Source organism: Osmerus eperlanus, chromosome 3 (genome assembly GCF_963692335.1).
Source record: "Osmerus eperlanus chromosome 3, fOsmEpe2.1, whole genome shotgun sequence".
NCBI classification, from domain to species: domain Eukaryota; kingdom Metazoa; phylum Chordata; class Actinopteri; order Osmeriformes; family Osmeridae; genus Osmerus; species Osmerus eperlanus.
Genome location: NC_085020.1, coordinates 14920903 through 15065081, shown reverse-complemented (window position 1 = coordinate 15065081; position 144179 = coordinate 14920903). Strand labels below are relative to the sequence as shown.

The window sequence follows — 144179 nt, the reverse complement described above, 5'->3', positions numbered from 1 at the left end:
GTTATAATTTCAAATGATATCCAGTCAATCTGTTGAAAACAGTGTTGTGTAGACACAATAGATTTATTTGCGCGTTTTTATTTCAAGTCTCCACCTTCGGTGTTTCAGTGAGTGCTGTTGGCCGTGTTGCGTTTATGCTCCCCAGCTTCACTCGTTGAAAACCAACCAATCAGCGCGCAGCTCATCTAAATATTAATGAGCATACCATAAAAGGAGAAAAGCTAGTGTTTTTTCCCTGGGAAAATTTCAGAGGATCTATCAGGGGGCATAGAACAGCACCCGGGCCATTTTTAACCCAACCAATGTTACATACCCTATTCGTAGACCTTAAGGAACAGTGTGAAATACCCAAAAAACCCAGTCAATCGTCCCTTTAACATAATTATCTTCAGTGTTTTAATGCAAATTAAAAGTAGTAGTTTCTTAAATCTCTCTCGTGGTACTTCTGTGTCCTGGGAATTCTAAAATTTAAGGAGGGGCCATACGGCTGACACCTAATTTTTCCTGGCGTAGTTTCGGCAGGATGCCCAGTGACATAGAAGACCACTCGGGCTCGCCCGATAGATTAAACATTCCAATGATGCCATGGTTTTACAGTGCTCCCTGGCTTCCAAAATTAAACGGGGAGCGGCGGTTATTCGGGGAATGGCGTGCTCAGGTGCAGGCTATGCTGCATGCACAACCACTCTCTGACGAACAGCAAGCCGGCTTCATCTTCAGCGCCTTGGAAGGAGAGGCCCGACGCAAAGTGGCATTGTTGGATGCAGCACAACGCAACACCGGCAAGCACATTCTTTCTGCACTAAAGGAACTTTATGGGGAAACCCTCAATGCAGCGCAGGCAAGAGCAGCCTTTTTCAAGTGCCAGCAAAGCCCTGATGAGAAGGTGGGGGACTTCATTCTCCGGCTGAGGGAATGTCACGCAAAGTGGCGACAGCTTGACTGACAGGCTGCGGGGGAGGAAGACGAGGCCCCACTGGACCAGTTTGTGCTTGGCATGAAGACGGGTCCTGTGAGAACTGAGTTACAGCTCTACCTGCGTCGACAGTCTCTTCAAGGTTTCAAGGCAGTGACTGCAGAAGCCCGGGCCCTAGAAGAGGAGCTGGGAAGTGGCACTGACGAAGCCCAGGCAAGTGCAGTAAGAGCCACTCCTGCCCGTGCATCAACCATGATGGAAAGGAGGGAAGAACCAGCTGGACCGACCCATAAGCAGATGGACGACTGGAAGGAAGAACTGCGCGGTGAGTTGCAACCAGAACTGTCAGAGCAGGTGAAGGCCCTTGGCACGCAGTTAGTAGAGCAGCTGCGGGGACATGCTGCCTCCAACGGCCGACCAGGGGACAGCCCCCGGGAGCGACCACGAGAGCATTTAATACCCCCTCCAAACCAGGCAGGCCATAGCCATACGACGAGTTATCAGTGGGACCCACAAGGCCGACCCATCTGCTTGGATTGTAGGGAGGCTGGTCATGTGTGGAGGAATTGCCCCAAGCGGCAGCGACCCGCAAGGGGTTTTCAGAATCCCCCACCGCAGCGGGCCGACCGGTGGGGGTGGTGAAGGACATTTCAACTCCCTCCCTGCGGCCTGCTCTAGTAGGTGAGTGTCCAGGGGTGGAGGTTAATGGCCAAATAATACTTTGTTTGCTTGATACCGGTTCACAGGTGACCCTGATGAGCCAGACCCTTTTTAGACAGCGCTTGGGAAATGTTGGGTTGGAAGGGGGAGAGGAGTCGCGCTGGTTGACACTGAAAGCTGCAAATGGCCTGCAAATCCCATACATACAGTTAGGTCCATAAATATTTGGACATTGACACAATTTTCATCATTTTGGCTCTGTATACCACCACAATGGATTTGAAATGAAACAATCAAGATGTGCTTTAAGTGCAGACTTTCAGCTTTAATTTCAGGGTATTTACATCCAAATCAGGTGAACGGTGTAGGAATTACAACACATTTTATATGTGGCCCCCCCCCCCTTTTTAATGGACCAAAAATAATTGGACAAACTAACATAATCATAAATCTAATTGTCACTTTTAATACTTGGTTGCAAATCCTTTGCAGTCAATGACAGCCTGAAGTCTGAAACCCATAGACATCACCAGACGCTGGGTTTCGTCCCTGGTGATGCTCTGCCAGGCCTCTACTGCAACTGTCTTCAGTTCCTGCTTGTTCTTGGGGCATTTTCCCTTCAGTTTTGTCTTTAGCAAGTGAAATGCATGCTCAATTGGATTTAGGTCAGGTGATTGACTTGGCCATTGCAGAACATTCCACTTCTTTGCCTTAAAAAACTCTTTGGTTGCTTTCGCAGTATGCTTCGGGTCATTGTCCATTGAGTTCTGAAGCATTTGGCTGAATCTGAGCAGATAATATTGCCCGAAACACTTCAGAATTCATCCTACTGCTTTTGTCAGCAGTCACATCATCGATAAATACAAGGGAACCAGTTCCATTGGCAGCCATACATGCCCACGCCATAACACTACCTCCACCATGCTTCACTGATGAGGTGGTATGCTTTGGATCATGAGCAGTTCCTTCCCTTCTCCATACTCTTCTCTTCCCATCATTCTGGTACAAGTTGATCTTGGTCTCATCTGTCCATAGGATGTTGTTCCAGAACTGTACAGGCTCTTTTAGATGTTTTTTGGCAAACTCTAATCTGGTCTTCCTGTTTTTGAGACTCACCAATGGTTTACATCTTGTGGTGAACCCTCTGTATTTACTCTGGTGAAGTCTTCTCTTAATTTTTGACTTTGACACAGATATGCCTACCTCCCGGAGAGTGTTCTTGATCTGGCCAACTGTTGTGAAGGGGTTTTTCTTCACCAGGGAAAGAATTCTTCTGTCATCCACCACAGTTGTTTTCCGTGGTCTTCCGGGTCTTTTGGTGTTGCTGAGCTCACCAGTGCGTTCTTTCTTTTTAAGAATGTACCAAACAGTTGATTTGGCCACACCTAATGTTTTTGCTATCTCTCTGATAGGTTGGTTTTGATTTTTCAGCCTAACGATGGCTTGCTTCACTGATGGTGACAGCTCTTTGGACTTCATATTGAGAGTTGACAGCAACAGATTCCAAACACAAATACCATACTTGAAATGAACTCTAGACCTTTTATCTGCTCCTTGTCAATGAAATAACAAACTCCCATGAGGGAATAACATACACCTGGCCATAGAACAGCTGAGCAGCCAATTGTCCAATTACTTTTGGTCCCTTAAAAAGGGGGGGGCCACATTTCAAATGTGTTGTAATTCCTACATCGTTCACCAGATTTGGATGTAAATACCCTGAAATTAAAGCTGAAAGTCTGCACTTAAAGCACATCTTGATTGTTTCATTTCAAATCCATTGTGGTGGTATACAGAGCCAAAATGATGAAAATTGTGTCAATGTCCAAATATATATGGACCTAACTGTATGCCTTACTGGACTTTAAGGTTGGTGGTGTTCAGCTACAGGATAAAGGAGTTTTTATTGTGAATGATGACTGTTTAGGTGCAGAACGGGCCATCTTAGGAATGAACATTATAGCAGACTGCTGGCAAGAACTTATGCACGGCTGTCATCCTGGAGAGACAGCTTTCCGGTCCCAGCTTCCACCTCGAGCAGAGCGGGAGTGGGGAAAAGCATTTGCTGTCTGCCAGCAAGCCAGACCCCACCCTGCCCTTCCAAGGGCATGTAAGACTCCCAAAGTCAGAGACTATTGTGGTTCCTGCAGAATCCGAACTCTTAGTGTGGGAGTGGACGAGCGAAGATTCGTCTTCCTCAGGACGTACCCTATTGGTTGAGCCATTACCCCAGCATGATGCAGAATGGCGAGTGGGGAGGGCCTTAGTCACCACAAGGGGGGGTTATGTGCCAATCTGCCTGTGTAATCCCCATCCTTATGTTGTCGAGATTTCCCCCAGGACAGTCCTTGCAGAACTCCACGGGGTGTCGGCAGAAGATGTCCAAGCACAACGGGTGCTCCGCCTGCACGGTGAAGAGACCGGGACTGTCGAGGTCGCCATCCATCGCATTGATGCCCTCCAGGTCAATGACTCCGCAGCGACCCCAGTGATGGGTGAAGGTTTGACTGCAGGACAGCAACAGAGAGTGAAAGGCCAGATGGACCAGTGGAGGGCGGTTTTCACACAGCACGAGGAAGACTTTGGGCGGACCGGGGCCGTTCAACATCAGATTCCGACCGGCACCGCACCACCCAGCCAGGAACGATACCGGCCGGTGCCGCCCAGCCTCTATCCCGAGCTCCGCAGTCTTCTGAAAGGGTGGATTAAGCGTGGATTATCGGAAACTCAATGCGGTAACACACAAAGATGCTTACCCATTAACACGCATCGAAGAGTCACTGACCTGCTTAAAGAAGGCTGTCTGGTACTCCACTCTGGACTTAGCCGCTGGCTACTGGCAAGTCGAAGTTGATCCGAAAGACAGGGAAAAGACCACCTTCACGACCCCTATGGGGCTATATGAATTCGACCGGATGCCTTTCGGTTTGTACAATGCGCCGGCGACTTTCCAGCGGCTAATGCAGCGGTGCCTGGGGGGAATGATTCACGAATCCTTGTTAATTTACTTAGATGACGTGATCGTCTACTCCCCAGATTTCGACAGCCATTTGCGAGACCTAGAGACGGTGTTCCGACGCCTGCAGGAGATGGGGCTCAAACTACAACCCAAGAAATGCCGGTTCTTCCAACAAAAGGTAACTTACCTCGGCCATGTAGTTAGCCAGGAGGGGGTAGCTACAGATCCGACGAAGACCGCAGTAGTGGAGCAGTGGGAGGCACCAAGCACTGTCCAGCAGCTGCGGTCCTTCCTCGGCTTCGTCGGCTACTATCGTCGCTTTGTCAAGGACTTTGTCAAAATCGCAGCCCCATTGAACCGCCTCCTGCAAGGGGGTAGGACAACGAGCAAGATTACCCCAGTGGTGTGGAGCACCACCTGTGAGTAAGCCTTTCGTCAATTGAAGAGCGCTCTGGTGAGTTCCCCGATTCTGGCATATGCCGATTTCAGCCTCCCGTTCCGCCTGTACACTGATGCGAGCCTGGATGGGCTAGGGGCAGTTCTATCTCAGGTACAGGACGACAAGGAGAGGGTAATAGCATATGCTAGTCATAGCTTACACCCTACTGAAAGAAACAACCAGAATGGAGAACAAGGAAGGAGTGTTGTGGAGGAAGAGGGTGCAGCAGGGGACCGGGGAGCCTTGTCAACAAGTCTTGGTACCACAAAAGAGAGGACAGACCTTATGGGAAGAATACCATCGACAAGCTGGGCATGCCAACCCAGACAAGACTGCCGCCCTCCTACGTCAACGGTACTTCTGGCCTGGAATGGCTAAGGACGGTGCCACCTGGGGCCAAGAATGTATTTATTTAATTTATTTTCGAAGTATGCAGTAGCTGTCCCTACCACGGACCAGTCAGCCACGACTACCGCCCGTGCTGTCTGGACTCACCTGTTCCACGTCTTCGGCTGCCCAGAACAGATCCATTAGGACCGGGGGGCGCCTTTGAATCGGCCCTCTTCACGGAGTTGTGCCAACTATACGGATGCCGAAAGAGTCGAACGACACCGTACCACCCGCAAGGGAACGGAGCATGTGAACGCTTCAATCAGACCCTTTTGGGCCTGTTGGGGACTCTACTGGAAGAGGAAAAGTCGCAGTGGCAAGCTAAGCTCCCAGCCTTGCTTCAGGTATATAACAACACCATTCATAGAACTACCAACATTTCATGGTCTTTGGACGCCACGCACGCTTGCCAATAGACTGGATCCATGGAGTAACAATGCAGGGAGATACCCACGCTACCAATGGCTGGGTCCAACACCAACACCAGCTCCTAGGGAAGGTCTACCGCTTGGCCCAGAAGCACTCCCGGCAACAGCAAGGACGGGACAAGGCGAACGTGGTTTATAATCCAACGCTCATGAGATACAAAATAAAGGAAAGTAACCCTGCTATTCAAATCCTACTACGTTGTACATTGGGCTGACTAGGTGGTGATCGCTCTTTCTGTTTTGGGTGCATGTGGCTGCCGGTTCCGGAAGATGGGGCCGACGTCATTGGAAAGAGAGGGAATCCCATCTGCCTGAGGGGGGCGTTGTCCGCGACGTCATTCAACTAGCTCTTGGGATCGTGCTCCTGGATTGCAATCATTGGACCCTAGTTTCGGTGGCAGCTCGTACTAGACTTTCACCATGGATGTTAATTGATTCGAAAACTGCTGTTTTTTAAACATAATTATCTTCAGTGTTTAATGCAAATTAAAAGTAGTAGTTTCTTAAATCTCTCTCGTGGTACTTCTGTGTCCTGGGCATTCTAAAATTTAAGGAGGGGCCATACGGCTGACATATGTTTCAAGTAATCTATGTGACCATGTTCATTCAACAATTATTTATGAATATTGTAGGAGTGAAATGTATTACTGTTCTCTGCAGTGACAGGAAATACAGTGGTGTTGCTGCCACCACCCACTGTCGTCCCACTGTGCCATACAGAGGTAACAGTGAAACTAATAGTCATACGCCAGTAAGTATGCCATATGTGGTTGCTGAATATTGATCAAATATGCCATTTACTTTCTCAAGTGGAGGTCCTAGATTGAAGAAAGCAGATTTCCCTGACCGGGAAGCGAACCCGGGCCACGGCTGTGAAAGCTCCGCAGCCTAGCCACTAGACCACCAGGGAAAGACTTGTTCCTCGCGCTGTCTCGACCTTGTTCTTAGACACTGCATCGTCTGCGTTGTCTATCACGCCACCCTTGCACTGTCTCTGGTTCCTTGTGACCCACAGCCATCTTCTGACAACTTTTCATAATACAAAAATAAAGTGAAACATTTTATTTCCACGTTGTGGGTCACAACGACCCCGAGACAGCGCGAGGGTGGCATAATAGGCAACGCTGTGGGTCACAACGACCCGGAGATAGCGTGAAGGATAAAATAAATACAGTTCAAGCTACATAGACTGATGAACAACAAGGCTATGTAGGCCTGAACAGTTCTGACTTCGAAGCTGCGTCAGCTGAAACAATGTAACACGACGTGAAACCCTGCAAGGCAATGTAGGCAATGGTGTCACCACGTCACATTAAAGACTGTCACAAATTAACGGAAACTTAAAACACCCTCCCCAAACAAGTCCAATGACTTCAGAACTTTTATGTAGGCCCATACTATAGCAGTTTCAGACATAAAACAGATGAGAATTAGATATAATGGTAGTGGAGGGTGTTGCACTTTTCTGCTTCTCTTTTTCGCCACTCCTATGAAACATTTCTGGGGCGCCACTGCTTTTGCCTGTTAGTGCCTGCAATGCTGGGAAGAAAACTATATGATAAAAATGTTTAATGTAACTGGCCTTTCTAACGCTGGCTACACCAACCGCAGAAATTCTGCCGTGCGGAAATAGAACGTTCAGCTACACTGGACGCGTTGAAGATAAATCCGTTATCTGTTTTGCTGTCTTTGTTTATTTCTTTTATAAACGCTTCCAACTATCTTACTTACTAGTTAACACTTGAATCTTGAATCTATCTACTTACTATCACTGTCGTATCTTCAAATAGAAAAGCAACATTAGAATCATTAGAAACGTTAAATCTCCATGGAAACAGCTCTCGAGGGTTTGGGAAATAATCGGATTTATTGTTTCCTTCATTATTTACAGCAAAATATATAATAATTTTCATTACATTTCATAGATTTATTACCAGACTATGTAAAAAGGGCCACGCAAACAGAAATTGTCGGCGCGTACATTTCGTTTCCGCGTCTGGTGGAGCCACTCTCATTGCTTACAATGGATTAAAATTCTGCTGAGTCCACACCACGTCCGCAACGCAGAATTTCTGCGCTTGGTGTAGCCATGATGTCAGAGAAAAACTGGCCCCAGCTTGGCCCCCCATAGTCTAGAACCTCCCTGAGCTGCATTGCAAATCAAGACAAGAGCATTTTCATTAGACCAGAGGCTGTCTGAGGCCGTCAAATGTCAGCACTCATGGAATGAATGCCTCTTGTCCAATGAAAGTAGACCTACTTGATTGCAACTAATTGTTGTGTAAACATTTATATTCAAATTATAAACAAACAACAAGAAAAATTGTATGTGGACAAAGCCGCCCTCCTAATTGCATTCATTCTTATTTCCATAGCTATTGTGGTCTCAAAGTAGCTGACTGTGATGGAAAAATTCTAACGGCACTGTGTAGATTTGAATAGTCAAGAGATGGCGGTTACAATAAATTTATTTTGCTTATACAGATCATGATTTAACAAAGTACTTTGTGATCAGTCATAACGAAGGAGGTGCTAGCCACAGGTCGTTCGCCAGAGTGATACCGAACAACCCTAAAACCCTGCCTTATATAAACTTTAGATCAAATGATTCCTCTGAACTCTGTTGATTGGTCAGCACTGCTCAGTGACAGTTTGACTTCATATCAAGTTCCCACAGTTCTTTAATGTGGCCTCTCTCCCCAAACCAGTAGATAGTAAAACCACAGGAGTTCACCAGTCAAATGGTCAACTGTCCTTTGTGTGGGCCACTTCAAACAAGTATTTTAATCAACACTACCCATGCTACAGGAAGGGTCAGAGCAGCTTGATCAGTTAACAATACAATTGAATCCACATTGTCTCCAGACCAGCTGTCTCTTCCCCCCCAGGTGTCATAAACTGCAAATGGCATCTCTACCAAATGGAGTTGACTCTTCTTAATCAACTTTAGACTTCCGTTCCTCATATATGAAACACACACATTATAACTGTATTCCAAAATGTCCACGACAATTCCACTCTTTTTTTTTTTTACAATAGCATAAACCCAAACAATTAATCAAGAAAAATAAAATTCAAACATTAAACAAGTGTGACCCATTATCATTACATAACCTCAAAGAAAAGTCCCATCAAAAATAATCTAAATTAACAAAAGCTTGATCACTGAGCCCCTGAGAAGTCTAAAACTTCTTCCCATCAACAATCATTAAACAGTATCACTTCTCCAAAAATTGAACTCTACAAAATCCATCTATCAATACCCAAATAGTTTCTCTAACCTTAACTGTGAAGCTTATCGTGTTTAAATTCCTTTTCTCATAATACTTGTCCCACATATGAAATACTAACAAAATTACTATGCATCCATTACAAATCCTCTTGTATGCTAAATTAATGCATTCTTCTTGATATCACACAAACTGTAGAGGCATGATCTTTCCATGTGTTAACTTAGCAAAATCTCAAGATAAATGTTTTATGCAGACCATACAACCTCCATTTTTATTCTCATATCCTTCCTTTTTCCAAAACGCATTTTCTTGTGGATTAGTCCAAGTTCGAATCTCCATTCCACCATTCCTTTCTCCATCTGTCCGCTATATTCTGTAATTCTTATCAAATATACTCAAACAAAATTCTCACTCTGGGTTAAATACAGTCCAATATTTTCAACTCAGCAATATCATATCAAACCCACACAATCCTATCACAAATCCAAACTACTGAAGCTAAATTCATAAAACCATAAAACCCCCATAGTCACTCTCTGTTTGGATCAGTCAGTCATCAGTCAGTCATAAATTCCTAAACGTCATCTCTTCCTCTCTAAGAAGCCTGCGCTTCCCTTAAAGAATCTATAACAAATGTTGTATCAAGGTCACACAACAATTTTCCTCAAAAGACTCCTGTAAGCCCAAATTTGTCAAGTTAGGCTCATCCGGACATAGCAACATCATCTCATCACTTCCTGTAAACATATCAACATCAAAAACATATTCTAGTTAGTTCATCAATCCATTCGGGAAATCTAGAAACTGCTCCAGCTAGTATCAGCACTAGCATTTTCCCTGTGGAATAATCATAATTGTTAGAGTGAATTCCACATTTGCATACAGCAAGTTGTTCTATAAGTGAAAATAAGAAACTTCCTGTTTCCATACCTTTCCCCAAATCATATGTAACACCAATGATGTATTTAACTATCAGTAAATATTTTAACTCTTTTCCCTTTCATGAATTAACAAGCTTACACTGAAGCAAACAACTTTTGAACCAATTTGTATAAAATAAAACTATTTTAGAAAACAACCAAATTACCCCATCTTTTAGTCTCATATTATCTTTTCTTATAAAAACCTTTAGGAACAGTTCAAATGAATACCTTTACATTTCAGATTCCCTTTAAAAAAAATTCTGGATTTAAATTCACCAAATCAACTCTCTCTTCTTCCAAGACATGTAGAAAACCAGCATCACTACCCTAAACCAGAATTTAATCTGTATGATTCCAAAATAAAACATAGACCATAAAATGTTCTTAATGTAACCATTAACCAAACTTATACCCCATCTATATTTCTATATAGGTTAGATAGGTAGAACTTCATAACTTGCTTTGGCTGCAGTCCAGAACAAGCTACTTCGTTCCAACCATCACACCACAATTTATCAGACATAATGAGTCTTCCCAAATTATTTCAAAACCAAAGTTATAATAACCCTCTTTATGAACCAATAGCATAATAAAACAACCTCATCACAGCCTAACTGTTTATCCCAAAACATTGTACCATGCCCTTAAGACAAAAGAAAATATAAACTCTCCCTTTTTCTTTTAAACCTTTAAATTCACAATTTAACATAAACCCGTAAAACAAAACCTTATTCTTTAACTCCTCAAAAGTTTTATCAAAGCATGTAATGTATACACCTTTGAATATTCCTATATTTACCAGCTATCTCATTTACTCTTTGTTAGTGAATCAACTCAAATAAACCATCGCGCATTTCAAAACTCGAATCAAACAAACAGCGCCCTCTGGAACAAAGCAAAAAAAAAAAAAAAACTCTCAACCTTTTTTCTCTTTTTTTCTTTTAAACAACACAGATGGTTGGCGTTTACCATCTATTCACTTAATTTTGCTAAAGTATAACTTTTCCAATCCAATTAGAACTAATTTATGAACCAGGGTCTAATTTCTGCATTTTACTGAGTACCATCACAGATTTTCCGCTCGTAAATACAAGTTCTGGTCTGAAAGGCTTCCACCTCCCTGTTTGGCTAGGATTTAGAACAAATGTTAAATCATACATTTGTAAACCACCAAACTTCGAATTCATCTAAACGGACACATCTTTCACCATTAATACTCACATAATTATGCAGAATTATACCCTCTGGGATCACCTTTGTAAAACTCAACGTAACGGGACTCTTTTTTTTTTTTTTTTGCCCCCACCTTTCCTCGGAATTTCTGAAACTCATTTAAAATGTCCTCAAACAAACAAAAACCTTGTTAGCAAATGTCTCAAAAATACTCATCACCCAACATATTTCAAAAATACCCAAATTAATATGTAAAATTCGCTCCAAATGTATCTATTTCTCTAAATTTGCGTCTTTGTAAATTTCTCAACTTCCGTCTGCGCATGCGTCATGCGGTTACTCCTGGATCTCAAATGTCAAGCTGCAATTCCTTTACTAGCCTGTACCCGCCTGTCGGTCTGTTAGTTTGTTAGCCAATGTCGTTGCCATAGTTGCAAATTCAACTTCCTGGACTCTCCTTTGTCTCAGGACAGAACAAAATGCACTTCCTCCACGTTTTCACCATTAGCCATTAACCAACAGTCACAGCCTGGATTTTCTTTACAAGTCTATCAACCATTAGTACTATTTCAATTTCCACATAAAAATTAGGCTCCGAAATCTACATATGCACCTAATATCACTCGTCAGAGAATGACAGTTTACCCATGTATTAGCATTCTGGTTGGACAAAGCTTCAACTTCAAGTCCATTTAAATAGGTAAATATGAATACCACCAAACCCAACACATTTCAACAAATCATCTCAGCAGCAATAAACACACATATGTAGCACCTTTGCCCTTGACAACAATCGCAATTCAGTCTCTCGAACTAGTTCCCCTTGTATACACTTCAGTCCCTCGGACTGGCTCAATCTTTCTAATCACTTCTTCATAACCCTTTACATATTTCTTTAAACAACAGTAACATCTGTGAGCTCCCACAAAATTAAAAATTAAAACCATCGAACATTTCCAGACATAAACAAAAATATTCCTTAAACAACATGACATTTCCGTTTGAACACATAACTTTCTATAAAAGTTTCAATAACCCCGGGATTGTAATTCTTCAAATGAATATCGCTTTTGTTGCCAAAACTGGCCTTTTACCAATTATCCTACCCAAAAACTAAATTTCCAGCGCGTTATTCAATAACGAATCAAGCTCACAATATAGAAAATCGGTCTGTACATAATTTCCAAATCAAGTTTTCAAATTTTCTTAAGTTTGACAAAGAAACAGAAACACACATCTGTTTTCCAACCAATATATTTCTCAATTCAACGTCAAATTCTCTATAAAATGAGAGAATGAGCTTCACTGAAAGAATCAACTTCCGCTAGGCTCAAGCGCATGCGCCTCTTTTCAAGTGGAGAATTCAGTCAAAGAATTAACGTTAGCATTTTCAAAACAGAATGTCTCCGTCTTCAAAAACAAATGCCTTCTGGCGGTAATCAGACCGATGTAAAGTCTAACATCAAATATATAACGGTTAACAGAGTTGTAAAACAATATAACAAGTCAATCGTCTCTCCTCTACCAACAGTGTCATAACCGATAAACATTGTACGCCACCATTTCGGAACTCAACTTCCGGTCACGAACCCCTCTGATTTTGCGAGAGTTCGCTCACAATTTCCAGAAAACTTTCAAGTGATGACACATCTCCGGACATTCACGTACATTTTGCTCAAATTCCCACAATTAAAGCACGCATTTTGGATTGACCTAGCAATTCGTGTTGGCCTACATGTTTTTCAACAGCATGTCAACACGCTCTGCATCAGCTTTGACCATAGCCCACAACACCACTTATTCCAAACACAACAGGGACTCAAACCCTTTGTTCCGGAGAGGACTTTAACCTCTCCTTCTTTGAAACACAATGGCAATTGCAAGTCAAGGCACAAGCTTCAATCTTTGCGGGAATCCAAAGCAAATTTATAAAGATGGCAGATGTCAGAAGATATCTGACCTATCTCCATCCAATCAGAAAAAGCTCTCCAATCAGGCTAAAATCTATTCTTTTCTCCACACAAAAAACGTGTATCTATTTCTCTCCACGAACCTATTTCGCAATACAATAAGGTCCTTAAAAAAAAACGACCCCACAATCGAAAATCCACATTTATCAATCCATATTTGCATTTGCAATAAACTATCGTTACCATACTTTTGTTTCATGTAATCGATGTTTGGACAGGTCAATTCTGCCTCCAGACCATTCATTTTTAGAATTACAATCCATAAACGATAACCAACAACGGAAAATAAAGACACAATTACTCCTTTTCTTTTCTAAAAACAATTAAATTCCGACTTCACAACTTTCAATGAAAATAACTGCACAATAATAAATTACAAATATTCAAACCGAAAAATAATTAAAATTTTGAAAAATAATTAAAATTTTGAAAAATAATTAAAATTTTGAAAAATAATTAAAATTTTGAAAAATAATTAAAATTTTGAAAAATAATTACAATTTTGATTTTTGTAATTTGTATATAGGTTGAATAATAGACACCATTAGTTACTCATACTTCTTTTAACCTCAAAAAAACATAACTTGCAATTAAAACAAAAAAATGAACACGCGTGTTGCAAACTTAAAACCTCTACTTCCTAACTTTTATTTTTTTCTTAAACACTCAGCTGACTAGTATACTTTTCTCTCGGGACTTAGAATCACGTTTAGGCCGTAAATAAATAAGAACTGTTATGACCACCAAAGCCAATACAATTTCTCAAACTATCACTAACCCAACATATTCTAATCCTAGGGTCTCAAAAGACACATAACACGATATAACATGTGAATTTATCACCCTTTTGTGCGCTCGTCAGCACACTTTCCCTGCATGCTTTTTTACGACTTTCACGTAAAGGATAAGTTCTCCGGCCTTACCCGATTAATTTGTACGACTTGCACGTACAGGACAAAAGCTCTCCTCCGGTCTCTGCCCTATTAATTTTGTACGACTTGCACGTACAGGACAAAGCTCTCCTCCGGTCTCTGCCCTATTACTAACTAAACCGAATTATTGACCATAGTCTAAACAACACACATTTAGACAACTCAAATTACACAGAAGCCAAAAAAGAATATTTACCGGTTCTTTCAGGATCCCGCGTCAGCAAAAGCGCAACCAGTCAAGCACCCCCTCGAATCGGTCCCGCTTTCTCTGAAAATTTTGGATAGAGGTAAAGGCGGCTATGCCGGATTGATCAAATCACCTTTTCTAAGGGAGTACTTGTCGGAGATACGCTGAGCAGACGAGGATCTCCCCACAGGCCACCAAGTGTGATGGAAAAATTCTAACGGCACTGTGTAGATTTGAATAGTCAAGAGATGGCGGTTACAATAAATTTATTTTGCTTATACAGATCATGATTTAACAAAGTACTTTGTGATCAGTCATAACGAAGGAGGTGCTAGCCACAGGTCGTTCGCCAGAGTGATACCGAACAACCCTAAAACCCTGCCTTATATAAACTTTAGATCAAATGATTCCTCTGAACTCTGTTGATTGGTCAGCACTGCTCAGTGACAGTTTGACTTCATATCAAGTTCCCACAGTTCTTTAATGTGGCCTCTCTCCCCAAACCAGTAGATAGTAAAACCACAGGAGTTCACCAGTCAAATGGTCAACTGTCCTTTGTGTGGGCCACTTCAAACAAGTATTTTAATCAACACTACCCATGCTACAGGAAGGGTCAGAGCAGCTTGATCAGTTAACAATACAATTGAATCCACATTGTCTCCAGACCAGCTGTCTCTTCCCCCCAGGTGTCATAAACTGCAAATGGCATCTCTACCAAATGGAGTTGACTCTTCTTAATCAACTTTAGACTTCCGTTCCTCATATACGAAACACACACATTATAACTGTATTTCCACGACACTGACGTGGAAAAATTCTAGTGGCACTGTGTAGATTTGAATAGTCAAGAGATGGCGGTTTCAATAAATGTATTTAGCTTGTACAAATTAAGAATTAACAGAGTACTCTGGACCGGTCATAGCAAAAGACATGCAGATGTAACCTACAGGTCGTCAGAGAGAGTGGTGAAGAACAACCCTAAAACCCTGCCTTATATAAACTTAGAACAAATGGTTCTTCTGATGGTCAATCCATCAATATCGCGGTCTCTGTGATTGGCCAGCACTACTCAGTGACAGTTTGACTCCACATCAAGTGTCCAACAGTTCTTTGATGCCCCAGCTCCCTCTCTAAAGAAGGAGATGGTTAATGATACACAAACAGGACACAGGACACAATCTCCTTGGCCAAAAGGTTAGGTCAGCTCGCTCAACTGAGATAACAATCTCCCCCAACCCCCAGACCTAACTAAGACCCTCTGGCTCTGGTATCATAAAACAACACCATAAATACCTTAAGACAATCTGAGTGTCCATTCTACAGAGTAAACCACACCACAGAGCCTCAGTTTCTTACATTAGTCTGTCTATAACAAAGGAACTTACTTTTTACCGCTTAAAGAAACATAGATATTGTAACTATGTCAAAACCTGCCATAACAGTAGCATAACTACATATGTGTCCTACACATACATATATAATTTTAAGTCTATTGGAGTCATGGTTCATAGGAGATATCTGTAAGTTTTTCAAAATGTTCACCGTACATGGAGGACTGTATGGGTAACCAATGGCTGTTCTGTTTACCATAAGAAATAAGGCATGTTTTAGACATTTTAGACTGATGGGGTGGAAATGTCATCACTTTGAAAATAGACAAGTGGGGCGTGGCCTCTAGCGCCACCTATGGGCAATGGTGGGACATTTGTGGTGTGGTAGTTACTCATGGCCTATACTATCAATGTTTAAGGATTTGGATAACCTTTTATCATTGCATACAAAATCGGAAATTCAATAACATCAAGATCCACAAGGGCCAGGGGCAGTTTTAGGCACGGGCGGACCGGGCAGCCGCCCGGGGCGGCATTTTTTCTTGTCACGTGGGGGGCGCACAAGCATAAAATAAATAAATAAAAATCTCTGCGCCGCGAAGCGGTTTTCTCTTTTCTATCATTTCACTGTGTGGGGAATTGGCAAATTGGCGCCCCCTTCAGGCAGCTGCAGGCACCCCTGCTTGCTGAGAAGGTGCCGTGCACAGAAGCTGTGTGAAAAAAGGGGAGGGGGACAGACAGCTCACCTGACTGGGTCTCCCAAATGGAACGGACAAGGGGGGGGATCCACTGTATAGTGCAATACTCTAAATTAGTGGGCTAAAGTCAGTTGCACCTCGACTTGTGCACTGGGTCACTCTGACCACGCCATGGTCCACCTGATTCCTGCATACAGGCAGAAGCTAAAGCGCTGTAAGCCTGCTGTGAGGACATCAAAACAGTGGACCAGTGAAGCTATGGAGGATCTGCGGGCGTGCTTGGACTGCACTGACTGGGACATGTTCACGACTGCTACCAATAGTCTGGATGAGCTCACAGAGGCTGTGACATCATACATCAGCTTCTGTGAGGACTGCTGTATACCAACACGCACCAGGGTAAGCTACAACAACGACAAAGAGCCAACAGGTCTGTGGACGATGCAGTTAACATGGCCCTCCACTTCACCCTACAGCACCTGGACTCCCCAGCATCCTATGCCAGGATCCTGTTTGTGGACTTCAGCTCTGCCTTCAATACCATCATCCCCGCCCTGCTTCAGGACAAGCTCTCCCAGCTGAACGTGCCTGATTCCACCTGCAGGTGGATCACAGACTTCCTGTCTGACAGGAAGCAGTGCGTTAAGCTGGGAACACAAGTCTCTGACTCCCGGTCCATCAGCACCGGATCACCTCAGGGCTGCGTCCTTTCTCCTCTGCTCTTCTCCCTGTACACCAACAGTTGCACCTCCAGTCATCCGTCCGTCAAACTCCTGAAGTTTGCGGACGACACCACCCTTATTGGGCTCATCTCTGGTGGAGACAAGTCTGATTATAGGTGGGAAGCGGCCAACCTGGTGACCTGGTGCAGCCAGAACAACTTAGAGCTCAATGCTCTTAAGACAGTGGAGATGGTTGTGGACTTCAGGAGGAACACAGCCCCACTCACCCCCATCACCCTGTGTGACTCCCCAGTCAACACTGTGGAGTCCTTCCGCTCCCTGGGCACTATCCTCTCCCAGGACCTCAAGTGGGAACTGAACATCAGCTCCCTCATCAAGAAAGCACAACAGAGGATGTACTTCCTTCGGCAGCTGAATAAGTTCAACCTGCCAAAGACAATGATGGTGCACTTCTACTCAGCCATCATTGAGTCCATCCTCACCTCCTCCATCACCGTCTGGTACGCTGCTGCCACTGCCAAGGACAAGAGCAGACTGCAGCGTATCATCCGCACTGCTGAGAAGGTGATTGGCTGCAATCTGCCTACCCTCGAGGACCTGCACACCTCGAGGACCCTGAGGCGAGCGAGGAAGATTGTGGCGACTCCTCCCACCCTGGACACTCCCTGTTTCAGTCACTCCCCTCCGGCAGAAGGCTGCGGTCCATCAGGACCAATACCTCACGCCACAAAAACAGTTTCTTCCCTTCCGCTGTTGGCCTCTTCAACAAGGCCAAGGGACCACACTGACTCTAATGACTTCTTGCTTAAAACACACTGCTTTTTGCACTGCATTACAAAATGGTATCTTGTACATTTGTATTTTTTGTAATATTTGTATTTTTATATTGTAATTTACGGGAACTTATATTTTATTTTATTGTATATTTAATTCTATTCTAATCCCACTTAGTACTGCTAGTTTATGTACCCTTAGTATAGATAGTCCACATATTTAAATTTTAGGTATATGTTTATTGTATGCACCTTCCTGCCAAAGCAAATTCCTTGTCTGTGCAAACTTTCATGGCGAATAAATCCCATTCTGATTCTGACTTTCTTCCAAATAACGCACATTTCATTCATAATATTATAAATATAGGCCTAAAGTTCCTGCACATTTTTGTTTTTTTTATTTGTGTGAAATGGCTAATAAAAATATGTAACACAAAACGATTGTGGTCACCAAGGTGAATTGGTTTAGTCTTGATTTCTGGTCGTGAGTGACAGTGTTGGGGGGATTGGAAATATGTTGACTGTTGAGTGCCAAAGAAGATGGACAGGAAAAGGTCAAGTAAGCCATCAAGTGCCCAATTTCGAAAAAAAAGAAAAGAAGAATAGGAGAAACAAGAAAAACATAAAGGTATGCAAATATGTCTCAGTATGATTATTACGGTATCCATGTCATGAATGAAGGGCTAATGTTAATTGGTGGGTATAGGCTAACTCTTACGTTTGTTAGCCTTTTTGCTATGATGCTTGCTATGCAACAACAATATTTCGGTTTTAACTCAACAAACACGAGATAACATTTCACCATAATAGTGTGCTTAGCAACAAAACTGTTACAAGTTCAGTTATTATTTATTTTCATTATTTAGGTTAGGCCCTGTAATTAGCCAACGGAATTTTCAAATCTGTAGGTAGTTTCAAAGACGAACATTTGCTATTTGCTACAACTATATTTTGTGACAAAGTATAGTTTAACGTCATAACTAAAAGTGTTGTTTGTTTGGGCATGCTTATGTAACCCTCCTATTATGTTTGGTGTCAATTTGACCCCAGGCTGTTTTAGCTCTATAGAACATAATCGGTCTTACCATAACAGCCTTTTGATTTCAAGGGGGCGCGAAGGGCGTCTCGCCCTGGGTGTAATTCAATGTAGAACCGCCACTGAGAACATTAATATATCTATCTGCCTATAAGTACGATTACAATATGATCCAGTGCGAAACTGGCGGCAAATTATTTTTTGGAAATGTCGAAATGCTTACTTAAACAATGTCAAATGCGGCACTGCACTCCATAAAAATACGAATTTTACAGAGTGCCTGGTTCTCAAGATAATCGTGCCACTTTGGGGGGGGGGCGCGAAGGGCGTCTCGCCCTGGGTGTAATTCAATGTAGAACCGCCACTGACAAGGGCTTTTGCTAAAAGCCAAGGAGTGAGGGTGGGGGCTTGGTCAGCCCACCCTTTTCAAAAAACCTTGTATGTGTGTCTCCCTAAGCTTGCGTGTGTGTCAGGGGCTAGGATGGGTCTGTGAGAATTTGAATCGTGCGCGCTGTGGAGCAAGAGAGACAGTTCATTGAAAGAAGCCCTAGCAATTAGCCAAGCATGCATATTTCAAATATTCACAATAAATGTACTTTTTATCTTACACTGAACTATTTCTCAGATTTGTGTACTAAACATTGTCAAGAGTCTTCCACTGAACTTGGGATTGAATAGTGGATGTGTAAAGCAATATTTTAGCGTTAACAAAAAAGTATATTTCCCTTTTATTCAATAATTTTGGAGATATGAAGTGGCCTTTGCACGTGGTAACATTTTGTAGTGTCTTCCTCGTGTGTGGAACAGATCAAGTCCCTAGGTCAATGTGGCACTTACTTATGGGCACATGAAATATGTGCCACAGGTGCAACTTCACCCTTATGTTAATAATTTGGCCATTTTGAAATATATTACTCATTGCTTATCACCCTATACAAAGACATAAGTCTTACAAATCAGTTTCGTTTTTCAAGTCAATCGGAGCTACGGTTCATGAGGAGAAGAATCTTTTTGGACAAATCTTTATTGGGTGTGCTTTGCCTTCGGCAAGGGCACAACCTTTGTTCTCTCACATATATATTATTATTGGGTGTGCTTTGCCTTCGGCAAGGGCACAACCTTTGTTCTCTCACATATATATTATTATTATTATTTTTATTATTCTTTTTGCCCCCCTAAAACTCAGTCAATATTTGGCCTACATAGACAACCTAGGTGTCAAAAGTTTCGTCTTGGTAGCGATTGAGTTGCTTCTATTGGGATTTACGTTCTGTTGCATGGTTTAAGTGGAAATTAAGTTTTTGTGGCGAAAAGTGAAGCTAACGGTGGCTAACTTGCTAGCCACAGTCAATGACGCTACTTACGTCACTAACATCACGAAAACTCGCGTGACTACCTCTAGCAGAACATTAGTTTAGCAGCTCGTTAACTTCTGGGAGATAGCTAAGCTAACTGCTTTACTGCAAGGCAGCTGCAGAAACGCCACAAGCAAAGAGACCAGGGTGATAACTATTTACTAATTTTACTTTGTGATATGACACACAATTGTGACGTGTAATGTACAATATAAGCAGATTTTATTTTATTTATTATCTACTTTCGGAAACAGTAGTCTACTATGTCACTGACGCATTAGCATCATGACATTAGCCTCTGTTGCCCGGGCAACACATACTACAGTGGTCTATGATGCATCTGTTTTCAATCGTTAAAATAAACATTCCTCACAAATACATTTTCGTTGTAGGATTTATTATGACATTACATTACAAGTAAACGATTTGTGGGTGAAATTATCATTACCTGTGGTTTCAAACCAGTGTTGCTCACTGAAACGCTGTAGCCTACGCGAGACACTACAAAAACATCTACACAGCTGTACAGTAGGTAGTCAATCGGCGACAGAACATGTTCGGCACTCCCCTTACTTAAATCAAAAGTCTTTCAATAGGTGAAACTATCTGACTATTAACCTGAACTTCATTGCCACAGCCTAAACTTTGTCAATCTGTTCATGAAAATAATTAATTTCAGCCTAAACCGTACAACGGAACGTTAAATCGAATTCAACCAACGCAATCGCTACCAAGACGAACACAGCAGTAGTCTAGTACTGTACTGTAGTAGTACAATTTACCGGGGCAGCTTCTCCACACAGGGCTATATCGCACTTGGCGTTGTTACTGACAATGATCGCTACCAGTGAGCTTTTTATGAAAGCGATTTTCCACTAAATAAATGTCAAGCTTATTTACGTTTTTGGGGGCATATTTTCAGTTAGCAGATGGTACTGTTTGAATCGCGATTCCATCTTATACTGCCGGTAACGTCGTAGAATAATCTTCAAAGGGGGTTCTTTATTCATGAATGAATGCAATCTGAGTAGGCTAAATTCCTTAAAATATCACGAGAAGGGAAAAACTTAAAAGGACGTTTAAGTCATAGAGATTAGGTCAATTTTTACACCGGTCTGACAAATTTATTCGTTTTGATTAAACGATGAGGCTGCCTCTTGCAGGTGAAATAAGACATCTATTTTATTCTACACGTCACTCGTATTTTCAGTTGTAAATGAGCAGCAAAAAAAAATGCTTTTAAATCTATAATCTTTATAAATAATAAGTATGCATTTTTATATAAAGTATACAGAAATATCAGTTGTGTTTGGTATTACATATGATCTCCAATAAATCAATTCAAATGGTGTTATGCACCTGGTATAGGACTGGGAAAGACTTCAGTTCACATAGTAAACATACTGTATCTATAATTACCAGGCAGTATTTTCCCTTCAGTTTTCTTATTGTTGAGCAAACACATGTAACAGCATCTAAAAAACGAGCCCCCATATTCAACTCCTATTAGTCATGCCTAGAAATGACAATCTGTTTCTTTGTTCCCTTCTTTAGAAAATCAACTGTTAGTCTAATTTCTTTCACTCCAAAAAACCTTTTCTGTCTTTTAAAACAGTTAAGTTTAAGACCAATATTGTTTTAGATTCTCTATTTTACCAAATCACACCTCTTTTTATCAAAGATATGATAAAAGCAATTTTCATTATGCCAAACCAGAATCTGTATGCTTCTTAAATGAAATATAGACCAAATAATGTTCTTAATGCAGCTATTAACCAAACATTTTTCCCAAATATATTTTCTATAAAGGTCAGATAGGTAGAACTTCATAACTCGTTTTGCTGCAGTTCAAAACGAGCCAATTAGCTCAAACCATCATAACCACAATTTATCAGACTTGATGAGTGTTCCCAAATTATTTCAGAACTGAATGTTATAATAATCCTCTTCATGCACTAATACCATTTATTAATACAACATTATCACAGCCTAACTGTTTATCCCAAACAGTATGCCAGGCTCTGATAAAACTCTCAAATAAAACTTAAAACCAAATTACAATTAAACTCCAAATAAAAGTACATTTAGTTATGTTCTCTTTCTCATTTTTAACCAAATTATATCTAATACCTTTATCAAAACTCTTAAAAACCCTAGATTTTACTATTTTGACTTAAAATGTTATCCCATATACCATCAAAGTATATTCATAGTTTCCTCTTCAAAACATCAGTGTTTAAACCAATCATCTCTTCACATCCACAAAACGTTCTTGTTTTATTTCATAACCTTCCATGATCCTCTCTAAACCAATCCTTTATGTAACTTTCCAATTGCTTCCTCATAATTTTTCACATACATTTCCTCAAAACATTCTTTGACCAACACAGCTGGTTTGCTCTAGTATAACTCTTCCAATTGTATTATAACCAATTTATAAACCAGGGGTATATCCTCTGGGATAACCTTTGTAAGATCTCAACGTAACAGACTCTTTTAGCCCCCACCTTTCTCCATCTCTCCTCGGGATTTCTTTAACTTCTTGGTCAAAGGAAAAAACACCACACTCCTCTCTATTTTTATTCAACTCAATCTGACTCAACACAAATAGACAGTGTTCAGGGACTCTAACCCTTAGAGAGGACTCTAACCTCCCTCTAGACAAAGACAACGAGTTCAGGGACTCTAACCCCTGGAGAGGACTCTAACCTTCCCTTGTACAAAGACAACGAGTTTAGGGACTCTAACCCCTGGAGAGGACTCTAACCTCCCCTTGAAAAAGACAATGAGTTTAGGGACTCTAACCCCTGGAGAGGACTCTAACCTCCCCTTGGACAAAGACAACGAGTTTAGGGACTCTAACCCCTGGAGAGGACTCTAACCTCCCCTTGGACAAGGACAACGAGTTTAGGGACTCTAACCCCTGGAGAGGACTCTAACCTCCCCTTGGACAAGGACAACGAGTTTAGGGACTCTAACCCCTGGAGAGGACTCTAACCTCCCCTTGGACAAGGAAAACGAGTTTAGGGACTCTAACCCCTGGAGAGGACTCTAACCTCCCCTTGGACAAGGACAACGAGTTTAGGGACTCTAACCCCTGGAGAGGACTCTAACCTCCCCTTGGACAAGGACAACGAGTTTAGGGACTCTAACCCCTGGAGAGGACTCTAACCTCCCCTTGGACAAAGACAACGAGTTTAGGGACTCTAACCCCTGGAGAGGACTCTAACCTCCCCTTGGACAAAGACGAGTTTAGGGACTCTAACCCCTGGAGAGGACTCTAACCTCCCCTTGGACAAGGACAATGAGTTTAGGGACTCTAACCCCTGGAGAGGACTCTAACCTCCCCTTGGACAAAGACAACGAGTTTAGGGACTCTAACCCCTGGAGAGGACTCTAACCTCCCCTTGGACAAGGACAACGAGTTTAGGGACTCTAACCCCTGGAGAGGACTCTAACCTCCCCTTGGACAAGGACAACGAGTTTAGGGACTCTAACCCCTGGAGAGGACTCTAACCTCCCCTTGGACAAGGACAATACACAAAAACGGTTGATTTCCCACCACTGTTGGTTTGACTAGGTACGATGAAACATATTAATCGTCTAAATTTGGTTCTCAGTTCCGAATAGCAGTACTTTGAATTAACAGGTGTCTGCTTACCTTTTTTTAATGTTGAGGCGCCTCTGACGATTACGTCTGCCTCCTCGTACCGGTGTATGGGTCTCTCTCCCGATCTGTCGGTCGGCCTCTGGACTCCCTCTTTTCAGCGTCGGGGGGTCACCATTTGAAGGATTCTTATTCTTTGTGTCTATTCCAATATGTAATGATGGTATCCAATGACACAAATCTGTGTTCTAGAAAGAGTGGTCTGGAGTCGCAGAGGTCCGATAATATCAGCTTTAATGCAGCAGTTGGAAATCAACAAGTACAGAGCTCTGGAGTTGTCTAAGTTTCCCTACCCGCAACAGAGTTTGGGCTGGTTCACGAAGTCCAACTGGCTATCTGTCCCTCCCCAGCATATATTTATACAGTGCAATTGAAACACACAAGTATTTAAAAAGGGTTGAGCTTGTTCTCTCGTGCATCAGGGAGTTGTTCTTGCCTACGCGTCCCACCTGCTCGGGTGCCGTCTCCACCCGGTTTCAAGGTTGTTTCTGAAAATGAAGAGATAGAAACACAAAGAACAGCCTGCTTCCCACACCCAGTGTGAGACCCAATGTTTAAGCCTGAGCACACTTTTAAGTTCATAACTTTAATAAGCACAATGCATAACTTTAATAAGCACAACATATTCTTTACTACCACACCACAAATGACCCACCATTACCCATAGGAGGCGCTACGGCCACGCCCCAATTGTCCATTTTCAAAGTGATGGCATTTCCACCCCATCATTCTAAAATGCCGGAAACTATACATGCCTTATTTATCATGGGAAACTATACAGTGGTGACCCATACAGTCCACCATGTATGGTGAACATTTTGAAAATGTACAAATATCTTCGTATGAACCATGACTCCAATTGACTACAAATGTGGTTTGATGTGTAGGCCACATGTAGTTATGCTTGTTTGAGACCACGATAGCTATGGGAATAAGAGTGAGTGCAATAAGGAGGATGTGAAACTCAATGCTCTGAGTTGGTGCATGTCAGTCTAGGCAGAGGTAGCCTTTTAAACCTCTACAGCCACGCCCCAATTTGCCCATTTTCAAAGTGATGCCAGTTGCATCCCATTTGTCCCAAAATTCATTAGATATGCCTTATTTCTCATGAGGAACAAAAAAGCCTCAAGAACCTATAACGGCCGCCATATTGGATTTTTCTGTATAATAAAGAACCCTTTGATGCGTACGATCACACCTGTGTGATCAGTTCTGGCTGGGCCCAGGAGCGTACAATCACAGAGGTGTGATTAGAACACGTCCGTAGAACGTCCAGTTTTGCTTATAAACGTCACAATAAAGCCTTCAGCAGTAGCCTACGTGTATTATGAACATAAGACTCAATTTACTGTATATTTTGAGAAAGTTTACGTTTATTATCTATATGAAAACGTTCAGACAATGTAGTTTAGCTAATGTTAGCTAACAGCTAACCAAAAATAACTCACGCTTTTACTCACGCCACCTAGTAAACCATAATATTATCCGTATTCCTTGACTTGGCTATCACTTTCAACATATTTTACTATTGTACAACCAACCATAGATCGAAAATAATAGATATACATTCACAAGTATGCATCTAAAACATCCGACATTCGTCTGTCTTTCGTCTCTATTTACTTGCGGCCATCTTACATTTACATTTAGTCATTTAGCAGACGCTCTTATCCAGAGCGACTTACAGTAAGTACAGGGACATTCCCCCGGAAGCAAGTAGGGTGAAGTGCCTTGCCCAAGGACACAATGTCATTTGGCACGGCTGGGAATCGAACTGGCAACCTTCAGATTACTAGCCCGACTCCCTCACCGCTCAGCCATCTGACTCCCTACCTATCTTGGATTTTTTTGTGTTCCGGCAACAAAGATGAACTTTGATGTACCACTTGACCCCGTACACCTCATTATTTTCTCGTGAGAAGAGTAGGTTATCTCGTTGACCCTTTGACACCCACAATGCATTGAGTACTGATCAAAACAAAAAACATGGCAGCCTACATTATCGGTAATAGCCAAGTTAGCTTGTCGACAGCTACAAACGATCCTATACCATATCCGATCACAGTGGATTCACTTATATGAATATTTCAAATTCGAAACAGTAATGACAGTAAAGTTATACCCCTAATTCGCAACAACCTCTTCGCAACAAAGTCTTTTATTGTCAGGTGCACAGAACACCACAAGGTCAGACTGGGCACTGAAATTCTTAGGACAAGACAACGCAAGACAACCTGGCATAACATATAAGTACACAGAACATAGATTACATCTATGATAAGCTAAAATATAGGGAACCTCCTAAATATACAGATAATATACAATATGTGAATGTAAACATAATATACTAATACCATATGTGAACATCAGTTATTGAGGTAGCATCCATATGCAAAAATATTGATGATGTACAGGTGCATGTGGGGTGCATGGGTTTGTCCACAATGCGTGTGGCTTTGCGGATGCAGCGTTAGGTATGTTTGTGAGGGAGGGAAGAGACCCCAACTATCTTCTTGGCTGTCCTCACTATCCTCTGCAGAGTTGCGGTTCGAAGCGGTGCAGTTCCCAAACCAGGCCGTGATGCAGCTCCTCGGGATGCTCTCTATAGTCCCTCTATGCAATGTGGTGAAGATGTGGGATGGGAGATGGGCTTTTAGCCACTGCTGGTACACCAAGGAATTAGGTGCTCAACGGTTTAGTTGATGTTCAGCAGGGATGGGTTGCTTTGTGCCTTGTAACTTACTTGCTGGGCACACCTGAGAGATGGCAATGTAGTACTATACATGGACAATTTGTACAGCAGTGCAACCCTCTTTCAACATTTTCTGTCTCTTGGAACGGGGCCTGTGCGGGCCAACATTCACATTCACCTGTAAAATTAGAAAGGGAGATGTTCAATATATAGAAAACGGTCAACAGCAGGCAGTCAAGTGGTATGACAAGAGGTGTGTTCATAACCCTATGAAACATTACAGTCATACATTACTGTCTTGTCATTTCAATAAGTTGTTATTTTGAATAAGCATAAAGTCTGGTTTATTCTATGTCTTAGTAGCTCTAGCCTAGATTTTCCAAACTAATTACACTTGCCTCATTTTTGCAAGACTTGAACTGTGGCCTGACAATAAATGAGGAATAATAAATGTTCCATCAACACGGAAATGAATGGCAGTAGATGGTAGCAAGAGATCACAAAACATAGCCATCTATTTAGAATGGATGTCTGCATTATTGTGTTTGCTCTAATTAGACTAAACATAGCAAGTTACGAGCTAGCTAGCAAAAACATCAGATCGTGGAAATCAACAACAGGTCATGTTTTCATCTCAATATCATGCCACAGGTATGTGTATAATTTGTATAAATAATCTACTCACCAAAAAGGTTTTCCCAGAAAAGTAGAAGCCAACCAAAAAGGTTTGGAAGTATCCAAGCAGCATGAGCTTACTTGATCGCCTTTGGTCGAGGGGTCTGGGAGTCATTTTCCAGTCTCGCCTTTATGGCTCAACTTGGTTGACATTGTTGATAATTTACTAGGCTATGTTGTTTGTGTGGTCAGATTAAAACGAGTACAAAAATAATGCAGGTGCATCCAGACAGATAACATGCTAGGATTGTAATGCATCGTTTTATTTTCCTTACTTATTTTGTGAACACGGGCTGTGTTGCCAACTCAGTAGGTTTACGAGATAGATGCCAGGTAGAGAAAACAAAATGATGCATAGCAATCAAATTAGACTGACTGTATGTATCTGAATTATTGTGTATTCGTGATAATCCGACCACACAAACAACGTAACATAGCCTAGTAAATTAGCATCAGCTAACTTGTTGATTTGACTCTTTACTACACTACGAGCTAGCTAGTTTGGCAAAAACATCACCTCGTGAAATACAACAGTTCATGCTTTCATACCAGTATCGTGCTAAATATATATATATATATATATAATGTCCCTATATATATATAGGGAGTCAGGTGGCTGAGCGGTTAGGTAATCGGGCTAGTAATCAGAAGGTTGCTGGTTCGATCCCCGGCTCTGCCAAATGACGTTGTGTCCTTGGGCAAGGCACTTCAACCTACTTGCCTCGGGAAGAATGTCCCTGTACTTACTGTAAGTCGCTCTGGATAAGAGCGTCTGCTAAATGACAAAATGTAAATATATATGGGTGGTATAATTTGAGTTGTACAAATACTTCGGTCACCAGAATCATAGCCAAAATATCTACTTTGAAGGTTTCCGCCAGTCCCCTGAAGCGGAAGAAATACGTAAAGAGAAGGCGGGAGAAACAAAACAACCAATGAATGGACTAGTTGTCACTAATACGGGGTGCAAACTAGGTCAATGGAAAATGCTAACCGAGAAATGCTGAAATTGTATAGCAATTCCATTTTAATGTGTCATAATCAATTTCTGGAACGTTGAGATTGATCCAAACTCACGCGCCAAAAAAACTCACGCTGGGGGGACCATAGATATATATATCTATACAGTCAAGAAATGTAGAACCTACGTGTGAAAGGGTTAAGAAAACAAGTTTTTTTGCTACTCCTCATTCAATTCTGGTCCAAACTTCCCCAGAATTGGCCCACATCATCGTCAGAGCAACCCTCACTCGTGTATTCAACAGATTTTTGATTTTCACAACCGTTTGTCTGGTACAGCCAATCAAATTTGGCAACAAAGCAACCAAACAGGAAGTTGGGTCAAATCTCAGCAAATCTTTAAGATATCAACACCAAACTTGGTATGTCACGTGGAAGACACTACAACATGTTACCATGAGCAAAGGCATCTTCATATCTCCAAAAATTATTGATATAAAGCAAATCACATTTATTGCTAACGTTAAAATAATGCTTTACACATCCGCCGGTCAAAAACTGACACTCTGATTAAATCAAAAGTTCATATGAAGACTCTTGAGAATGTTTAGTACACAAATCTCAGAAAAAGTTGACTGTAAGATGAAAAGTAGATTTTTGGTGAATATTTGAAACATGAATGCTTGGCTAATTGCTAGGGAAATTTCCAATGAAATGTCTCCCCTGCTCCTCAGCGCGCGCCCGCTCCACATTCTCACACACTCAGCCTTTCCCTTGACACATGCGCAAGCTTGGCGAGACACACACACACAACATTTCAGGAGAGTGTGGGCTGACCAAGCCCTCACTCATTGCTTGGTCTTTAGCAAAGACCCATGTGGATCTTGATGGTATTGCATTTCCGATTTTGTGTGCAATGATAAAAAGTTCTCAAAATCCTGAAACATTGATAGTATAGGCCAAGAGTAACTAGCACACCACAAATGGCCCAATATCACCCATAGGTGACGCTACAGGCCACGCCCTGATACACAAAGATACAAGGCTTACTGGAATGGGTAGGCTCACCAAGCCCCCTCCCTTCACTCCTTGGCTTGAAATAAAAGCCCTTGTGGATCTTGATGGTATTGCATTTCAGATTTGGTATCCCATTGGTAAGTGTACAGCATGGATTTTTCTATACAGTGACAATTTGTGAAGAATATAAATTTTTCAATGGTTCGCAATGTTAGGAGGAATCCGCCATTGCTGCTTGCAGCTATATTTGTTAGTTTTATTATTATTATTCTAGTCACATGGGAGTCAATGGCAGCCCCTAGAACCATACGATAACTTTTTGTGAAATTTGGCACACTCATTGAGGACAGTCCCTTCTATACTTATACCAAGTTTCATTTCTCCCATTAGACCACTCTAGCGCCACCAATGGGTCAAAGTTGGACTTTTGTTTACACACGCAACTTTTGAACCATATGACTGATTTTTAAAAATGAGGTACCATTGGATTCCCTGGATCAAGACGAGTTCAACACACCCTATGACGTCAATTTCCGGTTATATAGATTTTCCGCCATTTCCGGTTTTATCGAAAACCTTTGAAAGCTTACTCCTACAATTTTTGTCCAATCTTCCCCAGATTTGGCACACATCATCGACAGAGCAACCCTCACTCAGGTATTATAAGGATATTTAATTTTCAAAACCGTTTGTCCGGTACAGCCAATTCATGGCTGTACCGGACATCCCTCATTAATTTATTAATGAATGAATGCAATATGAGTAGGCTAAATGCCTGAAAATATCACGAGAAGGGAAAAACTTAAAATGACATTTAAGTCATAGAGATTAGGTAAATTTTTACACCGGTCTGCCAAATGTATTCGTTTTGATTCAACTATGAGGCTGCTGATCACCATTCCCTCTTGCAGGGGAAATGAGAAGACAACTATTTCATTCTACTCTTCATTCTTAGTATTTTGAGTTGTAAATGAGCAGAAAAATACTTTTAAATCTATTTAGTCTTTATAAATAATAAGTAGGCTATGCATTTTTTATATAAAATATACAGAAATATCAGTTGTAAAAATGTAATTAAAAAACTGACCCCTCTGCAAACGAAGCAAGCAAGCACACCCTACAATTTCCCCAGAAATTGTAGGGTGTGCTTGCTTGCTTGCTTGCTTTCCCCAGAAATTGTACCCTCTCTAGTTGGGTGTGCTCACGCCTTCGGCGAGCACAACCATTGTTCTCTCACATATATATTATTATTATTGGGTGTGCTCAAGCCTTCGGCGAGAGCACAACCTTTGTTCTCTCACATATATATTATTGGGTGTACTCAAGCCTTCGGCGAGAGCACAACCTTTGTTCTCTCACATATATATTATTGGGTGTGCTCAAGCCTTCGGCGAGAGCACAACCTTTGTTCTCTCACATATATATTATTATTATTATTATTTTTATTTCTTTTTGCCCCCCTAAAACTCAGTCAATATTTGGCCTACATAGACAACGTAGGTGTCAAAAGTTTCGTCTTGGTAGCGATTGAGTTGCTTCTATTGGAATTTACGTTCCGTTGCATGGTTTAGGCTGAAGTTAAGTTTTTGTGGCGAAAAGTGAAGCTAACGGTGGCTAATTTGCTAGCCACAGTCACTGACGTTACTAACGTCACTACGTCACTAACGTCACGAAAACTCGCGTGACTACCTCTAGCAGAACATTAGTTTAGCAGCTCGTTAACTTCTGGGAGATAGCTAAGCTAACTACTTTACTGCAAGGCAGCTGCAGAAACGCCACAAGCAAAGAGGCCAGGGTGATAACTATTTACTAATTTTACTTTGTGATATGACACACAATTGTGATGTGTAATGTACAATATAAGCTGATATTATTAAGGAAGTACATCTACTTTCGGAAACAGTAGTTTACTATTTCACTGAAGTATTAGCATCATGACATTAGCCTCTGTTGCCCGGGCAACACATAACAGTGGTCTATGATGCATCTGTTTTCAATCGTTAAAATAAACATTCCTCACAAATACGTTTTCGTTGTAGGATTTATTATGACATTAGATTACAAGTAAACGATTTGTGGGTGAAATTATCATTACCTGTCGTTTCAAACCAGTGTAGCTCACTGCAACGCTGTAGCCTACGCGAGACACTACAAAAACATCTACACAGCTGTTTAGAAAGTCAAACGGCAACAGAACATGTTCGGCACTCCCCTTACTTAAATCAAACGTCTATCTAACTACTAACCTGAACTTCATTGCCACAGCCTAAACGTTGTCCATCTGTTCATGAAAATAATTAATTTCAGCCTAAACCGTACAACGGAACGTTAAATCCAATTCAACCAACGCAATCGCTACCAAGACGAACACAGCAGTAGTCTAGTACTGTACTGTAGTAGTACAATTTACCGGGGCAGCTTCTCCACACAGGGCTCTATCGCACTTGGCGTTGTTACTGACAATGATCGCTACCAGTGAGCTTTTTATGAATGAGCGATTTTCCACTAAATAAATGTCAAGCTTATTTACGTTTTGGGGGGCATATTTTCAGTTAGCAGATGGTACTGTTTGAATCACGATTCCATCTTCTACTGCCGGGTAACGTCGTAGAATAATCTTCAAAGGGGGTTCTTTATTAATGAATGAATGCAATGAGTAGGCTAAATGCCTGAAAATATCATGAGAAGGGAAAAACTTAAAATGACGTTTAAGTCATAGAGATTAGGTCAATTTTTACACCGGTCTGCCAAATGTATTCGTTTTGATTCAACGATGAGTGTAATCTATGTAATCTTTATAAATAATAAGTATGCATTTTTATATAAAATATACAGAAATATCAGTTGTAAAAATCTCATTCAAAAACGGACCCCTGTGCAACCGACGCAAGCAAGCACACCCTACAATTTCCCCAGAAATTGTACCGTCTCTAGTTATTATTCTTTTTGCCCCACTAAAACTCAGTCAATATTTGGACTACATAGATAACCTAGGTGTCAAAAGTTTCGTCTTGGTAGCGATTGAGTTGCTTGTATTTTTATTTATGTTCCGTTGCACGGTTTAAGTAGAAATTACGTTTTTGTGGCTAAAAGTGAAGCTAACGGTGGCTAACTTGCTAGCCACAGTCACTGACGCTACTAACGTCACTAACGTCACAAAACCTTGCGTGACTATCTCTAGCAGAACATTAGTTTAGCAGCTCGTTAACTTCTGGGAGATGGCTTGGCTAACTGCTTTACTGCAAGGCAGCTGCAGAAACACCACAAGCAAAGAGGCCAGGGTGATAACTATTTACTCATTTAACTTTGTGATATGACACACAATTGTGATGTGTAATGTACAATATAAGCTGATATTATTAAGGAAGTACATCTACTTTCGGGAAACAGTAGTCTACTATTTTACTGAAGTATTAGCATCATGACATTAGCCTCTGTTGCCCGGGCAACACATACTAGTGGTCTATGATGCATCTGTTTTCAATCGTTAAAATAAACATTCCTCACAAATACATTTTCGTTGTAGGATTTATTATGACATTACATTACAAGTAAACGATTTGTTGGTGAAATTGTCATTACCTGTGGTTTCAAACCAGTGTTGCTCACTGCAACGCTGTAGCCTACGCGAGACACTACAAAAACATCTACACAGCTGTTTAGGAAGTCAAACGGCGACAGAACATGTTCGGCACTCCCCTTACTTAAATCAAAAGTCTATCTAACTACTAACCTGAACTTCATTGCCACAGCCTAAACTTTGTCAATCTGTTCATGAAAATAATTAATTTCAGCCTAAACCGTACAACGGAACTTTAAATCGAATTCAACCAACGCAATTGCTAGCTAGTACCAAGACAAACACAGTCTAGTACTGTACTGTAGTAGTACAATTTACCGGGGCAGCTTCTCCACACAGGGCTATATCGCATTTTGCGTTGTTACTGACAATGATCGCTACCACTGAGCTTTTTATGAATGAGGGATTTTCCCCTAAATAAATGTCAAGCTTATTTACGTTTTTGGGGGCATATTTTCAATTAGCAGATGGCACTATTTGAAACGCGATTCCACCTCAGATAGCTACTGCCGGTAACGTCGTTGTTAAAATAAGCTTCAAAGGGGGTTATTTATTAATGAATGAATGCATTCTATAGGCTAAATGCCTGAAAATATCACGAGAAGGGAAAAACTGACGTTTAAGTCGTAGAGATTAGGTCCATTTTTACACCGGTCTGCCAAATGTATTAGTTTTGATTAAACTATGAGGCTGCTGATCACCATTCCCTCTTGCAGGGGAAATGAGAAGACAACTATTTCATTCTACTCTTCACTCTTAGTATTTTGAGTTGTAAATGAGCAGAAAGAATTATGCTTTTAAATCTATGTAATCTTTATAAATAATAAGTAGGCTATGCATTTTTAATATAAAATATACAGAAATATCAGTTGTAAAAATGTCATTAAAAAACGGACCCCTCTGCAACCGACGCAAGCACACCCTACAATTTCCCCAGAAATTGTACCCTCTCTAGTTCAAATTGTTTTCACACCTATCATAGTCAAATTCATAGTTAAAACATTGATTTTTTAAAGAGCCGTTCGGGAGCCAATAGAGCCGTCTCTTTTCAGTGAGCTGAGCCAAAAGAGCCGGAATGCCCATCACTAATGAAAATGTGCAGCTGAAGAATTACAGTCCTACTGAACACAGATTTTGTTCTTCAATCCAAGAACTTTGGGGGAAAGCATTCATTTGCAAGAGCATTTCAGGTCCTAAGGGTAAGATAAGTTCAGTGCATAGATGACTCCTAGTGTTGAAGTGAAATAATCCAACTATGTATTCCAATATCCAAGTTTTCATCCAATATCCAAGTTTTTGAAAGAGCACGGAAAAGGCAGCAAAGTAAGATGCAAAGTGTTTTATTAGAATCCAACACAGAAGAACGATTCCAACAAAAGAGAGTAGAACCCGGAGTCCGACTAACTTTTTCTCCGGACATTTGTCTATATATCTGCTTTCCATTATTTTGAGATCTTTTGTCATTGGTACATTATCTCTGGTCTCAGATGCATGTATGCATTTTACGCCTGGTTGGTCAATGGTCACAAAATTTACATTGCCCGTACATTCCCCCTACTTTCTCTTTCCAAGGCCCACGTGGGGCCTTTCCGCCCAGCTGCACAGGGACACTGAGTCTAAGGACATAAATCTGTCCCCTGATATCAGGCGGTTGTAGTTCTCCATATCTGGGCTATGTAGTCCTTCATGAGAGAGGCCTGCACACATTCTTTTCTCTCCGGCACTCAAACCCCATGTATCTGGACTTCCACATTTGGCTATGTTTTAGTGGCAATTCTATTCCATCAACAGCTTTGCATCTGGTTTTCAATAATATAGCGTATACAAGTAAAAAAGGTGATTAAGTGGTTCTATATCAATCTTATAAACCATGATCATTTCTCCATCGTCATAATTACAGCAGTGGGATGTTTTTTCTACAACACTAGCATCCCACACAAGCTCGGGCTGCAGAGCCAATGTTGTCCAAAATGATCACTCCTTCAACAAAAATATGTTATAATTTTACATTTACATTAATGCATTTAGCAGACGCTTTTTATCCAAAACGACTTCCAAGAGAGAGCTTTACAAAAGAGCATAGGTCACTGATCATAACAACGAGATAGCCCCAAACATTGCGAGCAGCCAAAACATGAAGCACACATTGTGAAAAACCAAATAAGTGTCAAAGGGAAGAACCATAAGAGCATGCAGTTAAACAAGTTACAATTAAACAACATGAAACTCAAAAAGTGCAAGAGTGTACCTGTAGAAAAACAATCAACAGTAAAATAGTTCACAGCGAGTACAAGAATTTAAAACCGTTACAACTAACCAACAAGAGCAACTTGTCTCTCAATAAGAGTTATTGTGATCCTGGAGGAAACTAACATCAGGTCCAGCCAAGCATTCCTAAGTGCCGTTGTACTCCCGGAACAAGTGCGTCTTGAGCCTTTTCTTGAAGGTGGGGAGACAGTCAGTGTCCCTGATGGAGGTGGGGAGTTGATTTCACCATTGGGGGGCCAGACAGGAGAAGAGCTTGTGTTGGGACCGGGCGCTCTTGAGTAGGGATGGGGATCGATACCCGGTTCTCTAAGGACCCGGTAAATTTCTCAAAACCCGAAGATCAATAAGGTCCGAGGTTATCGTATTGGGGGTGGGGGCACTACTACTGCAATGAATAAGCACCTCAACGTTGTGCATGAAGGTAAAATGCATTCGACTGTCTTCGAGAAACAACGGTGCCAACTCCAGCTGCCGGACAATTCTCCTCCTCAAGCCAAGGTGAGCGCAGTCAGCGCACCCCAACTTCGTAGCAAGTAGGCTATCCATCGTTGACAATAATAAGCCTCAATAATAAGAGCCAGGGCTCTACAGTGCAACTATTTCACTCGCCTATGCCCCTAATATTTGATGCGTGCGCGAACCATATTTTCTTTTTACGAGCACAGTCAGTGTGTGAGTAAAGACTAGCCTCCCCCGCCCCGCTGCTGATCATTCAAAACATAGTCACCGGGAGCATGGCTCTGTGGGCTGCTTAAGCATCTTGTTAAACAATAACAGAGACAGAACAAAATAGGGATGAGATAAGGAAGGTTTGGGTTTGGTTAGATGGTCATTTAGCTAGATCAGGTGCCTTTTGTTGAAACGTGTTAAACTTTTCATAGTCTTGAACAATGACGGCTTGTCAATGTCACTTTTTGTCAACCACCCAATCACAGTCATTTATACTATTTACTCGTCCAGGTTGTGGATAGTACATCTGTAGTGGACAATTGTAGATTTACCCAGAGCCAGGATCCATTGTGCAAATATGTGCTCCTTTTATCCAGCCTCCACCTGAGAGCAACACATCCCCTTTGTTCTTTTTGACATCTGTTTTACTTAAGTTATTGCTATAAATGTTGTTCAGTAATCTTGTTTAAATAAAGTGTGGCGTGGGTTGTGTGGGTGCTGCTATATGTTTAACATTTGCCAAATTAATTCATTTAGATGGTGGTTAGCTCAAGCTCACCCCAGAAAAGTATCGATAGTGGTATCGATAAAGACTCGGATCGTTAAGCAGTCTTGAAAATGGTATCGATATCGATAAAAATTAACAATCCCCATCCCTACTCTTGAGCGGTGGGACCACCAGACGGTTGTCAGAAGAAGACCGTAGGTGGCGGGGGGGGAGGTGTAAGGCTGGAGGAGAGACTTGATGTAGTCGGGTGCAGTCCCGTTCACCGCTCGGAAAGTCAGTACCAGAGTCTTGAATCTGATACGGGCCGTGATGGGCCGTGCTGGGTAGATTGAAGACCAGACAGGCCGCCGCTTTCTGAATCCTCTGGAGAGGACGGGTTGCGCATGCTGGGAGACCGGCGAGCAGCGAGTTTCAGTAGTCCAACTTTGAGAGGACAAGTGCTTGGACTAGCAGCTGGGTGGAATGCTCAGACAGGTATCTCCTGATCTTCCAGATGTTGTAGAAGGTGAATCTACACGACCGGGAGACCGCAGCAATGTGGGCTGTGAGGGAGAGCTCGTCATCCATGGTCACCCCGAGGTTCCTGGCAGAGGATGAAGGGGTCACCGTCGCCAATCCCAGGGTGATTGAGAGATCGTGGGAGATGGAGGGTTTGGCCGGGATGATGAGGAGTTCTGTTTTGGCGAGGTTCAGCTGGAGGTGGTGCTCGGTCATCCAGGCGGAGATGTCTGTGAGGCAGGCCTCGATCCTAGCCGAGATCCACGGATCAGTCGGGGAGAACGACAGGTACAGCTGCGTGTCATCAGCATAGCAGTGGTGGTAGGAGAAGCCATGGGAGGTGATGATTGGTCCAAGCGAGGTGGTGTACAGGGAGAAGAGGAGGGGTCCAAGGACGAAGCCCTGTGGGACACCAGTAGAGAGCTGGCGGGGGCCCGACACTTTGCCTCCCCAGGAGACCTGGTAGGATCTTCCCGACAGGTAGGATGAGATCCACTGAAGTGCAGTGCCAGTGATGCCCATCTCAGAAAGTCTGGCCAGTAGGATTTGATGGTTAACTGTATCAAATGCTGCAGAAAGGTCCAGCAGAATGATGACGGATGACCGCGAAGCCACTCTGGCAGACTGGAGGGCAGTGGTGACTGACAGGAGGGCAGTTTCTGTGGAGTGGCCAGTCTTGAAGCACGATTGGTTGGGGTCGAGGAGGTTGTTCTGAGAGAGAAAGTTTGAAAGTTGGTTAGATACAGCGCGTTAAATTGTTTTAGAAAAGAAGGGTAGTAGTGATACTGGTCTGTAGTTCTGGAGGACGGCTGGGTTAAGGGAGGGTTTTTTGAGTAGAGGGCTAACTCTGGCCTGTTTGAAGGCAGAGTGGAAAGTGCCGGAAGTAAGAGAAGAGTTAAGGACATGGAAAAGAAAAGTTATGATGGAGGGAGAGATGGTTTGAGAGGGGAGGGGACTGGATCAAGGGGACAGGAGGTGGGGTGATGAGAGAGAATGAGGTCAGAGATCTCTGCCTCGGACAGGGGAGAGAAAGAGTTTAGACACAGTCATAGAGGGTGAGTGGGTAGGAAAGGTGGGTTCAGGGAACCGACTGCTAATGTCAGCAACTTTTTTCTCAAAGAAGGAGGAGAAGTCGTCAGCAGTCAGGGTGGAGGGGGAGGTGGGTTAAGAAGGGTGGAGAAGGTAGAGAAAAGTTTGTGAGGGTTTGAGGCAGAGTTAATTTTGTTCAGGAAGTAGTGGGTTTTAGCATCAGTTATGCGGGCAGAGAAGGATTTGAGGAGGGAGTGATACTTATCGAGGTCCAGACTGTCTTTGGACTTGCACCATCTCCTCTCATCTGCCCGAAGGATGGACCGGTCTTCGCGAATAACATCCGTGAGCCACGGGCAGGAGGGAGAAGATCGCGCAGGCCTGGTTGACAGGGGACAGAGAGTGTCGAGTGATGCAGTTAGTGTGGATAACAGGGTGTTGGTGGCAGTGTCAGTGGGGTGGCACATGAACTCGTCAATGGGAAGGAGGGAGGATGTTACAATGGAGGAGAAATGGGAGGGGGATAGCGAGCGGAGGTTGCGGCGGAAAGTTACGAGGGGAGGGAAGGTAGGAGGAGTTGGAGGGAGAGAGACAGAGAATTGGATGAAGGAGTGATCAGAAATGTGTAGTCGGGTTACAGAGGTTAAGTCAGTGATACAGTTACGTGTCAGGATGAGGTTGAGCTGTTTTCCTGCATTTTGGTGCGCCGGTGTGTTCAACAGCTTCAGGTCGAAGGAAGTCAGAAGAGACTTGAAGTCGTCGGCTCCTCCACAGTCGGCAAGCGGCCCTGGTGGGCGGTAGAGGACAACTAAAAATGCTTTGATAGGATCAGTTAGCATGGTGTTCAAATGATTTGGCAGTAACAGAGAGTGGGGTGGATGTGTATTTAATATGTGGGGAAAGAATGGGTTTTATTCGCCATGAAAGTTCGCACAGACAAGGAATTTGCTTTGGCAGGAAGGTGCAAACATTAAACATATAGGAATCTAAAATTTAAATATGAGGACTAACTTTACTAAGGGTACATAACTAGCAATACTAAGTGGAACTAGAGAGGGTACAATTTCTGGGGAAATTGTAGGGTGTGCTTGCTTGCGTCGGTTGCAGAGGGATCCGTTTTTTAATGACATTTTTACTGATATTTCAGTATACTTTATATAAAAAGGCATTATTATTTATAAAGATTACATAGATTTAAAAGCATAATTTTTTGCTGCTCATTTACAACTCAAAATACTAAGAGTGAAGTGTAGAATTAAATAGTTGTCTTCTCATTTCCCCTGCAAGAGGGAATGGTGATCATCAGCCTCATACTTGAATCAAAACGAATACATTTGCCAGACCGGTGTAAAAATGGTCCTAATCTCTATGACTTAAACGTCCTTTTAAGTTTTTCCTTCAGGCATTTAGCCTACTCATATTGCATTCATTCATTAATAAAGAACCCCCTTTGAAGCTTATTCTAACAACAAAGTTGAGACCGGCAGTAGCTATCTCAGATGGAATCGCGATTCAAACAGTACCATCTGCTAACTGAAAATATGCCCCCAAAAACGTAAATAAGCTTGACATTTATTTAGGGGAAAATCTCTCACTCATAAAAAGCTCACTGGTAGCGATCATTGTCAGTAACAACACAAAATGCGATATAGCCCTGCAGGGGCGGTTTTAGGCACGGGCGGACCGGGCAGCCGCCCGGGGCGGCATTTTTTCATGTCACGTGGGGGGCGCACGAGCATAAAATAAATAAATAAAAATCTCTGCGCCGCGAAGCAGTTTTCTCTTTTCTATCATTTCACTGTGTGGGGAATTGGCAAATTGGCGCCCCCTTCAGGCAGCTGCAGGCACCCCTGCTTGCTGAGAAGGTGCCGTGCACAGAAGCTGTGTGAAAAAAGGGGAGGGGGACAGACAGCTCACCTGACTGGGTCTCCCAAATGGAACAGACAGGGGGGGGGGGTCCACTGTATAGTGCAATACTCTAAATTAGTGGGCTAAAGTCAGTTGCACCTCGAATTTCTTCCAAATAACGCACATTTCATTCATAATATTATAAATATAGGCCTAAAGTTCCTGCACATTTTTTTATTTTTTATTTGTGTGAAATGGCTAATAAAAATATGTAACACAAAACGATTGTGGTCACCAAGGTGAATTGGTTTATAGTCTTGACTTCTGGTCGTGAGTGACAGTGTTGGGGGGATGGGAAATCTGTTGACTGTTGAGTGCCAAAGAAGATGGACAGGAAAAGGTCAAGTAAGCCATCAGGTGCCCAATTTCGAAAAAAAAAGAAAAGAAGAATAGGAGAAACGAGAAAAAGATAAAGGTATGCAAATATGTCTCAGTATGATTATTACGGTATCCATGTCATGAATGAAGGGCTAATGTTAATTGGTGGGTATAGGCTAACTCGTTTGTTAGCCTTTTTGCTATGATGCTTGCTATGCAACAACAATATTTCGGTTTTAACTCAACAAACACGAGATAACATTTCACCATAATAGTGTGCTTAGCAACAAAACTGTTACAAGTTCAGTTATTATTTATTTTCATTATTTAGGTTAGGCCCTGTAATTAGCCAACGGAATTTTCAAATCTGTAGGTAGTTTCAAAGACGAACATTTGCTATTTGCTACAACTATATTTTGTGACAAAGTATAGTTTAACGTCATAACTAAAAGTGTTGTTTGTTTGGGCATGCTTATGTAACCCTCCTATTATGTTTGGTGTCAATTTGACCCCAGGCTGTTTTAGCTCTATAGAACATAATCGGTCTTACCATAACAGCCTTTTGATTTCAAGGGGGCGCGAAGGGCGTCTCGCCCTGGGTGTAATTCAATGTAGAACCGCCACTGAGAACATTAATATATCTATCTGCCTATAAGTACGATTACAATATGATCCAGTGCGAAACTGGCGGCAAATTATTTTTTGGAAATGTCGAAATGCTTACTTAAACAATGTCAAATGCGGCACTGCACTCCATAAAAATACGAATTTTACAGAGTGCCTGGTTCTCAAGATAATCGTGCCACTTTGGGGGGGGGGCGCGAAGGGCGTCTCGCCCTGGGTGTAATTCAATGTAGAACCGCCACTGACAAGGGCTTTTGCTAAAAGCCAAGGAGTGAGGGTGGGGGCTTGGTCAGCCCACCCTTTTCAAAAAACCTTGTATGTGTGTCTCCCTAAGCTTGCGTGTGTGTCAGGGGCTAGGATGGGTCTGTGAGAATTTGAATCGTGCGCGCTGTGGAGCAAGAGAGACAGTTCATTGAAAGAAGCCCTAGCAATTAGCCAAGCATGCATATTTCAAATATTCACAATAAATGTACTTTTTATCTTACACTGAACTATTTCTCAGATTTGTGTACTAAACATTGTCAAGAGTCTTCCACTGAACTTGGGATTGAATAGTGGATGTGTAAAGCAATATTTTAGCGTTAACAAAAAAGTATATTTCCCTTTTATTCAATAATTTTGGAGATATGAAGTGGCCTTTGCACGTGGTAACATTTTGTAGTGTCTTCCTCGTGTGTGGAACAGATCAAGTCCCTAGGTCAATGTGGCACTTACTTATGGGCACATGAAATATGTGCCACAGGTGCAACTTCACCCTTATGTTAATAATTTGGCCATTTTGAAATATATTACTCATTGCTTATCACCCTATACAAAGACATAAGTCTTACAAATCAGTTTCGTTTTTCAAGTCAATCGGAGCTACGGTTCATGAGGAGAAGAATCTTTTTGGACAAATCTTTATTGGGTGTGCTTTGCCTTCGGCAAGGGCACAACCTTTGTTCTCTCACATATATATTATTATTGGGTGTGCTTTGCCTTCGGCAAGGGCACAACCTTTGTTCTCTCACATATATATTATTATTATTATTTTTATTATTCTTTTTGCCCCCCTAAAACTCAGTCAATATTTGGCCTACATAGACAACCTAGGTGTCAAAAGTTTCGTCTTGGTAGCGATTGAGTTGCTTCTATTGGGATTTACGTTCTGTTGCATGGTTTAAGTGGAAATTAAGTTTTTGTGGCGAAAAGTGAAGCTAACGGTGGCTAACTTGCTAGCCACAGTCAATGACGCTACTTACGTCACTAACATCACGAAAACTCGCGTGACTACCTCTAGCAGAACATTAGTTTAGCAGCTCGTTAACTTCTGGGAGATAGCTAAGCTAACTGCTTTACTGCAAGGCAGCTGCAGAAACGCCACAAGCAAAGAGACCAGGGTGATAACTATTTACTAATTTTACTTTGTGATATGACACACAATTGTGACGTGTAATGTACAATATAAGCAGATTTTATTTTATTTATTATCTACTTTCGGAAACAGTAGTCTACTATGTCACTGACGCATTAGCATCATGACATTAGCCTCTGTTGCCCGGGCAACACATACTACAGTGGTCTATGATGCATCTGTTTTCAATCGTTAAAATAAACATTCCTCACAAATACATTTTCGTTGTAGGATTTATTATGACATTACATTACAAGTAAACGATTTGTGGGTGAAATTATCATTACCTGTGGTTTCAAACCAGTGTTGCTCACTGAAACGCTGTAGCCTACGCGAGACACTACAAAAACATCTACACAGCTGTACAGTAGGTAATCAATCGGCGACAGAACATGTTCGGCACTCCCCTTACTTAAATCAAAAGTCTTTCAATAGGTGAAAATATCTGACTATTAACCTGAACTTCATTGCCACAGCCTAAACTTTGTCAATCTGTTCATGAAAATAATTAATTTCAGCCTAAACCGTACAACGGAACGTTAAATCCAATTCAACCAACGCAATCGCTACCAAGACGAACACAGCAGTAGTCTAGTACTGTACTGTAGTAGTACAATTTACCGGGGCAGCTTCTCCACACAGGGCTATATCGCACTTGGCGTTGTTACTGACAATGATCGCTACCAGTGAGCTTTTTATGAAAGCGATTTTCCACTAAATAAATGTCAAGCTTATTTACGTTTTTAGGGTTAGGGTTAGGTCAATTTTTACACCGGTCTGACAAATTTATTCGTTTTGATTAAACGATGAGGCTGCCTCTTGCAGGTGAAATAAGACATCTATTTTATTCTACACGTCACTCGTATTTTCAGTTGTAAATGAGCAGCAAAAAAAAATGCTTTTAAATCTATAATCTTTATAAATAATAAGTATGCATTTTTATATAAAGTATACAGAAATATCAGTTGTAAAAATGTCATTCAAAAACGGACCCCTGTGCAACCGACGCAAGCACACCCTACAATTTCCCCAGAAATTGTACCCTCTCTAGTTATTTTTATTATTTGTATTATTCTTTTTGCCCCCCTAAAACTCAGTCAATATTTGGCCTACATAGACAACCTAGGTGTCAAAAGTTTCGTCTTGGTAGCGATTGAGTTGCTTCTATTGGGATGTACGTTCCGTTGCATGGTTCAGGCTCAAGTTAAGTTTTTGTGGCAAAAAATGAAGCTAACGGTGGCTAATTTGCTAGCCACAGTCACTGACGTTACTAACGTCACGAAAACACGCGTGACTACCTGTAGCAGAACATTCGTTTCGCATCTGTTAACTTGGGGGATAGCTAGGCTAACTATAGCTTTACTGCAAGGCAGCTGCAGAAACGCCACAAGCAAAGAGGCCAGGGTGACTATTTACTCATTTTACTTTGTGATGTGAAAGACAATTGTGAAATGTAATGTACAATATTAGCTGATATTATTAAGGAAGTAGGCCCACATCTACTTTCGGAAACAGTAGTCTACTATTTCACTGAAGCATTAGCATGACATTAGCCTCTGTTGCCCGGGCAACACATACTACAGTGGTCTATGATGCATCTGTTTTCAATCGTTAAAATAAACATTCCTCACAAATACATTTTCGTTGTAGGATATAATATGACATTACATTACAAGTAAACGATTTGTTGGTGAAATTATCATTACCTGTGGTTTCAAACCAGTGTTGCTCACTGCAACGCTGTAGCCTACGCGAGACACACTACAAAAACATCTACACAGCTGTTTAGGAAGTCAAACGGCGACAGAACATGTTCGGCACTCCCCTTACTTAAATCAAAAGTCTTTCAATAGGTGAAACTATATGACTACTAACCTGAACTTCATTGCCACAGCCTAAACTTTGTCAATCTGTTCATGAAAATAATTAATTTCAGCCTAAACCGTACAACGGAACGTTAAATCGAATTCAACCAACGCAATCGCTACCAAGACGAACACAGCAGTAGTCTAGTACTGTACCGTAGTAGTAGAATTTCCTGGGGCAGCTTCTCCACACAGGGCTATATCGCATTTTGCGTTGTTACTGACAATGATCGCTACCAGTGAGCTTTTTATGAATGAGCGATTTTCCACTAAATAAATGTCAAGCTTATTTACGTTTTGGGGGGCATATTTTCAGTTAGCAGATGGTACTGTTTGAATCGCGATTCCATCTTCTACTGCCGGTAACGTCGTAGAATAATCTTCAAAGGGGGTTCCTTATTAATGAATGAATGCAATGAGTAGGCTAAATGCATGAAAATATCACGAGAAGGGAAAAACTTAAAATGACGTTTAATTCATAGAGATTAGGTCAATTTTTACACCGGTCTGCCAAATGTATTCGTTTTTATTCAACGATGAGGCTGCCTCTTGCAGGGGAAATGAGAAGACATCTATTTCATTCTACACTTCACTCGTATTTTCATTTGTAAATGAGCAGCAAAACAAATGCTTTTAAATCTATGTAATCTTAATAATCTTAATAATAAGTATGCATTTTTATATAAAATACAGAAATATCAGTTGTAAAAATGTCATTAAAAAACGGACCCCTGTGCAACCGACGCAAGCAAGCACACCCTACAATTTCCCCAGAAATTGTACCCTCTCTAGTTTATTTGTATTTTTTTATTTAATATGGTGGCCGTTATAGGTTCTTAAGGCTTTTTTGTTCCTCATGAGCAGTAAGGCATATGTACTCAATCTCAAAATTTGGGGACTTATGGCCTGCAAAGGGCATAACTTTGAAAATATACATATTGGGCCGTGGCCTGTAGCGCCACCTATTATCTCACGTGGGCCATGTTTGGTATGGTAGTTCCTAATGCTCTGCAGTTTCAACATGCCAAATTTCACAACTTTTTACATTACTGGTCTAGGGGCTGCCATTGACTCTCCATGGAACAAAGAAAATACCAATAACAATAGGTTTTTCCTACAGGAGAAACCCTAATAACAATAGGTTGCCTCCCACCGGAGGGACCCTAATGATAAAACTAACGAAAACAATAGATGCCCTAGCAGCTTTGCTGCTTGGCCCCTAATGAGAGAGAATATAGGTTGTGACTTGATAGAGGCAGACACACCCAAATATATATGAGAGAGAATATAGGTGGTGCCATGCCAAAGGCAGGCACACCCAATGAACAGTACTGGATATTGTTATTGGTTTGGTAAAAGTTGAATAGTATAACAAATTAATGGAACAAACAATGGAACACCAATGGAAAGAGCGAGAAGAGGGAAATCAGGCCTCTAAATAAACTTGAAATTTCCTGTTTGATTTAAATCGCAATGTAGTTACCTTCTGTGTTGGATGCCAAGGGTTAACTTTCTAAGGACATAGCCCCTCCCAAGGCAGGCTCTGTGGTGAAACAGGAGTCTGGTGTTATTTTGACATTCCTTCTGCTGCCCCCATAATGGCTGCTCGTCTGGCCCAGACTGCCGTGCAAAAGCATGGACGCTGGCTTCTGCTATGCCCCACAGCCTCAGTTCTGGTCAACCCCTCTGTCAACCTGTCTAAGTCACAGCACAAGCCTCGGACACAGGAGGATCTCCCACAAGTGAAAACCCTGGAGATGTTGTACAGAATGTTCTGTCAAGGCTACTACAATCGCTTACATGAACTGCAGGTACTGTGAAACTGGCAATGCTCATGAGATCTTTATATGTTGCTGAATAAGTTGATTTTATAGTTCTGGCATGTTTGTACGACCTGTCTGGTACTGCATTCAAAATAGTAACAATTTCTGAGATTACTCAAGGGTTTTATTGTAAGCTCATGCATGGGCATTGTTACTGTATACTTAGTGACAGTATGTTGTAGGGACAATGTTTCATCCAAGATTATTAAAATAATGTACTTTCCATAGCAACCCCTAGCTAGTGCAATGCCATTTGAGTGCCAGCTGACCTTTACAGTGGGGTTTACAGTGCTGTGGAAAGGTGTTGCCCCCTGTCATGTGTTCTGTATTCATGTATATTTGTGTACAGTGAATGTCAACAGATCTATAGTGAGGGAAAAAAAGTTTTGATCCCCTGCTGATTTTGTACGTTTGCCCACTGACAACTAAATGATCAGCCTATAATTTAATGGTAGGTTTATTTGAACAGTGAGAAACAGTATAACAACAAAATAATCCAGAAAAACACATGTCAAAATTGTTATAAATTGATTACCATTTTAATGAGTGAAATAAGTATTTCAGCCCTCTGCAAAACATGACTCAGTACTTGGTGGCAAAACCCTTGTAGGCAATCACAGAGGTCAGACGTTTCTTGTAGTTGCCACCAGGTTTGCACACATCTCAGGAGGGATTTTGCCCCACTCCTCTTTGCAGATCTTCTCCAAGTCATTAAAGTTTCGAGGCTGACGTTTGGCAACTCAAACCTTCAGCTTCCTCCACAAATTTTCTGTGGGATTAAGGTCTGGAGACTGGCTAGGCCATTCCAGGATCTTAATGTTCTTCTTCTTGAGCAGCCTTTGTTGCCTTGGCTGTGTGTTTTGGGTCATTTTCATACTGGAATATCCATCCACAAGCCATTTTCAATGCCCTAGCTGAGGGAAGGAGGTTCTCACCCAAGATTTTACGTTACATGGCCCCGTCCATCGTCCCTTTGATGCGATAAAGTTGTCCTGTCCCCTTAGCAGAAAAACTCCCCCAAAGCATAATGTTTCCACCTCTGTTTTTGACGGTGGGGATGGGTGTTCTTTAGCCTGGTCCTAACCAGACTCTCGTACATTGCATTTGCACGAGATAACATTTCACCATAATAGTGTGCTTAGCAACAAAACTGTTACAAGTTCAGTTATTATTTATTTTCATTATTTAGGTTAGGCCCTGTAATTAGCCAACGGAATTTTCAAATCTGTAGGTAGTTTCAAAGACGAACATTTGCTATTTGCTACAACTATATTTCGTGACAAAGTATAGTTTAACGTCATAACTAAAAGTGTTCCTCCCTAAAAGTTATATTAATATAGCATGCAATAACAGACATTTAGCGTGTAAGGGCATGTTTATGTAACCCTCCTATTATGTTTGGTGTCATTTTAACCCCAGGCTGTTTTAGCTGTATAGAACATAATCGGTCTTACCATAACAGCCTTTTGATTTCAATGGGGGGGGGGGGTGAAGGGCGTCTCGCCCTGGGTGTAATTCAATGTAGAACCGCCACTGTAGCCCTGTGTAGAGAAGCTGACACAGGTAAATTGTACTTGGCTACTACTAACGACTACTGTTGTGTTCGTCATGGTAGCGATTGCGTTGCTTGAATTCGATTTAACGTTCCGTTGTACGGTTTAGGCAGAAATTATTTTTTTTTATGAACAGATTGACAAAGTTTAGGCTGTGGCAATGAAGTTCAGGTTGGTAGTCAGATAGTTAAATCAAGTTTTTCATTAGTGGAAACTAAGGGGAGTTCCGAACATGTTCTGTCGCCGTTTGGCTTCCGAGATGTTTTTTTTACTTGACTGTCTGGCATACAGCGTTGCAGTGAGCTACATTGGTTTGAAACCACAGGTAATTATAATTTCACCAAAAAATTGTTTTGTAATCTAATGTCATAATGAATCCTACAACGAAAATGTATTTGAGAGGAATGTTTATTTTAACGATTGAAAACGGATGCATCACAGACCGCTGTCGTATGTGTCGCCCGGGCAGCCCGGGCAACAGAGGCTAATGTCATGATGCTAGCTAACGCATCAGTAAAATAGTAGACTACTGTTTCCGAAAGTAGATGTACTTCTTAATTATATCAGCTCATATTGTACATTACATTTCACATCACAAATTAAAATAGTAAATAGTTATCAGCCTAGCTTTTTTGCTTGTGGTGTTTCTGCAGCTGTCTGCCATTTTAGGTAAAGCCTAGCTATATCTCCCAGAAGTTAACGAGCTGCTAAACTAATGTTCCGCTAGAGGTAGTCACGCGTGTTTTCGTGACGTTAGTGACTGTGGCTATCAAATTATCCACCGTTAGCTTCACTTTCGCGACAGAAATGTAACTCAAACCTAAACCGTGCAACGAAACGTAAATCCCAATAGAAGCAACGCAATCATGACCAAGACGAACATTTTTACACCGCCGTTGTCTATGTAGTCCAAATATTGACTGATCCTTAGGGGTGGGAAAATAATAATAATAAGATATATGTGAGAGAACAAAGGTTGTGCCCTTGCCGAAGGCAAAGCACACCCAATTAGATTAAAATAAACTGTACAATAAAATATAAAATAAAATATAAGATTCAGTAATTTACAATATAAAATTCAAAAAATACAAATATTACAAAAAATACAATTGGTACAAGATTGTATTGTGCAGTGCAAAAAGCAGTGTGTTTTAAGGGCATTGAGTCATGGAGTCAGTGTGAACCCTTGGCCTTGTTGAAGAGGCCAACAGCGGAAGGGAAGAAACTGTTTTTGTGGGGTGTGGTATTGGTCCTGATGGACCGCAGCCTTCTGCTGGAGGGGAGTGACTGAAACAGGGAGTGACCAGGGTGGGAGGAGTCGGCCACAATCTTCCTCGCTCGCCTCAGGGTCCTCGAGGTGTGCAGGTCCTCGAGGGTAGGCAGATTGCAGCCGATCACCTTCTCAGCAGTGCGGATGATACGCTGCAGCCTGCTCTTGTCCTTGGCAGTGGCAGCAGCGTACGTGGTGGTGATGCAGGAGGTGAGGATGGACTCATTGATGGCTGTGTAGAAGTGCACCATCATTGTCTTTGGCAGGTTGAATTTCTTCAGCTGCCGTAGGAAGTACATCCTCTGTTGTGCTTTCTTGGTGAGGGAGCTGATGTTCAGTTGTTCACAGCAGACTGGCAGTTCCAGAGCCCTATATAAAGAGAGAGGGCAGGTGGAGAAGATCTGGATAGGTAGTTAAGATTAGAAGTGGACCGTATATACTTTGTGACATATCTACGTCTGCGAGTGGTGTGATGAGTGGGAATGCTGAAGAAACATGCTAGATATCATAATGTCCAGATTCTCCACCGTCCTTGTTGGTGACATATGCCCATGCAGGTCTTCTGCAGGTCTCTCTGGATGTCATCTCCTTTGATGTCCCGTGAGAAAATTAAAAAAGGAAACATTTGTTTACATAATTTATTTAATCTTAATAGCACAAACTTTATTTGATGAGAAATGTTCATCTTGGTCACATACGATATCTATATTTCTTCTCTTGTTATTTTTCATTTGAATTTTTTTCAATGAAGATAACATTAAATTAATCAGAAATACACTCTATACATTGTTAATGTGGTAAATGACTATTCTAGGTGGAAACGTCTGGTTTTTAATGAAATATTTACATAGGTGTATAGAGGCCCATTTCCAGCAACTATCACTCCAGTGTTGTAATGGTACATTGTGTTTGCTAATTGCCTTAGAAGACTTATGGATAATTAGAAAACCCTTGTGCAATTATGTTAGCACAGCTGAAAACTGTTTTGCTGGTGAGAGAAGCTATAAAACTGGCCTTCCTTTGAGCTAGTTGAGTATCTGGAGCATCACATTTGTGGGTTCCATTATACTCTCAAAATGGCCAGAAAAAGAGAACTTTCATGTGAAACTCGCCAGTCTATTCTTGTTCTTAGAAATGAAGGCTATTCCATGAGAGAAATTGCGAAGAAACTGAAAATTTCCTACAACGGTGTGTACTACTCCCTTCAGAGAACAGCACAAACGGGCTCTAACCAGCCAGAGTAGAAAGAGAAGTGGGAGTGCACAACTCAGCAAGAAGACAAGTATATTAGAGTCTCTAGTTTGAGAAATAGACGCCTCACAGGTCCTCAACTGGCAGCTTCTTTAAATGGTAAATGGATGCTGTCCTTCTAGGCAGAGTGGCAAAGAAAAAGTCATATCTGAGACTGGCCAATAAAAAGAAACGATTGATATGGGCAAAAGAACACACATAGGACAGAGGAAGATTGGAAAAAAGTGTTATGGACAGACGAATCAAAGTTAGAGGTGTTTGGATCACACAGAAGAACATTTTTGAGACGCAAAACAGGTGAAAAGATGCTGGAAGAGTGCCTGACGCCATCTGTCAAGCAATTACCTGGAAGTACCTGGAGGTAATGTGATGGTCTGGGGCTGCTTTGGTGCTGGTAAAGTGGGACAAGGTAAAAGCGATTTTAAATAAGGAAGGCTATCACTCCATTTTGCAACGCCATGCCATACCCTGTGAACAGCGCTTGATTGGAGCCAATTTCCTCCTACAATGGGACGATGACCCAAAGCACACCTCCAAATTATGCAAGTGTAACTAACGTAACTTAAGGCATCATTGAGAATTGAGAATATCACAATGACCTATATTAATGATACTTAAGCATTAGAAATCAGAATTGGGTTCGGCTCTTGAAGTGAATTGGCTACGACCACTGTTTGAATAGCAAATGCAATATCAAAACATTTATTTTAGCATTCCACAAGGATTGTGAAATCACACATAGAAAACAACAATAACAAATTCCCCCAAAATAGTCAGTCAGTTAAAACAAAAAAGATCAGTCCAGTCAATTAGTTCAATGTTCAACTCAGTTGAGTTTCAATTCAGTTCCTGTGTGGTTAGTTGAATGGAAGGCCTTGTTTCAAATCACTACCCGGGCAGTGTGTGATGATGTTGGAGATCTCATAAATCTTATCTGTATGATGTATCCAAAACGTGCAGTCCACCAGCTTGGCGAGTTGATGGCCACTGGTTACAGTCACACTCCAGAATCGCTGAGTCACTAGGTCACAGGCTCGCCGTAGAATCTCTCTCTCTCTTTCTCTCAACAGTGGCAGAATATGCACAACAACAAAAAACAATCTGCATACACAAATGCAAAATGTCTAATTAGTAGCTATACATAGCTTTATCACTAACACATTCGAAATCAATGTAACTCAAATTCAATTCTATATCACGATAGGACGGCAAAAGGCGTTACAAACATCCTTTATGCTGGCTCTAGGCCTCAAAACATTAGCTATTAAAGTAACCTCGTAGCTGAATAAACATACATGAATTCACGTTACGCCATCTCATCATTAACAACGCACATGTATGCGACAAAATGGCGTTCCAAGGAGCAACGGTAAATTAGCAAAGAAACACATCAATCATCTCCAATTGGTTTTTAAATTGTCAAAGGACATAACAGGAATAGCAAAGTAACAAAGAATACACAGTATATTATAATTTCGTTTTAATCAACTTAAAGTGGCATGATGGCAAATTTCCCTTCTGTAGTACTGTGATGGCATTTTTTGATATAGTTACTAAGAATGTATTTTTAATAGACTGAGGTTGTGTTTAAACAAATGGATGTTGCAGTTGGTCTTAAGGTATTTATGGTGTTGGTTTATGATGCCTGATTGAGAAGCTAGGGGCACGGAGGTTGGGGGATGTTTGAGTTCTGTGGCCTAAAGGGAGATGGATAGATGGATCAGTTGATCTAGCAGCCCTGACCTTTTGGCCGAGGAGATTGTGTCCTGTGTCCTGTTTGTGTTTAATTAAGGGTATCTTTACTGTCCTCATTTAGAGAAAGAGCCGTGACATCAAAAGACTTTGGTCACTTGACCTGGGGGGTTATATTGTCTTAACTGTCACTGACCAGTGTTAGCCAATCACAGAGACCACTGCATTGATGAATTGAACATTTATTAGGGGATCTGTTTTAAGTGTATAAAAGCACAAGCTTTATGATTGTTCTTTATCACTCTGGCGAACGACCTGTGGCTAGCACCTCCTTCGTTAGACTGATCACAAAGTACTTTGTTGATTCATGATTTGTACAAGCAAAATAAATTTATTGTAACCGCCATCTCTTGACTATTCAAATTTACACAGTGCCACTAGAATTTTGCCACCACACTTGGTGCCGAAACCCGGGATCCTCGTCTGCTCAGCGTATCACGGACAAGGACTCCCTTAGAAAAGGTGATCTGATCAATCCGGCATAGCCGCCTTTACCTTTATCCAAAATTTTCAGAGAAAGCGGGACCGATACGAGGGGGTGCTTGACTGGTTGCGCTTTTGCTGACGCGGGATCCTGAAAGAACCGGTAAATATTCTTTTTTGGCTTCTGTGTAATTTGAGTTGTCTAAATGTGTGTTGTTTAGACTATGGTCAATAATTCGGTTTAGTTAGTAATAGGGCAGAGACCGGAGGAGAGCTGTGTCCTGTGTACAAATTGGGAGAACGTTGGAACGTTGGTCCCGTTACGTTAGAGTCGTACAAATTGGGGGAACGTTGGTCCCGTTACGTTAGAGTCGTACAAAAAAAGCATGCAGGAAATGTGCTGACGAGCGCATAAAGGGTAATAATTCACACGTGATATCGTGCTGTGTGTCTTTAAGGCCCTGGGAAATTGGGTCAGGAAATGTATTGATTTCTGAGTCCCAAGAGTAAAATGGTAAAAAGTATACTTTAGAGGATTGGTAAAGATTAAATTGGTAAAGAGTAAATTGGTAATTGGTAATCAGCTGAGTGTTTAATTGGTAATCAGCTGAGTGTTTAAGAAAAAAAAAAGTAAAGAAAAGGGAAAAAAGTGAAGAAAGGCCTGAATTATGAAATTTCAAAGTTAGTAACGCGCGCGTGTTCATTTTTGTTTTATATGTTTTTTTTAAGGTTAAAAGGAGTGAGAGTAACTAATGTGTTAGATTAAACGCTACATACAAATTACAAACATAAAATTTTAATTATTTTTCTTTTGTTTGATTATTTGTAATTTACGATTAGTAGGGGTATATTTTCATTGAAAAGTTGTGTTATTGGTAAATATAACTGTTGGAAAAAAAAAAAGAGAGAAGGGGATAATTATTTGATTTTACTTTGTTTGTTTCTTTCAAGAGGTAAAACATGGGTTGTGGTTCAAGCAAGAATGATGGTCTGGGGATAGATTTATCCTGTCCAAATATCAATTACATGAAACGAAATTATGGCAACAGTAGTTTATCACAAATTTCTGTTTGGATAGATGATTGTGGGTTTCCAGAGGAAGGGTTTCCAGAGGAAGGGTCTTTTTCTCTTAAACAACTTAGAACATTGAAATTCAATCTTACCCGGAAAGAGGAAGAAACTAAAGATTGTTTTTTAATACGAAATAGATTTCAGGCAGATTGGAAAGCTTTCGGTGAATGGAACCAGGAAGGTTTATTACGAGAACAGAGTAGGATAGGGACAAATTCACCTATTTCTCAATGTTTCAAAGTTCGCGACTCAGATCTTCTGGTTGGCCCACTGCGAGCACCTCCAGCACCTCCGGCACTTCCAGCACAAGCAGTACAAGCTCCAGGACCAGTCCCGGTACCAGCACCGCCACCGCCTCAACAGCCAGCTGACCAGGATTTATTGGGTGATCCTGCCGCCGTTGTCCAGGGCGGACAGCCCGATCTGCAGCAGCAGATCGATTATCTACAGGCCCTGCAACAACTGCAGCAGCGATACCAACCACAACCGCTAGCAACGCCAGCGCTGATTCCAGAGATGCGAGATGCGGCTGCAGGTAGCACACCTACGATTAGCCCACCACCAGAATATCAACCACTTTATCCTTCCCTACCGGAACGTTACTTAGAGGGACCGGAAGAAGATGGTAGACAGGAAAAGTACCAGCGTGCTTTTGTGGGGAATGTTGAATCTCCGGATTTCCTGTTAGCTATGGTAGAAGCGCCCGGAGCGAACGGAGGAACTGTGCTCGTTCAAAGGCCATGGACTTTGTCTGAGATCAAAGAAGCAATGGTTCATTTGCCGCTGCCCGGAGAAGTGGGCGGCAATAGAATGGGGGCTGAATTGGTAACCTTCTGTAGAGACTTTAAACCAACTACTCACGAGTCGAGACGTCTTTTAATGACAAAGATTGGGCCACAGTTTTCTCGGATTAATGCTGGATGGCCGGTTGATGACTTGAAACTTTCGAATCCAAATTGGGACCATAATGACAATAACGCATACCGGGTAGCGATAGCTGGTGTGTGCGATCGAGTTCGTGATGCTTTTCCTTTGAGATTGGACATGACAAAAATCAACGGATGTAGACAGAAAGATGGAGAACTTTGTCATGAGTATCTGATACGTTTAACAGAGCTGCATAATGCTCACTCAGGAATAGAGGTACCAGCTGATATTAATCTACCTCAGGTTACTGTGTGGGAGGCCCATTTGAGAAACTGTTTCCTGAATGGAATGGATGCAGAAATCTCCGAAAAAGTTAAGGACATTTGTGTCACATGGGACAGTGCGAAGCTGAACGTGATTGTGGCTCATGCTAATCACGCAGAAAAACGCTTGAAAGAGGCGAGAAAGGCAAAAATGGATAAACGAGAACAGGACTTGCAAATGGCTACTATCACCATGTTCCAGAATCAGAGCCTGAACCAGAACCAAATAAGAGGACGTGGTCGTGGTGGTCGAGGAGGCCGTGGCAGAGGGAACCAGAGAGGGGACCAAAGAGGTCAAGCACCTCAACAACTTGCTAGGAATGGACGGCCAATGGCGGGTTGGGATGCCTGCTTTATCTGTGGACAGATGGGACATTGGAAACGGGACTGTAGAGAGTTTTTGGAGGCTGGGAATTGACTAAGTGTGGGCCGCCGAGAGGAGAGTGAGTTGCGGACTGAGACAGACGGAGAACTTCAAACTGGTGACGTAACAGATCCCGATTTACACACACAAATTGTAAACACTATCAGACGAATTGAAGAAAGTGAGATTCCGTTAGAGGGAACTTATGTTAAATACTCTTCAGAACCTTTTAGATGTTTGCCGGTTATAACATTGTGGGTACAAGGACAAAGGATTGAATTTTTAGTTGATTCGGGAGCCACTGTATCTGTGTTAACAGAAGATAGTTTTTCTGTTCCTCCTAAATTGAGTGGTAGGAGTACTGAGTCGATAGCGGCTTCAGGTACTTTGACTAAAGAATGGTATACAGTGCCGTTGACTTGTAAAGATTCTGTAGAAGGGATTGTGAAACATTCTTTTTTGTTTTCCACTTGTTGTCCGATGAATTTGTTAGGACGAGATTTGATTTGCAAACTCGGTATTTGTTTGATTTCTACGCCGGAAGGGATTACTTTGTTGAGGAAAAATGAGGTTGAATTGAATATGTTAAACCATTCTTTTGTGAAATATGGCATGGGTACACCAGAATATGTTTACAATTGGAAATTGAGTCTGTTGGCTGTGTGTTCACTGAATTCTCAACTTGTTGACGAAGCGCGCATGCGTGTCAGTTCAATGGATGTCGATTGTTATGATGTGAAGGACCTGCACGTGGTAGCTCGTACCAGTGAGGGCAGAGATGATGTTTTTGAAGAAAAATGGTTTAGACAAGATCATTTGAATGAAAAATTTACGTTGAAAAATATGTTTTGGTCAGAGAACAGATGTGCTGTTTTTGTTTCTTTGTCAAATATTAGAACAAATTGTAAGTTGTCATACTCTCGTTTTGGAAAAGATATCCAGACAAATTTCCCATATTGCGAGGTTGATTCGTTTCCTCATGTCGCTCTTGTCAAAGACAGACATGATGCATGGTCAGATTTGGGTTTATGGGTTAAGCAATGTGAGGGACAGCAATTTTGGCTACAAACACAGGATTATTGCGTGTTCATTATGTTCAGTGGTACAGACAGTGAGGTCTGTTTTGTTAGAAGAGAAAACACTTCAGTTTGCGCATGTTGAACCACAATGTGATGTTACTTTGATACCTGCATTACGGGATATACCAAAAACGCTCTGGGCTCAGGGTAAATATGATGTAGGTTTAATTAAAAGCATGGAACCTATTGTGATTATGCCTAAATCAGATTTTAGGCCTCGCGTGCACCAATATCCTTTGAAACAGGAAGCAATTGATGGCATAACGCCAGTCTTCGAGTCACTTTTGAAAGCAGGGGTGATTGTACCTTGCAGGGGTTCTACAGTTCAAACACCAATATTTCCTGTAAAGAAAATTAGAGATGAGGGGCAGCCTACTGAATGGAGATTTGTTCAAGATTTAAAAGCAGTAAATAATGCAGTGTTTCCAAGAGCTTCAAATGTTGCAAACCCTTATACAATTTTAAACCAAGTTCCAGATAATTGTGGTTGGTTTACTGTTGTAGATTTAAGCAATGCATTTTTCAGTGTGCCTGTTCATACCGATAGCCAATTTTGGTTTGCCTTTTCATTCAACGGTAAAACTTATACATGGACTCGAATGCCACAAGGCTTTGTGGACAGTCCTACGTATTTTCACGAGGCGTTGAAAAATGATCTTGATTTGTTGAAACTTACAGAGGGTACAGAGATATTACAATATGTTGATGATATATTATTGACAAGTCCTACTAAAGAGCAATGCGAAAAGGACACGGTACAACTGTTGTGTCATTTGGAAAAATGTGGCCACAAAGTTAGCACTTCAAAATTACAGTTTGTACGAGAAAAGGTGATTTTCTTGGGTCACGAATTGACGAAAGAGGGAAAGACTCTCTCTCAAAAGAGAATTGCTGCTGTGCAATCGATTCCTAAACCTATTACTGTTAAGCAGATGAAAAGTTTTCTGGGGATGACGTCTTATTGTAGGACGTTTATAGTAAACTATTCTGTGCTCGAGTCCCCACTGAGTGCTTTGGCTCATGGTATTGGGCTGGGGGCGCATGATAAAATCACGTGGACTCCTGAGGCGGAGAATGCCTTCAGGGAGTTGAAATTAGCATTGCAAACAAGCCCTACTTTGGGGTTACCTGATCAAGAAAAACCTTTCACACAGATGGTTGATGTGAAAAATGGCTTTATGGTTTCAGTTTTGTTACAGAACCATGGTGGAAAGCTGAGACCAGTAGCATACTTTTCAGCAAAGTTGGATCCTGTAGCAGCAGGATTGCCTATTTGTTTGAGAGCCGTGGCAGCAGCAGAAAAAGCTGTGCACGCTTCACGCGAGTATGTTGGATATTCTGATTTGACTTTGATGGTCCCACATGCTGTGGCTATGTTGTTGTTGGAACAAAAGACCTGCCACTTGTCGGCTGCGAGATGGCTGAGGTATAATACGTGTTTGTTGGATATGCCAAACATTACGGTTAAACGTTGTAATGTGCTTAATCCAGCAACTCTCTTGCCGATTGAAGGAGATGGGGAACAACATGACTGTGTGGCTACAGTTAATGAAGTTTGTTCACCAAGAGTGGATTTAAGGGATACACCTATTCCTAACGCTGAATATGAATATTTTGTTGATGGTTCGGCATCCAGAAATCCAGATACAGGGACGAATCAAGTTGGGTATGCAGTGGTCACTTTGCATGCCACTGTGAAATCAAACTCATTACCAGCGAATTTATCTGCCCAGGTTGCGGAATTAATTGCGCTGATTGAGGCCTGCAAGTTAGCTAAGGGTTGTTAACATATTTACTGATAGTCGATATGCATTTGGTGTTACACATGACTTTGGCATGATATGGAAGCATAGGAAGTTTCTTACTTCCTCGGGAAAGCCAGTGGCACATTACCAATATGTGTCGGAGCTGTTGGATGCTTTGCAATTACCAGAACAGATTGCTGTATGCAAATGTGAGGCTCACACTAACAATACGGATTACATTTCACAGGGAAACGCCAGAGCAGACGCTGCGGCTAAAGCAGCTTCTAGATTACCTGTATGTGATGACTTGTATTCGTTTTGATGTTGGTCTGTGTTTACAGGACGTGAGAGATGGGGAGATGGCATTGCCATGTCCAGATAACCCTAATTTAACAGCTTTAAGTTTGCAGGACATTCAGACTTGGGCCAAACCACCAGAAAAAGCCCTTTGGAAAAAGGAAGGATGTGTGAATAGAGATGGAGTTTGGTATGGTCCAGATGAAGGTCGCGTGCTTAAACCATGTTTACCTAAACATCTGTTTCGATATTTTGCTCAGTTGACACGTGGGAAAGATCATGCCTCTAAAGGTGGTATGATATCAAGCATGCGTCAATTTTGGCATACAAGAGGATTTGCTATGTATGCACAGTCATTTTGTCAGAAGTGTCTCATTTGTGTTACAAGTAACATAGGCAGAGGAATTCAAACACGACAGTCTTCACAGCCAAGACCAGAGAAGCCATTTGAGTATTTGCAGATGGATTTTATTGAATTGAATCCTAGCGAGGGAAAGAAATATTGCTTAGTGATTGTTGATATGTTTTCTAAGTGGGTTGAAGTTTTTCCAAGCTCAAAGGCTGATTCAGGTGCAGTTGTGAAAGCTTTGATAACTGAGATAATACCAAGATGGGGTATTCCTTCGAGAATAAGTAGTGATAATGGTTCACACTTTGTTAATGATGCTATTCGTAAGCTAGGCAGTTATTTTGGTATTGATTTGAGACAACACTGTGCTTATCACCCAGAGAGCGGGGGTGCAGTTGAGCGAGAAAACGGGACTTTGAAAAATAAGTTGATGAAATGTTGTAAGGACACTGGATTGGCATGGACAAAGGCCCTCCCAATCGTGTTATTGCAGATGAGGGCTAGAGTTAGACCCAAATATGGATTGAGTCCATTTGAAATCCTGTTCGGCAGGCCACCGAATACAGGAATTGGGCCAACGAGAGGTCAGTTGCCTACGACTGACCAATGCGAGGATGTAATTCTTAATTACTGTGCAACCTTGTCGTCTGCTTTATGTGATATCCACAGACAGGTGAAGGAGGCTATTCCTCATCCGGTGGTTGGACCGCTGCATGATTTGATACCAGGGGACTGGATTGTGGTGAAGGACCTGAAACGCAAGTCCTGGAGGAACCCAAGGTGGACGGGGCCATACCAGATTCTCCTTACGACCAATTCGGCGGTTAAGATCGAGGGGAGAGCAACGTGGATACACGCTAGCCATTGTAAGCGTGCACCTTGTCTGGAGACGGAAGCGTTGGATACGCGTTCTGCGTAGTACCAAGGAAAGCTCAAAGTCTGTGCGCATAGTGCAGTTCTTTGAAGGTTGCTGTGAGCAATTTGATCGTCGTTTGCAATCGATTCGACTAGACTACACCGCCTGACAGCCTACATTCAACTGAAGATGGTCACTACGGATGCACGACCATGGCATCCGTTCCGACAACCTGGACTTTGTGGTATACGGGGTGCAGTGGGTTTTGTCTTGGGAATGGCATTTCTTATTGCATTTTCGCTTTTGTATTTTAATAAAAGTATGCATAATTCTGATGATACTATGACGATAGATGCAATGACTTCAACTGTTTCACCTGCAACGTTCCAGATGTTGAAAAGTAATGAGAGAAAAGTTGTAGATGAAATGGAATCGGAAATGGAGTTTAATTCTTGGTATAAGTTAGCTACATATTCTGTAAAACAAATTTTAGGCGAAGAACACCCACCATGTGTGTATTGCCAGCCACTTAAGGATGTTCCACTGATTATGCCAGCACCATTTAATTCAACTAGTTGTTATGATTTTAATTACCATCGAATTATTTCAGGTGACATTGATAAAACGAGGTGTGTGGACAGTAGTCATCTGGTTTTGTTCAGGAATTGTCCAGTCTGTCCCACTAACAGCTATCATTACCAGAGTTCTAGTGCTTGGTATTTAAAATCCAATCTAGGATGTGCAGCAGTACGTCCTATGCTTACTGGACCAATTGAGAACGAGGGAACGGAAGATGTTCTGATTGATTTTGTTATAGTTCCAGGGCAGAAGTTTGAGTGTTTCGAGAAAAGTTCTGATATTGTTAAAACAGTATTTGTGGGGAACTTTAGTGAAGGGAAAGTAAAGATTGGAACTTGTGGACATACTTGGGTGGTAAATCCATACTGTGAGGCGATGCAGTTTAGAGATGTTAATGGGACTTTACACCCTTGTTACAAGTATGAAGGCTCTGTTCGTGTGGATAGTGAGGGAAAACATCATACTCCGCCACCTTCTGGCCCATTGGTATATCCAGGACGCGATATAGCTGATGTATTTTGGTATTGTGGGGGTAGAATTAGATCACGTTTACCAGAAGGATGGGTGGGAGTGTGTGCTAAGGTGATGTTAGTTAGTAAGACGTTGATTAAGCCTTTAGGTAATGTGACGGTTGATTCAGGCAGACAGAGACGAGCTGCTCCTGTTGGATCTTTTGATAGTGGAATTTACATAGATGATATTGGAGTACCAAGAGGGGTGCCTACTGAGTTTAAAGCTAGAAATCAGGTAGCTGCAGGACTAGAATCATTCTTTTGCGTACATTGTACGGTTAACAAAAATGTGGATTGGATTAATTATATATATTATAATCAGCAACGTTTTATTAATTACACTGTTGATGCGATTTCTGGATTATCAGAACAATTGGCTAAGACTTCAGAGATGGCATGGCAAAACAGGATTGCTCTAGACATGTTGTTGGCTGAAAAAGGGGGTGTTTGTGTACTTTTCAATAATACATGTTGTACGTACATTCCCAATAATACAGCGAGTGATGGGTCAGTCACTAAAGCATTATCAAGCATGCGTACTTTGAGATTAGAATTGTCTGAACATTCTGGATTTGATGATTCAAAAGGAGTTTGGTCATGGATTGACGGTTCTTGGGAAATGTTTGGTAAATGGAAGGCAGTTCTTCTGTCTGTTTTGTGTGGAATAGGTGTCATTTTGTTGATACTATTGTTTTTGGCTTGTTGTCTGTTTCCCTGTGTAAGGAAGATTGTGGAAAAGACAATGGCTAAATCATTTGCTGTTCAAATGATGAACTATAGTCCCTTAGAGGATTCTGACTGGGTTCCACCATTTAAGGATGAAGAGGCTACTGTGAGTGATATGTAATTCTCTTGTTATTTTTGGGGTTATGTTTTGATTAAAGGGGGTTACTTTAGTTTCTTGCCTCCATATCTGTATGGATGTTTTATATTTTTGTATGCTTATGCTTTTGTATGCCTTTGTTGTTTAAAAAAAAAAAGTAAGGAATGTGATGGCATTTTTTGATATAGTTACTAAGAATGTATTTTTAATAGACTGAGGTTGTGTTTAAACAAATGGATGTTGCAGTTGGTCTTAAGGTATTTATGGTGTTGGTTTATGATGCCTGATTGAGAAGCTAGGGGCACGGAGGTTGGGGGATGTTTGAGTTCTGTGGCCTAAAGGGAGATGGATAGATGGATCAGTTGATCTAGCAGCCCTGACCTTTTGGCCGAGGAGATTGTGTCCTGTGTCCTGTTTGTGTTTCATTAAGGGTATCTTTACTGTCCTCATTTAGAGAAAGAGCCGTGACATCAAAAGACTTTGGTCACTTGACCTGGGGGGTTATATTGTCTTAACTGTCACTGACCAGTGTTAGCCAATCACAGAGACCACTGCATTGATGAATTGAACATTTATTAGGGGATCTGTTTTAAGTGTATAAAAGCACAAGCTTTATGATTGTTCTTTATCACTCTGGCGAACGACCTGTGGCTAGCACCTCCTTCATTAGACTGATCACAAAGTACTTTGTTGATTCATGATTTGTACAAGCAAAATAAATTTATTGTAACCGCCATCTCTTGACTATTCAAATTTACACAGTGCCACTAGAATTTTGCCACCACAAGTACTCACCTCTTAAACTCATCCAAAGAAAACAAAAATGTAAACGTCAGTTTACAATAACAAAAAAATAAAATAAAAAAATCCAAGATGGCGCCGATGATGGCTGCCTCGGTTGCTAGGTGCGCTCTGTTTTGTCTTGTCGGTTAATTCAGTGTTCTGCCAAGATTTCCGGGGTTCTCTAACAAGAGAAGTACTTCTAAATATCAGGACTACAACTCCTGTGGATTTGTTTCCCTCTTTTCTGCTTCCAGCGGCAGATTTAGTGGAAATTCTAGCCAGTACCGCGCTAGGCTTTGCTCATGCAGTGAAACGCCGAAGAAGGGGAAAGCGAGCGGGAGTGCTAGTTCGGCTTCGCAGACGTGGAATCCGAACAGTGCTTCCAATTTTTTTCCTCTCCAACGTACGTTCACTGTGCAATAAAATGGACGAACTTCAGCTACTGATGGTGAAAAACAGAGACTTTCTTTCATCTTCGGTTTTGTGCTTCACGGAGACATGGCTGTGCGATTTTATCCCGGACACTGCATTACATCTGGCAGGCTTTCAACTCGTGAGAGCTCGCCGGGACACTGCACTCTCCGGCAAAACCAAAGGCGGTGGTATTTGTTTCTACATCAACAGTGGCTGGTGTGTAGATGTGACAGTGATTCTGCAACATTGTTCTCCGGATCTGGAATCATATTTTATAAACTGTAAACCTTTTTACTCGCCACGAGAATTTGCGTCACTCATTTTGGTCGGAGTTTACATGGCACCGGGTCCACAGGTTAAAGAGGCCCAACGCATGCTCGTCGACCAGATTCTGAGTATGGAGCGAGCAAACCCGGATTCCCTTGTTATCGTACTCGGCGACTTTAACAAAGGTAATCTCAGCCACAAACTCCCTAAATACAGACAATTCATCAAATGCCCAACCAGAGAAGAGAACACTCTGGATCACTGCTACACTACAGTCAGTAGAGCCTACCACGCCGTCCCTCGTGCAGCACTGGGTCACTCTGACCATACCATGGTCCATCTGATTCCTGCATACAGGCAGAAATTAAAGCTCTGTAAACCTGTTGTGAGGACATCAAAACAGTGGACCAGTGTGGCTATGGAGGATCTGCGGGCGTGCTTGGACTGTACTGACTGGGATATGTTCACGACTGCTACCAATAGTCTGGATGAACTCACAGAGGCTGTGACATCATACATCAGCTTCTGTGAGGACTGCTGTATTCCAACACGCACCAGGGTGAACTTCAACAACGACAAGCCCTGGTTCTCAGCAGAGCTCAGAAGGTTGAGGTCAGAGAAGGAGGAAGCATTTCGGAGTGGGGATAGAGACAGATTCAAGGAGTCGAAGAACAGGTTTAGCAAGGCGGTGAGAGAGGCTAAACGACTGTACTCAGAGAGACTGAAGCGTCAGTTCTCTGCTAACGACTCTGCTTCTGTCTGGAAAGGGCTCAGGCAGATTACCAACTACAAGCCCAGAGCCCCCCACTCCACTAACGACTCCCGCCTGGCCAACGACCTGAATGAGTTCTACTGTAGATTTGAAAGACAAATGAACTGTCCTGACCTACCCCTCCCCACCCACGAGGCCTCCTCCCTCACCCCCTCTACAGTGACAACTCTCTCCATTCAGGAGGGTGAAGTTAACAGACTTTTCAAGAGGCAGAACCCCCGCAAAGCAGCTGGGCCGGATTCTGTCTCTCCTGCCACCCTCAAGCACTGCGCTGACCAGCTGTCTCCGGTGTTCACCTACATTTTTAACACCTCCCTGGAGACATGCCATGTGCCAGCCTGTCTCAAGTCCTCCACCATCATCCCTGTGCCCAAAAAGCCAAGGCCAACAGGACTCAATGACTACAGACCCGTCGCCCTGACCTCTGTGGTAATGAAGTCTTTTGAGCGCCTTGTGCTGGCACACCTCAAAGCCATCACAGACCCTTTCCTGGACCCACTGCAGTTTGCCTACAGAGCCAACAGATCTGTGGATGACGCCGTTAACATGGCCCTCCACTTCACCCTACAGCACCTGGACTCCCGAGCATCCTATGCCAGGATCCTGTTTGTGGACTTCAGCTCTGCCTTCAACACCATCATCCCTGCCCTGCTTCAGGACAAGCTCTCCCAGCTGAACGTGCCGGACTCCACCTGCAGATGGATCACAGACTTCCTGTCTGACAGGAAGCAGTGCGTTAAGCTGGGAACACAAGTCTCTGACTCCCGGTCCATCAGCACCGGATCTCCTCAGGGCTGCGTCCTTTCCCCTCTGCTCTTCTCCCTGTACACCAACAGCTGCAACTCCAGTCATCCGTCTGTCAAACTTCTGAAGTTTGCGGACGACACCACCCTCATTGGACTCATCTCTGACGGGGATGAGTCTGACTATAGGTGGGAAGCTGACAACCTGGTGACCTGGTGTAGCCAGAACAACTTAGAGCTCAATGCTCTTAAGACAGTGGAGATGGTTGTGGACTTCAGGAAGAATACAGCCCCACTCACCCCCATCACCCTGTGCGACTCCCCAGTCAACACTGTGGAGTCCTTCCGCTTCCTGGGCACCATCCTCTCCCAGGACCTCAAGTGGGAACTGAACATCAGCTCCCTCACCAAAAAAGCACAACAGAGGATGTACTTCCTACGGCAGCTGAAGAAATTCAACCTGCCAAAGACAATGATGGTGCACTTCTACACAGCCATCATTGAGTCCATCCTCACCTCTTCCATCACCATCTGGTACGCTGCTGCCACTGCCAAGGACAAGAGCAGACTGCAGCGTATCATCCGCACTGCTGAGAAGGTGATCGGCTGCAATCTGCCTACCCTCGAGGACCTGCACACCTCGAGGACCCTGAGGCGTGCGAGGAAGATTGTGGCCGACCACTCCCACCCTGGTCACTCCCTGTTCCAGCTACTCCCCTCTGGCAGAAGGCTGCGGTCCATCAGGACCAAAACCTCACGCCACAAGAACAGTTTCTTTCCATCTGCTACTGGCCTCTTCAACAAGGCCAAGGACTCCCATTGACATTCATTCACTTATTTAACTATTATAAGTCCATCTAATGGCAATTCAGTATGCATAAGCCACTTATCTCAGTATCCGATTGCACTATGTTGACCATTCACGCTGCTCATTCTATTCTTATTTTTATATATATTTTATTTTGTATTTAAATTGTTGTATTCTTAGATTGTTTAGTTCTTAGAAATAGTTAAACTTTTGTACTTTAACTTAATTTAAGATCTGTATATGTGTAGTGTTTTGCACCTCCCTGCCACAGTAAATTCTGTGTTTGTATAACATACATGGCGAATAAACCGAATTCTGATTCTGATTCTAAGGCTTCTTGCCACTTTTACCAACTAATACAAATGTTGAGAGTTATTTCTCCCGTATGTTAAGTGGTCTGTTTCACTATATTTATATCTCACTGTCTTCATCTCACGATGTACTTGACGAGGGAGAAAAGAAAAAGAAAGAATAAATTGCTCATCTTCTTTAGCTGCGCAAAAAAGAGTGGCTTAGCCAATAAACATGAAGCAGTGCCATCTAGGGGAATGGAGAATCACAGCATTTTGGCCCTGTGCAATTTAGGTGGGCTACACAACCATTTAGGGAAGAAGCAGGCAGCTGGTATGCTGTCTGTAATGGAGTGGCCAGCGCAGTCACCAGATCTCAACCGCATTGAGCTGTTGTGGGAGCAGCTTGACTGTAAAAGAGAGTGGATTAGACGCGCGCCCAAGTATGAGACGTGATGTTGCATCTGTATAGCACTTATCCACCCAAGTACCTCTACAAAATCTACAATGTGTGCCAAAATAATACATCCTGACAAGCCATGCTGATCAATTTGATCTATAAGGCCAGCATGCGATCTCTGACACGACTAATGTCTTCCATCATCTACCGAATCTAGGTGTCCCTATCTGCCTTCGATCTTGTGTGGATAACCATGCCTCTCTCGTTTGCATGTGAGATCGAAAATAAATACAGCACAGAAATAAATGTGGTGTGGAAATAAATGTGGTGTGGAAATATGTGTAAATAAATGTGGTGTGTAAAAGTCTCAAAAAATAAATAAATGTGGCATTAGGAAATAAAAGTCCCATTAAATAAATGTTGTCTTTACAAAAATGTCATTTTGAAATAAATAAATGTATTTATTTATTGATGTCGGTAAATGGATTCAGCTATATAATGCTATATTTATATATTTATTGCCATCTTTTTTTAATTTCAGAATTTTTTTCATAGCCATATTTATGTATGTATTTATCTATTTATTTACCTATTTATTTATTTAATTTTGACTAATTCGGCATTCCATAGGGATCGCATTTTGCGTTGTTACTGACAATGATCGCTACCAGTGAGCTTTTTGTAAATTAGCGATTTCCCCCTAAATAAATGTCAAGCTTATTTACATTTTTGTGGGCATATTTTCAGTTAGCAGATGGTACTGTTTGAATCGCGATTCCATCTGAGATAGCTAGCTACTGCCGGTAACGTTGTTGCTAGAATAAGTTTCAAAGGGGGTTCTTAATTAATGAATGAATGCAGTATGAGTAGGCTAAATGCCTGAAAATATAATGAGAAGGGAAAAACTTAAAAGGACGTTTAAGTCATAGAGATTAGGTAAATGTTTACACCGTTCTGCCAAATGTATTCGTTTTGATTCAACTATGAGGCTGCTACTGTATATAGCCGATCCCCATTCCCTCTTACAGGGGAAATGAGAAGACAACTATTTCATTCTACACTTCACTCTTAGTATTTTGAGTTGTAAATGAGCAGCAAAAAAAATATGCTTTTAAATCTATGTAATCTTTATAAATAATAAGTATGCATTTAATATCAAATATACAGAAATATCAGTTGTAAAAATGTCATTAAAAAACTGACCCCTCTGCAACCGACGCAAGCAAGCACACCCTACAATTTCCCCAGAAATTGTACCCTCTCTAGTTTCATTTGTTCTTCGTGTGCGTCAATGAATACGAAGTAAGTGTGTCATTGCTTTGTTGTTCCGTATTGCGTTGTGCCTGTGTTGTGTTGTACATGTTATAACGCCAAGAGAAGCGGAGATAGTCCTCCGACGTTCAGTTCTGATTAGAGGTATCGTTCGGTGTACATTAGCATAGACTGCCGATGCTAGCTTAGTCCTTTATCTGTTCAACTGGTGTGCCCTATTTTCGGGCTTGTTATAAACTGTGTGTATATATATGTAGATATGTACAGTTAGGTCCATAAATATTTGGACATTGACACAATTTTCATAATTTTGGCTCTGTATACCACCACAATGGATTTGAAATGAAACAATCAAGATGTGCTTTAAGTGCAGACTTTCAGCTTTAATTTCAGCGTATTTACATCCAAATCAGGTGAACGGTGTAGGAATTACAATACATTTTATATGTGGCCCCCCCCCTTTTTAAGGGACCAAAAGTAATTGGACAATTGGCTGCTCAGCTGTTCCATGGCCAGGTGTATGTTATTCCCTCATGGGAGTTTGTTATTTCATTGACAAGGAGCAGATAAAAGGTCTAGAGTTCATTTCAAGTATGGTATTTGTGTTTGGAATCTGTTGCTGTCAACTCTCAATATGAAGTCCAAAGAGCTGTCACCATCAGTGAAGCAAGCCATCGTTAGGCTGAAAAATCAAAACAAACCTATCAGAGAGATAGCAAAAACATTAGGTGTGGCCAAATCAACTGTTTGGTACATTCTTAAAAAGAAAGAACGCACTGGTGAGCTCAGCAACACCAAAAGACCCGGAAGACCACGGAAAACAACTGTGGTGGATGACAGAAGAATTCTTTCCCTGGTGAAGAAAAACCCCTTCACAACAGTTGGCCAGATCAAGAACACTCTCCAGGAGGTAGGCATATCTGTGTCAAAGTCAAAAATTAAGAGAAGACTTCACCAGAGTAAATACAGAGGGTTCACCACAAGATGTAAACCATTGGTGAGTCTCAAAAACAGGAAGACCAGATTAGAGTTTGCCAAAAAACATCTAAAAGACCCTGTACAGTTCTGGAACAACATCCTATGGACAGATGAGACCAAGATCAACTTGTACCAGAATGATGGGAAGAGTATGGAGAAGGGAAGGAACTGCTCATGATCCAAAGCATACCACCTCATCAGTGAAGCATGGTGGAGGTAGTGTTATGGCGTGGGCATGTATGGCTGCCAATGGAACTGGTTCCCTTGTATTTATCGATGATGTGACTGCTGACAAAAGCAGTAGGATGAATTCTGAAGTGTTTCTGGCAATATTATCTGCTCAGATTCAGCCAAATGCTTCAGAACTCATAGGACGGCGCTTCACAGTGCAGATGGACAATGACCCGAAGCATACTGCGAAAGCAACCAAAGAGTTTTTTAATACAAAGAAGTGGAATGTTCTGCAATGGCCAAGTCAATCACCTGACCTAAATCCAATTGAGCATGCATTTCACTTGCTAAAGACAAAACTGAAGGGAAAATGCCCCAAGAACAAGCAGGAACTGAAGACAGTTGCAGTAGAGGCCTGGCAGAGCATCACCAGGGGCGAAACCCAGCGTCTGGTGATGTCTATGGGTTCCAGACTTCAGGCTGTCATTGACTGCAAAGGATTTGCAACCAAGTATTAAAAGTGACAATTAGATTTATGATTATGTTAGTTTCTCCAATTATTTTTGGTCCCTTAAAAAGGGGGGGGCCACATATAAAATGTGTTGTAATTCCTACACCGTTCACCTGATTTGGATGTAAATACCCTGAAATTAAAGCTGAAAGTCTGCACTTAAAGCACATCTTGATTGTTTCATTTCAAATCCATTGTGGCGGTATACAGAGCCAAAATGATGAAAATTGTGTCAATGTCCAAATATTTATGGACCTAACTGTATATGTTTACTTTGTATCACTTATAGTTTGTATATTCCCTTTGTTTCAGACCACACATACACTCACACACACCCACAGCAATAGACCTACCAAACCAAGTTCACTAACCCTAACCGACAATCCATTTTGACAACTAACACGCACCATTCAGCCAACACAGAACCTCCCCAACATTGACCGTATGGTACGCTACGGTAGTGCCCATCAAGCCAATCCAACTTGTGGGAGGTGCTTCAGGAAGCGTGGGGTGAAATTTCTACAGATTACCTCAACAAATTAACAGCTAGAATGCCAAAGGTCTGCAATGCTGTAATTGCTGCAAATGGAGCATTCTTTGACGAAAGCAAAGTTTGAAGAACAAGATTTATATTTCAAATAAAAATCATTATTTCTAACCTTGTCAATGTCTTGACTATATTTTCTATTAATTTTGCAAATCATTTGATAAATAAAAGTGTTAGTTTTCAAGGAAAACACAAAATTGTCTGGCTTACCCCAAACTTTTGAACGGTAGTGTATATTTGAACATGTTCTGCATAAACACCATGCTTACACCAGATACATTTTATGTGCATTGCTGTGGCCCAAAGTGTTTTTGAACTTCAAAGCTATGTCATGCATCTTCTGAGTGGTAAGGTTACATGAATTTCTGAGTGAATGTGTTAAAATAGATGATTATCTGGAGGGTTCTATTTTTTATTTTCTCTTTTTCTATAATATAAGATACAATATTTTGGACTGGAAAATGCAATTACACTGACTTGCCATATACTCCCGAATGAGATGTCCGTCATCTTCACCAAGGTAGAGGCAAAGTGCCTCGAGGACTGCTGCTCTTGTAAGGTTCACATCACTTGTAGCCTATGTCGAAGGATACCAATGGTTAAAACACAAAATACATAAACAATTTAAAAAACAAATTGTAGAACGGCGCAAACCAAAACCTGCGTACTCCAGTTGTGTCTCCGGCTCAGGAAAATGTATATTAACATTAACCAGAAGGATATGAGATCATGAAATTCTGCAAAGACAAGAAAAGTTAGGAGAACCCAACACGTTTTCTTTTTAAATTTGTTTTTTTACTTACAGTTTTTCTGTGAAAGACAATGGTACTGAACAACCATACAAGTACAAGTTAAGTGTCGGCACGACAACATTCATTTTGTACAACATATTATTTTGACATGCGCTACAGCATTCATATACAAGTATTTACATAATATACAGCAGTCGAGAGGAAAATGAAATGGCAAATTATATCAAAAGTCAACCAATAATCACAACCCTACTTAAACATATGCAGATTCCATTTTGTCCATCTTCCAATATACAAATAATTTCTCAAACGCAATAGAAAGGTTCTCTCCATCTCATGGATCTCTTTAATAATATCCAACCAATTATCCACAGTAGGTAAGTCGGTCTGTAACCATTTACATGTGATTGTTTTCCTTGCTGCTGCCGTAAATATTTTCAACAGGTATAATTTCTAGGTAGTTCTTCTGGCATATCGCCCAAATAAAGTGATAGACATGATCTTGGAATTTGTCAATCTTAAATTTGTTGTATAGTTTCCCAAACACTCTCCCAGAACTTATCAATCTTCGGGCAGGGCCAAAAAATGTGGTAGTGATTTGCACCCACTTCCCCACAACCCCTCCAACATGTATGTGTCAGTGATGTTTGATGTGATTTTAGTTTAGGTGTGATAAAAAAAACGGACAAGGTTTTTCCAACAAAATTCACGCCAATAAGATGAGCAGGTAGTCCAAGACATATTTTCACATATCTTCTCCCATTGTTGGGGGGAAATTATTTCCTGTAGTTCTTTTTCCCATCTCTCTCTGATATAAGTTGTGGAACTGCCTCTTCCCTGGTAGAGTCTTGAAATCACTGACTTAGAACTACTGGTGTACGTCTGTGTGATCAACTGTATTATGTCATTCGGCTCAGTATTTGCTTCTTTTTTACCCATTTCTTTTAAATTTTAGTTCGATTAGCTTTCCATACCAATAGAGTTCTTCGCGATTGCCAAGATCCTTTGTTTCACACGGATGAGTTCTTGTTTGAGCGATATCGATTCAGCCGACAAGGACTCACTTATTTGCAAGACCTTCTCGGGCCGTACATTGCAAATATCACACGCCGCAGCAAGCTTTATGCTTTATTATGAGCTTATGCTGCTGTATGTGAATATGTAACGCTATGTTTTAGGAAATGTCTTATCTGTTGTGCCTGTGCTTTTTATATGTTTCATATGTTTTATATGTGGGAGAGTGGGAAACGTCATATCGATTCATTTTTATGTCTTGACATGTGAAGAAATTGACAATAAAGTTACTTGAAACTTTAACTGTGCTTCAGACTCTGCATAGCCTTGAGGTTTTTTGCGTCAGGTATAGGCTAAATTTTTATACAGTATAGGCGATGCAGAAAACATTGGCAAAGCCGCAGCATGCGTTGCTGTAAGAGAAGTGTACTTGGCGCTTAACCAGCTGATGAATCAATTCATCATATTCCCTGGCCATGTCCCAGTCAATGAAATCAAAGAGGGATTTACACATAGGCCTACATGCATATACACATAGATAGTACATGATATAAGCGCAGTAGCCTACATATATCCTCATATTCACAAGTGTCTATGAATTCGTATCAATTAGATACTCTTTGGCCTTGTTTTTATCTAGCCTACTTATTCTGAAAGAGTTGAGATCATTATTTTCGCTAGCAAGATCTCATTCGATTATTAATTTCCATTAAGCCTACTGCCAGCTATGGAGGACTAAAAGTGCCACAATGAATTAAATAAATACACCATTAAATAAATAAATACACCATTAAATAATTACTTAAATGTGTCATTAATTAATTAAAATAGACATTAAATACATAAATGTGTTCTTAAATGTGTCATGAATTAATTAAAATACCAATTCATTTCATGTAAAATACATATATAATTATTTCACTATTTAAGTATTTCATGCTACATTTCATGCTACATTTCATGCTACATTTCACAACGAGTTGTGTTGCAGTGCTTCATTAATTGTGTTATCTGTCAAACTCGCCCATCAAAGTCAGTGGGTGGGGCTAGCGCGAATCTAGTTTGATCCATTGCGTTGGTCTTAAGTAGAGTGCCTGGATAGAGACGATGGAGGATCTTCATGAACTTTCTAGGGAGTTGGTGAGAGACATTTTAGTAGTGATGGGCATTCCGGCTCTTTTTCGTGAGCCGGCTCGTATGGCTCAGCTCACTAAAAAGAGACGGCTCTTTTGGCTCCCGAACGGCTCTTTAAAAAATACATGTTTTAACTATGAATTTGACTATGATGGGTGTGAAAACAATTTGAATTAAATTATTCAATGGAATCATACTCGACCGTAACCACATATCTTTAAAAATGCATTGATTTGTCATGGCTCTCCTCCGAGTTTTGACTACTCTCTGACTGTGTGTGAGTTGGCTCGGCCCTCCCTCATGCAGGATTGACAGGAACAGAATGTGAGGATGATCGTGTGCGCCTTTAAGCCTACAAGTATTTTTTTGTTGTTCGTTGAATTAGTCAATTATTTTAAATACAATTAAAATTCATTAATTCATAATCATTTAGTTTTTATAGGCTGTATTAATCTATTAAAAATAGAGTCGGCTCTTCAGATATGCGAGCCAGCTCCCGACGTTCACCTTCAAGAGCCGGCTCTTAGAGCTGGATCGTTCGCAAACGACCCATCACTACATTTTAGACTTAGCTGACGATGTGGAAGCAGGACCTGCTGACCAAGAGCATGTAGCGAGTAAAGCAGAGGAACTTCTTGAAGTTTGGAGTTATTTCCACACTTTCCGACCAAGATAGTGACCACCAATTTAGACTCTGGTACCAGGGTGCATCAGCATCTTCCTCCATCAAATTCGCTGCTTCTCTCAGCAGCTCCGGGCAAGTTTTAGACATTTGGTCCTGCACCTCGCACGCTGTCTCAACATGGGGGCTAGCAGGACCGAGTCTTCCCCTCGATTAATATTAGCCGTAGCATTGCAAAGTGCGGAAATAACTCCAACTAGAGAGGGTAACATTTCTGGGGAAATTGTAGGGTGTGCTCGCGTCGGTTGCAGGTGGGTCCGTCCCCTTAAGTTTTTCCCATTCAGTGATATTTTCAAGCATTTAGCTTACTCAAGAACCCCCTTTGAAACAAGCGAACCCCCTTTGAAACAAGCTACTGTAACAACGTTGTCACCGGCAGTATTTCCGATGGAATCGCGATTCAAACAGTACCATCTGCTAACTGAAAATATGCCCCCAAAAACGTGAAGCCACTGAAGCCAACGACGCACCACACAAGCTTGAGTTTAAATACATTCTTTAATGTGACATTACTTACTGTACGTGCAAGTCTTGATTTGCTTAAATGTAAATGTATGCTGCTAGTAGTAGTACACCACGGCACGATTACCCTTCGTTGACTAAAGGCACTTTTTGCCACACAAACGTTGTAACCTCCTAAACCGTGCAACGGAACGTAAATAAAAATACAAGCAACGCAATCGAGACCAAGGGCCTGTTGCACAAAACTAGGATAAGGGATTAAGCCAGGATATCTTGGTGATCCTGGCTCAATTGATCCGTAATCCGGTTGCACTAAAGATGGATAGGGGGCAGGAGGATATGTTATGGTATAAATTACCATGGAGATTTATTCTGTGGAGCTAGCCTGCTCCAGACCAGGCTAAATTCCAGGATCTATTTAATCTCATCCCTAATGTCAGTCAGCAGTCACCACAAATGGAAACCAATAGTTATTTCACTGCTCACTATACATTGTTATCACATATAACTAGACCCACTGTCATTATTTAAACGTTTGTGATCATTAATTTCAATGATTTTGGATAAAAAAAGATTTTTAGATGATGTTGCTATCATTAGATAATTTACAGTTTCCCATAGACTATAAGGCTATATATAAAATGATAGAATATTAGGGCCACAGAGGGGAAAAAAACACAATTCATAATATTGTAACCAGTTGTTTTAAAGGAGGACAGTTGTTAAAATGACAGATGTGGGGCATTTCGTGAAATTGTACTTCAGTATGGTTTCATAAACAAAGACATGCTGATGTGCCAGAATATTAAGTATCACATTGTCATAAGTATCAAAACTGTAAAAACAATATGTAGCTTTTCTGCAGAAAGAACCAGCCTCATAAATTTATGACTTTATCCTTTTTCTTCAGTGTGGCCCTAGTACTCTGTCATATAAACAAATACACATTCCATATGAATATAAAAACACAATGTGTAACATTATGTTCCTTTATTGAATAAGGACAAAACAAAGCAGGTAAACCATCAGGTCCTTTCGAAACTGAAGTCACAGTGACTCTACAAGATGGAAAGCACAGAATCCAAGCATATTATACCAAATGATACATACACATTCAAAGGTCTGTATATAACACACCCTGCATGTCTGCACACTAAAATAAATGCAGGACAAATCCATACACATCAACTGAACAGACAAATGAATGGATGCAGTAGCCTCCCTGCAGCCTTGTATTACACACAGTATACCGCACAAACATCATAAGAGGCCAAATTCGTAAAAAAACGAACCCAAAAAAACCCAAATTCCTCTGCCACCGCAGGACATATTTAACCAAAATTGAAAGCACACATACTAACTAAAATAATTCAACACATATTGGTCCCTCAGCAGCCGACCACTGTCGTCATCAGGGAAGATTGCCGGATTGTCCCAGTCCATGGCTGGTGGCACTCTGGGGGCCCTCTCCTTCCTCAGGCAGGCCACATTGTGGAGGACAGCACAAGCCACAGTAATATCACATGCCCTAACAGGGCTGACCCTTAATTTGTGAAGGCAGTGAAAGCGTGCCTTCAGGAGGCCAAAGGTCATTTCAACTCTGGCCCTGGTCCTGGCATGGGCATGGTTGTAGGCCTGCTGTGCTTCCTGGGGGTCTGTGAAAGGTGTCAGGAGAAAAGGCTGGCAGCCATACCCCCTGTCTCCCAGCAACACACCAGAGAATTCACCTGTCAACACAAAATCTCATCATTACTACCTCATAAACACAGTGATATTCTTGACACAGCCATGATGGTTATAAATAGGGGTTGTGTGGCTTACCTTGTGATAGGCACTGATAGATTTCAGAGGCCCGAAAGATTCTGGAGTCATGGACTGAGCCAGGCCATTTTGCCACAACATTGCTGATCACACAGTCAGCATTGCAGACCATCTGAAATCATAAGATGAGGAATATTACACCAATCAATGCACATCACTGGCAATGCAGAGTGTTCGTCAATGGACAATATCAAAAAGTTATGTTCACCTGAACATTAATGCTGTGAAAGGATTTCCTATTCACAAAATCGGCCTCATGGGCACCTGAGGGGGCTTTTATCCTTATGTGTGTGCAGTCCACTGCACCAATGACATTGGGGAAACCTGTCACACAAAGTAATGAGTATCCTACTATGTGTTAACAGTTGTCCTGTAATTTGTAGATCCTCTTACCTGCAATCCTATAGAACTCCTCTTTGATGTCACAGAGTCTTCTGTGGCCAGGGAAGGAGATGAAGACATCTGCTAATGCTTTGATAGCCAGACACACACTCCTTATTGTGCGGCAAATTGTGGCCTTGTTCAGCTGTTCTGCATCCCCCACTGAGTACAGGAAGGCTCCACTAGCAAAAAAGCGCAAGGCCACACAAACCATTTGCTCCACACTCAGTGCATGGCTCCGTGCAGTGCGGTGCTTAATCCTGGGACCCAGTAGTCTGCATAGATACCTGATGCCATCTGCAGAAAACCTGTATCTTTCATATAGATGGTCATCAGGGAAGGCCAGTGGGTCCAACCGGTCCCTGAAGACCCTTTCTCGCCTGAAGGCTCTCCTCAGCACAAGTGCTTCTTCATCCACCACATCTCGCACGAATGGGCATGCCATTGTCAGAGCAGAAAGGAACACACAATTTTGGGCCTTCATATAGGCTAGTGGCCACACCTGGTGCTGGGGGGGTGGGCAAAAGAGGGCGATGCCTTATAACGATGACTTGGTTGTACTGATTGCTGGGAAAATAAAAAAAACCTTAGAAAGATGCCACCGTCCTGTGTGCTCACAATAAGAGCTCATATGTCATGGCTCACTTGACTTTACGAGAATATACCTAATTTTTATTTTCAGCTGTGTCATCTTCTTGGAGCTGGGGGAGGAAAGAAAAATAATGATTAATACATTTGTGTTACAGTTAGCATACAGTGTACATTGAAGGCATATCTCACCTCCCTCTCAAGTTTTTTTATTTCAAGGTCCAGTTTCCTAATTGTCCTCTTTTTTATTTCGGACTCCAGTGCAAGATTTTCCATCTTTTTCTTCTTGTACTGAATGTCTATGTCTGCCAGTTCTATTTGGCGCCGGAGGTGGTTGCCATACAACTTTCTGATAGCTTGTGAGCTCTGTGAACACAATACAATTAGCGCAGCTGGAATTTGGCAGGATGTGGTGTCCTTTTATTAATACGCACTATGTTGCCAGGCTGGTTTTCCCACTGTATAGCATCTGGGTCCTGTAAAAGAAATTAGATTTTTTGATTTTGATGAGGACTCCTCACCATTGTAGAGTAAATAGTACTTTCACAGTCTTAACATGATACCTCATGCCTTCTGGAATCCAGAGAGATGGTCTCCTCCTCATCATCGTCTCCATCATGTGCTGTTGCTGCTGCACTGGGGCCTTCACCCTATCACATTTAATCGGATTCATATTGAAGCTAGTAGACAAGACATGCCAGGCCTACAGTATGCCTTTGATGGAGTACTCACTGGATCAGCATCGTCTGGTGCTTGTGCTGGTGGCTCTAACAGGAACACAGTGCTGCCAGACACTGCAAGGCAATAGGTAAACCAAAGTCAGACAGTCCAAATTGATTCAATATGAATGTGGTTGTATCCCATGTAGAGATGGAAGGACATACCTTGAATGAAGCGGGTGGCATCTTGGGAGGAACCTATGCTCGTCTCTTTCCCCCCAGGGATCCCCTCTAAGACGGGCCTGCCTTTATTTAGCTCCAAGGCCATGTCCTCTGCTGGGGTAAGGTCAGCCTTTGGTGACCCACCACCCGTGCCTTGTCTGTGGGTATTCTTTTTCACTGCTAAAACAGTAAAGACAATGTGTGAGCAGGCACCTTCTGGGTACAATATATGCTTGTGCTTTGTTAAATATTAGTCAGGGACCATACCATTCTGCAGAATGTTCTTGTATTTGATTTTGACCTGCTGCCATGTCTGTTTTGGCCCGTTCATGTTTAATCTACACACACACACACACACACACATTTAATGGAGTCACACTGCAAAAAATTACTTGGTATTTTTGTCTTGTTTTCAGTAAAAATATCAAAATTTATCATAGCTTTATACAGTGTGATGGAGTTACTTTACACAATTTCACTCATATCTGCAGTGCATTTCAATTAAAAATTTAACCGTTTCATAATTACAGTACAACTGCATTTTTGGAGATGTGAATTAAATATTTGAATTGTAATTGTGATGTTTCAGCGGAGCGGTGAGTGTGTAATTGTGCACTACTTACGCATTCAGGCGGTCTGCAATACTTTGCCACGCTTTTTCTCTTTGCTTTATCACTGTGGCGGTGTTGCCTTTCTTCTTAATTATATCTTTTACCTCCTCGTATGCCTCCATGAGGATTTGTGCTTCCGACGGGGAAAAGTACGCAGCTCTAGTTGCCATGGTAAATCAGTTAATCTGTGATCTGTGGCGGGGTCTATTTGAGTGAGCCGTGAGCGCGCACCTATCCAGGATTGGTTTCACCTGGCTTAATGAATCCGTGTCTGCTCATCCTGGCTTGGTCTTTGTGCAACCAATTAAGCCTGGACGCACATGTTTTGGCTTCATTGAGCTCAGCTGAGTCATTTATCCCGGATGTCTTAATTCTACTTTTGTGCAACAGGCCCCAAGACATCATTTTGACACAGGCGTTGTCTATGTAGTCCAAATATTGACTGATCCTTAGGGGGGCGAAAATAAACAATAATATATATGTGAGAGAACAAGCACAGGTTGTGCTCGCCGAAGGCGTGAGCACACCCAATAACTTCAAGAAGTTCCTCTGCTTTACTCGCTACATGCTCTGGGTCAGCAGGTCCTGCTTCCACATCGTCAGCTAAGTCTAAAATGTCTCTCACCAACTCCCTAGAAAGTTCATGAAGATCCTCCATGTCTCTATCCAGGCACTCTACTTAAGACCAACGCAATGGATCAAACTAGATTCGCGCTAGCCCCACCCACTGACTTTGATGGGCGAGTTTGACAGATAACACAATTAATGAAGCACTGCAACACAACTCGTTGTGAAATGTAGCATGAAATGTAGCATGAAATGTAGCATGAAATACTTAAATAGTGAAATAATTATATATGTATTTTATATTAAATGAATTGGTATTTTAATTAATTCATGACACATTTAATAAGAACACATTTATGTATTTAATGTCTATTTTAATTAATTAATGACACATTTAAGTAATTATTTAATGGTGTATTTATTTATTTAATGGTGTATTTATTTAATTCATTGTGGCACTTTTAGTCCTCCATAGCCAGCAGGCACATTTCTTTAAATGTGATCTGATTGATTGGGGTAATAAGGCACTGAAAATGAGCCTATAAATTTCCCCAAAACTTTCGCATTTAGCTTATCGGCAATTTTTTGCCAAGCTGCTTGTCTTGTTCTGGCAGCGGTGGCGGTGTTTGACTTAGCCATGATAATATGCTTATTGCCTTCGTAGAGACTCATTATAATAGTTTGCTCGGATGGCGAGAATAGCCTATCACCGCTCTCTCTTTCGTTTTTGGTGATCGACCTTTCCTGCCTTTTGAAGTAGGACGTGCACGTGCAATTTCCCTGATAAGTTTAGCCTGATTGAAATTAACCACATGATTTGGATGCGGATCAGCCATTGACAAACCGATATTTGCTGTTCTCACTCATCTCGCTAATGTTAACGGGCTAAAGGGACAATTGATTAACTTAGCTTCAACCCTTACGACGAACGGGGCCCTGGTATGCAAACAACACATCAAAACTTGATCTGCGTACATTCCTAAGGGTTCAAAGTATCTAACCATGTAAAGTAATTCGTCCAAATACAATGTTTTACGTTCATGAATAGCCATTATCCTTTGTTTCCTTATGCAAGTTAGCCGACGGAAGAAACAACTTGTTCACATAAAAGTGTTCTTTTCTCCGGTTAGCAACAGAGTATTTACGATATGAAGGCATCAAAATGTCCGTTGAACCCTCCCCTTTTGATTGACACCTTGTTTGACCCAATAGGAGCTTCCATGCCCCGTTGACAGCCCTCTAAAGCCAAGGTCTGTGCGTCCTGCCCCCCCCCCCCCCCCACACACACACACACTCGTTCTAAACTAATTTCTCGAACTGGCTTCGACGGGCTCTGAAATTAGCTCGTTAGCCTTGTAGCTGACAGCTAGCTGAAAATGCTAATACCTCATTTGTATGTGTCTGTGGAGCCTTCAAAATAAAAGTCGATTGCGCAATATGGTTGACAGAATCAGTGTTCTTTGTGCGCCAATCCTGGGAATCAGATAAGGCACTCCAATGTGTTCATGCTTCAGTTTTTGTGTTTCAGTAATACTAATTAGGGATTTAGCTATTATATATGATAGTTATAAGTACCACCTTTCATTAGAGATAACAATTATGAAAAATAATACCTTTTTATCCTAAGTATTTGACCTTGGTTACAAAGGGTCGTTTTGGAGTCTCCAAAAGGCCCTTTTAGAAAACGCCTGGATGTACTCTTATAAAAACATGTGTCAAATATGAATATATTGTGGTATTATGTTTGACTTTTGATTTGAATTGGATAAGGCTTCACCCTGTGGTCCAATTTAGTCTTCCAGCTAATACCTACCACCTCTAGGCCTCTTCAGGCCTCTGTTTTCAAAACAAAATCTAGGCAGAAATAGAAACTTTCACTTTACTTGTGTTCAAGCTTCTATTACTCAACACCAGTAGGACTGACAGGGGTCCTGACAACAGGGGAAATAAATTCAGAGTGTCAGCTTTCAAAAGAGATCATTTACATGCATGTACTCCAAATGGTTCAAGAACAGCTTTCAATTTACTTTGGGTATGCTGTTTAGGCGTTTTCAGGCAAATTTAACAGGATTATGTCTTAAGTATTGGTGTAGCTGTAAATATCTGAAAAAATCTTGCTTTTCTAATTGTATTTTTCTCTTAGTCAACACGCAAATTGTATTCATACTTTATGAGTCAACATCAGTTTGATGGTAATCTGTCGATCATCAAAGGAGACATAAATGGGGACAAAACGAACCTCAGAGAGTGTTTGGCAGGATGTGTCATGTAAAATTAGTTTTCTTTTGTGTAATTAGAAGCCTAGTGTTGCGTTATACAAGCATTGGATAAGTTGTACACTACAATAACCTGAGTGATCTGAGTAGAACGTCTAACAATATTTTTCTAAATGTCATCAATTATCTTATATAGAAGTGGTAGGATAAATTCAGAAGGATTTTGATTCAATCGCTCTGAAAGTGATGCCAACGATATTGTTCAGCGCTGTTGTCGCTAGTGTTGTGGTGTGAACTAAATTCGGATTGGCTGCTGTTTCTATACAGAGGTGTGTGTGGATGCAGAGTTGGGGGCCAGGGGTGGCGGGGTCGTGAAGTGAACAGCTTTACAACAGATGTCACCCCAAATTTCACGTCAAGGGCTTTTTAACTGACTATCTTAACGTCTTTCCATGAGACTCTTGCAGCCAAACACTGAGGTTGCACTGCAAAAAAACGAAACAAATCTGAATAACTAATGATAACTAATAAAAAAAAAAATACTTTTTTTAAAATTTGGGCCACTTTTCCCTGCAGTCTGAATATAGCCAATTTTCCTTCTAAATGTTTCTTGCACTTTGTAAATAATCTAGGCTGTTTTTGAGGCAAAATAGGACTTGATACGGTCCAAGACAGGTACATTTCAGAAACAGTGGGTTATGCACAGTGTTGGGAACCTTACCGAAAATTAGTAATTAGTTACAGTAGTTAATTATTTCAGAAGCAACTGCATTACTTTACTAGTCACTGCATAGAAAAGTAATTAGTTACAAGGGAAAGTAACGTTTGCGTTACTTTTAATTCCTGCTTCTATTATCAAATTAACACACACAGATAGCCTAGTTATAATATTTTAGTGTTGCAGTGGCACAGTGTGGGACAAGATAACTGTAAAATGTTATATCATTGTATGTTGCTAATTAGTTGCCTGAAGGCAACAGACTCAACTGTTGACATAGGTCGCATGTCTTGACAACATACCTGGCAATCAGTCTGTTTAGTTCTGCCTGGCTTAGAGACTGGAAATACTTCTGTTTAAAATCAAGCCTAACTGTTTAACTAAGTTACTTTCAAAAAGTAACTTAGTTACGTTACAGATTACTTGATACTTGCAGCCGGGTTGCAGCCGGGCTGCAGGCGACGCCGGCACTGCATGAAGTCGAACGCACCTATTTTTATGTTGAGGCGGCGGGGGTGTTGTCGGCAGCTGCTGAATGTAACTAATAAAGTAACTTGTAATCTAACTTAGTTACTTTTAAAATCAAGTAATCTGTAACGTAACTAAGTTACTTTTTGAAAGTAACTGTGGCAACACTGCATATCACAAAGTAAAATGAGCAAATAGTTATCACCCAGGCCTCTTTGCTTGTGGCGTTTCTGCAGCTGCCTTGCAGTAAAGCAGTTAGCCTAGCTATCTCCCAGAAGTTAACGAGCTGCTAAACTAATGTTCTGCTAGAGATAGTCACGCGAGTTTTCGTGACGTTAGTGACGTTAGTAGCATCAGTGACTGTGGCTAGCAAGTTAGCCACCGTTAGCTTCACTTTTCGCCCCGAAAACGTAATTTCTACTTAAACCATGCAACGGAACGTAAATAAAAATACAAGCAACTCAATCGCTACCAAGACAAAAATTTTGACACCTAGGTTGTCTATGTAGTCCAAATATTGACTGAGGCTTAGGGGGGCAAAAATAAATATTAACTAGAAAGGTACATTTCCTGAAGAAAATGTGTGTGTTTGCTGAAAGCAGTTGAAACGATTGTTTTGATGGCTTGAATAGTGAAGAAGGTTTTACAATTTTTTTTAAAGAGGTATGTGCTTTAAAAACAAAATGGTGAGAAAAAGTATATCTGTCATTGTTATGCATTGCGATATTTTCTTACTGTTGAAAATTGAGAAAAAACAGTGATGAAAAGAGTATCTTATTGACTTTCATACATTTTTAAGCGTTAAATGTATTAAAGAATGAAAGACTGAGAAACAGAAAAAAGTTTGAAGGTAGAAAAATGAGCAAATATAGTGATGAAGAGTATATTGCATAACAGTTCTCAATATCATAGCAGACAAACGTATGTCAGCAGTATGAAGGTGAAAAAAAGTGTTGCTTTGAAACCAAAATGGTGAGACAGTGTTAAAAGTATATGTGACATATATGACAGTACATGTATAAAGGATTGCGCAGCTTTCATACCAGAAGATGGCGTACGGCCAAAACTCGAAAAGTACCTACGCACAGAAATATTCACATGTATAAAACCGGTCGTACGCCAGGTCCTGCGCACCTTTCCTTTATGAATCACAATCAACGTGAGATTGACCGCACGTGAACGAGCCACTGACCCCGCCTTGCCTCCTCCCATAAATGAATATGCAGATAGCCTATAAATGCGCTCCTGAGGTCATTTCTTTGTCTGAATTACCGTATTTCTTCGAATAAACGCCGCCCTCGAATAAACGTTGCACCAAAAATGAACGTTATTTAATAAACGCCACAGCGTTTATTCAAAGAAATACGGTGACTGTGAGATCGAGGTTCTGACAACAGAGGTGGAGGCGAGAAAATGTGTAGAATGTTGTCGGCCTGTCATCGGGTAGGCCTATTAGCGACAAAAGAAAGTCGGCGGAGTGGAAAACTGTCACTATTTGCGCCCTTTCTTGTTTTTAACCTGTAGCACTTTGAGATTTAGCTAAATGTAAAGTGCATTACAAATAAAATCATTATTATTATTATAGGGCCATAAATGATGTGGGTTCAGAGAACCGGACCATGGCAGAAATTAAGAAGAAATGGTCCGATGTAAAACTTTAAATGAAGAAACGAGTGGTGGCGCATCGTAACAGCATATGGCAGCTATAGGGTTAGCGTGACATGCATTTCTTGAGTGATTTTGTCGTTCGTTTGACACCCTCAAGTTTAACAGAAGTTATTAAGTGGTGGCGGATTAAACAGTAGGCTATAGCATTTTCCGTTTGGGTTTTGGCATTTTGATGTGATCATCCACTTTAATGATCAAACTTTTATTTTTATGTTTTTTGAATAGTCAACGTCATAAACGTAGTAGTGGAAACTTTATTTAGTAATGTTTGGTGAGTTTCGGCACTTTTCAGTTAGAATTCGCCACGTTACAAGACTTTGCGGACGGTCCGCACATTCTCACATCTGCTCAAAAGTTTTTGTGACGGCCCGCACATTCTCACGTCAAGTAAATCTTTATACATCACAAAGTGTGCGTGAAAACCAGCGTACGCAAGCTTTTTGTGCGTACGCAACGTTTATACATGAGGCCCCTGGAGTCCTTCCGCTTCCTGGCCACTATCCTCTCCCAGGACCTCAAGTGGGAACTGAACATCAGCTCCCTCACCAAGAAAGCACAACAGAGGATGTACTTCCTACGGCAGCTGAAGAAATTCAACCTGCCAAAGACAATGATGGTGCACTTCTACACAGCCATCATTGAGTCCATCCTCACCTCTATCACCATGTGGTACAATTTTGCCACTGCCAAGGACAAGAGCAGACTGCAGTGTATCATCTGCGCTGCTGAGAAGGTGATCGGTTGCAATCTGCCTACCCTCAAGGGCCTGCACACCTCAAGGACACTGAGGCGAGCAAGGAAGATTGTGGCCGACTCCTCCCAGCCTGGACACACTGTTTCAGCCACTCCCCTCCGGCAGAAGGCTGCGGTCCATCAGGACCAAAACCTCACGCCACACAAACAGTTTCTTCCCATCCGCTGCTGGCCTGTTCAACAAGGCCAAGGACTCACACTGACTTGACTGCTAATCACTTTATCTGCACAAGACACCTTGCCATATTGCACTATGTTGCCCTATTTGTACTATAGCCATTTTATTTCATTCTAAATCTTTTACATTTTTATCCCCATAGTATGAGTTAGACTTGTACTTCTTCTTAAGATTCTTATATGTTTAATGTGTGCACCTTCCTGCCACAGTAAATTCCTTGTCTGTGTGAAGTTTCTTGGCGAATAAAACCCATTCTGAAAAGTATTAATAATTGAAAGACGTAGAAACAGAAAAAAGTTGGAACAGTGAAGAGCGTTGGCCAATCGGATTGATTCCTTGTTTCTTGTAACGTAGCAACCGTTGGTCATTGTCAACATTTCTAACCTAGAATATAGGTTTCAGTATTTTTTTTACCTTTATTTATCCAGGTAAAATCAATTGAGAACCAATTCTCATTTACAATGATGACCTGTCCAGGAGGCAGAAGCACAGTCCACACAAGTGACACAACCAACACAGATACAAAACAGTATGACAAACACATGAGGAAAGGCAAAAACACACATGAATAAACACTATACACCAAAATAAACAATAAAATAAATAATAAAAAGAAAAAGCAGATTACTGGGTTTTCTTTATAAAAATGAGAGTGAGTAAGACCAAGAGCGAGAGAGAGCGAAGCGAGAGAAAGCGAAAGCGAGCGAGGGAAGCAAGGGCCGATCAGCAATCAACTATGATTCCTTTCATCTTTAGTTTGAACATGTTAAGAGAGGTAAGAGCTGTTAGTTTGAGTGTGTTTTGAAGTGAGTGCCAGTCATTTGCAGCGGCAAAATGAAAGGCGTTATGACCAAACACTGTATGGACTTTCGGAATGCTGAGCCTAATGAAGTCACTTGATCTTAAGTGGCGATTACTGTCAGAGATGTGCAGAAGATTTGATAGGTAGTGAGGGGTCATTCCCAGAATGGATTTGTAGACCACGAGCAGCCAATGTTGTAGCCGCCTGGTGTGAAGGGAGGGCAAGTCCACCAGACTGTAAAGATCACAGCGGTGGGTGGTGAAGGGGACACCTGTGGAAAAACGGATTGCTGAATGGTGGAGTGTGTCCAGTTTTCTGAGGGTGGTCTTTGATGCCATGTTATAAATTATATTACCGTAGTCAAAAAGAGTAAGATTGGTCATTTTCACAAGGGTGACTTTGGCAGAGTGTGTGAAGGAGGCCTTGTTTCGATACAAAAAACCCAGTCTAGCTTTGACTTTAGCTAGAAGGTTATTAATATGTGTATTAAATGAGAGTTCAATCTCGTCACATTATGTGACGAGACTGCAACTGCAAAAGCTACTCTAACTCTGATAAAAATGCTGCTGCAAAAAGGCTGAAATATTGTGGGTAGTAGATAAGATCATGTTACATCTAGCCAGCGGATCATGTATGTCAAAGTGGTATTTGTACAGAACACCGTACTGTAGGCGTGAATAATGCATGCATCGTCATCATCATCGTCCATCTTTAGCCGAAGCTAAGCTAGAGAGAGGATTCAATGGGAGATTTCCTACAGTAAGCTAGATCTACTGCTTCAAATTGAAAACGGAGACGATATTTTGATTACAGACAAGTTCCTCAACCTCTGTTGTCAATATCGCCGATAAAAAGTAAATACTGTTACGAAGCATTTGTTTGTAGGTAACGAACGATAGACGTAGCTAGCTATGTGACCTGGTTTCGCCGTTCTATGGCAGCTATGATGACAGTCGTAGCTAGCGTTGTAAGCACTCGTCACTAGAATGGCCATAACTTTAAAACAAAAGATCATATTTCAAATCTGTCTGCTGTTCTACATTGCCCACACAATTATGTATATATATCTACTCTAACATGGCCTGTATCTTGTATTGAAAGTGCTCGGCTTGTCTAATGTATGGTGGACTGAGAAAACATATTTGTCAAAGCGGAGCGAGCGGATGTCGTGGGAGAATTCCTACTGTTAGATTTACTGCTTCAAATTGAAAACGGAGAAGATATTTAGAGTAAAGACAAGTTTCTTAACATCTGTGTTCAATATCGTCAACTAAAAGTAAAAACGTTTCAGTTACGAAGCCTTTGTTCGTAGTAATGCCAGCTGCAGTAAACCTTTCGTGACCCCGGTTTGGCTGTTCGTGACGGTCGGCTATGACAGTGTTGAGCCTCGATTTTTGCAGATTTTTGTGAAACTTGCTTAAAGAAAAATGATCTAGCTAGATTATGTACACTTTAAGCTGAATGTACATACATTGTTTGGCCAATTTGGTCGGTTGTGGAAAAAGGTAGAACCGTTTTTAGTTATAGAGAGCCATCGCGCTAGCTTGGAATTGCGTTATCCCACTCATCACTTCAGTGGTCATAACTTTTAAACAAAATAGTCTATCTTACATCTGTCTGCTGTTCTGAATTCACAACAAAATTATGCACATTTCATACACTCTAACCTGTCCTCTAGCTTGTATTTAAAGTGGATAAAAATCAGGTTTTCTAAAAAAGTATTAACGACAGAGAATATTTTTGTCAGAATGGCTCCGTGAAATCGTCTTGATAAAGCTTGAAGCTGCACTATATGTAAAACAAGGAATAGCAATCTTGCGTGGCCATGCACGTGTTCTCAGTTCAGTGTCTGAATCTGGCAGAATTAGGGTGTTTGAGTCTAATGAGGACAAACTGGAAGATGTTGCTTGCTTGTGGCTTCTTACTAGTGTTGCAGATGACCAAGAAGTGGTAGGAGAATTCTGCTTTGGTAAAGATGGACTCATGTCATTCAGCGTGTACACCAATTTCACTGTTCCTCTGTCTTGTATGTCTTGAACCGACGTAATACACACTGATGTCAGGATCCATGAACTGAATAAGAACGTATTTTTCAATTCCAAATACTTGGCAAATTGTATTGTGTAACTCTGGCAATCCAAAATGGAAATCAAGTCTTCTGAAGTCATCGTCTTCAATAATGACTCTCAACTTCAGATGCTGTGCCATTCTTCAATCTAATTAATAAAGGAGACCAAATAAAATGTTATCACATTGATATTTGGTAATGTCACAAGTGTATAACTTTTTATCGGGAAGTGAAACTGTGAAAACTGCCACAGTTTTATTTAGCTGTTAAACCACAATTTATTTGACAATTACATTCTTTGTGTTTAGGATGTGGCAGTTCTTCCTTTGAATATAGTATATGTATATTTAACTGACAGATTTGAATGTTAATTTGCATTATGTGAGTCACACATGTATTTGGAAACATGCACATTTCTATAATAAATGGCAATATAAGGGTAATTTAGCACATTGTTGTCAGGTGACTGGAAACGTTCCCTCAGAAAATTCTCACAAAAAGTAATATTTTCCATCTTTACTAAAAACAGAATTCCTCAAACAAGATTAAAAATGGATATGCTCAGTTTAATAATGGGACACGCGAACATCTGTCTGAATAAACTATAAAAGTTCGCGCATGCAGCAAACATGGCAACTAGGAAGAAGTGTTCTAAAGTTTGGTTGTATTTCACACAACAAAATGACAACAACGCCACTTGTAACGCGTGTAAAAAGTCTATTTCGTCGAAGGGAGGAAATACTACAAATATGAAGAAGCATTTGAACACACAGCATGGAATGAAGTTACTGGAACGTCATGTGTTCGATGCATGCAGCAGCGCAGCTAACGTTCGTGCTTCATCTCTAACTATCTAAGGTAGAGCTAAACTGCTCAAAAGGGATCACAACCACTTGTTACTGTGTGAAGCAATTTGCCTATATTGTGTGTAGTCGATCTAGTTATCTTCTGTCCCGTCGTTTGAAGCATACATTTTAGCTCCGGCATTCGTCTCCCATTAGCATTGATCTTATTGATCATTTCACGTTATCGGGGCGGCGTGTGTTATCAGCAAACGTTCGCGTGTCGCATTATTAAACTGAGCATATCGATTTTTAATCCATTATTAAACTTAGCATTTTAATTGTTTAACCTTTTAATAGTCCTGTTAAATGTGCCTGAAAATGCCTAAACAACATACCCAAAGTACATTGAAAGCTGTTGTTGAACCATTTGGAGTACATGCATGTAAATGGTCTCTTTTGAAAGGTGACACTGAAGTTATTTCCCCTGTTGTTAGGACCCCTGTAAGTCCTACTGGTGTTGAGTAATAGAAGCTTGAACACAAGGAAACTGAAAGTTTTTATCTCCGACTAGATTTTGTTTTGAAAACAGAGGCCTAGAGGTGGTAGGTATTAGCTAATTTCAGAGCCAGTCAAAGCCAGTTTGAGAAATTCGTTTAGAATGAGTGTGTGTGTGGGGGGGTGGGTGCAGGACGCACTGACCTAGTTGGCTGTAGAGGGGAACATCGATAAGAGAATCGATAAGGAATCGAATCGATAATCAGGAATTGATAAGGAGTCGGAATCGTTAAAATCTTATCAATACGCATCCTTATGCACCTTATAGATCTATAATAAATACATTGATTTTGTGTTAAACTTGTGCTTGGCGATTCACTTCATTGACTTAGTACCCAATTGCTGTGAAAGTACCATTTAATAAGTTTTCAATAACTTCTGCAAATTCTGGTCAGCCACCAGCCAAGCCAATCATACCTTTCCTGTAGTTCACTCCAATAACAGATGCATTCTTTGTGAGCTGAATTTGCGTAATATCAGGGTATTTCTGCTTCAGAACCTTCTGTACACCCTGATGCAAAATGTCAACAGAGACTGTTGAGACAGCGGAGACAGTCAACCTAGAACTTTCAGTTGTGGTTTACTCCAAGTGATATGCAATCATGAACTGATGCTTCACCGCCAGGGACAAGAGTATGTTTTTAAAGCAGTGTGTGTGACAAACAACCTACTTTAAAAGACTGTGCTTTGCCTCAAACCTCATTGTCCACATGCCAACTACTGGACCAAAAGATCTGATCATCTGTGGATAGTGTTCCACAAAATGATGTTTTGGCAAGAAGCTTTACACCTGGAAACACCTCTTGTAACCTACATCTGTGGTCACAAATGTTGTCATTTGGAAAGCAATTGACTGTTGTGTGCACTGGTGCGACAACTAGTTCAACAATATCTTTAAGGTCCAAAATGACAGCCTGCCAGGCTGGCTCATCTGAAGGAATCAACTGTCCAACCAAAAATGGAAGAAATCGCAATAGACTCCAATTTTCATGAGCATTTCCAGCAATACCTTTTTCAGCATGAATGTCCTGGGAATAGCATGAGGACGGTTACCCTTGTCTGTCCATTTGTAAGGAAATTTCTGAATGGATTCATTGATTGTTGAGTGTAAAATATTTTTGGGAAATCAACAGATTTAGGCAGTGTGCCAACTCAACTGGTAAGATTCTAAGATGTTGTGTGCAACATCTGGAGGGTAGCCAGTGCAAACATTGAAATGAGAAAGATGTGCAGAGAAAACACACAGCCATTTAACACCATAACAAGGTTTTGCATTGTCCTGTGCTGACCTGACAGGCATTTCATGCATCTCTTTTCATCTTAGTGGGAATGCACCTGAACTCTCACCCCTCTGCTGAATTTCAGACTTTTGTGCCACACAAAACCGGCAAATGTATTCACCTGAAAAACTCAATTAATCCAGCAATTCCATGCGCTACCAAATTGTCTGCTATTACACGTTGTATTGTGCCCTTAACAAAATCTCCAAGCTTCGCAACAAAAATACCTTGAAGTGCCAAGATCCGGCAACAATGGTCCTAGGACCTTTGATGTGATGACTCCTCACATCTTCAGACCTGCAGAGTACAGCCAACTAAATGGAAGACAACGAGAAATGGCAACCTTGTGGTAAATTGCAGAGATTCCAATAAACGGCACAGATCTTGTGCTTTTTACGAGATGTGCCAAGCGGATTACAAATCTCAAAATCATCAACATACAAATTCAGTAACACTCGCAGCTCACCTTCTGACAGAAAACTGTTTCTATCAACAACAAAAAACATCTTGATAAGACTTGTATATCACTTATTCTCCTCTACCCTCAGATGAGATGAGATCTAACGTTTTGTTAAGAATGTGGTCATCAGTGAAAAGCTGCTGCAAAAACTTTAACGTTGGAACATATTGCAGTGTTATTTTATCTTTTTCACCCAACATATATTCTATGGGTTCCACAACTTTGAAAAATGTCCTTATAGTATTTCTTACGCTTAAAGGATATTGCCAAAGGACAGTCTTTACTGACTTAAACACAGGATTAGATGTACACGGAGTAGATGCAAGTTCTTTAATGACTGACTGGTCAACTTGCAGGTTGTAACTATTCAGTGTGTCTTGTATTTAAAAAATGGTATACACAAAGATGCTGTGCTCAACAAATACTGAGTTCTTCCAGCAATTCATCAATTGCAGCACTTGGGACCTATATTATAAATATGATTGTCTGGCTGATCCTTTGATGCATCTCAATCAACTTAATCTGACTGGCGTTCATCGCAAAATTCCTCACTGTTTGCAACACCAGGCTCTCCAGATTCAGCCGCAAAAGTTCCTTAAGGATTTTAAGGATGACTACATCCTTAAAATCTACCAATTAATGCAAGCTATGATTATGACTTGTGTGACTTGAAGGTGCTGTATACATTGGATTTGTATTCACAGCCTTTAAACATACAAGTTAAGTTTTTTTTTCTTTTTTTCCGATTTGGTTTTGAAACTGAGAAATGAAAGAACGAAGGGTAGGCGGATTCAATTGACTGTCTCATTGTGATGTGTGTTCACGTTCTGTTCCAAGTTCACTATAACCACATAATTGACAGGTAAAAGTAGTAAATTTGGTACTCTAAGATTTTGGTATGATTCTTTGACAATTGCGTCAATTCCAGGTCTTAAAAAATAACTTTTGACAATTTGGTTTCACATACCGTATTTCTTCGATTAAACGCCGCCCTCAAATAAACGCCGTCCTCGATTAAACGCTGCACCAAAAAAAATCTGAAAACGGTTATTTAATTGGTTAAATTTAAACACAGTAGCCTATTTATTACAAAAGTAAATCACAAGTGTACAATATAAAATTCACCACTCACAAATTCGCCTTTCATCACCCCAAGTTTGTGTGCTACAGATCTGTACTGACAATGTAGAACACGTATTTGAGACAGTTAAAGTACGGTACTACCCACGCACACCTAATTGATAGCCAATGAAAAAGGGAAACCACACTCATGCTGCACTTGTACTCCCGACTAAACGCGCGGCTTCAATTTTACACTAGGCTTTGTGTTTGACCTCCTTGTCTATTCTTTGTTTGTCTATGACTGCACTCCATCTACAATTCACTAAATCTCTCTAACTAATTAAGTACGCCGCCCTCAAATAAAAGCCGCCCTTGAATCTAATGCACTTCATAGAATTCACTTACATTTTTGTCATCATTTTGCACATAGACTATATAGGCCTATAAACCATACATATTTTGCTAGACATATCTTATGTAGGCTATATAGGCCTAATATTTGCCTGAATGACAGACTTGTGCAAGGGAACCCTTGTGACATCTGCTGATAGAAAGGCAAATTGCAGCCTTGAAAGGCAGGGGAAAATGATAGAATGCGCAATTAAACCAAAACACAAGCAAAATAGCCTTAAATTAGCTTTTCCCAGTGTGATTTTGAGAATGTAAAACTACTGGGTGCTAAATCACATATTTCTGAAAAATCAAGAAAGTGGGGCCCTGGAATTGTTTTCTCTTCACTGGGCCCAAATGACCCCTCTCAGAGCTTCTAGTGCCAATATGCATACCTTTTTACCAGCTTGTGTCACATTATAATGTCTGATTTGTTAACCTGTCAATGTAGGCAGGATGGACCTTTTATTTTATGATGAAAGTAAAGCCTCATCCTTTTTCATTTATGATACTCACTGTCTTTCTCTTCCTTTCTCTTCTTTCCCTGCATTTCCTGCCTGCCCTACTCCTCAAGCTGTATGAGAAGCGGCTGTACGGCTCTATGTACAGAGGGGGGTTTAAGTCCATCTCCCTGAGCAGTGTGGAATTGTTAGAAGAAGTCCTGAGGAAGGACGAGAAGTTTCCCTGTCGAGGGGACATGACTTTATGGACGGAGTATCGTGACATGAGGGAGCTTGGTTATGGCCCATTCACAGAGTAAGATCATAGAGTAAGACAGAGCAAGCAAAGGTTTGTGTCTGCCATTTTGAATCCCAGGAGATAGTCTGTAATCACTCACTGTTTTCAGTGTGTATTAAGAGAACTTGCCACAGACAGCTGTCAAGTCAAAGGTCACATCTGTTCTAAACATTCTCCTTGCCAACACTCAGGTCTGTATCCCCCACTATAACATTCCAATCACATCCTGAAATCCTGTGGCTCCATCATCCTGCATCTCCACAGACTATTGAACACAAGCCCTTCAGTGTGACATTAAATAGTAACTCAATGGAACAAAAAACCCAGTACATTCTTATTTAACATTAATCCAACAAATGGTATTTCAAAAATGTTTTCATCCACAGCCTGTTCCAGGGTTACGATTTACAGTATAAGTCTCGAAAATCTACTCGCTTCTAAGTCTTTTGTTGTAATGTTTGGGTTACTTTAGTATAAATACATGTTAAATTGGATTCATGCAGTTTTTTTTACTTAATGTACATGAAAAGACATTTGCCAGTTTTCTTATTGGAAATAAGTAGGCCTACCGTATTTTACAGAAATAAAGCCGTGGCCTGTACCCCGATTTGAAATTTTTCTTGTGGTTGTACGGCTTATATTTCGAAGCAGCTTGTAGCCCGGTTTTAGAACAAAAAAAGTGGGTTCGGCTTTTCACAACTTGTATTTTCCCACTTCTCTTCTTGACATCGCCATTCGAACAGCCCTCACTGACTTCATGTAATGCTTACGTCAGCATCATGCCTACGGCAAATCCCGAGGGACAAAACACCCTTTTCCGTTGAACATAGAAAGGTCTGCTACAGTAGGCTATCCTCAGGATTTGCAAGCTACCTAAACTTATACTATATCAAAAATAATTTGCTAAACTTATACTATATCTAAAATCATTTTGTAGACATAACAATGGATTTTGCCACTAAATGAGTGACTTGACTTCTGGACATACTATCCACAACCGAAGTGTGTTACACAATGCTGTGAGATCACCTATACTTGTGCATTGATTGGTATTGTAGCAACAATGCTCTTGGTACCCAGAATGCCCCGCAGCAAGCTGAAAAGCTACGAAGTTAAGGGCATTAGCTTTGTTAGATAAGCATAGTTCGGAGTTCTATTGTTGTGTTCGTTCTGTTTTGATATGTGTAATGCTATGGTCTTTAGATAATTTGAGTGTTCACCCTGATTGTGAATGTTGTCTAGTTAGATGGCTATCCAAGCTGTCCAACGTCAGTGTTCCTGGGTAAATAAACAGTCGGCCTATAATCCAGAGTGGCCTAGACTCTGATTTTCAAACACGTAGTTCCCATTTTGGTGGGATGCGGCTTATAGAAAATGCGGCCTTTTTTCCGTAAAATACGGTACATTCAAAATATCAATAACCTGGTCACAAAAGCAAAGTTTGTGGGGAATAATAGCCATTTTATATACTGTTGAGTCATAAGCAATTAGGAAATAACACTTACTACCCAGGAACAAAAATTGTGTTACATTGTGCAATGATCTGTTTGGATTTGCTTTGCCAAAGGATGTTCCCTCTGAAAATATAACTGATATATTTGAATGTACAATATCAAGATACCTTCAGCATTTACTGATATTGTGTTTCCTCTAAGGGAAGGGGAGAGGTGGTACAAACTGCGGGCAGTATTGAACAAGCGCATGCTACATCCTAAAGAATCGGTGCAGTATGGAGATGTGGTCAACGAGGTGGTTACCGACCTGATCAAGAGAATCTATCATTTGCGTCAGACCAGCCCCACAGGAGACCTGGTGACAAATCTGTCAAATGAGTTGTACCGATTTTCTCTGGAGGGTGTGTAGACAAACTGTGACAAGGAATATTAACAAAGGTGTATGTCATCAGATAGACTCCTGACCATCTGCAAATGAGTTCCATGACATTATTATCTTATCTTAAGAGAGTGCTTAGAACTTATTAAATCAAGCTCCAAATAACTTCGAATTTAGCTCAATTTAAGTTAACAGTTTAATGGATTACTTTTTTTACAGGGTTTGTTGTAAGTGTAATTATTGTAACAGGTGGATTCTTTTGTTTTCTTTAAGGAATCTCCTCTATTCTTTTTGAGACACGGATTGGCTGTTTGGAGGACAAGATCCCAGAGGAGACGCAGAACTTCATTGACTCCATAGCTCAGATGTTCTCCTACAGTATGGTGGCTTTACTTCTTCCTAAATGGAGTCGCAACCTTCTGCCCTATTGGGGGTGCTACATCGCTGGCTGGGAAGGCATCTTCAAATTCTGTCAGTAATGGTAGTGGAAGGACATATTTGAGGTTGTCGAACACAATCAAGCCAACACAAACAGCAGCATGATACTACCAGTAATCACTAGTTTAAACGTGAATTCATATGTTAAGTATATAAAAGCTTAAAGTGTTCGCTGTCTTACAGCTGGAAGGTTAATTGACATGAAGATGGATGTCATTCAGAGGCGTGTGGACAAAAACCAGGAGGTGGAAGGAGAATACTTAACATACCTTCTCTCCAACACCAAAATGACCAATAAGGAGGTGTATGGCAGCATTGCCGAGTTATTACTGGCAGGAGTGGACACGGTTAGTAAGCTCTGAAAATGCACCAACCGTCCGTGTAACAGTGTATTGTGAGGAAAGCTGATTCACAAAACATTTTTGTTGTTTTTCAAGACATCCAATACCATGATGTGGGCTATGTACTTGCTGTCCAAAAACCCTGAAGTTCAGGACACCCTTCATCAGGAGGTGTCTAAATGTGTGCCAGGAGAAGATATCCCCTCAGCTTCTGACGTGGCACGTATGCCATATCTCAAGGCTGTCATCAAGGAAGCACTGAGGTGAGGAACAATGATTATAGAATAATAGAATCTATGTTTGTGTAGAAAATGCTCCATAATTGAATGGGATTTAATGTCCTGGGATTAACCAACTCACTGGATTATGTGAAATGAAACTTGTGCATTAAATGTGTAACACTTCTACGATGCATTACTTTATGCAAATCCTTTTTACCAGAATGTACCCTGTGGTCCCCATGAATGCACGTCTCATGACAGAAAATGATGTAATTATTGGTGGATATTATTTCCCCAAAAAGGTGAGTTTGTTTATTTGAAAACAAAGCAGAGTTATAAACTGTTGCACAATGTCACAATACAATATAGGGACAGGGTTCATAATAAAAAGGCTTTTCAAAGTTATTTAGATCAGAGCCTATATCAGAGATCTTTTGGTAATGCCAGCAATTTACATTTGTTAGAAGTTTCTTGTTCATGAATCCCTGCTCCCCTTTCATTGTAAGTAACTTTTTTACCCAAAACATTGCATTCCTCTCATTGAGTAGCCTTTGTAAAATAAAACATATTTGAAAGATATCCTTGATATCTATCAAATGATATCTAATGGATATCCTATCCATTCTTTTCAGACTACCTTTACACTCTGCCACTATGCCATCAGCTATGATGAGAAAACCTTTCCGGAGCCAAGCAAGTTTAAGCCAGAACGATGGCTAAGGGATGGCCGGAATCGGCCAAACCCTTTCGGCTCAATTCCATTTGGTTTTGGAGTGCGGGGATGTGTTGGCCGGCGGATTGCAGAGCTTGAGATGCACCTTGCTCTGTCAAGGGTAAGAAATTATCTGCCATGTAGGTGAGCCTTTGCTGGCCGAGAAGTGCACAACAAAATACGGTATTTCTTTGATTAAACTCCAACCTTGAATAAACCACACCCTTAATTAAACGGTGCATTAAAATCTGATGAAGTTAGATAAACAATGCAAACTTTTTTTATTTGTAATTCGATTTTATATTTAACCTTCTACAAACTGGTACGGTACAAAGTACACAACTGTCACTAAATATGTTTCTGCATCACCATCATCCTCGTTGGCCTCCTTGTCAGCAACATTAATTCAGTTAATTAATTTGGTACCTCACAAGCTGCAGAACTCCCAGGTAATGCAAGTGCAATTTTGCAAAGTTTAAATATCTCGTGCAACACCTAGTTGTATCCCTTCCATTATGACAACATTTTCTTTTGAAAATCTTCTCTTAACCTCAGAGAGAAGCACATCAACAATTGGAATGAATGAATGTGCCCTTATCTGTGTTGACCTATCTGAACTATTGGAGTGTAAATGTAATACCCTTCAAGCCTAGAACTTGGTGTGACCTGACGCCCTGGAGGTGCAATACCGATGTTGTATTGCTCAGCAATGGTCACGGTATTGTCCCTGTAACACAGAGTCAAACCATCAACAAGATGCCAATCTGATCATCACAGTAAACCATGGTATGCTGCTGAACACATCACCACAAGAACCTCCAACTTTGCATTATATGACGCCTCATCTCTCTGGAGAAGCTTCAAAGACTTGATACCAGACCCTGTCTCTAGGGATCTATCTAATAATGCCAGGAATCTCTCTCTGTGTTTGTCTGTCAATTTTTATAACTAGTCCACAGTGCTCGTGATACAGTCAGTGATTAAGATGGCAGTGAAACACACAAATACAGATTACGTGAACTATAAATAGTGCACAGTGCCCGTGATAAAATTGGTGACACACACAGATTTCTCACTATATTTCTCAGATCACAATTGAAATTCTCTGTCATCTCTGAAGTACTTACGTTTACATTTAGTCATTTATCAGACGCTCTTATCCAGAGCGACTTACAGTAAGTACAGGGACATTCCCCCGAGGCAAGTAGGGTGAAGTGCCTTGCCCATGGACACAACGTAATTTTGCACGGCCGGGCATCGAATCGGCAACCATCTGATTAGTAGCCCGATTCCCTAACCGCTCAGCAATCTGACTCCCCTTGTTCAACCTCCACATCATCTATTCTAGTCTCTTTGGCACCTCATAAAAGCAATTTCTAATTATTTTAAATAAATTGCCAATGCTCTGGTACATTCATGCAAATGATTATGTAGCCTAAGGGGTGTTTGCTATGTTTATATTTACATTTGTATTTGTTCCTTTGCAATGCTGTAAAATAGTCTTGTATTTTCTGCATAGCATTCTCATAAGTAAGACTCAATTTGTACGAATATTGTGTCTATGCCTTAAGAAATTGACCAAGAAGGATTTAGTGGTAGGAATAGTGTCTATGTCCGTGATGGGCGCCAGTGGCGGAACCAGACTTTTATATATGGGGTGGCCAAGGGGTGGCCAGGGCTACTTCAGGGGGTCCACAGACCAAGACTGAAAATGTGTGTGTAACCTTAGCCTGGCATCTAAGCAGTGTAAATTACTCATATGATTGCTTATGAGAAATATAAAATCAAATTCACTTAAGTCTGAGTTCTTCAGTGTGGCCTAGTATGGTCCACTAGGGTTACTTTAATCAAATTCTACATTTACTATGAATAGACTGTGTCTCTACATCTGAATTGCAACTCATTTCTTTCTTACACACACTGTACTGTACTCACTGGAGAGACTTTGGTCACTCTGTTTTCATGAATATATAATCTGGGTCTAACCAGGTTAGAGGTTAAATCCTTTGATGAATCTTTTACATTAAAACATAACTATTAGTGTATACTCATACAAAAAATGCCAAAGCCATCAAAACACTCATGAATCAAGAACCAAAATTTTAAAGTGAGGCTTAATCGGAAAAAAACTTTTGTGTAGGCTTACATGTTTGGCCTAAAAACACAAGCTAAACTTGGCATGTGACTGACAGCCTAGTATGCTCTGACCTGGTGCCTGTAGCCTTGGGGAGGGAGCTGCTCTGAGGTCTTGGGGTGGTGCAAGGACTGGGGTCTATTTCCACCTGATCCTGTTTGCTCAGCTTTTTGAAGAAGTCTGCTATCTCACCCCTTCTTTTAATGTTTGAAGTGAACCCTAAGCAAAAATAACATGTAGGCCTACACATCCAATTACCCACATTTGAGTCCAATCTCAATCTTAAACATATCCCCATTATTATCTTCAATCAATTACCAGCCTTTAAGGCTTTAAGGCATGGCTATCCCTACTCTGAAATACGTATTTCAGTACTTTGAGTTTTGTGCACATTTGCAATGTGCACGTAGTTTTGATCAGTAAACACATTCATTTATCTAAAAAAAAATCACTGATCTATAGAGAATGCGAAGTTGACGTCACGCCACGTTGAATTCTGGGTAAATTGCAACAATAGGTGTGTTCGACATCGGCTGCGGCTGCATGTATCGTCCGGTGAGAGTTGCTGTTTGCAGTCTAGGAGGAGTTAAAACGGCTCTGTAAAGTTGGACATTCCTGCTTCTCGTGGGTTTGCTGCGTTGACGTCAGTCATGGCCGATCAAATGCTGTTTGCTTACTTTATCGCTGACTAACTGCATGGTCGCAAATTTAATTGTTTTCGCATTAGAACTTGCACGAACCAGTGCACTGAAATTAGTCATTTTATGTATTTGGTTATGTTAAACTCTCTCCAATCTGCAGATTGATAATACAACCAGATCTCAACAAAACTTTGTCTTTCCGTTACTGAAGAGGCAGACTAAAACACTTTTTTTCAACAATAGTAAGCTATTGCAGTCTGTCAATAAAGTAAAATATTTAATAAAATGTTACTGTTTGGTCCGGATTTGAGCATTGGCGAAACTGAAGGTGTCAGAATACACACGTCAAAATTGTTGTGTGTGAGTCTGGCCAATCATGAAATAGCTGTGTCCTCATTAGAACCCGTGCAGTTGCTCTCGAGAAAATGCGCTCGGCTACACAGCTGGCAGTTCTCGAATCGATCTCACGGTACTTTGATGGCATACGTCACAGTGACCTAGCCTAGGCGCCGTCTCAAGTCGGACAAAAAGTCTAACCAGCATTCACTGCTTCAAGTCAGCTGCAGCCGGCTGTCGGCGCCACCGGCGCTGCAAGAAGTCGAACACACCTATTGTTTTGTTTGGGCGCCATTTTCTATGGTTGTCCCGCATACGTTGTGTATCGAGGCATGCATGCATATTCATATTTTCATATTAAGTCATACACCTGAACTGTTTATACCATATTGAAGAGAAGGGCTTTCTTATTATATAAATGTATGCATGATTATTTAAGGAAAATGATCCTTTATCAAGGAGATATTAAACAGCAATTTTTACAATAATCTTCTCTGTCTTAATTTTCAACCACTTTTATTACAAGATAGAGGAAAACATATTGCATATGAAATATACATAATTCTGTGGGCAATTTAGAACAGCAGACAGATTAGACACAATCAAATTGGCAAAACAAGTTATAGATATTTAGCTTAAAGGGTACATAGTGTAGCTAGCTAATGTTTATTCAGCAAGTTTCATAGAAATCTGCAACAACAAAAAAAACGAGGCTATACAGTACCAGTAGCTGCCTGTCACGAACACAGAAGCCTGAACGTGTAGCTCTACTTTTGTCCTGAAAAACTTGCGTTAGGCTACTCCTACAAACAAATGCTTCGTAACAAAAAAGTTTACCCACACATAAAGAAACACATAAAGAAATAATGTTACGATAAAGACGATAATGCCGATAAATTTATTAATTCACGCCCAGTAACCCCTTAACCAAATTAAATGTGCTTTTAGCTTATGTTGTCATGAGTATCTGGCAGTTTTCAGAAATAAAATCGGTGATTGGACGGCGAAGATATTAAGGCAGGAGCCATGAAACATAAAAGGTGTGAATAGGTGCGTTCGACTTTATGCAGCGCCGGCGGCCGGCTGACTTGAAGCTGAGAATGCCATTTGCTGCTTCAAGTCAGCCGGGCTGCAGGCGGCTGCAGGCGACGCCGGCGCTGCAAGAAGTTGAACTCACCTATTATGACCAGCCTGCCCAGTGACTACGGGTGAAAATTAGCTCTTGAGCTAAAACCTGGTACTATGCATCTCTCCTCTTGAGGTTAATGTTTATTGTACGCTGTCCCTGTTTCTTTAAATAAATAAATAAATAAATAAAAAGGGAATTTAAGTTCCCATATTTGGACTTGTCCGGCTGGAAAGGGTGTGTACCTGCAAAGATGGCGGTGACGTCCAAACATGCGTGACGTATCGTTAACTTACAGTGATGTAACTTCGCATTCTCTATACTGAAAGTATCCACTTTACATTGTTGTTCTGTTAGCTAGCCAGCATTTGATCCATAAGGACACCCTTTGAAAGCAGCTGATTCAATGTTATGCCAGCAGTCAGTACTGCAAAATAATTGGAGCTAACAACCTTCCAGCTATACATACTGAAATAAACCATCCACTGTAAAGATTGTCTTTGGCTTAGTTAGCTAGCCAGTATTTCATCAGTAAAATAGTCTTGGATTTTCTGTATCGCACTCACATAAATAATATTATTCCTGTAGGATGCCTGTTTTTGGCTCGCTTTATCCATGTCGTTTAGGCTCATGAGAGCTAGCTTAGTGCAGCTCAGTCAACTCAACTCAATAAAAAAAATTATAACGTCAATCGCGGCACTGCACTCCATTGGATTTCAAAAAGGACACTTGCAAAATATGACCTCGCTGCCCTAAAATCCCATTCTAAAAATATACTGACAGAGATTCCTGGCACTATTAGAGAGATGGGGCTTTAGGGCAGCGAGTTTCCCACGATTATCTTGAGAACCAGGCACTCTGCAAAATTCGTATTTTTATGGAGTGCAGTGCCGCATTTGACATTGTTTAAGTAAGCATTTCGACATTTCCCAAAAATAATTTGACGCCAGTTTCGCACTGGATCATTTTGTAATCGTACTTATAGGCAGATAGATATATTAATGTTCTCAGTGGCGGTTCTACATTGAATTACACCCAGGGCAAGACGCCCTTCGCGCCCCCCCCCCCCCCCCCATTGAAATCAAAAGGCTGTTATGGTAAGACCGATTATGTTCTATACAGCTAAAACAGCCTGGGGTCAAATTGACACCAAACATAATAGGAGGGTTACATAAACATGCCCTTACACGCTAAATGTCTGTTATTACATGCTATATTAATATAACTTTTAGGGAGGAACACTTTTAGTTATGACGTTAAACTATACTTTGTCACAAAATATAGTTGTAGCAAATAGCAAATGTTCGTCTTTGAAACTACCTACAGGTTTGAAAATTCCGTTGGCTAATTACAGGGCCTAACCTAAATAATGAAAATAAATAATAACTGAACTTGTAACAGTTTTGTTGCAAAGCACACTATTATGGTGAAATGTTATCTCGTGTTTGTTGAGTTAAAACCGAAATATTGTTGTTGCATAGCAAGCATCATAGCAAAAAGGCTAACAAACGTAAGAGTTAGCCTATACCCACCAATTTACATTTACATTTTAGTCATTTAGCAGACGCTCTTATCCAGAGCGACTTACAGTAAGTACAGGGACATTCCCCCGAGGCAAGTTGGGTGAAGTGCCTTGACCAAGGACACAACGTCAGTTGGCAGGACCGGGAATCGAACTGGCAACCTTCGGATTACTAGCCCGATTCCCTCACCGCTCAGCCACCTGACTCCCAATTAACATTAGCCCTTCATTCCTGACATGGATACCGTAATAATCATACTGAGACATATTTGCATACCTTTATCTTTTTCTCGTTTCTCCTATTCTTCTTTTCTTTTTTTTTCGAAATTGGGCACCTGATGGCTTACTTGACCTTTTCCTGTCCATCTTCTTTGGCACTCAACAGTCAACAGATTTCCCATCCCCCCAACACTGTCACTCACGACCAGAAGTCAAGACTAAACCAATTCACCTTGGTGACCACAATCGTTTTGTGTTACATATTTTTATTAGCCATTTCACACAAATAAAAAAAACAAAAATGTGCAGGAACTTTAGGCCTATATTTATAATATTATGAATGAAATGTGCGTTATTTGGAAGAAAGTCGAGGTGCAACTGACTTTAGCCCACTAATTTAGAGTATTGCACTATACAGTGGACCCCCCCCCCCTTGTCCGTTCCATTTGGGACACCCAGTCAGGTGAGCTGTCTGTCCCCCTCCCCTTTTTTCACACAGCTTCTGTGCACGGCACCTTCTCAGCAAGCAGGGGTGCCTGCAGCTGCCTGAAGGGGGCGCCAATTTGCCAATTCCCCACACAGTGAAATGATAGAAAAGAGAAAACCGCTTCGCGGTGCAGAGATTTTTATTTATTTATTTTATGCTCGTGCGCCCCCCACGTGACATGACAAAAAGGCGGCCCCGGGCGGCTGCCCGGTCCGCCCGTGCCTAAAACCCAAGGGTCTCTTCCTCAAACGCCTGAATCCATCTGCTGGCCCCCTCATAAAGGTTAGGGAGGCGGGAATTCAGTCCAGTGACGTCCAGGGTTTTCCATGGAACATAATGCATTTGGTCTCCTCGTACCAGGATGGGGGCCTGATAGAATTCTGGAAACTTGGTCTGCCTGACCGGCCTGGCCGGGTCTTTGTCCTCTCCTGAGAGTAGGAGGGGGTTGACGGGGCTTAGGGCATGGGTCAGTGCTCTGTCCAGGGGCTCGGAGGGCCAGGTTGGTGACTGAACCTCTGAAAGGACAGTCTTAAATGCGCCCTTTCCAAGTAGGTACATGTCTGTCCCGTCTTTCCCAATAGGAAGTTGGCCACGTAGTTCGCGGATTATCTACAACTGATAAGAGTGTCTATTGCCACCTTTTCTCCAGTGGGACCAACTTGTCCCACCGGTTCGTCCTGTCCTGGAGACTGGGGTTTTGGCTCCCCCTGCTGGGACCCAAGGTGGTCATCATTGAAGTCATCGCCTGGATTTTGGTATCCATATCGGCCAGCCCTCTCCGCGTCGTCCAGTAGATGTCTGACGTGGTAGTACGCTCCCAGGACTTGGGGGCCTTGTAACTGGGCCCCCTCCTCCTTGCTCTGTACCACTGGGAATTGTGGGTTGCTTCTTGTCTCTGCCTCACCCGCACAAAAAGTCTTTCTGGGTGGGGCAGAGCTATTCGCCATCTTGCCGTACGGTGGGGGATGCCTAGTTTCTAATGTCTCGTGATCAGTTTTGGCTGCGAGCGTGCAAGCCTTCAACGTCTCACGATATCTCTGTCCTTCCCCCTCATAAAGAGAAAGAATGCCAATTTCCTCCTCTTTCTTTCTTTCTTTCTTTCTGAGTCTCTCTTTTTCCAGTCCCTTGTGGCTGTGGTTCTCAATGAGTAATTTCATGTCATTGCAAAGACACGGATCGAACGTCCCGTGCGGGGGCCACGCCGGAGTCATCTTGAGGGTTCGCTTGGTACATTTTTTATTCAGTTTGAGAATTTGTTCCTTCAGGATCTGCAAGATTTTTCAGGATCAGCATTTCCTCAGCAGTGACGTGTGTATGGATGATTATAGGTGCCAAAACTAAATAAATACTTGGATAAATAAATAATTCTATAACACAAAGCTTAAATAAATGACTAATTATATAATGAAATGCCTAATTGACATACAAAATATATAAATTACAAATTAAATGAGACACTAAATATATAAATGTTACATGTATTTGTGTGTATATATATATATATATATATATATATATATATATATATATATATATATATATATATTACGTTCACATTTATTTATTTATACTTACATTTATTTATTTATCCTTACATTTATTTATTTATCCTTACATTTATCCACGGTGTAACTTGCTGCAGCAAAATATATCCGTCGTCTACGTCACCAAGTCAGGGGGCGGGTTTAAGCCTCTGATTGGTGGTTCAACTTGAATCGACTGCTTTTGACTCATTCAAGATGGCAGCACCTAGTGCGGATTCAATGAATGAAATATTGCATGCTACAGTGGTCGAAATGTTGTCGGTAGCTGAAGAGATGGAGGCAACTGCCAATTCACTTTTTTTTTTTCATATTGAGAGCTTCGCTGAAATTATAGCAATGATATCGGCCCTGACTGACACAGACATCAATGAAAATGTGTTCACGATCCTCGGCGAGATGGTACAGCATAGGGGGTGGGCGAATCGATCTCAAGACCGATAGTATCGATACCAACGTTGGTATCAGTAGCCTATTGATTGATACTGGCGTGATAAGATCGATACTTAAGTTTCAATTTCTGTTCTCTACATTCAGTACACAATTCCCTTTACATCATAGTGGTTGTAACTTGTGCAAACGCCGTCTAACTTCGCCCAAGCTCACTTTGCCCCTCCCCTGCTAGGCTGTGAGTTGTTGCCGGTGTTACGTCCCAACTGGTTCCCAATTTAACTGGTTCCCCAGCTGTGCGTGCACCTATCAGTCTGCCTCTATCACCAGATTCGTCACAAATTCACAAACATATTACTGGCGATTTTCAAGTCGGATCTCATATTTGCTGCGGCAAATATGAAAGTAGGCCTATAGGCTACGTGCGCACTACATTAGGCTACCATTCGCGACAAAATAAATGGAGACAAAATAAAACATTTGCAGGCTCGCATGAAGTGGGATTCGATCGCACTTGAGCAGGGGTCTCAAACTCAACTTACCTGGGGACCGCTGGAGGTAGACTCTGGGTGAGGCTGGGCCGCATCCAGTATTTCACAAAAAAAGGGTTTCAAGTATTCAAAAAAAAGTACAAATGATCCAAATCTTTAGTTCAATTACAGTTCAGAACATGAACGGTTCTTCAGAACATAAACAGGTTCTTCCGAACATGAACGGTTCTTCAGAACATGGCTTCTCTTGCCTACTCCTTGCTGCCAGAGACCTGGCAGCACTTCCTCTCACACAGTTGCGCCACATTTGGCTTGAGGGAGGAAGCCGTTGAGACCCTCAGTATGGCTTGAAGATGCTCATCAGTAAGTTTGGACCTGTACTTTGACTTACATTTACATTTAGTCATTTAGCAGACGCTCTTATCCAGAGCGACTTACAGTAAGTACAGGGACATTCCCCCCGAGGCAAGTAGGGTGAAGTGCCTTGCCCAAGGACACAACCTCATTTGGCACGGCCGGGAATCGAACTGGCAACCTTCAGATTACTAGCCCGATTCCCTAACCGCTCAGCCACCTGACTCCCGTGACTTATTAAAGTTCATGGTGGAGAAGAGCTTTTCACACAGATATGTGCTCCCAAAAAGGCACACGGTCCGCTTGAACATCCTGGAAAGCTCAGGGAAAGTGGGGGGCAATTCTCTCAAAAATTGTCCAAGCTTGTCTGCTTTTCCACTCACCTCCCTGAACTTGGCTTTGAGTTCAGAATTGCACTGCAAGTCAATGAGCTCCATTTGAAGCACAGGAGAAGCATCTTGCACATCGAAGGAGAAGGGGTACGCAAAAATTTGAAAAGTGGCTCTGTGTGTCTTGAAGTCTGCAAACCTGTGATCAAATTCCTCCTGTAGCTTTACATTTACATTTAGTCATTTAGCAGACGCTCTTATCCAGAGCGACTTACAGTAAGTACAGGGACATTCCCCCCGAGGCAAGTAGGGTGAAGTGCCTTGCCCAAGGACACAACCTCATTTGGCACGGCCGGGAATCGAACTGGCAACCTTCAGATTACTAGCCCGATTCCCTAACCGCTCAGCCACCTGACTCCCGTGACTTATTAAAGTTCATGGTGGAGAAGAGCTTTTCACACAGATATGTGCTCCCAAAAAGGCACACGGTCCGCTTGAACATCCTGGAAAGCTCAGGGAAAGTGGGGGGCAATTCTCTCAAAAATTGTCCAAGCTTGTCTGCTTTTCCACTCACCTCCCTGAACTTGGCTTTGAGTTCAGAATTGCACTGCAAGTCAATGAGCTCCATTTGAAGCACAGGAGAAGCATCTTGCACATCGAAGGAGAAGGGGTACGCAAAAATTTGAAAAGTGGCTCTGTGTGTCTTGAAGTCTGCAAACCTGTGATCAAATTCCTCCTGTAGCTTTACATTTACATTTAGTCATTTAGCAGACGCTCTTATCCAGAGCGACTTACAGTAAGTACAGGGACATTCCCCCCGAGGCAAGTAGGGTGAAGTGCCTTGCCCAAGGACACAACCTCATTTGGCACGGCCGGGAATCGAACTGGCAACCTTCAGATTACTAGCCCGATTCCCTAACCGCTCAGCCACCTGACTCCCGTGACTTATTAAAGTTCATGGTGGAGAAGAGCTTTTCACACAGATATGTGCTCCCAAAAAGGCACACGGTCCGCTTGAACATCCTGGAAAGCTCAGGGAAAGTGGGGGGCAATTCTCTCAAAAATTGTCCAAGCTTGTCTGCTTTTCCACTCACCTCCCTGAACTTGGCTTTGAGTTCAGAATTGCACTGCAAGTCAATGAGCTCCATTTGAAGCACAGGAGAAGCATCTTGCACATCGAAGGAGAAGGGGTACGCAAAAATTTGAAAAGTGGCTCTGTGTGTCTTGAAGTCTGCAAACCTGTGATCAAATTCCTCCTGTAGCTTTACATTTACATTTAGTCATTTAGCAGACGCTCTTATCCAGAGCGACTTACAGTAAGTACAGGGACATTCTCCCAGAGGCAAGTAGGGTGAAGTGCCTTGCCCAAGGACACAACGTCATAACGGCACAGCCGGGAATCGAACCAACAACCTTCTGATTAATAGCCCGACTCCCTAACCGCTCAGCCATCTGACCCCCCTTTACCCAGCTTTACAATGGCATCAGCATACTTCTCACCACTGAATGGTGTGCCCACATCCATTAGTGCCTTGCATGCTGGGAAATGGCAGAGGTTTGTCTGAGAGAGCTGGGCTTTCCATAGCACAAGTTTTGTGGAGAATGCTCTGATGTTGTCGTAGGCAGCACTGACAAGCTGCCCCTGGCCTTGTAACTTCTTGTTCAGTACATTCAGCTCCTGTGTGATGTCAACAAGAAAAGCTAAGTCCATGAGCCATTTGGGATCACTTAGCACAGGAACAGCCATCCCATTCTTCTCCATGAAGGCTTTCACTTCTGCTCTCAACTCAAAAAACCTCTTCAAGACGTTTCCCCTGCTGAGCCAACGTACCTCGGTGAAGTAGAGCACATCCTCATATGCTGACTCTATTTCCTCCAAAAAGGCGCGGAACTGCCGATGCTTTAAGCCCCTGGATCTGATATGGTTGATGCATTTCACAATGACAGACATCACATTGTCAAACGTCAGGCATTTGCTGCAAAGGGCCTGCTGATGGATAATGCAGTGCAGAGCAATGGCCTCCTCCACACCCTCCTCTTCCAGTTTTCTTTGGACAAGTGCCACCAGTCCATTTCTCCTCCCTGTCATTTATGGCGCTCCGTCGGTTGTTATTCCAGCAAACCTCTTCCATGGTGAACCGGCATCCACAATGGTATCACACAGCTGACGGAATATCTCCTGAGCGGTGGTCTGGCCATGCATTGGAATCACTGTGAGCAACTCCTCCATCACTTCAAAATTGTCGTCAACACCACGGACATACATTGCGAGCTGCGCAGTGTCAGTGATGTCTGTGCTCTCATCAAGAGTGACTGAGTATGCACGGAAATGTTTGGCTTTCTCACGCAGTTGATCGTAAATGTTACCTGACAGGTCAGAAATGCGCTCTGCCACTGTGTTGGCTGAAAGGCTGATGTTGCTAAACTGACCCTTCTTTTCCGGACAGACTATACTTGCAGCCTGTGACATGCACTTTTTGATGAACTCGCCTTCTTTGAATGGCTTTCCCGCCTTAGCAATCATCTCACTCACCACGTAGCTAGCTTCGACTGCCTCATCACTCTTTTCTTGCCTTCTTGAAAAAATCTTGTTGCTTCAGTAGACATTTTTTAAGATTGGCGACCCGGTCCTCTCTCTCATCTCCCTGGTATTTTGCATACTCCTCATGTCTAGTTGAGTAATGACGTCTGATGTTGTATTCCTTGTGAACCGCAACTTTTTCTGTGCATATAAGACACGTCGGGGTGCCCCTGTGCTCAACAAAAAAATATTCTGTCTCCCACTTTCCCTGAAATTGTCTGTGCCAACTTTTCTCTTCATGGCAGGTTTTGAGAAAGACATGACTGGAAACGAAATTGAATGAATGAAAACGCGCGGGCCACACTAACACTAAACTGTGATGTCAAGTAGCGGGCCACAAAAGTGTGGACCGGAGTGTGGTCCGTTAACCTCATTCAGTTCGTGACTATGACAAAAAAATTAAAAAAAATAACTCGCTACCAGGGCCGGACTTACCATTGGGCTTGACTGGGCTCCAGCCCGTGGGCCCCGTCCTGTAGGGGGCCCCGCCCGTTTACGTGCAGCGGAGGACTGAGCTATTAGCCAGAAAGCTAAGTTATGCTAGCAAGATTCATAGACAAGAACATTGTGTACGGTTGACAAACCGTAAATATAATTTGACAATATGTTTGACAAGAAGACTAGCTAGCTAGCCATGTCATTGTCCCCAAATCAATATCAAGGTTTTCACGAACAAGTTATCGGCCATATACTAGTACTAGGCTACAGTACGGCCGCAGCATGTGTAGCGGGTTGAATAGCAAATGGATGTGAGATGATCGCATCAAAGTTGACATTCTCCAAACAGTAATTATAATTTGACAGTATGTTTAACAACAAGACTAGCCAGCAATCTAGCCATGTCATTGTCCCCAAATCAAATCATGATTTTTATGTGTTGGCCGCAGCATGTCTGAAGTAGAGCTAGGTTGACTAGCGAGGTGAATCGAATGAGATGTGAGATGAGCGGTTACGTGACAGTGACTGACACAGTAAATTCAGAAAAGGAACATTTTCCAAATAGGTTAAAAGAAATATTGAAGTCACTCATTGTTGTAATTACATGTTAGCTTGGTAAAGTTTCTCAAAATTGTAAACGGAGGTTTTGACTGCGTGACTGCATCCCTGATGTTATTGTTACTTATTTCAGACACTTTGTACAGGCTCATACCAAGGAAAGATGTTCTTTGCTCATACAACGTAGCCAGCTCAATAATTTAGAACGGTGAACAATTTTGCTGGAACTACTTGGCTGATTGGCTGCAGCCAATCAGAATCGAGTATTCACCCAGACCATGGTATTTTAGATGCGTTCGACTTAATGCAGCGCCGACGTCGTCTGCAACCACCTGCAGCCAATGGCATTCTCAGATTCAAGGGTGCTGCATGAAGTCAGTCCATGTCGAACGCGCCTAATAACTTAAAAAAAATGTTTTGTCATTGGGGAACATTTAGTCATTGAATCGTTAATTCAGGAGATTCGTTCAAAAATGCTGATTCATCCATGAAACAAGTGACGTATTTGAGTAGTTGAATCATGCATTCAAACCAATTTTTTTTTAATAATTCAGATTAATTAAACATTTTAAATAGACTTCAGCAATTCACATAAATAATGTTATTTTGTTTAGTTGTTTGTTCAGAATCGTGATCTCTAAATACATATAGTACCTTGTGTATGTATCATTTTGTTCTATTTAAAGTCATGTATAGTTGGTAGGGCCCTAAAATGACCCCCACCGCCCTTAGTCTTCCATTTTTGTTAGTTAATTGCATTTTCTCCAATTGCCTGTTAATATGATATAAGATTTTTGAATCCTTGGGCCTATGCGGCCTCTTGGGCATATGTTGTTATATGCACTTACAAAATATAATATATTGACTCCTTCAGTATGTTGTTGTAATTTCTTTATTTGTTACCGTGATTACTCATATCCTCCGGCCCCTGACTTTGCCTCAGTTTCAAGAACCGGCCCCAGCTCCAAACTAATTGAAGAGGCCAACGTAGTTAACAAATTTGTGACTGAATTCCTGAAACACTCATGTGCTTCAGTAGCTCACGGTGTAATGCAACGGAGTATAATAATGCATGTGTTTTTGCTTGTGGGATCGAATCCCACTCGAATCTTTTATTTTCTTAGCTTCCATTTATTATGGCGTGAATGGCTGGTTTTTGGTATAGGTGGATCTAAAACTTAAAGATATGAATGTTACTGTCCAATCTAGACATTCCCTTGTTCTTGTTTCAAAATTCTATACCATCAACACAGGTTTTTTTCGTTTTATTTTCTAAATAAACACTCAGGGGTCTGGTCTGTATAAACACTTCCTGGTATTTGTGCCAGGCTTCTGGCTTCTCCGCCTGTAATTTCAGAAAGAACAGATGTGAGACAACTTGCATCAACCAGTTTTTATCAACTCTCTATACATACTTTTAAATAAACGTTCTTTAAACTTCCAAGAATCACGTATTACTTCCTTAATTCAAAGTTTAATCCTTGTTAGTTTTCTTTATAGAAATCTTTTTAGTTTTCCATTTTAAAATGGATTCCATACCTTTATCTAACATATTTTTATTCCTTGTTCCTCTGACTCCATCTTTTATTTTTTATAAACATATATTGTATTTTTGCAATGTTGCCATGTATCCTCCATAGTTAAACATAACCACCCATGTTGATTTCCATATACATTTCATTCTGTCTATCTTTTAGTTACAACTTATAGCCAAATTTTAACCGTTACATATTATCCTATAATACATAAATCTCTCGTTTGTCTATAATTCTAGTTATAACTTCATAGTTAAACATGACCGTTTACATACCACCCCTCAATATAGTTATGCTTACAACATTGTTTTTTACATAGCCACACATGATGCTTGCAACACATACCTCACACCTCTCAGCTCACAACATCATATACTATGAAGATAAACATAGCTATGTTATTTAAAGCCATGAAAATGTAAGAGACTGTACAGACACAAAGCATACGTCACAAGCACAACATGTCCATATGTTTTAGTTTTTTTACTTTTCACCCAGTTATCATTTTTTTTAACTGATCATACTTGTGTACATTTATTTACATATATTCATTTCCTGTCGTATTTTTGGCGCGTCCTTTAAATAAGCCTGTCTCGGTTAATTACTCCGTAGATTTACTTTAAAGACTGAGAATTAGATGCCTCTAACCCCTGCCTCTACCCGTTTATGTTTTTTGGTAAATAACTTCAGGATTATGAATTGTCGGTGTTCTTACTTTCCTCCTTATTTACAGTTTCTTCAGGTCTGTTACGTTTTAAATTTGAGCCTTTTTCCTTATCTCTGAATGTTTGTCTCCCCTATCGTTTAGTGCAAAAAAAATTCCAACAAGACCTGTTTTGGACGTATTTTTCAGACAATCAATCCTATACGTACACATTTCTGAATAACATTTTGAATTTCTATGAGTTTTCTCAAAACCTAAGATTTATTAATGCTATCCTAGGTATCAAAAGTTCATTTGGATCAAGCCCCTTTAAATTGCTTTCTCCGCCTGAGATTTCATGTCTTTACGAACGATCCATGCGTCCAATAAAACCCTCCCTTATCCCGACATATGCTTTGACCCAGGGGCGGTTTTAGGCACGGGCGGACCGGTCAGCCGCCCGGGGCGGCATTTTTTCATGTCACGTGGGGGCCGCACGAGCATAAAATAAATAAATAAAAATCTCTGCGCCGCGAAGCGGTTTTCTCTTTTCTATCATTTCACTGTGTGGGAATTGGCAAATTTGCGTCCCCTTCAGGCAGCTGCAGGCACCCCTGCTTGCTGAGAAGGTGCCGTGCACAGAAGCTGTGTGAAAAAAGGGGAGAGGGACAGACAGCTCATCTGACTGGGTCTCCCAAATGGAACGGACAATTCATAATATTATAAATATAGGCCTAAAGTTCCTGCACATTTTTGTTTTTTTTTAATTGTGTGAAATGGCGAATAAAAAAAAAATGGGTATAGGCTAACTCTTACGTTTGTTAGCCTTTTTGCTATGATGCTTGCTATGCAACAACAATATTTTGGTTTTAACTCAACAAACACGAGATAACATTTCACCATAATAGTGTGCTTTGCAACAAAACTGTAACAAGTTCAGTTATTATTTATTTTCATTATTTAGGTTAGGCCCTGTAATTAGCCAACGGAATTTTCAAATCTGTAGGTAGTTTCAAAGACGAACATTTGCTATTTGCTACAACTATATTTCGTGACAAAGTATAGTTTAACGTCATAACTAAAAGTGTTCCTCCCTAAAAGTTATATTAATATAGCATGTAATAACAGACATTTAGCGTGTAAGGGCATGTTTATGTAACCCTCCTATTATGTTTGGTATCAATTTGACCCCAGGCTGTTTTAGCTGTATAGAACATAATCGGTCTTACCACAACAGCCTTTTGATTTCAATGGGGGGGGGGGGGGGGGGCGCGAAGGGCGTCTCGCTGTAATTCAATGTAGAACCGCCACTGCTTTGACCAGAAACCGTCTCAGCTACAGTAGAAAGGTTTTTAGCACATATATACATTCATCATTCATTCGGGTTTTGGACATACATGGGGTTTATGACAAAACAATATTTCTGCTTGATGCAACATTCTTACATTTGCATCTGAACCAACGTAACTACTCCTTGCGCCTCTGTTCAAAAGCCATATATACATTTTCTTTATAAGTAATTATCTTACCTTATAATCAAAAGATGTAGGTCTGGATCACGTGTGGGGGTCTCCAATTGTGGTGGCTAGCTTTCTAGCAGAACAGGGTGCAATAAAGCGCGGAAGAGTCTGGTCCGAGTTCAGATGCAAAGGTAGTTTATTGATCAAGACAGTGGATACATTCAGTTTGGTCTCCTCAAGCACCAGAGAGAGCCTAACAATCGAATTTTCAGCCAGCATTTATACATCATGAAACACCCCACAATTCGTCATATTGAACCTTCGTATGTTTCTTCGTATCTCCCTAAACACTAAATGTCAGTTTTCCCTGCCCTTTGTCTTATTTGTATGAAGTTTGGTTTCCTGCGAATGTCTCCCTTCATCTACTGTGAGCTTTTTGTAAATATGTGATGTTCTCGTTGTGACCGCTGATACATGATTATCTCATTCAGTTTGGTCTCCTCAAGCACCAGAGAGAGCCTAACAATCGAATTTTCAGCCAGCATTTATACATCATGAAACACCCCACAATTCGTCATATTGAACCTTCGTATGTTTCTTCGTATCTCCCTAAACACTAAATGTCAGTTTTCCCTGCCCTTTGTCTTATTTGTATGAAGTTTGGTTTCCTGCGAATGTCTCCCTTCATCTACTGTGAGCTTTTTGTAAATATGTGATGTTCTCGTTGTGACCGCTGATACATGATTATCTCAGTCACATGATCGCCCCTTCGTACTGTTCCCTGTTTTTGTGCTGAGAGACCAAATGTCAAGACAAGGTTTGTCCAACCTGTGGTTTTCCACCTAGTTCTCCTACCTAGGCCTTAACTGGGGTATTTCATCCAGTTTTGGCCCACGACACGGCCTTTGTCAATTACGCCCCTATGGAACAAATTATCCATAAATAATAGGGAAGCAAACACGCTAAACATTTTCAAAAGAAGGATTTTACTACTTTTATTTATTTATTATTGTTTTTTATTGTTTTATTAGGGTGAGTTCAGGTAATGTGGGACATCAGTTAAAGTGGGACAGTTCTGCATTTTGATGATTTAATATGTGCAAAACCGACATCCAATCACCAGAGTTGATCTTGACTCGTAAATACAACACTTCTAGTCACTATGCAGTGGTTTTTATTTGTCTGACATAATCTGAGTATGCGTGATCTGGCTTGACAGGGGTTCCGTACAGAAAAAAACGCATCGAAAGTTCAACGGCATATGACATTCTATTTGTCAATGATAAGGCTGGCAAAGGAATTTAAATTAAGTTACAATGAGTACTATTGCAGCATAATGAAGGGGTTTAACCACTGATTGAAACACACACAAAAATGTGTAAAATAATGCTTTGTTAGCAAAAAAAAAAAAGTTTTATGTGACTGTCCCACATTACCTGATCATGTCATGTAATGTGGGACAGCATTCTTCAGGTAAAGTGGGACCTCTAGTAATGCTTTGTTTATGCTATGAAAGTAATTTAATTCGACAGTTCTCACATTTTTAATACAAGTAATACAAGTTCGCAACTAAATAACAACTTTCACTGTCATCGAACCAACGCTTTCAGACTTGTAAGCGTGACTAGTGATGTGTCGTTCATGATTTGTTCATTTTGAACGAATCATTAGTATGACTCGGGAGTAACGAGTAGTCTCAGAGAGCAATTCGTTCATTTTCTCGTGGCCGAGAACAAAAAAAAAGTTAAAATAACTAAACCTATAATTATCACTTGTAAACGAATATCATTCACGTCTTACTAAACCTAGTCACGCAAAAGTGAACCAGGTAAACAAATCCTTTCTGTTTCCTCTTCTGAGCCTATGCAGGTCACGTGAAAAATTATCCAAAGATCCGTATCCGAAGACCCAGTCAAAATGAACGAATCGTTTCTGTTTCCTCTAGTTACCAGTACTTATCCAAAGACTCATACCCGGCAGATGAACGAATCATTGATCCGAAGACCCGGTTGTCAGAAGAACGAAACATTGATCCGAAGACACGGTTGGGAGGAACAATTCGTTCATCTGCCGGGTACGAGTCTTTGGAACGTTTTTCACGTGACCTGCATAGGCTCAGTACTGGTAGCTAGCAACAACAGAAACGATTCGTTCATTTTGACTGGGTCTTCGGACACGGATCTTTGGATCGTTTTTCACGTGACCTGCATAGGCTCAGAAGAGGAAACAGAAAGGATTTGTTTACCTCGTTCACTTTCACGTGACTAGGTTTAGTAAGACGTGAATGATATTCGTTCACATGTAATAATTACAGGTTTTGTTATTTTCACTTTTTTTGTACTTATAGTTCAGTGCAGCGTAATAGATTTCCGTGATAATTAAATGCTAGTGTGATAATAAATGACCATTTCAAATCATACAAACTGTCATGATACATTATTTTAATGCAGGAATTTCTTTTAAAATAGTATCTGCTGGTTTACATGCACTAACATGAGAATATGATACGTGTTTGCAGTACGTATTTAGGCCAGGGAATTGGCTATAAAATGTTGACCCCCCCCGTTGAAATGAACGAATGACTCGAAAAAAGATTAGTTCATTTTGCTGAACTAGACTCAAATAACCGAATCAGTAAAATGATCCGAACTTCCCATCACTAAGCGTGACCACTAACGCTAGTCCAACAGAATGCTAACGCTTCGTGACTAGCTAGCTAGTAGCACATAGACTGCAGATCACTAAGGTTTACATCAGTTACACTTTATGCCTATTGTATAAGTCAAACCCCACAATTAATTGAATCTTGCCACACCCTTGCACTGTTGCATTGTTGTATATAAACTACTGGTGGGCCGTTATCGACGTTAATGCGCGTTAACGCGCTGCGACTTATCGGCGATAAAAAAAATATTGCCGTTAATCTATTCTCACAGTTGGGTTGGGAGCTGGGTCTATACTACGCAAGCTATGATGACTTTCACCTTGATATTTTAGCGCGGATGTATACCTAGCCGAATTGCACTGTAGGGGGCGAGAACGAGTCTTCGAACCTGTGTGTATGCCTTGTGTATGAAATTATCACATCAATCGTGACGTGCTAACATGGATGCAGCTATGAAGCCGCCTGGTTTGCTTCAGGGAAAATGTATTTTTAAGAAGCTTCCCAATGGAAACCTCGACAAGACTAAGGTTGTTTGCACCTTGTGCTATGCGGAATTAGTATACTGTAGGAGTTCTTCCAGTCTCAAATACCACCTAAACGCAAAGCATCCCTTAGCTAATGCGGAAGATGCCGGGCCAAGCACTGATGTAGCGCAGGGGAAGAGTCGTCGTCAAACTACAATGTTTGAGTGCAACCGAGGCAAGCCCGTCAGCACAGCTCTACCAGCCAAGCTAACGAATCTAATAAACAGTTAATAAACACAAGTACATCTTATTGAACATAATTTATTTTCATCACCAATTATCATAGTAGAACAGATTTCTCAAGCAGTTTGTGATGCATTTTGGAAACAGGAGATGAGCTCCTGGTCTAATGCGCCACCTGGCTTGAGAAACCCGTTCTCAAAGACTTACTTTTAGTCATTATTTGGGTAGCACACATATTCTGAATGCCTTCGGCGGAATTCAAATGAGCCATTTTAATCTAGATTAATGCCAATATTACAGTGAGATTAATCTAGATTTAAAAAAATGATCTATGCCCACCACTAATATAAACTAATTATTATTAGTTTAGCGATAGGCTGACAGACGATGACTGTCCCACTTTACCACACAAGCTGTCCCACATTACCTGAAAATGCTGCCTGAGTGAAAAAGGGGGTCATGTTATGTTTGAAAGTGCGTAGCTCCTAAAATACTGTGTAGGCTATTCCCATTTCATTCCAACATGAAAATGTTCTTAAGCCCTAAAACCATTTACAGAAACACCACTGGGGTGAGTTAACAGTTTTTTTGTAAGTCTACTGGAGCCTCTACCAAAAAGTGTCCCACATTACCTGAAATCACCCTTCTGTTTTTTGTATTCGAGAGACCGCAGATAGATTGCGGCTAGTCTGGTTTGTTATATGTTTTGGAAACTGCAAAGGCAGCTCGAGTCTAAGACGGATTCGAGAGACCGCAGATAGATTGCGGCTAGTCTGGGTTGTTATATGTTTTGGAAACTGCAAAGGCAGCTTGAGTCCAAGACGGATTCGAGAGACCACAGATAGATTGCGGCTAGTGTGGGTTGTTATATGTTTTGGAAACTGCAAAGGCAGCTCGAGTCTAAAACGGACTCGAGACACCGCAATGACTGCGGCTTATATGTGCTTTTGATTCCCGCAAAGACTGCGGCTTGTATTTTGTTTTGTTCCATTTTAATTTTTTGGTTATTTATTTTTATAACTTTTATCACTTGTATTATTGTTTTTATTATTATTGTTTATTGTTTTTATTGATTTTATGTAAAGCACATTGAGCTGCAATTCTTGTATGAAATGTGATATATAAATAAAGTCTTATTATTCTTATTATTATAAAGTGGTAGGAATAGTGTCCATGATGCAGCGGGTTATCATAATGTTGTAGTTGATTTGGTGTTAAGAGTTTGTGCACATTTGCAATGTGCAGGCAGTTTTGACATCAGTAAACACATTAATTAAACAAAATTCACTGATCTATACTGAAAGTATCCACTTTATATTGTCGTTCTGTTAGCTAGCCAGCATTTCATCCATAAAGAAAAGCCTTTGAAAGCAGCTGAATCATATGCCAGCAGTCAGCACAGCTGCATATCGGTTGTAAAAGCTCATTCGCTTCTAAATAACAGTTGGCTATAGCTATAGGGTACCCAAAAACCTATTTGTGAATTGCCAATTGAAAGATTGTCCAGCAAGTGATGATGCCTAAAGCAATGATAATCAAATCCCTGTTTTCTTTCTAGGCTAAACCGTTTGTAAATAATATTGGGCCTCATTCACCAAATGTTCTTAAGAACAAATTTGTTCTTAAACCCCACTTACGCAGTTTTCACGAAGATTCTGGCATTCACCAATGTTTTCTTATTTGGGATTTGTTCTTGTGGTAAGAACAGAATTTACGCACACACAAGAGCACTCTTAGGCCCCGTTTACACGGAGGAAAAACGCATATTTTCATGCGGTTTGGCCTTTCATTTACACGAAAACTGAGGTTTTATCACGGAAAACTATCATTTCTAAAAACTCAAACAAAGTGGAGATTTCTGAAAACTCAGTTTTTGTGTTGGCGTGTGCACTAGGTTAAACGTAGTTTTAGGTTCTCAAACGTCACAGTATGCGACAAAAAATGCATAACGTCATGTGAGCGTCCTATGTTTGTAGTAATGTAATGGGGTCATTTATTTGTGAATCGCGTTACATTTGTGAATCACGAAATACATTTGTGCATTGCGTTACATTTATTTGTGAATCATCCAAACAAATGAACCTCGCGCCATATTTACTATTGAAAGGAAAAGGAAGTCGATCGTGTTATTCGTAGTTGTTGTTGATTTTGAGAATTCTGATTGGTTTGCATGGCTTTATCCTTCTCGTTACACTGCCGCCTACAGATTTGGCATAGTTATGATAGCGCTCGGGGGCGTATTCATGCGGGTTCATGTAAACATAATTTTTTTTGAAAACGATCTTGTGTGTACAACGTTATTTTTGAAAACGGAGGGGCAGAAATATTTGTACCAGAGAAGAACCAGAGAAGTTATAGGTTAGTTGAGAGAGTTGAGTTGAACTGTATACAGTAGGTCCTAAACTATGATGAGGTTTGGTACAAGATGGTAGGTTGAGAGCGCGTGGGGAAGGGAGAGAGAGAGAGATAGGCTTCTGGAGAACAATGGGAGAGTATGTTAACTAATCCTAACGAAAGTTAGGTTAAATCATTTGCAAACTAAAATCAAACGGAACAAATTAAATCACAATATGCCAATGTTCACAAGTAAGAAATGTAGCAATATCGCAGTTACTGTTGTCAGTTTGAAGAAGAAGAGTCAAAGTTCCGTTCGTTGTTGTCAAACGGTTAGAGCAAAGGAATCTTTCGTTCAAGTTCCTATAGACGGTCCAGTGAGTTGCTTTTTCGCAAGGATTCACCGGAAGTGTTCGCGACACATCTGACCTATCCTTCTCAATCAGCAACTCACTGGACCGCTAGGAACTTGAACGAAAGATTCCTTTTCCTACCATCTTGTACCAACGCTCATAATAGTTTAGGACCTACTGTATACAGTTCAACTCAACTCTCTCAACTAACCTATAACTTCTCTGGTATTTGTTCATTATAATTACATTTCCTTAAATAAATCATTGTTTATAATACTCGCGTTATCCCTCACGTTATCTGATCTGCTCTACTTTCATAGAATTCACTACTTAAGATTAGACTGATTATTACGAAGGCTATTATTCAATAAGGTTTCCTCTGTCCCTTTAACAAATAAGAGGTGGTGCCCCTAAGAACTACATACTTAATTATAAATTAAGTATTGCTAATCTTAAACGAGCAAACCCCGCTACAAAATACACACACTACACTTTGTAAAGCACTTTGAATTGCCATTGTGTATGAATTGTGCTAGGCCTATATAAATAAACTAGGCTTGCTTTGCCTTCAATTCACATCAATTATGTTAACGGGGAACCTTGCCATCCAATAATAAGTGACTTATCACTGTATTTATAGGCCCAAAGTAGGCTTATTCTGCACACTTAGGACTACACCAACATAATGGCATATTTATTGCTGCTGCAAAATGTTGCAGATAGTTCCCTGAGGAGGGAACACATCTTCCTTGACCATACCAATTTATTTGCAGAGAGTGACGAGTACCTGTTGGGACGCTTTAGGCTACCAAGAGCAGTCCTCATAGTCAACTGTCTTCTAGGCTATGTTTTGAAATATGTTTTTTTGCTTCAAAATTCAGAATAAAGTTAAACCATATATTTTTCACTTAATCAGTTATGCGCCCTTCTCCAGATACAGCGTTCACTGCATGAGTAATTGCATTCCATGCATCGGTTTTATTTACTGCTTTGTATCCACTGCTGACGCTACTAAATGTTATCTGATGTGTCATTTGTCGATAACTTTTTGCAGCTGTACCTCCACTTCAGAATTACAAAAGTTTTTCTTTCTTTTGGAGTCGAGGCTTCCACCGTCTTTACCACGTCTTTTCGACATTTCTCTGACTGTGCACACGGCCCTGCCATCTCATGCCCTTTTATGGGAATTAACGGGGCGTTTACCTATGCTAAATAGGAGCAACGGGGCACAAGCTTTCAACTTACGTATATTGGGATTCATCATTCTAAGACCACACCTGCGAACAATTCAGCTGTTTAGGGACACGTCATGAATCACACGTGGATTTTTCTTAGGAACTTTCTTAAGAACAAATGTAAGAAATAACTTAGGAAGATATTGGTGAATGAGGCCCAATGTTCAGTCTTATGCATGTTTTCGGCTTGTGAAAGCTAGCTTAGTGCAAAATTTCCCTATTTTCCATACTACAAACTCCGGTGCATAAAGCGCTTAGTTTTATTTAATTGCAAATGCCTTTGTTAATCGCATTAGTTCATTAATGAAACGAAATTCACTGAAGTTATCGTAAAGCCTCCTACCTCAAGTGCACATTAGTCCAAATGCTTAGTGAAGCGTATAGTATTTTTTTATTAAGGATCCCCATTAGTCTACACCATGGTGGAGACTATTCTTCCTGGGGTCCAGGCAAAAAATATTACAATACAATATAAATACATAAAATGCAGTACAGCATGATCAATTATCACAAAAACACAGACTTAGAAAACAACATTTACATTAAAAGTAAAATAATACCTGAAATCCCTTAAATACCTAAAATAATAATCTAATCTACTATAATTTCCTTTCTAATTATAGCTGCCTTAAGTTTCCTTTTGAAATCACATTTATTTCGTGTTAGAGTCACATGAGGGGAGCACATTCCAGTATGCAATGGCTCTGTACATTACTGTTTTCTTAAGTGCATTACTCTACAATAAATGCAATACTTGGACAATAAATGAAGAACAATACATGTTTGGTCAGGATAACTGGATCAATAAGACCATTGAATGTTTATGATGTCCCTGTGTGTTCATACTTTTGACAGGGGACAACGACGTGATAAGTCAGCTGACTATATAAAATGTTGATAATGTCAGGCTACTATAGACCAACTGCAGTCTAACCTGCAACGTATTTGACATCCTTTAGCCAATACATTACATTTTGCTGAATGATTGAAGGGCTAAACAACAAACGCTCTAATGAAATATCACCAACTAACAACACGGAAATAAATGACAGACTGGCAAAGGCACGTTCATTTTCCGACCGTGCCTTTGCTCTGTGCAAGAAGCGCCATCTAGTGACCATAACAACGTCCATGTCTGAAGACACCCTAATCACCGGATTGGCGCTTCTAGTGTTAAATGTCATACACTCCAAGTTTGATTTCCTGTCCATCGGAGGATTTATATCCTATGCTCCCATACCCCTGCTCTACAACATGACGTTTTTTCCTTTAGATAGATTTGGCTTTGGCGGAGTGGTGTCTATTGCAAGACATTTTTAATTAATAAGAGTGCCTTAACTGAACTTGATTTGTGAAGTAAACATTTTCTCTTTTTTCTTTCCAGATAATCAACCTGTTTGAAATTAGACCAGACCCCAGAATTGGAGAGGTGAAGGCTCTTAATCGCACTGTTTTAGTAGCAGACAGACAAGTTAATCTCCACTTCTTGGAAAGAAGAATCTAAACCAGTCTTTGATTGTTAAACACATGACATGTTCTGAACTGCACCAGGGCGAAATTCCAATCCAAAACTCCAACCTATTGACAAGTATTTCCAACTTGACATGACAAAAATAATAGGGGTTGGTGAGACCTTATAACAGGGGCGGTTTTAGGCACGAGCATAAAATAAATAAATAAAAATCTCAAAATTTTGCAGATCGTTCCCTGAGGAGGGAACACATCTTCCTTGACCATACCGATTTATTTGCAGAGAGCGACGAGTAGGCTACCTGTTGGAACGCTTTAGGCTACCAAGAGCAGTCCTCATGGATATTTGTGACAGTCAACTGATTTCTAGGCTATGTTTTTTTTCCTTAAGGATTCAGATTAAAGTTAAACCATTTATTTTTCACTTCATCAGTTCTGCACCCTTCTCCAGATACAGCATTCACTGCATGGGTAATTGCATTCCATGCATCGGTTTAATTTACTGCTTTGTATCCACGGCTGACGCTACTAAATATGATGTGACGTTTGTCGCTAACTTCTTGCAGCTGTACCTCCACTTCAGAATTACTAAAGTTTTTCTGTCTTTTGTCGAAGCCTCCACCATCTTTACCACGTCTTTTTGACATTTCTCTGTGTGCACACGGCTCTGCCATCTCATGCCCTTTTATGGGAATTAACGAGGCGTTTACCTATGCTAAATAGGAGCAACGGGGCACAAGCTTTCAACTTACGACATATTGGGATTCATCATTCTAAGATCAAACCTGCAAACAATTCTGCTGTTTAGGAACACGTCATAAATCACACGTAGACTTTTCTTAGGAATTTTCTTAAGAACAAATGTAGGAAATAACTTATTATTTGTGAAGATATTGGTGAATGAGGCCCATTGTCTCTAGCACATCACTACAAACTGTTTTTTAATTTTAATTTTATTATTACGTTGCATGGCAGCAAAGATGCATTAGCCCGATTCACTGTGGACATAATTGTCATAAATTTTGTGTCAGAAAACACATTAATTAAGTGGAGTCAGGTGGCTGAGCGGTTAGGGAAGCGGGCTAGTAATCAGAAGGTTGCCAGTTCGATTCCCGGCTGTGCCAAATGACGTTGTGTCCTTGGGCAAGGCACTTCACCCTACTTGCCTCGGGGGGGAATGTCCCTGTACTTACTGTAAGTCGCTCTGGATAAGAGCGTCTGCTAAATGACTAAATGTAATTGCTCATCTTTGGAGAAAGGAAATTTGCTTGTATTGGAGCTCATCAAGAGGGTACAGTTGAAACGTATAAATTGACATTTCACTTCCAGTTGTCTTGTTTTTTTCATCCAAGCCAAACTCAAAGCTTCTTTTACATTTAAACAACAAATTGGTTTATGTCTATTTTCTTAATTTTGGCCAAACCATACAGATCTGTGACACTTACATTTACATTTAGTCATTTAGCAGACGCTCTTATCCAGAGCGATTTACAGTAAATACAGGGACATTCTCCCCGAGGCAAGTAGGGTGAAGTGCCTTCCCAAGGACACAACGTCATTAGGCACGGAAGGGAATCGAACCGGCGACCTTCTGATTACTAGCCCGATTCTCTAACCGCTCAGCCACCTGACACAAACAGGTAAAATGGTCCACATGTCAGCAATCTTCAAATCGAACCGACAAACTTGGGGCCGATATGATATTTAATATAAATCTTTATATATATTTTTTGAATAAACTTAAAATTGGCCAACGATCGGCCCATAAAGCAGGGACAGCGGCCCATTGGTTAATTTTCCATTTTAATGACATTGGGCTGGCCCAATCACATCTCTTAACAGGCTCCAGTGGTGTCCGACCGATTGTGGTGGGCCGGTCTGAGCAAAAATGCCAGGGCCATTTTTTTGTCCCATTCCAGCCCTGAGTACAGGCCTATATAATTACTTTTTTCCCCAATTACTAAGGGCCAGATTTGGAGAAAAACAAAGGGTCAAGGGGCCGGACATTAGGTTTTTGTTATTCAGTTTGCTTGAACATCCTGGGTTACACCTTTCGAATGAAATAAGAATGCCTGTGCTTAAAAACACACATTGGTTATGAATGGGTTGATTATCCTACTGATAGAATGCTTATCTTTAATAAATGTACAAAATTAACAAACTTAAAGCTGGTGTGATGCAAGTTTTGCAAAGCTAGCTATTTTAGCTTCTATTCCAAACATTTTCAAACCATAATATCCGGGCCTTGTTCTAGGTTCGATTACAAGTTCGAGTACATGCGAAAATTGGTACTAGCTGATGGCAATACGCTTCCAGACCCTAACACCATACCGGATCATATATGGGTTGACGACGTGTCAAAATGGCCCTGTATTGAATGGCCAAATATCTCTAATCCATTGTGTGTCCATTATCAGGTGATAATGTACACCTACATTATCAGTTCCAGCAAAACTGTCTGTTCACCGTTGGAAATTATTACGCTGGCTACATAGCATGAGCCTGTACAAAGTGTCTGAAATAAGTAACCATAACAGGGACGCAGTCAAAGCCTCCGTTTACAATTTTGAAAGACTTTAACAAGCTAACATGTAATTACAACAAAGAGTGACTTCAATATGTCTTTTAACATATTTGGAAAATGTTACTTTTCTGAATTTACTTTGTCTGTGTCATGTAATCGTTCATCTCACATCCCATTCGCAATTCACCTCGCTAGTCAATCTACTTCATACAGGCTGCGGCCAACACGACATGCCGATTATTTTGACATGACAATGACATGGCTGGATAGCTGGCTAGTCTTGTAGTTAAACATACTGTCAAATTATAATACTGTTTGGAGAATATGTCAACTTTGATGCGATCATCTCACATCCATTTGCTATTCAACTCGCTACACAGGCTGCGGCCGTACTGTCCCTTACAAAAAAGAAGTATACTTCACGTTTAATTTGTAAGTATACTGTGGAAGACATTGGGATTTCCTGTGTGCTTACATTATTCACTAATCAATAGAACTAGTCACTGGATACTAGTTAGTAGGTTCTCATGTAAGCTTGCTATTAATAAGAGTATATTGTGTCTATGTGTCAGGGTTAATAGATGTTCGGGGTCAGGAGAAAGTACTGGCTAAACGTTCCTTGTCATGACTACAAGGAGAGCTCCAACTTTGAACTCTCTAGTCTGAGAGTTGTCATGTGTTGGGAGCAGTGAATCTCTTTCTCTGAGACTGTTGTAACGTCATTACTGTCTGACTGTCACAATCTATGTTTACATTCTTGTGCCCTATAAAAGATGGTCCTCCGGCTTTCAGAGCTGAGAGAGACATGATTGAGACCTAAGCCTGGTGTTGTCATTTTATTGTCAGGGGTCTGGTTTTCTCTCCCAATCTGCAGATTGATAATACTTATTAAAATCCAGAACTCAACTGAACTTAGTCACTCCATTTATGAAGAGACAGACAAAACACTTTCTTCATCAATTGGCGTTGTCGAGCAGCAGGATTGCAGAACCAGATCCAGGAGAGACCCACGGCAGCACCGGTATAAAGAAGAACCTGTGGTGCACACAACTAAAAGGAGTTAGGTGGCTGAGCGGTTAGAGAATCGGGCTAGTAATCAGAAGGTCGCTGGTTCGATTCCTGGCCGTGTCAAATGACGTTGTGTCCTTGGGCAAGGCACTTCACCCTACTTGACTCGGAGGAATGTCCCTGTACTTACTGTAAGTCGCTCTGGATAAGAGCGTCGACTAAATGTAAAAGGTAAGGGGATCCTTTTCCAAAACCCCATTCACGGACTGCTTTATGCTTGGTGCGCCTGCTGTCCCTCTGCGATTCTGGTAACGTAAACAATTTAAGAACCTTTTATTGTGACGTTCAGTTGGGAGCCTGGTCTTAGCAGACCAGAGTCTGCTAGGCCTCACCAGGAGGAAGATAATATTAGAGTTTTGGTTTATTAAATTTGTGTAATTAATTGACTTGCTATTTTTACTTTGTCTAGGTCAGAGTTGGCAAACTCTGATAGCGTACAAGAACTGGTCGCGTGAAGTATTGAAAAAGTATGTAAAACAATCTGTGTTCTTGATCTGAGGCAAAGGATCTGTTAAGAGAATACGTCCCATACTCTTGATCTGGGGGAAAGGATCTGTTAACAGAGAGTATGGTTTTACAGATACAGACCAGGGGTGACCCAAACACGGAAAGGTATGTGTTACTTTTAAAATGCATGTTTACAGCTGAAAACTTTAGTTGAACAGAGATCTTATGTTGGTTTGTATTAAGTTTAATTGAATTGTATTAAGTTTTGTTTGGGGCTTTTCTCTTTTGAACAGAGATCTTATTGGGACTTTTATTTTGGTTTGAATTATAACTGTATTAAGTTTTGTTTTGGGCTTTTCTTAAGACCAAGCACAGTAGGTGGGCGGTCATAATGTATTAGGGTCAAAGGCTTTATGCGAGAGACTAACCTTTAAGGGTTAAGTGGTTTTAAACAAGTGAGGGATACTTTGACAATGTAAAGGGACAGTTAGGATTTTAACTGACAAACTTTGCATTAAATGATCAGCGAGGACACAATAAAATACTAAGGGAAAGATAGACTGGCAGTTTATTGATTAACTCGTCTCTCGCAGGCACGAATTGTAGTTATTTTGTTACTCAGGAGGTAACGGAGTTGAAATTATTGTATGCACGTTCCTAAAAAGTTGAGCCTTTGTATGCGCGTCCCATGATCGAGCGCCCGGAAGGCGAGAATAGTTTGGATTGAAAAGGCAATATTTGTAGTTCACTACCACATGATATTGTAGTTCTTTTATTCTTCAATATTGTGACCGTTTTACAGTGCTATGTGATTTTGTGACTATATTCTAAAGTGCTGTGTGATTCTTGCTGCAGTAAATCATAAGAGTTGGCTACATACAGTTATGAGATTTGTTACAGATATATTGTAATTCAGATACATTGTAATTCAGTATGGGTAATCTAGTTTCCAGTACGGGAGCGATAGAGACGTTGTTACCTGAGAATAGTCCAGCCCGATATATGTTTGATTTACATGGAATTCAAGCAGTGTCAAGCATTGAGAAATGGCATGTGTGGACTAATCATGACCTGAGACATTGTTTTTCCGCTGGAGGGAACGTTTGATGTAAAAATATTGGACCCTTTAAAAGCGGTTTTGAAAGACAAGGAAACAAGTCTGACGTGTAAACAATTTGTCAGCTGGCCAATGTTTATGATATGGTTAACTGAAGCTACGAGACAACGTGGCATTGTCTATCTTGAGAAAATACGGTCAGATCAAGCTAAAACTGATTCTGATAGAGAAGCTAGGAATGAGCCGGAGCGTCTTGAGAGACAGAGACAAGATGAACATAAAAGTGAGCTAGAACGTTTTGAGCGAGACAAACAAGAGGCTGCTAGAATTGAACTAGAGCAGTTTGAGAGACAGAGCGTCCGGGTGTCATTGTTAAAACGTGATCAGATTGTTGTTATAGCTGTGGCTATGCAGAGGAGAGCCAGAGACAGGGAAAATGCAGTGTTAGTGGAAGCAGCGGGTCAGGTGCAGCCAGCACAGAACCTACAAGAGAAGGTTGAGGTTTATACCACAGAAAATATGATTGGTGAGGTTAGTCAGGAAGGCCTAAGAACAGAAGAAGCACTACTGCTTGTGAGGTTGAGGAAGGGTTCAGGTCAATCAATCAGAGAAAGAGAGCCCCAACCATGAAAGGCCTGTAACTATCAGTTGAACCCCCAGGTATCAATGAACCCTATGTGTGCATATCCACATCCTGATGTATGACAGCCTATGTACCTTTATCGCCCATGGTCAGTGACTGAGCTGAGGGAGCTAGGAAAGGGATTTCCTGACATGAGAGGACTCAGCAACATTTCTAAGAGATTTGCAAATAGTTATCAATGCCATACATACTTTTATTGATTTGAATCAAGGGTTAAGGATTAGAGGTTGCACTCCAGCCCGGTGTGTTGAGAAATAGATTCCTGATGGTGTTTAATGGCAGTAATACCAAAGGGGTGTTGCTTGACTGGAGCAAAGTGTATGATCGCAAACAGAGAAAAGATGAGGATCCTACAGATTATCTGGAAAGACTTACTAGGATTTTTGAAAAACAGTCTGGTTTTACAGCAGCTGCATCCCCATGCCACTTTGTCATGTGTTCATATGTGGATTGACTAAATGTAAATGATTAAATGGATTGCTTCCTGAACTCCAGGTAGAAGTTAAGAAACATTGGGAGAACAAAACTGTTGATATGATTATGGATTATGTCAAACATAATTGTACATTGATGCAGGAGAATGCAGAAAAGAAAGTTGAGAAATGAATGACATTGCAAATGAATGTCTTATGGAAAGAAAATAATATGTTTAAAGGAAAAAGGAGAACCAGGGGCAGGCAGCAAGGGCAGTAAGAGATAAACTGGGATATGTGCATACTCTGTAGACAGATACGCCACAGGGCAGATGATTGTCCAGGCACAGTATACAGAAAATAGTCAGTACCCTTCAGTCACATACTCCATACTACTGCACTCAACCCCTCCCGTTTTCTTCAGAACGAAGAGCTTGCTGTGGCCTGCTCAAGGACCTGCTGCCACTGCCAAGGACAAGAGCAGGCTGCAGCGTATCATCCGCACTGCTGAGAAGGTGATTGGCTGCAATCTGCCTACCCTCGAGGACCTGCACACCTCGAGGACCCTGAGGCGAGCGAGGAAGATTGTGGCCGACTCCTCCCACCCTGGACACTCCCTGTTTCAGTCACTCCCCTCCGGCAGAAGGCTGCGGTCCATCAGGACCAATACCTCACACCACAAAAACAGTTTCTTCCCTTCCGCTGTTGGCCTCTTCAACAAGGCCAAGGGACCACACTGACTCTGATGACTTCCTGCTTAAAACACACTGCTTTTTGCACTGCATTACAAAATTGTATCTTGTACATTTGTATTTTTTGTAATATTTGTATTTTTGTATTTTTATATTGTAATTTACGGCAACTTATATTTTATTGTATATTTAATTTAATTCTAATCCCACTTAGTACTGCTAGTTTATGTACCCTTAGTATAGATAGTCCACATATTAAAATTTTAGGTCCCTATATGTTTATTGTATGCACCTTCCTGCCAAAGCAAATTCCTTGTCTGTGCAAACTTTCATGGCGAATAAATCCCATTCTGATTCTGATTCTGACACTCAGACAGTAAACAGCCACAATCAAAAATAATAATAATCAAGAATAGGGGAGGCAGAGAGCTTCTCCTTTTCAAGTAAGACACAGAGCTACTAGGTTAGCCAGTTCAACAGTATACAGTACCCAAATCAATGAGATGATAGTGGTAGTTTCTGGGGTTCCTGTGGACACAACTGTCAGTTAGCTCTTATGGGCTCTTATGTATTTCTTTCAACTATGTAAAAGTAAGTAACAAGTAAATCCGTTGGAAAGGAATTTGTTGTGCAAACTGAACCGAAATGAAATGCACTACTGACTTTTTCTTATCTATTCCTTAGGATAAAGAACACTTGGCCTAGCAATCCCATACACATCCCCCAGCAGTGGAATGCAGAGATTTTAGCGACCGCAGATGTGGCCTTGCTAGAAGCTGGGCCTGAGCTACTGTGGTCCACACATGCTAATCATATTGGGCGCATTAAGAATGCTACCCAAGTTGTTATTATCATTGATTGTAGTACGACTCTTGAGAACCGTACCTCAGTATGCTAGTAATAGAGAAGTAGGGAAAGGTATTGTCCCAGTTATTGATGCTTTGTTGAAACAAGGAGTCATAGGTAGACTTAAGGTCAATTTGATCCTTTAAGGCTAATAAAATACTTGGAAGTTTATTATGGGTTTATAAGCAGGTAATGCCTGTGTTATACATCCTGTTGTGCCTAACCCTGTTACGATACTTAGCAAGTAACCCTGTTACTCTCATGCTCTGTGAATGACTATTGTTTGCTTTCTTCTCTGTTCCCATTGCAGAAGAGAGCCAGTATCTGTTTGCATTCACGTTTCGCCGGGTCCACTATACATTTCAGTTCTACCACAGGGGTACACCGAATCACCTACGTTGTTTAGTCAAGCATTACGAGAGGACCTCCAGGATGTCACTTTAGCACCCGGCTCTACTCTGGTGCAGGATATCGATTACCTTTTTGATATGTTCTAAGAATCTTGCCTCCTGCCAACAGGACACTATTGCTGTGTTACAGGCACTGGCTGAGAAGGGCCACAAGGCCTCAAAGGCAAAACTGCAGTTATGGTCTTAGGAGGTCAAGTATCTGGGCCATACACTCAAAGGTACAGAGTGTCTATTGACGCCTGATAGAGTGGAGGCCATCCGATGGATACCAAAGCCTAGAACACCAAAACAACTCAAGTCTTTCCTAAGTTCAGCCGGGTAGTGTCGTCAGTGGATCCTTGATTATGCTGTGTTGGCTAAACCTCTCTTTGATTTAATGAAGGGCCAGACTGATACTCACTTGTTGTGGAACCCTGAAGCTGATAAATCATTGGTATCTCTCAAGCAGGCCTGGGCCCAGGCGCCAGCTCTCGATCTGCCAGAGTACACCAAGCCATTCACACTGTACTGCCACGAGGCCAAAGGGTTTGCCCAGGGTGTACTGACCCAGCAGCATGGTAATCTTAGGAGGCCTATCGCCTATGTGAGTTCTTCTTTAAATACTGTGGCAGCAGGTTTCCACTCGTGCTTACGAGCAGTCTGTGTTGCAGAAACATGTGTGGAGGCAACTGCAGATATAGTGCTGGGGTCGCCCTTGGCAGTGATGGTTCAAAGTGGAGGGTCGTCCGACATGGATTCATGCAACAGACTACAAAACGGCCCCTCCACCGAACAACACGGTGGAGGATCCCAACGGAGAGCCAGGGGCCGGTGGAGGAGCAGGTGCACCTCCAAATGGTGCCTGCTCCAACTTGTCATTTGTCTCATCTCCACTGGGTTACTCCTCCAGGAGTACACCAAGTGGGGTAAAGACCCGTTTGCAGCGGCTGATCCGGGAGCAGGTTCCAGTCCAGCGGACCGATTTGAGCCAAAACCAGGACCCCGCCATTCCAATCCAGGGGCGCTGAGAAGGAGGTCCCAAAGAGCACCCACACGGAGGTGTTGAAGACGTCGAAAAGTGAGTCACATGAGGAGAAAGCCAGAGAGGGGCTGCTGTTGCTACCATGCCTCTCTTCCTCATGTGTGATTCATGAAGCAGATGACAGCACCCAGACGGGAAACCAGAGAGAGGAGCCTGGAGAGGGGAAGACACTTTCAGTCTTCCTCCGGCCTCTACATGAAGCAGATGACAGCACCCAGAATGGGGACGAGAGGATACTGTGGTGGAGGCCCTCGGTTGTTTCAAGGAAACCGAGGCCGCTGCCTGAGCTACGATGAGAGATGAGAACCAGACATACTGACGCACACACCTGACAGACATTTACTGATACTGGACGCACGAGTCTACAGACATCGCATACATGAGCCACACCGAGAGTCACTATTGCACGCTCCCAATTATACTGATGTGAACATTGAGATTCATCATAAAGCACACATGAAGAACAATCTGTACAACAACACCTTACCGTGGACGGAAAAATAACTGGACGCAGCATTAGAGGGGACAGACCTTGCAGGGTTTGTGATTAGAGTCCCAAGCATTCTGGAGGTTATCCAGGGATATCTGTCCCTCTGTCAATGGCTGATATGTGTAAGGTCAAGAAGTGGCCTTGTGTAGGGTTGGATGTAACAAATGTGACTGTTCTGTCGAACGAGTCAGTCATCTCTTGAATATGCCCCACCTGCATGGTTATGTGTATGGCACAGTGGTACAGTGAGAGTGTTGGAAAAAATACATGCAAGGATACGGGTTCTATGTATGCTCACACTCTACTGGATGATTTGTAAGTTCAATTGTATCTGAGTTCAATGTTACTTGTCCTGTATACCATTTGGGCGGGTGACATAAATTCCTGATGTTTGCTGACTAAATTCCTTGTCTGTGCAAACTTTCATGCCGAATAAATCCCATTCTGACTATGCTATTCCTACACCTTTAGCATACTACAGAAGATGTAGTATATGGTTGATTAAATGTTTAAATAATTATGGGAAGGTATTTGGAAAAATACATGTAACCACACTGTGGTATGTATGCTAACAGCCTGTTGCATGATTTGCCTGTTGCAGATGGGCCTGTAAGTATAAGGGCATCACCATTTTGGGTTCCTCGTGCAGCTAACAATGGCACCATGTGGGTATGTGGTAAGAGTGCTTATTCTCGAAATAGAAGCTGGGATCACATCACATGGATTCAATAGTACACAGTCACTTTTCACATTTTCAGCTGCCATTCTCCCTGTGTATGGTGTTATCACTGCCTTTAGAGATATTAGGAGCTTAGCAGTAGGGTTGGAGTCCATTGGTAATGAGACAGCCGACGCCTTAAAGATCCTGTAAAGTGGAATTAAATACGAGTTTCAAGTTCACCACACCACAGAAAAATGTGTTATTAACTACCCATCCAAATTCGAATGAAAAAAAACCACAGTATGTTAAATTAGGCTTTGAAATCGTAAGAAAATCATCAGTCTCCTCTGTTCGAGACTGGGGGGGCGTGTCGCCTGAAGGAGCTGAAGCTCGGCCCTCTCGCTGGAAGGCGCCGCCTCTCTCAAGTAAGCTACCTACGACCCAGATAATGGACGCTACGTCAAGCCGAACAAAACAGTATAGAATTAGAATGTATTTGTTCAATGAGTGAAACATACAGATGCATATAAATGAAATATTCCCCTGAGCTGTAACACAAGAGTAAACATTTACAGCAGAGACAGCAGACAGTGAGCTCTCCAACTACTTCTAGCACATTAGCTACCATTTCATTTACACATTTACATTTAGTCATTTAGCAGACGCTCTTATCCAGAGCGACTTACAGTAAGTACCGGGACATTCCCCCCGAGGCAAGTAGGGTGAAGTGCCTTGCCCAAGGACACAACGTCATTTATGAGGGTGAATGACAGGGAATCGAACCGGCAACCTTCAGATTACTAGCCCAATTCCCTAACCGCTCAGCCACCTGACTCCCTTTCATTTCATGGTATGATGGTATTTCACCAAAATACCATCATTCTACACCGAGTAGCCTAATATCAAGTTAGCGGTTTGCACTAATTATAGCAGAGATACCTCTGGAAAAGTAATCTAGTATAATTATAACAAACACACAGAACTGAGTGATGAACTGCTGGCGGCGGTGGATGGTCCAGGTGCGACCGGAGGATGAACGGCCGGGAGGGCGATGCTCGGTACGGCTCCGCGCTGCAAGAGAAGCCGTGTGTTGGTGAACCCCGTCTGTCTCTGGTCCATGTTAAAACTGTCCGCCGTGAAATGGTCAGTGGCGCAGAGGCGGATGTTGGAGTTTATCCGAAGCTTTCCATGAGCGTGGCTCTTCACAAAATCTATCCACCTATTTTTCCTTTCATTATCAACAGGGAACTTAAATGGCGTTGCAGCGCAGCTGGAGTTCTTGCATCCAGGGAAGATGCAGTTGCGGGTGATGGGAGACATCCTGAAGCTAGCTAGCTAGCGGATGTAAGCTACAATAACAGTACAGCAGGAGGAGCCAGTCAGTGATCTGACGTAGATGGGGCGAAATGACGTAGATAGGGCATTTTTTGGCTCCGCCTATTAAAACCTGATCTGAAAACGGAAGAGAAACTGTTCTTCGGTCTAACTCCACATTTCAGTGCGACAAAGTTTTAGCGCTTTGCACATGCTTTCAGGAACTCATTTCACACGTATATAATGTACTTAGAAGCAAAACATGGAATTTACTTTACAGGATCTTTAACTGCGGTGGCTTCTGAGATGAAGGCCATGAGGCAGGTAGTGCTACAGAACCGTATGGCACTGGATTATCTGTTGTCAGCTCAGGGAGGTACCTGTGCTGTGATAGGTCATGACTGTTGTACTTTTATCCACGATGAATCTGCTAATATCACAAGTATGGCTGCTCACATTAAAACATAATTTCAGCTTTGGGGGAACCTGAAGCTTGGAATTGTGCTGACTGACCTCCTCTGTTCGGGGTTTCTTTATCGACTATCATTCAAATGGGAATCACTGGATTGGGCATGTTAATCGTTGTTGTGCTGATTGTGGTTTGTGCTTGGAAGATGTGTACTGCCTGCTGTGTACAGTGCTGTGCAGTAGGCTCTCGGAAGGCTGCCAGTAAGATTATGGTAGTCCAAATCAAGCCACAGACAAAAGCAAGCAAGACTGAGGATTACTGCATTGCCCTGAGAATGATTGAAATGTCTGATATGTAATCTCAAGTACCAAGTGACTATTTTGCCAATGTAATAAAGATGGCCATTTGCCTCCTTCTATTTTCCAACTGATATACAATGCTGTATGCAATCTGAATAGATATGTCCTTAACCACAGATCAGTGAACAATAATTAAAGATGGTGGTTAAAATAAATAAAAACTTTTAAAAATAAAACTTTTAAATAAAGTGGTTACTTTATTACTTTTATACTGTTTGAAATAATCTGAATTTATGAACAGTGTTTGATCTATACCATGCTGTGTTGAGCTCATGAGAGCATGACCCTTGGTTATGTCCAGGAGAGAAATATGCCTATGTTTTTAGTATCATTGATAAACTGTCATTATGCTGTTTGCTTATGAAGTGAATAGCTATAAGCTAGTTCTTTTGTAAGGTCCTAGGGGGTGCCTGTGTTACTAGGATGAATCAGAGGTCACAATATCACCAAAGTGTATAATGCCATGAAACTTTTAACAAGGAAAATAGAAGGAGCGTTAAGGTCATTTCTAGGAGCCCTATCTAGAGAACGAAACAAAAGCTATTCACTTCATTGACTTTGTACTTTTTCACCTGATTGGGTACTACCTAATACTTCTTCAAATCCTATAATCATGTATGCTGTGCTGAGTAGTAACAGATAAAGTATTGTTTGATTGTTAAAGTTTTGAAATGTTATGAAACTTGTGAAATGTAAGGCACTACAGCAGGCCCCAGATAAACAGTTGATAAATGTTTGTTGTGTTGACGTTAAACGTCAAAAGGGGGGACTGTGGAAGAAATTGGGATTTCCTGTGTGCTTACATTATTCACTAATCAATAGAACTAGTCATTGGATACTAGTTAGTACGTTCTCATGTAAGCTTGCTATTAATAAGAGTATATTGTGTCTGTGTCAGGGTTAATAGATGTTCGGGGTCAGGAGAAAGTACTGGCTAAACGTTCCTTGTCATGACTAAAAGGAGAGCTCCAACTATGAACTCTCTAGTCTGAGAGTTGTCATGTGTTGGGAGCAGTGAATCTCTTTCTCTGAGACTGTTGTAACGTCATTACTGCCTGACTGTCACAATCTATGTTTATATTCTTGTGCCCTATAAAAGATGGTCCTCCGGCTTTCAGAGCTGAGAGAGACATGATTGAGACCTAAGCCTGGTGTCGTGTTGTCATTTTATTGTCAGGGGTCTGGTTTTCTCTCCCAATCTGCAGATTGATAATACTTATTAAAATCCAGAACTCAACTGAACTTAGTCACTCCGTTTATGAAGAGACGGGCAAAACACTTTCTTCATCAATACTTAAGTATAAAAAGTATACTATTATCATGGTACCTAAAGTATACTAGCAGTGTACTTATTTATATACTATTTTTGTACTAAGTAAACTGAATTGGCCCACTTTTTAGGTAATTTAGTACACTTTAAAGTACACTTATAGTGTATTTGATGTTTACTTTTGAATACTGTAAAGTAGCCTGTGTAGTGCACTTTTAGTTTATGAAGTATACTTCCTAAAGTACTTCAAAGTATACCTTTGAATACTCTAAAGTAACCTGTGTAGTGCACTTTCAGTTCATGAAGTATACTTCCTAAAGTGTTTTAAAATATAAGTCCATTTACTATGATTTATTATCATATTTATATGTTTAGGGGCCCCTCCAACGCCACTGATCTTGCATCACTTGACGAGAACAGGGGCCCTCGCCAAGCTAATTCCTGCGTATTGTCTCATGTTGCTTTAATCCATCTTTTCTTATCAAACGTAACAGTCATTTAACTCATGGTTACAATGGTAAACCAGCACAACACAACACTAATACCAGGCAACAAAACACTACATTCTAAGCAGATACAATAAAAAAATGAAATTCATGAAGTTACATTTGTATTTCGAACAAACTTTGTTAACAAACTTTTTACACTATTTACCGCCTTGCATCATGGGAATTGACCAGCCAATGAGCCACACTATCTTAATTTTTTCACGTTATTTCGTTCTGTAGGTTGGGGAAGATCTCGTAAGGCCGGAGACGCTTGGTGTTTGTCCCCGGCTTGGGAAACCCAATTCAATTCTGGTTAGATGTTCAGGGAGATAATTGACTCGTTAATATCTGACTCCAATTTTAGAAATGTGCACAAGTGCGTTACCTGTAACCTTGAGCGCTAAACAGTTAATGACATGAAACTCTGGCGTAGGTAAAAATCGTCTGCTTGATCAGAGCATTGACCCTAAAGTATGCGTGTTCACTAATCAGTCGTTTATCATTACTATAATATGGATTTAACCATAGTAGACCTAGTATGTAAACCAATCACTCAGACCCAGGTAAAAAAAATATATACTAAGTATACTAAATCTTAGCATACTTAAGTATACTTGAAGAGTGATTAATCATCAGTATACTTCAAGTTATTGAATGTTAAGTTAATTTGAAGTGTGCTATTTTGGAACAACTTATTTTGTACTTAATATATTTAAGTTGTAATTAAAATGTACTAAAGCACAATTTAAAGTATATTACGTGCACTTTTACGTGCTAAAGTGGAACAACTTCAAGTATACTTAGTACACTTCAAGTATATGCACATAGCCATATACTTTAAGTGTATTAAGTATACTTGAAGTTGTAATTAAATTGTACTTAAGCACAATTTAGAGTGTATTAAGTGTACTTTTATATACTAAAGTGGATCAACTTCTAGTATACTTTAAGTATATGCACATAGCCATATACTTAGTGTACTAAGTATACTATAAGTTGTTCCACTTTAGTATATAAAAGTACACTTAATACACTCTAAATTGTGCTCAAGTAAAATTTCATTTCTACTAAAATATATTAAATACAAATTTAGTTGTTCCAAAATAGCACACTTCAAATTAACTAATCATGCAATAACTTGAAGTATACCGATGATTACTAAATCTTAAAGTATACTCAAGTATGCTAAAATTTAGTATACGATGCATTTTTTTTCTTTCCTGGGTGAATAAATGAAGGGACTTTCCTATGCTGAATGCACTTTCCAGGTGAAAAAAACTTTTTCAAATGTATTAACATTTTCAATAGTAGGCTACATTGCAAATACATTAACAATGAATTGTACTATATCCTTAAATATATGAAAAGTTTATGAACATTTTCCTTTTTAACAATTTTCACAATACAGCTTTTAACATATTTGACACAAACTGACATTTCTCATTCCTTATAACAGTGAGAAACACAATAAAATAACAACATTCCTGTTCATTGTACCACCCTGCGTGTCCACTACAGCGGAGTGGGCGATGCGTTGGCTTCTAATTCTTTTCAATTAAACCGGGCGTTGACGCTCCCACAATGCTCTACGCGAGCGTCAACGCCCGATTTCATTGAAAATGAATTGGAAGCCAACGCCAATGCATCGCCCGCTCCACTGTAGTAGACACGCAACGTAAGAAACAGGTACTACATTTTACTTTTCTTTTTTTTGGCTGAACTGCTCATTATTACACTTGCGTCTGATGGCCGCCCGCACATCAGAGGCACTAGTCTGAGGAAACTCCAGAAGAACAGCATCTGCAAAACAGACAAGAGGTAAGATCAACATTTTCTTATATTTTTACTACATTAGACTGTCTTGCAGTGAGTAATTGTATCAGTATGGCATGCAAATATTGCCACCAGTAAATAGCAAAACATATATTTAACAATTACTGGTGGTTTGCTACAAAAACTTGCTGCTGCTTAAAAAAAAAATCACAGAAGCTTTGTCAGTAGACTATATGTATACTCATGCAATACTCAAGAAAAGTTGGTAATATGTCTGTTATACAAGCTAAAAAAAGGACTGTTTTGAATTCTGTTAAATAGAATATTTTCTTCTATTAAGAACCCATTCATGTTACTTTATATTAAACTTTGTAAGTCAAAGACAAGATTGACAGAGTAGAAACTAACAGGATGATAGCCTCATGAGAAAGTTTAGATTACTTGCTTCTACACGTCATTCTAGGGGTAAAGCCATAAACGTTGTAGGGCTTCTCTGTTTAGGTTATTTAGGGGGGAGCATATTGTCACGAGATTTGGATTTTTGACACTTCTCTAGATTGTGTTTAGATAAGAACAGGGTCTACAACCCCCCATGCCTAAAGTTATACTAACAACAGCATCCTGTTATCTGATGAACGGATGCGCGAGGTGTGATGGGTGGCATCTTGTATTGTCTTATGAAGAAACTTGAAGCCTGTCTGACTGTGTATAAAAGCCACGGACCGAGAATGTACGTGGCCGATTCTTAATTTTAGGTCTTGTGTTACTGAGATCAGACCAGCTCCGGAACTACAAACTTTGGAAATGTTTAATAAACTCTCCATCACAAAACTGAACCCCACGACTTTGTGCACTTTTTGAGAAAGATTTTCTTAACCTGTTATGGCCCGCACTTTGTCAACGTCCAGCTGTCCTTTTGGCGCCCCCCCTTTCCCAGACTTCCCAGTCAGAGTGGACTGTGCAAGGACCTCTTTTGTGAACACCAGGACAGCCAGCTCCTGGGCAAAAATGGTCATGCGAGTTCGGCTTAGCCGCAGGAAGGCCCTCTTTGAAACTGTCACTGTGCTGCCAGCCAAGTGGTGCTGTATGAAAGAGAGGGAGGGGGAAAGAGAGAATCAATTGAACAAATGAATATATAGTTGGGAGATACCCTTAAGAAATGAATAAACATTATACAAATAATAATGTGCTTAAATCAATCTTTACTTTGGAAAACACTTGGTAGTCTGTATATCCCACTATCGAGTGATTTGACCAGTGGTTTGAAGGTTTCCACTTACAGCAAGATAATTGTATAACACATGTAACCTTTTAAATTTATCATTTATTACTGACACATTTTACCAAAAACTCTAGACAAGTTACTTTGTGCAAATTTTGCATTAGAAACATTCATGAATGAACTATGGCTGTTAAGTAATAAACATATACATTCATCCCTTAATTGTAACATACCATTTCAATGTCACTTTCCACAGAAAGAGATGACGATGACATCGCAGATGAAGGGGTGCCCCCGGCCAAGGGCATTAATGCCTTGACACACTCCTTCATTAATTTAATCATTTCCGGGAGGTCTAGGTGAATGTGATGATAATTTGAAAAACAGAACAAATGGATTAAATATAAAAGCTGGCCAGTAGTAGATGGATAATGATACTTAGGTTCAGTACAGTGCAATCATGCCTTATACGGAAACACCATGAATCTTAGTTTAATGAACAGTGTTTTTAAATGTCAACCCCTTCAATCCCAATCTGAACACCTACCACGAAGGGATGCCATGATTTCATCCACTCGGGGTGCCACGCCATGACTATTATCATCCATCAGCTGCTACAATGAAGAATGTAATATCAGGCATTTTGGACAAAAATATTTGATTAAAGTCGCATTAACAAACATTTACATTGTCATTTAAAACATGTTTCCTACCGTAGGACTGATGATTCATAAGATGTTTTCAACATAACATCTTCAAGGTTGTAAAATTGCATTATAAAAGTTGCATTGTAAAAGTGATGCAAATCTTTACAATGAAAATAATCTAAATTCTGTAAGAGTGACAACATTACATTGGAGACAACAGGTGAGGTTGAATTATGGCTTGAGTGAAGTACTTTTGTGATTATGTGACAATTGTGTCATTTTATGTAATGAATGAACTCACCATTTTCTGAGTGGAGGATGAACCGAACTCCAAGTCGTTGCCCTGAAACATTAAAAGTAAAAAAGAATAGAACATTAAAGCAATTAAAAAGAGAAAGAATTTGTGTCAGAGATACAAACAGCCAAGATAAAAGCATGACTTACAAAGTTAAGACGTTGTGGACTCCCTATGTATGTGGAGTCATCAGAACTGGTGAGATGATTTGGATTGGATGCCTGAGGTAACACAACACGTCTGGCTGTCTTCTTTGCATGCTTTGCCTGGACGTGTATATGGTAAAAGTAGAAAAATAGTTAGCAATATCCCAAAAATTCTGAAATTTGAGTGGTACTAGACAATATTTATAATAAACAAGTACATGTCACATCAGTTGATGTTGTCATTAACTATTATGAACTGTGGTTGACCGGTTTAAAGAATTAAGGGGGACAAACTACCCTAATAACTAACAATGAGTAAAATGTAGATTGTCCTATTACTTTCAAATCAAGACATGTTAATTAAGCACTTTGTAGTTTTGGAAACACCACAGGTTTTTGGTGTTGTGTAGCAATGTAGCCAGCTGCTTAGGAAAAAAAGCATGCCTTACACTATGAAAACGTTGTGGAGATTCATCCTCAGAACTGGTGTGGTGATCTTGTATGGCTAGGGCCCTCTTCTGAGACAGGGCAGTCTTTAGGTTTTGTAATACCTGGTCCCTGGCTGCCTCTTTAATCTTGGTTTGCTTTGCCTGCCCAAATGTGTGTTACAACTTTATATAAAAGTAGTCCAACTAACTCCACCTTCAACAGCAACAACAGTAACATGTGGCTTACACAGTGATGCTTCAGTAATACAGTAAACGTCTAATATTTTCATATATACATGATATTCAGGGTTTCACGCAGAAAATGTGTTAGTCATGGTGGTAGGTTGAGATTTGGGTGAGAAAACTGGCGGAAATACGGCGAATAACCTTGATTAACCCTTGTGTTATCTTCGGGTCATTCTGACCCATTAGTCATTGTGACCCACCGTCGTATTGCGACAAATTTACCTCCTACAAAAACAAAGTGAAGCATTTTCTTTTAACTGTTGGGCTGTCTCAGACCCCCCACATTGCAATGGTTAAAAGAAAATTATTTTTATTTGTTTTTGTATTGGGTAAAATTGGGTAAACACAACGGTGGTTCGTTATGAACCTTTGGGTCATGTGACCTGAAGGCAGCACAAGGGTTAAAAAACAACGTAGTCAAGGCGGCAAGCCTGTGTTTTTAAGGCGGACGCCTGAACTGCAAAGTGCTGCGGGAAAACCTGTTATAAGTGTGTAACCAAACAATGTAGAGTAAGCGGTTCCATTATCGTCCATTAAACTTGCCAACGTTCCAGAAGATCTTAAAGTAGATATGCAGCCGCAACGAAAGATATAACTTATCGATATGTACTGTACAGTACATACCTTATATAGCCACACACCATATTTCAGCTTCTTACTTTGAGATATGAGTATTTAAATAGGCTCTCAAACCGCAGCATCTGCCTTCCGCAGCGTCAAACTTGACATTTCTCCACTCCATTGAAAGTGGTTGGATGGACTATAACGGGACCCCTGACTTTCTACATTAGCTACTTTAAAAGCTACTTTAACAACAATTTGCAGATAGTAGGCCCTACTTATGTATTTTACTTGAGAACGATTTTTCATGTAGGGCATATCAAGCCCTCTGCCTTACAAAAGCAGCTGGACGTTTAGAGCTAACTAGCTAACGTTAATATTAGAGCTAGCATGACAGCATGCGTTAGGCTACCGTTCAAATGTAGAGAGCTAAAACGACTCACCAGCACAGGCTTTTTAGCCACCTCATTGTCGGTCTCCCGCATTTTTTTTTTGCATGCGCACACCCCTGCTTTCCTCCTTGCCCCATATATCATTGCCCAGAATGAATAAATTCTTCTTTGCGATGAGTTCTTTGTATGAATCTGATATAAAAAAGGAGTAAAAAAAAGTTTCAAGATAAGCTTCTTCCTTCAGATGACACAAATACAGTTAACATTAGCTAATAGCTGCAACAACAAAAAATGGGGAAGTAGCGAATGTTAATTGGTAAACTCCAAACTGACCTCCAAATAGTAGGACTTTAGCAGCCACTGTCTTCTCCGGATCTTTCTTTGTTGGACATTTTATTTCAATCCATGTATCTTCTTCCAGGTCAGGCTGGGATGTCACTTGGCTGAATTGGTCGGAATTACCAACAATGATCGATGTACTTTCCACTTTAAGTGTTTTATTAAATAAATAATAAATGGCGTATTGGAACGATATTGTGTGCTGCTAACCTGCATCCACGTGAGTAACCAATGATGCAATCAGGGTTGCCAAGTCTGTGTGACAAAACCAGCCCAATATCAAAACTCAAAATATGCCCCTGCCAAACCGTATACACTGCTTTTTAAGTCCAACAGCATTGCTTTCATTGCCAAACAAATGTATTGTAATATCTACAAAGTAAAACCAAATGTTTAGTATGCCAGCATTAAATGCATTTTTTTAGGAGATTTTCTCAGGAGACTGAGAGCATTAGGCACATGTGCACACGCACAGTGCGTGTGTGTATGTGTGCGTGCCCATGTCCATGTGTGTATGTGCTGATATGGAGTCAATTTGGTAGGATTTGGGCATAAGTAAATTATTTCAGTTAAAATATAGATTTTTATTTAAAGATATTCATGTAATTTGCATGCAAAATAGGTCTACCCGAACCAGCGGACAAAAAATTCAACCCGACATCACTTCGAAAGTAGCCCAATTCCGCGGGAAAACCGCGGACCTGGCAACGCTGGCAATGAACGAGTACCGTCTGCATCTCAGATTGGCTGGAAGTGAGCGCCAAAACTGCTACGCTTGATTGGTCAGAGACTGGGCGCCGATATTCAAAACATAGAACAGACTGTTTTGTACTGTAAAAAGAGTTTTATAGCTACAGTCTGTGATTCAAAATAATCATGACATCAAAACGAAAACTTAAAGGACATTTGAATTCCGATGAGACTCAACCTGAGACGCCAAGAACAACAAAGTACAGAAAACTTCAAGAAAAAAAGGTAAACCAAAACATAACTGGTGAAATGCTGTGGGCTAATATAATATGAATAGTTTTACCATTCGCCAGAAAAATATAAAAGGCATCAGTATCACGTTAGTTATACAGTCAATGGTTATAACGTGAAATGTTTCACATTTAGATAAATATTACATTATTAACATGTTACTTTTTATTAGGTAATCAGTTTGAATGTTGTAAACATAAACATCTAAATATATGTAGTTTATAACGATTAACTTCTTATAATAACATGGCAGCAGTAGCTACTTTCATACTTACAGACTCCATAAAGTTACACAAAAAAAATATATATATCAAGTTATATTCCCTCTACATAAAAACTCACCTCTTTTTTTAGGTTATTATAAGGCCACAGATATAGGCCTTTGATGGATATGATTTTGTAAGAGATAATTTCACTCAATATTATCAATCTCCATTTAATTTGATAATATCATATAACTTCTTGGCCAGACAGAACCCTATTTACATAGGATTCCTAAAACCTTGGCTCAAGCCCTCTGTAAGTTAAAAAGGTTAATAATGAAACATTATCACTGGTGCCAGAGACTTTATTTATATATATTATATATATATTATATATATATCCATTATATATCCTTATATATCCATATATATGGACTTTGCTAAAGTTTAGCTAGCACTGTCTATTTTCAACTTTATTATTTATATTTGTTTGTACTGTATCTGCAGAGACAGAATAAAAACATCTACAAGAAATATCTCTTTACATCAGCCATTCCTAGAACATCTGCTTACAGAAGAAACGTTTTTAAAAAGGTATGTTCAAGAAAAAAATATTGCTCATGTAGAAGAGTAAATGTATTTATTTTATATTCCAATGTTCAACCAAATGTTAGAGACTTGATGTGCCAAATAGCCAGCCTTACAATTATAGCCTCACACAGTTCTGTGCACCAGACTGGGTTGACGGCCTGTTTATCCAATGACCTTAGGATTACATTACATTTGACCTATATCTAAAGACTGCTTGTTTTGTAAGACTGAATGCACTTAATGGCTTTAAATTTTTCTCAGATTGGTCTCTCAGATCATAGTAATGCAGATACTTACCCAGAAGTGGAGCAAGATAGTGATAAAAATGAACAGCGAGAGATGGTGACATGGAGACAAGATGTGACATCAGGAAAAGAGAGAAGTTTTGAGGAGAGACAACATGAAAGTGAAGCAGATTATGGAAATGGACAAGAGGACAGAGCGGAAGCTGATGGAGGTAGACAAGAAGAAAGAGGAGAGGAAGAGGATGAAAGTGGACAAGAGTACAGAGAGGAAGAGGATGGATGTGGACAAGAAGAAGGAGAGGAAGAAGATGGAAGTAGACAAGAGGACAGAGAGGAAGAGGATGGATGTGGACAAGAAGGAGAGGAAGAGGATGGATATGGACAAGAAGGAGAGGAAGAAGATGGAAGTGGACAAGAGGACAGAGAGGAAGAGGATGGAGGTGGACAAGAAGAAGAAGGAATGGAAGAGGATGGAGGTAGACAAGAGAACAGAGAGGAAGGGGATGGAAATGTACAACAAGAAGGAAGAGTGGAAGAGGATGGAAGTGGACAAGAACAGAGAGCAGGAGAAGAGAGAATCCATTGAGAATCCACCATTTAGTTTTCTAATGTAGTGTGAGGGATGCCACCTGAAAAATCATTATGTAGTGGCTGCACCAACTTGAACAACTTACTGTTCAGCAGAACACTCAGAATTTATTGTGTGCACCCGTACTTTTGATGTGTGCTTTCAGTGTTTTGTTTGACATGGCGTTAGTGTGTAAGATGTATTGTGACATGATACTTATTTGCCATATCAACTTATTAAACATTACATTGTAAGAGTAGCTATTTGTGTACTTTACTTTTTTGAAAAATTTAATGAATGGGCTTTCAGTTCATTTCTGCATTAACCCTTGTGTTATCTTCGGGTCATTCTGACCCATCAGTCATTGTGACCCACCGTCGTATTGCGACAAATTTACCTCCTACAAAAACAAAGTGAAGCATTTTCTTTTAACTGTCGGGCTGTCTCAGACCCCCCACATTGCAATGGTTAAAAGAAAATAATTGTTATTTGTTTTTGTATTGGGTAAAATTGGGTAAACACAACGGTGGTTCGTTATGAACCTTTGGGTCATGTGACCCGAAGGCAGCACAAGGGTTAAAACATGTTAACACTTACCAAACGAAATGTACAAATAATGTACTGAAATACAAGCATGAATAAGTTAACTTAA

General features: G+C 41.0%; 2 protein-coding genes across 5 annotated transcripts; one reads left to right on the top strand and one right to left on the bottom strand.

Annotated features, from left to right (window-relative positions):
* Nucleotides 1-45340: 45340 nt before the first annotated feature.
* On the top strand, nucleotides 45341-120942 carry LOC134017599 (sterol 26-hydroxylase, mitochondrial). Of its 2 annotated transcripts, XM_062457419.1 has the most exons (9): nucleotides 45341-45568; nucleotides 91521-91702; nucleotides 93340-93539; nucleotides 93791-93988; nucleotides 94139-94302; nucleotides 94393-94559; nucleotides 94738-94819; nucleotides 95150-95350; nucleotides 120693-120942. In XM_062457419.1, the coding sequence occupies exons 1-9, from the start codon at nucleotides 45356-45358 to the stop codon at nucleotides 120810-120812; spliced, it is 1527 nt and encodes a 508-aa protein (XP_062313403.1). In that variant the 5' UTR covers nucleotides 45341-45355; the 3' UTR covers nucleotides 120813-120942. The 2 variants fall into 2 exon arrangements, with proteins under 2 accessions (XP_062313403.1, XP_062313402.1); XM_062457418.1 differs by lacking the exons at nucleotides 91521-91702; nucleotides 93340-93539; nucleotides 93791-93988; ... (3 more) ...; nucleotides 95150-95350; nucleotides 120693-120942 and adding an exon at nucleotides 58594-61400 and having other exon boundaries at nucleotides 45428-45568.
* LOC134017607 (putative nuclease HARBI1) lies at nucleotides 73803-76758 on the bottom strand. Of its 3 annotated transcripts, XM_062457440.1 has the most exons (8): nucleotides 76633-76758; nucleotides 76369-76545; nucleotides 76217-76278; nucleotides 76048-76134; nucleotides 75919-75960; nucleotides 75677-75850; nucleotides 75562-75597; nucleotides 75195-75463 (listed from the first exon to the last, which is right to left on the bottom strand). In XM_062457440.1, the coding sequence occupies exons 1-7, from the start codon at nucleotides 76727-76729 to the stop codon at nucleotides 75562-75564; spliced, it is 675 nt and encodes a 224-aa protein (XP_062313424.1). In that variant the 5' UTR covers nucleotides 76730-76758; the 3' UTR covers nucleotides 75195-75463. The 3 variants fall into 3 exon arrangements, with proteins under 3 accessions (XP_062313423.1, XP_062313422.1, XP_062313424.1); XM_062457439.1 differs by lacking the exons at nucleotides 76217-76278; nucleotides 76369-76545; nucleotides 76633-76758 and adding exons at nucleotides 73803-74421; nucleotides 74516-74627; nucleotides 74724-74839 and having other exon boundaries at nucleotides 74909-75463; nucleotides 75562-75960; XM_062457438.1 differs by lacking the exons at nucleotides 76217-76278; nucleotides 76369-76545; nucleotides 76633-76758 and adding exons at nucleotides 73803-74421; nucleotides 74516-74627; nucleotides 74724-74839 and having other exon boundaries at nucleotides 74909-75960.
* Nucleotides 120943-144179: the final 23237 nt, after the last annotated feature.

Coding starts and splice junctions, on each gene's coding strand:
- LOC134017599 (XM_062457418.1), top strand. CDS start 58,970: ATGGTCACTACGGATGCACGACCATGGCATCCGTTCCGACAACCTGGA.
- LOC134017607 (XM_062457438.1), bottom strand. CDS start 75,380: ATGAAGGCCCAAAATTGTGTGTTCCTTTCTGCTCTGACAATGGCATGC. Junction 74,840..74,908: donor GGAGTTCTATAGGATTGCAG/GTAAGAGGATCT, acceptor TTTGTGTGACAG/GTTTCCCCAATGTCATTGGT. Junction 74,628..74,723: donor TTCACAGCATTAATGTTCAG/GTGAACATAACT, acceptor TTATGATTTCAG/ATGGTCTGCAATGCTGACTG.